The sequence below is a fragment of the Emys orbicularis genome, chromosome 3, assembly GCF_028017835.1.
Source record: "Emys orbicularis isolate rEmyOrb1 chromosome 3, rEmyOrb1.hap1, whole genome shotgun sequence".
NCBI classification, from domain to species: Eukaryota; Metazoa; Chordata; order Testudines; family Emydidae; genus Emys; species Emys orbicularis.
Genome location: NC_088685.1, coordinates 99518845 through 99663023, shown reverse-complemented (window position 1 = coordinate 99663023; position 144179 = coordinate 99518845). Strand labels below are relative to the sequence as shown.

Genomic DNA, 144179 nt, shown 5'->3' with positions numbered 1-144179 from the left:
ATGGATCAGTTGATAAGCCAACGAAAAAATTAAACCTCCTTACTGTCTCCTCTGACAAAACTCCAGAGGATATCCCTTAAAAGAACAGAATCAAGGAACCTTGTTTTGTGCCATGTGGTGCCCAAATTGGGGGGGGAGAAATACACATCTTCCCCAGCCCACTCTGCCACAGGTGTCCTTTTGCAATTCCTGCCTCTTCTGTCAGTCTCTGGAAACAACTCACCGGTGTGCTCAGATAATAATTTTAATCATATCCATCAATTTTTGGTATGGAGAAGAATGTAAGGCAAATTAGTTTCTATGGGAGGTCAAATTCTCCTTTGTTTCATGTTCTACTTCAGTTTCCTAAACAGAAGCCAGACAATGCAATAGAGACCTGCATGGTCTTTGGATTTCTTTCCCTCACAGGTGTGCACTTCAATTATGGCTTACAGAAAAACAGGAGGATTTGAGTATGTGGGCTTCAATCTTATGGAAAAATTCTAAATCAGAATGGACCTCATTACATTCAAAGAACTGAAGTCCTAGAGAATAAAAACCGCAGCTTTCAGCTGAGGATTTTAAGTGTTGTACCCAATTTCTGTACAATTCAGGTATCATATTGCTATCATAACTATATATGAAGTGTGCAGTTTGTTTTCCAATGACTTACATTAAGAAGACGAGACATGTTAATAGATGCTTTCTTATAATGTCTTAGTTTGTACATTTTTATTGCAAATATGGCCATGTCCTTTCCCTCCGACCAAAGTCTGGACTGAATTAACTGAAGTGGTTTCTTAATGAATTTTGAAAATTAAAAGCAAATGCAGTACTTATGAGCTCAAGTCAGCTCGAACTATTGTAAGCTTTTCTGACGCCATAGTCGGAAAAGGCTTATCCTGTCTTTTGACACTGAGGCCAGCAGTAGAGCCACATCTCCCACTAAGGCCATGTCTACACTACAAAATTATGTTAACCTAACTTACATTGGTATAAAGCCGCCAGAGTAATTACAGTACATTGCATAAAGAATGAGGAGTACTTGTGGCACTTTAGAGACTAACAAATTTATTTCGGCATAAGCTTTCGTGGGCTAAAACCCACTTCATCGGACGCATGCAGTGGAAAATACAATAGGAAGATATACACACATAGAGAACACGAAAAAATAGGTGTTGCCATACCAACTCTAACAAGACTAATCAATTAAGGTGGGCTATTATCAGCAGGAGAAAAGAAAAAAACTTCGTGTGGGTCTACACTTTGCTCCTTGTGTCAGCGGTGCATATCCTCACCAGGAGTGCTTGTATGGATTGCACTATCAGCGTGGGGCATTGTGGGACAGCTCCTGAAAGCCAGTAACAGTCAACATAAGCAACACAGTTTCTACACTGACACTGTGTCAACATAACTACATTGATCTTGACTCTCAGCTGCTTGTGGAGGAGGAGTTATTAAGTTGGCCTAAGGGTCAATTATGTCAGCGGAAGCGAAATTTAAGTGTAGATACGTCCATAGTTAGGTTGATGTAAGCTGCCTTGCGTTGACCTGACTCTGTAGTGTAGACCAGATCTACGAAAACCTCAGAAGCATGCCCCACCCTTTGAAAGCATAGAATTAGATTTCTAATGGTATATAAACAAGTGGAAATGTATTCCCTAATATTTGCATACCTTAGCTTTGCCACAACCAGGGTCAAACATTTAAACTAGCTGCTTGTCTAAGATGAAATACATCCAGATAAACATACTTGCTCCACTACTGGATGTAACAGGTATAGATCACCTGTGGTTTTCTCCTGCAATCCTTTACTTCACCACCACAACAGCAAAATGAACTGAGCAGCCTTGAAATCAGAATGCACGGCTTCTGACACCACAGTTAACATTCAGTCAGCCAGAAGGATGTGCTCATACCAGTCAGCACACTACATGATAACCTGGTCTGGGAAGTGAGAATTTCAAGATCCCTCAAAGCCAACCCAAAACTCCCTTTTTGGCAGCATAGCATGCCTGCTTCATGATACCTTTGTCTAAGTGCCCCTTGGTACAATTCAATCAAAATGCAAAGACACCACAGATTGTTAAAGTGTAGTTTTTATTAAATTATAAATTTTGTAACAAAAACAAGACAGATCAACAAAGACCTCAAAAACAAACTACAAGGACTAGACAGCAAAGCCAATGAAAACGCCATGAAGTGTGTACAGATAAGAATTTTCAACAAAAGTTAATAGCATTTTTACATTTCCATTGCATGAAGATAAAAATGATTTCTTTGTCTAATAAAACACATCTTAACTCCAAACTCACATATATTTTCTCACATTAAATTAAGCATCCTGCTCATACCCAACATCTTGTCTGTTCCCACATTGCTTTAGTGTTCTTTTCATATATCAATCCATGCAGAAAGTAGTAAGACACTTAATGCAACAGTCAGATAATGAAGACAATCTGAGTTGTACAGTGGATATACATTGGCCAAAAAGGGACTGAGTATCTCCACGGGGTAAAATGCTACAAAATAAACACAAAAGACATTTTCAAGAAAACTGGGTATTGCTAAGTAGCTTTCAAACCATTAACAAGACACCCCAGTTTCTTACAGTTAAAGAGTCTTCCAGCTGAGACATGTTGAGAATTTAAGTTAACAGGCCAAATCTGTTTCTCCCCTTTCCCCCCTCCCACTTCAAATACACTGCTAGGTTTGAGTGCAATGCCAGCATGGACAGAAAATTTACAGATACTGGACTGAGTTTTTAAAACACATGGCTCTAAATTTAAACTTCAGTTACCGTGCACTGTCCATCAGGCCTTCTAGATCTTACACTGGTGCTTACTGTCCCACCCCCTGCCACTGGTCTCTCTATTACTGATTGGTTTGCATTCGCATTCAAGTGTCTTTGCTGGGCAGAGGACGTGTGTTGCTGAAGTTGAGCATACACATCCTCACTATCGCTGCTATCATCCGATTCGGTTTCCTCAACGGAGGTATCAGGGGCTGGCACCCTACCAGAAGACGATGACTCATGGTCTTCCTCTCCCTCTCCCCTATGACTTCTTTCAGCCATGTTGTCTCCGTTTATTTGTAAGTGGGCAAAAGAGTTCTCTAAAGAAGTGCTTGCATCAGGTGATGGCGTTGCAGGACTCGTCAGCTGACCATCTAGTGAAGTTAGGGGTCTAGCAGAAACGGATGCTAGAGGCTGCGCAGCAGCAGCCCCCAGAGCCGATGTACTGTCTGCGCCATCAGCAGAGCTCTCTCTTCCTAGATTGACAGTGTTAGAATCACAGTCCAACCTAAGCCCGGCCACTCCCTTCTTTGGTATATCTATTATGTCCCGTTTTATTTTCCTGCGACGTCCATGCTCATTTCTCCTATACTGAACCATGTTTTCGAGATCTGCTACATACAAAAACCCAGCAATTAACATTTCAGTACTCTTTTTACCTTTGGAAAAGGCATCTTCCAGCTCCCTACTGGTACGTTCATCATATTGCCACCAACCATTTCTACCTTCATAGTACCAAGCATATTCCCCATTGCCTCTGCTTGCCACTTTGAGTTCCTCTGGCGATAGTAAGGTTGGCTTGTCAAGAAAGTCCTCAGGAATCTCCTGCCGACACAGTGCACATCGTTTTCCAAGCCAGGAAGCTCCCTTCACACACAGATAGCAGAAAACATGTTTACAAGGCAGACTCACTGGGTGGACACACGTTTGCAGACAGATAGCACATTCAGGGACTGTCAGGGAAGGTGTTGTATTGGAACATGACTCATTTGTCTTCCTATTAGTGGGAAGCATGTTGATCGAGTGATCAATTTCACCACAGCCAGCCATCCTACAAAGGATCAGAAATAGATTTAAGTCAGGTTATAAGTATTAAGCCAAATCAGTACCTTAACTCACCTAAGACAATACTAACCACAGAAGAAATAAAAGCTTTCCATGAAGTTAAACTTTTGGACAATCAGATATGAAACAAACTGAACATTTTAAAATATTTAATGTTTTATAGGTGCATACCTTTAGGAAAGATTATAGCATTCTGTTCCCTAGTTCAGGGACATTAACAAAAACAATGGCTTCCAAATACCAAGTTCAGCATCCCAACCTTGTTGTCTATTTCAGTTTTAGTATGCCAGTTCAGACTAATTGGTTTGCAGTTCCTTCTGTGCTCCCAGGCAGGGAGTTAGCTAATCAATAAGGAATTTTCTTTCATGCATACTCTGCTTGAGTGCATTCAGTCAGCCAGCTGTTTGTATGCCTCTTCAAGAAATGAACAGCAGCTGAGAGTTTGTAAATCTTGCTTTCATGACAGAAAATCCTCAAGAAGTGCTCTGCCTGTAGGCACCTACATGAAGCAACTTATAGGGCTTGTCTTAATGCTGGTGAGCATCAACTCAGGAGTCTAGAAGATGGAAATACCTATTCAGCAGCCTTCTCCCACCCCCACAGCACTCTATGGGATGTTCTCATGAGGGACTTTCCTTCCTTCCTTCCTCTCATCTAATAGCCCTCAAGAGTCAGCTAGGCACCCAGGCAAAAGAAGTAACTTTGTGATGAATGGTGAGTGTTGTAGAGCAGTGGCTTTCAACCTTTTCAGACTTCTGTACCCCAACCCTTTCAAGAGTCTGATTTGTCTTGCATAATCCCAAATTACACCTCACTTTAAAAACGACTTGCTTACAAAAGACATAAAAATACAAGTGTCACAGCACACCATTTCTTAAAAATTGCTTACTTTCTCATTTTTATCATATAATTATAAAATAAATCAATTGGAATATAAATATTGTACTTAAATTTCAATGTATAGTATATAGAGCAGTATAAACAAATCATTGTCTATATGAAATTTTAGGTAGTACTGACTTCGCTAGTGCTTTTTATGTAGCCTAGTGTAAAACTAGGTAAATATCTAGATGAGTTGATGTACCCCCTGGAAGACCTCTACATACCCCCCTGGGTATGCGTACCTCTGGTTGAGAACCAGTGTTGTAGAGTGCTCAGAGAGAACCTGCATCATAATTCCTACCAGACATGGCTGTAGCTAGCAGTGACATGTGTTGGCAACCATATTAACTCTAGATTTAGGCTTGGCAACAGATACCATTCCAGCTGCTTCTTGCCTGAGGTACCACCCTCCCTTCCCAAGTGGGTAACTATCAGTTTCTACTTTGCCTCTCCAGCCTACCATCTTTGGTAGGTGTTCTCAAAGTAAAACTGTCCTTTAAAATATCTTCCCTCCTCCGAACAAGGTATTAGCTGCCTCAGGGTTGATACTAGTCCTCTTTACAATATACAGACTGCTGCCTACCAGACCCTCTCTCTCTTGGAGCAATGTTTCTTTTTCAGAACCAAACACCCCAAAGGTTTGAAAATTTCAGAAAGTTAATGTTAAGGAATTTTCGCGGGGGGGGGGGGGGGGGGAAGAGAACCCAGTGTGAAAGCTGTGTGAGGTTAGAAGGGGAAAGAACTGTTTCACCTAGGCTGTTAGGCATTATTTATCCCCTAGAGAATTCAAAGGAAAAAGGGAACTCTAAGGACACAAAGCAGGCTACATGACAATACAAATCTGAAGATCAAACCTCTCTTTCTAGTTTTAGATAGGGTCCTTCATATAGCTTCCATGACTCCAAAAAAGCTACCTGAAGGGTTAAAATAATATTGGTGAGAAAACTAATAAAAGGATCTTTCCCGTTCATTCTGTTGTGGAATCCCAAGTGCTCTCTTTGGGAGAATCCTAATTCGACACGATCTTCCTCCTAATACAGCAAGATTGTTTATCTTGAGGAAATTTATCAAACTACCTGGGACTCGGCTCCTTCAGGAACCAAGAAACTCTCTTCTTCCCCAGAGGATGTGCAATCCCTGAGGAACTCAGACACAGATAAGGATTTTAAAAGGATTAGGTATGTAGCAGCATCTCAGGCCTTTTATTTTAGTGCATTCCCTATCTGCTAGGTAACATAGTTGGGTACTATCGTCATAATTTTCTTCTGAATGACAGACACTAATCTCTTCAAACCACTTCCTGGTCATCAATTTATGCTTGCTAAAAGCACTACAACTTGAGCACTTAGCAGATCATGTGGATAACTGTGCCCACCTATATGTCAGTTTCTTATCTGAGAATTTCCCCCTCCCTTAGGCAAGATCAATAACTAAGAGGAAAGATTAATGGAATCTTTGTAATAGTGTCTGAATTGACATGCCAGAATGCAGAAATAGAATTACCATCTGGCAATTGTCTTTCTGCACAGTAATATATGCCAAATTGAGTGATTCACCCTAGAATGATCTGAGAAGATACTATACCAGTTGTGTTACAGATTTTCCTCCAATTAGCTTGCTTTGTAGCTTTCTCAGACTTTTGAAGTTATGTTTTGGAATAGAATTTGTTTAGATTCAAGTTAGTGTTTGTGCTTGAGAGTTTATTACAGAGGGACACAAGCTACTGATTTCTCAGAATACCCACAGGATGTAATGGAGCTGGTATTTCCCAGGGAAGTAATTGAAAGAAAAACCCTTTACTGATTACCATATGCCAACAGTTGAAGAGGAGAGCAGGAACAGCAGCTTCCATAATGGTGTATTACTGTCCAGAAAGACAGTTAGGTAAAGATTCTTATTTCCCTACCAGTTTTACAAGAGACTCCCTTCTGAATGCTCTTTTTAAAATTGTCCTCTCTTTAGAGGAGTGGAGGAAGTTAAACACCCTTTGTTTACAAATAATTTTCTATACAAGTTTCATATCACACCTGATTAACACCTCAGAGAAAGCTGAGACTGCCAAACGCTAAGCACGAATGCAGCTGGTATTGGAAAATCAAAAATTCTGGTGCCACAAATTGCATAAGAACATAAGAAAGGCCGTACTGGGTCAGACCAAAGGTCCATCTAGCCCAGTATCTGTCTACCGACAGTGGCCAATGCCAGGTGCCCCAGAGGGAGTGAACCTAACAGGCAATGATCAAGTGATCTCTCTCCTGCCATCCATCTCCATCCTCTGACGAACAGAGGCTAGGGACACCATTCTTACCCATCCTGGCTAATAGCCATTTATGGACTTAGCCACCATGAATTTATCCAGTCCCCTTTTAAACATTATTATAGTCCTAGCCTTCACAACCTCCTCAGGTAAGGAGTTCCACAAGTTGACTGTGCGCTGCGTGAAGAAGAACTTCCTTTTATTTGTTTTAAACCTGCTGCCTATTAATTTCATTTGGTGACCCCTAGTTCTTGTATTATGGGAATAAGTAAATAACTTTTCCTTATCCACTTTCTCAACATCACTCATGATTTTATATACCTCTATCATGTCCCCCCTTAGTCTTCTCTTTTCCAAACTGAAGAGTCCTAGCCTCTTTAATCTTTCCTCATATGGGACCCTCTCTAAACCCTTAATCATTTTAGTTGCTCTTTTCTGAACCTTTTCTAGTGCTAGAATATCTTTTTTGAGGTGAGGAGACCACATCTGTACACAGTATTCGAGATGTGGGCGAACCATGGATTTATATAAGGGCAATAATATATTCTCAGTGTTATTCTCTATCCCCTTTTTAATGATTCCTAACATCCTGTTTGCTTTTTTGACCGCCTCTGCACACTGCGTGGACATCTTTAGAGAACTATCCACGATGACGCCAAGATCTTTTTCCTGACTCGTTGTAGCTAAATTAGCCCCCATCATGTTGTATGTATAGTTGGGGTTATTTTTTCCAACGTGCATTACTTTACATTTATCCACATTAAATTTCATTTGCCATTTTGTTGCCCAATCACTTAGTTTTGTGAGATCTTTTTGAAGTTCTTCACAATCTGCTTTGGTCTTAACTATCTTGAGTAGTTTAGTATCATCTGCAAACTTTGCCACCTCACTGTTTACCCCTTTCTCCAGATCATTTATGAATAAATTGAATAGGATAGGTCCTAGGACTGACCCTTGGGGAACACCACTAGTTACCCCTCTCCATTCTGAGAATTTACCATTAATTCCTACCCTTTGTTCCCTGTCCTTTAACCAGTTCTCAATCCATGAAAGGACCTTCCCTTTTATCCCATGACAGCTTAATTTACGTAAGAGCCTTTGGTGAGGGACCTTGTCAAAGGCTTTCTGGAAATCTAAGTACACTATGTCCACCGGATCCCCCTTGTCCACATGTTTGTTGACCCCTTCAAAGAACTCTAATAGATTAGTAAGACACGATTTCCCTTTACAGAAACCATGTTGACTATTGCTCAAGAGTTTATGTTTTTCTATGTGTCTGACAATTTTGTTCTTTACTATTGTTTCAACTAATTTGCCCGGTACCGACGTTAGACTTACCGGTCTGTAATTGCCGGGATCACCCCTAGAGCCCTTTTTAAATATTGGCGTTACATTAGCTAACTTCCAGTCATTGGGTACCGAAGCCGATTTAAAGGACAGGTTACAAACCTTAGTTAATAGTTCCGCAACTTCACATTTGAGTTCTTTCAGAACTCTTGGGTGAATGCCATCTGGTCCCGGTAACTTGTTAATGTTGAGTTTATCAATTAATTCCAAAACCTCCTCTAGTGATACTTCAATCTGTGACAGTTCCTCAGATTTGTCACCTACAAAAGCCAGCTCAGGTTTGGGAATCTCCCTAACATCCTCAGCCGTGAAGACTGAAGCAAAGAATCCATTTAGTTTCTCCGCAATGACTTTATCATCTTTAAGCGCTCCTTTTGTATTTTCATCGTCAAGGGGCCCCACTGGTTGTTTAGCAGGCTTCCTGCTTCTGATGTACTTAAAAAACATTTTGTTATTACCTTTGGAGTTTTTGGCTAGCCGTTCTTCAAACTCCTCTTTGGCTTTTCTTATTACACTCTTGCACTTAAGTTGGCAGTGTTTGTGCTCCTTTCTATTTGCCTCACTAGGATTTGACTTCCACTTTTTAAAGGAAGTCTTTTTATCTCTCACTGCTTCTTTTACATGGTTGTTAAGCCACGGTGGCTCTTTTTTAGTTCTTTTACTGTTTTTCTTAATTTGGGGTATACATTGAAGTTGAGCCTCTATTATGGTGTCTTTAAAAAGGGCCCACGCAACTTGCAGGGATTTCACTTTAGTCACTGTACCTTTTAACTTTTGTCTAACTAACCCCCTCATTTTTGTATAGTTCCCCCTTTTGAAATTAAAGGCCACAGTGTTGGGCAGTTGAGGTGTTCTTCCCACCACAGGGATGTTGAATGCTATTGTATTATGGTCACTATTTCCAAGCGGTCCGGCTATAGTTACACTTACTGGTAACCTCTAATGACAGGAGATTCAAAGTTCCCACTATTTAGTAATAACAATGCAAAGAGCATTAGCACTTAGAAACTCTGATCAATGGTTCAAATGAGTTAATTTATAGCTAACATTAAACCTATGTTACTTCCAATTTGCCACGTGAAAGCATGTGGGGTGGAGTGGGGGGAAGCTAGATTTGCCTTCAGTCTTGGAATGCTGGCTCTCAGGAGAGAAACTGAGACATTCCTAGTTTACACAGATGTGTGTAGTCTCTAGAAGAGATTGCCAAACTAATCAAATTCTGCTTCTTGACTTGCGAGTGTGGAACTGGCTTATCTAGGACTTTTTGCTTATTCACTTGGCTTGAGCTAAAAGAGGAAGACAATTATTTGGGGGGGGAATGATTTCAGGTAGCTAGGGCATGACAATCTTATCTCAAAATTCAAACAAGCACTGTTATTCCATAACTTAGAGGGATAAAAAACTGTTTTTTAAATTAACAAGGCTGAAGGTTTAATCCATTTCTCCAGAGGCCCAATCAGCTTCTTGGTTCCTATGACAGCTGAGGTCAACTGGAGTTGCATATGCACAAATTAGGCCCCAGAACATTTAAATTCAATAAAACCAACACCATCTAAACATGTCATTTTTAGACGATCCTATCATTAATGGTTTTTCTTTAATAATCATGTTCTACGGGTTTACTTGATTAATCAGATCCAGTAGGACAAACAAAAAACATTTGTTTTCAAAACTAGTAAATGGCACTTCAAAAGGAGGAAAAAATATTTAGAGACCACAGTAGCAATGGTCAAGTTATGGTTCAGAAGGCACTTTCATTCCAAGCTTACTTTTAGGTGCTCATATAAGTAAAGGATAGCTTACTCTTGGCTGAAATTTCCCATGTTTGTTCTTAGCCCAATGGTAATTTTTTTTATTTTGAAGTTTGATCAACAACTAATTGGGGTCAATTTGTAGGACTGCCTTTATGTTTAATTGCTTAAGCTCTATTTTCACTTTTAAAAATGGCTGATAAACATAATTCTTCCTGTTTCTTACCACTGTTGCAGAAAGCAGCCTAAAATATACATAGTTCATTTCAAAGACCGCTTTTAAAAATAAAACTATCTGAAACATTTGGACCAAAAATTCAGGTGTGAAAAGAATGCTCAAAGAACACTGGGCATTTGAACCACATTAAACAATGCACGTTGAAATGCAATAAACCACTTAAGATGGACCCAACCCACACTTCTGCCAGACATCTGTCCCTGTTATCCCGTATGTTTATAGGAATGTATTATCATTAAATCATACATACAGCCAAAGAATGTGTGAAATTGTATGTCTGGAAGTGTCCTCATTAGCACTCAAAATTTGGAACAGGTGATGCAGGAGATCTAGATAAAAAGCCTTCAGGCATTGTGGGTCCCTTCAAAGAGAGAAACTGGATTTACCCAAGTAGATAATTATTTTTGTTAATAGTAAAGGCCAGATTTTGAACCTCAACTCAGTATCTCTTTAAGTACCTGATAAATGCAAGTCAATTAACATAATAAAACAATGATGTTGAGCTTACTTCGTTTTTAGTATGGTTCCTGCTGAAGCATGCCACAAGACTAAAATTATCCTCTTCAAATGTATCCAATCAGAATATAGTGTACTCTTTCCCACTGTTGGCTCATTCTTCTGCACTGCACAAGGGAACACTACTAGCGTTTCAACTTCTCTGCAAGTTGAGGAAAAGAAAACATCATTATTAGAGCAACACTGAACAGAGTTCTCTTTCATTTAGCAGTCTAATAGCAAACAAAATACAGTGTTATGTTCTCATTCCAGCAAACAGAAGAATACCACCCTCTTTTACCATTTTAAGCAGGATATTTTCAACATCTAGAAATACAGTTTTCAAACAGGTGGTCGTCTTGTTTTAAAATCCCCAATTTCTGCCTGCATTTTGTCATCCACTTTTGTGATATCAAACTTCAACAAACCTACCTCACTTTCTAAGGTATTTATAAAGGCAATTGCATTGGTATATAAGAACTAGGTAACTGCGGGTGAACAGTGATTCTTAAGACTGCTGCTTCCTATGTACTGACAAGCAGTGGAGAAACAAGAGCAACTATGTTCATACCTAATACTACTCTCTCTACTTCCCAAGCCTTTCGACACATTGCATAATTCTAGGAAGTTGTGTGCTCAATCACAAGTCCCTTCTTAAACTCAGGGAGTTTGGGAAGGCAGAGGGGCTTTAACATTCATAAAATGTTTTGGGATTCATTCATAATAAATTGCATGTATGCATTTTGTGAGAGAGGATGAGAAGGTAGTTCAGTTTCCATAACCATTTAGTCAAATGCCTCCTTCAAAGTGCCAAGGGTACCAGTTAATGCCAGTCATGATACACTTTGGCTTGTGTGACATGAATTAGTGTCAGTCTAGTTTCTGCTGAACAAATCACACATTGCAAATAGCCATCAGATGGTAATAACTGTCTTACTAATGATAGAAGCTGGAACTGAAGCAGTGACCTGTAAGCAAATAACTCTAAAGCAGGGATCTGCAACCCCCCTGAGGTCACAAAATGATACCAAGGTGTCAAGATCACATTGTTCCCATACCCTAACTGGGATCAAGAGAGGTCTTACTATAAAAAAAGGGAGATGAAATATGGCAATAGTTGATAACTCTTAGGGTATGTCTACACTACCCATGTTACAGCGCGACCACGGCAGTGATGTAACGTGGGCAATGTAGACACCCTATCGCCAAGGGAGAGCTCTCCCGGCGATAAAAAAAACCCCAGAACGAGCGGTGGTAGCTTTATCACACTGTCTATACTGGCGCTTTTCAGCGCTAAAACTTTTGTTGCTCAGGGATGTGTTTTTTCACACCCCTGAACGACAAAAGTTTTAGCGCTGAAAGTGGCAGCGTAGACACAGCCTTACTCGTGCTCTAAAGCATTACCAGTCCTATGAGTAGGGCTCCGTGTCTGTCACAGAGCTCGTGGAAGTCATGGATTCCGTGACTTTTCGCAACCTCCGGGACTTCCGCAGGGGCCAGTGTGGCTGACCTCAGGGGTGCCAAAGCAGCTGGCCCCCGGGACAGCCACATCAGCCGCTGCTCCGGCGGTCACGGCAGCGGTCCCCGGGCAGCTGGCCGGAGCAGCCGCAGTTCTGGGCACTGGTCCCTGGCCAGCCGGCTGGAGCAGCAGTGGTTCCCGGCCGGCCAAAGCAGCCATGGCCTCGGGCAGCAGTCCTCAGCTGGCCAGCCGGAGCAGCTGCGGTCCTCTGGCCCCGGCAGCTGGTGCTGCTGGCCTTGGTTGCCCTCTCCCAAATTTAATCTCAGTATTTTTAGTATAAGTCATGGATAGGTTGCAGGCTGTGAATTTTTGTTTATTGCCCATGACCTCTCCATGGCTTTTACTAAAAATACCCTGACTAAACCATTGCCTTACCTATGCCTATGAGTTATACATTCCTCCTCTGCATCATGTATTACATTTGAGGTTCATTTTAAAGTGAACGTGAGGAAGTGTCATATGTTGCCATTCACTTAAGAAAAGAGCTATTTCAGTGAAATTTTAGTGCACACATCAGACTCATATGTATGCAGCAGAGTGAAGTTAAAAAGTGATAGGTCCCTGAGAGAGAGCTGAATACTTAGCATAATTGTAGAACATACATCATTGATAACAGCAGACTGTAAATGTTTAGATGACTTTTTAGTTAACGTGTTTGAGTAATAAATGGGCATACTAAAGTTATTATCTGGCTACAGCTGAGTATGGGACATTTTAGAAATTATTCCTAAGGAATATTGCCAAGATCAACAGGCCTCAACATATGTCCTCACACCCTTTTAAAGGCAAAGGTTGTTTTCAGTGGCTCTGGTCATCCCCCACCTCCTCCACCCATTAGCTTCCAAAAAGAAGAGCTGCAACAGTGTTAAAATGTCAGCTCCTCCTTAAGCAGCCCAACAGACAAGATATTGGGTTTACTGTGACCAAAGAGTCAGTTGTAACAAAGCTCAAGGCCCTGGGTGCGGTGTTTGATCTATCACCTTTCAGAAGCTGGCATTGAATTACGGCTGCTGCATCTCATTTAAAGAAGCTTTTTGTCTAACCCTTTTCCGAATCCACTGTCAGAGGTGATGATACACATCATAACCCAAATTAATTAACTGTGGAGTGGGGAGAAGGAAAATAAGTCAGGTCTTTCAATTCTGAATGAGTCCTTTTAAAAAGAGTATGCTCTGGGAGTGTAATTATCCCTAAAAAAAAAAAATCTCGTCAGGGATATAATTATAAGGTTAAGGTAAAGCAGCTTTTTAACTGCTCTGTACCTTTAAAGTGAATTACTTCAGAAACTGACTTCAGGAAACTTCTACATTTCATTAAATTGTTATTTCTACATTAAGCAAGACTTGAAAAATTTACCTAGCCAGGATGAAAGATACCTGTGCTGAAACCCGCACCCTTCCCCAAACTGCCCCTGCTCCGAATTTCTGTATGTTTTAAAGTAATTTCTCACCCTATGCACCTAACATTCTCTTCCCCACCTGTACCACCCCCAACTCTCCCATTACACACATAAAACCTAATTTCATTCACCAATCATCTCACACACAGGGGCTGAAACATTTATTCAACACCTAACAGTCAAATTACTAAACTAGAGGAGCAGCTCCAATGGCCAGGAGCAACATCCAGGTGACAGCCACATCCCACATCAGCTGCTGTGAAAATGAAAGGTGCTGGGATTCCTACCAAACTGATGTCCATGGTCTATACTCAGGGGTTCCATCTTTTGAAGTGTCTGGCTAGCAGGTGTCTCCTGCATCCTTCAAAGCCCCTCTGGTTGTTGCAAGAGTGATGGTGGGGTTCTCCCAACAAAACCATCATCCCCCCCTGCATCTGATTTTGGCGCCCTCCTCTACTGCTCAGAGCTTTTCCCAAATTGAAACAGAAGAAAATTGATTATTCTTGTCAGTTTAATTGCTGCCCACAGAGTACTCTCTAACAGCAGTAAAGACTGGGAATGCTCTGGTCAGTTTTTGCTTGGATGCTGCTTTGGAGTTCTGAACAGCAATAGAGGAACTAAAAATCTGCGGATTTAGGAAGACAGAGCTTTCAGTTTCTACTTTGTTCATATTTGGAAGGTGATCTTCACAGTCATAAGGGCTAGAAACTTATTTCCAGATAGAAGCTTATATTTTGCAAAAGCAGATAGCAGGAAAGCTTCCTGCTTGCCAAAGGCTAGTGGATGTTTAAAGCCTTGTATTAAACAGTACTGCCAACCTTGCGAGTACTGTACCACTACACAGAGTACTCTGAAATAATTAATGCAATTAAGACATTAATTCATGAAATTAAGATTTAAGATTGCCCCTGTATGCTTAAAAAGATATGAAATCCTCATTCAATAACTTGTCAATAAACGTAATTTAAGATACATATAAACTTTTCTTCTGTAAATACAGCTGGCTCTACCAAAAGAGAATTTTAGAATTTTTCATTAGGCTCTCTGACTCAAAAGAAGTCAAACAAAACCCTGTCTGAATAGTGCCTCTGCTTAATATTCATGAAGCAGTTATAAAAATTGCAGAATTTTTTTAAGATACTCCAACTTAAAAAATGAAAATTATACTTCCGTCTGAAAATTTGTTACCTGCCATTGCTACAATTAACACATGATATTACTATAACTGAAATTAGTTTGTCTTCTTTGTGCATTTGACAGCAAACTGTGACAGACAGTTTCACTGTCTCCCCCATATAACCAGTAACTTTCCCATGTTTGCGTGAATGCAAAGCAGTGGGAAAGATTATATATATATATATGAGTAGAAAGATTATATATAGATATATAAATGATGTGATTAGATTTCAAGTTGATAGAGTCCTTTTATGCATTCCATGATTAGTTAATAAAAAGGGCTGATGTTTAGTTAGCAGATGTATCCATTCACTACTGTATCACTGGGGAAAAAATTAGTATAAAATGGTCAAACATTTTTATCAAAACTGGTGAAGAGACGTTAAAAATAAAAGTTTTCCTCCTCTTATTCTGCTACAACTGGAACCTGAATTCTAAGCTCCAGTTAGGACAGATGCGTTACAGAAGTTTCAATTTCACAGGATCATAGGAACGTAGAGCTGGAAGGGTCCTCAAGAAGTGATCAAGTCTAGCCCCCTGTACTCAGGCAGGACCAAAGTAAACCTAGACCACCCTGACAGGCGACTGTCCAACCTGTTCATGAAAACCTCCAATGACGAGGTTTCCATAACCTTCCTTGGAAGCCTATTCCAGATCTTAACTGCCTTTATAGGTAGAAAGTTTTCCCTAATATTAATCTAACTCTGCCTTGTTGCAGATTAAGCCCATTACTTCTTATCCTACCTTCAGTGAACATGGAGAACAATTGATCACAGTCCTCTTTAGAACGGCCCTTAACATAGTTGAAGATTATTTCTAATAAAGGATAAACAACTGCCAAATTTAATAGTCCTACTATGGACTTATTTCTAATATATCTAAACTTTGATTCACCATTCATAACTAAAACAATGTAATATTCATTAACTCCAACAGGAATTTTGCCAGTGATGTCCGTGGAAGCAGGTTCGGGCCCCAAATTACCATTGCTGTGTAGAGACAGGTGCTGGATACAGCAACACCTTTATAACTTTGACTAAAATGCACAGCAGAGAAAGAGTATGATTCTGTTAAGTTGGCTTTCTACCACCAATTCTAGAAGTCAATTGTTCCTGTACGCTTTGAAAATTCTGCAGTTCCATCTTGGTAACTGACAGTTCAATTACAGCTAAATTGATGCTGCATAATTTGAAGATGCAAGTTAAACCATATTTCATCAATTGATTTACACATTAGTAAAAAAATGGGCACAATTTCCTTCCTTCATTCAGCACAGATTCTGCACCATATCAATAGAGTCAGAGTAGCATTTTTTATTTCTTACGACTACTGTAATTGTTAGCAATTTAGTTCTGTCCAACAGATTGTAGAGTAAATTGCTGCAAAATTATCAGTAAATAAAAGTCAGATTTACTCTCATTTTGACCAAATCAAGATTCAGATTTTACTGTTAATTCAATACTATCTGACAAAAGCTTCATTCTGATAATCCATTTTAGAGAGCAGTTCCAAAGACCAGTTTTAAACAAACTGTCAACACTTGACTGCTGCCTCTGTGGTTTTGTTTTCAAACTTGTATTTGATTGCAATATTTCCTTTAAGATATCAAATTTGAGAAACACAAAAATAAATTCTGTACCTTATTCCTAACGATTACTAAATATTCTGGAATTTGTTTTAGCAGACAAGCAAATAAACTACAACATTTACAGTCCGCAAAATAGGAAGATTACCATGAGATTCAGTCAAAGAGTAAACATTTTATCCTTTTTATTGTGAACTAAAAACTCTTTCAATTTGTTAGATCATGCCAATATAGGTTACTATCTGTTGCTCTTAGATAAAAATTATATTTACCAGATATTCCTAGTAGTCTATTAGTTTCAGTGGAGAAGCTGTGTCATCTGTTCTTTGTACCAAAAACTGGGCCACAGATCTATTTTCACCTTCCATTTAAACACGCTAAAAACAATGCAAGGAAATCCCAGGGCCCAAACTATTAGTTACCAAAAAAAGCATTTTCACTAAAAGTTTTTGGGTGCCCCCTTTTTAGACCTCCTAAAGTACCTTAAGCATTTTGATATAATTTCCTAGCTCAGTTTTTTATTACAATAATGAAAGTTACAAGCTACAGAGATGACATTTTGAAAACAGGATATACAAAATACTGCACAGCATTATTTAAAAGATATTAAAAATTAATACTTCACACTTACGCAGTTCCTTTGCTCTGAGGAGCAGCCATGCCCTCTCCCTTCTCCCCCCCCAACATTCCTCCGTGCCTCCCTATGGGGGCACGCCCCACAGTTTGAGGACCTCTGGTCTAGAGTGTTGAAACTTAGATATATTTTAATATTTGCAAGTCAATTCTGCCTCCACTAACTGTTCAAAATACCCAACCACAGAAGGAACTGTGGAAAACACTACAAATACCTAAAACAAAGCAAAATAATCCTGTGTGAAGTCATCAAAAGACATATGAATGCAAGATTCGGATGAAAGATGATCAGCTATTTCTCAAATGTCTGGATATTACTTATATCTAAGCTTGGAAGTAAGATTTTTATCAGTAAATGTTGGTAAACATAAATTTCACCATACACATAAACCCATGAAAAATAGTCCCATCAATGATAACTGAAATTTACAGAGACAAAATAAGAAAAATGCTGCTTGAGACCTTCTTAGAGCTTGATTTGAGAACATTTAGGTTTTATGTTTTGACATGTGATGTTGACAATTTGTGTTTTAAGTTATAAAAACATAACTTCTTGAATCTCAGTGTCTACTGTCATTAAACAATTGTCTGAACCCGTCGGACTACCTATAATTTCCCACAACCATGAAAATTTAAATCAATAAAAATATGCAGAAAAATAGACATGGGTATTATCCGTGCAAATCATAAAACAACAACAACAACAAATTTCTCCCAAGCCTAGTTACATCACACCCCACCCTGGGCTTCCCACCTGTCAGGAGACACAGGTCCCCTCCCCAGGGGGCTTTCTAAGCTCCTGGATAAATTATAAATTTACTGCGAGTTTGATGGTTTAAGATTTTTTTTTTTTTTAAATAAAATGTTGAGCGGGGTCAAGTTTCCCCGATGCGCTGCCCCCACCCCCACCCGTGGGCTGAGCTCGGGAGGGGGATAAATTAGCACAGTTGGGGGGAGGGGGGAGGACACCGGCGTCACGTGACCGACGGGTTACGCAGTTGCCAAACGACGCAGCCCGATTGCCCCGGGTGGGTGGTTGCCAGGGGCTCTGCCCGCCCCGCGCCTACCCGGCAAAGCGGTGCGGGCCCCGCTCCGAGTGAGGGGCAGGCGGGCTCCTGCTTCTCCGTAGGCAGTTACCACCCACCCCACCCCGGGGGCTCTGTGGCCTTTTGTCCAGGGCCCCGCACGGCGGCCCCGGCATCCGCCCCAGCCCCCGGGGCGGAGAGGCCCCAGCGGGATCCGCTGTGAGGAGCCCGCGGGGTGGGTGAGCGGAACCCGCTGACTCTCCCCCCGCGGGCGCGCGCAGGCCCCCAGCGCCCGAGCGGCGGGATCTAGAACGCGGCGGCGTCACAGACTCACCCGCGGGCCCGGCTCGCGCTGCTCCGTCCTTTTACCGCTGAGCGACGAGCAAACAGCCGCCCGAGCCACCGTCACCTGCCGCCGCCGCTTCCAGCCGCCGAGAGAACGAGACGCGATGACGTCAGCGCGCAGAGGGGAGGGGGAACGCACCGTGGCGGGGGGGGGCTAAAAGGGGGTGGGGACAAACCAGACCCCCCCCCATTGGCGCGCGGCCAAGTAGCCCCTCCCCCCGCGGTGTCTCTCTGGGGAGACCCTCAGCCTACAATACTCACAGCCATCTTCCTACTGCTGCGCGTGTCCGCCGCGCGCTCCCTCTTGCTGCTTAGGCCCCGGAGTGTGGCGCGCGGCTCCTGGGGTACGCACCGCGCGGAGCGCTGCGGAATGTGTCTGAGCTGGTGCCCAGCAGTCCGGAGCCGGCCGGCCGGCCGCCCCTGCGCCTGGCGCTGCGCAGACCCGGCTCCCCCTTGCGGCCTGCGGCGGCGGGGACCTCACAGCCCCTAGCCCAGCCCTCATGCTCCAGCGCTGCCGGCCAGCGGGGACCAGCTGCTCTCGGAGTCTGACCTCGTGCGCGGCGGCGCAGGCTGCGCCCGCCCAGCCCTGCAGGGAGCCCCAGCAGCAGGGTTTGGCCAACGCGAATCTTCCAGCTGGGCAGCCAGCCAGCCAGAGGTGGAGAAGCTCGCAGTTCGCTTCAATGGTGACTCCCCTGCACTGTTATTTTATACCTAATGTTGCATGTGTCCGGCTTGAGCTCCCAGCCCCTGGTTCTTGTCCTGCTTCCTGCCGCTGGATTAGCGAGCCCCTGTGGACCCGGTATTTTCTCGTTGTGCGCTGTGGTCTTTTGGATCGGCTAAGCTCTTCAGGTCTCTCGTTATAAGGCATTTTCTCCAGCTCTTGCATCGTTTTGGTGGCTCTTCTCTGCACCTCTCCATTTTTTCATCATCCTTTTAAAAACGTGGGCACCAGATTTGTATACTGTGTTCCAGTATCGGCCTCACCAGTGCTGTATATCGGGGTAAAATCACCTCCTCATGCCTACTCACTACTCTCCTCTTTACACACACCAGAATTTGCTGTAGGTGCCAATGCAATATAAATGTTATATAATAATCTCTAACAATTATGCTGCATAATGAAAATCAGCCGTGCTATAAATTACATGGGCTGAGTCCTGAAGTGCATCCTAGTGCTCACAATTTTATTCTGAGTTTCACAGTATTTGGTGGCTTTCATAAAGCTGCAGCTCCTGGACTGAAGTGATTGTGATAACCTCAGTTTTTATTAAAAAGAGGTAAATTTCTAGCTTCAAAACACAACCTGAGAGCACAATAACAGCCCCACAACCAAATAAAAAGTACCCATATGTACTATGTTTTAAAATCTCATTCTTTTTAAACCACTGTCAAGATTGGTGGAGCACATGATTTTTGAACACTTGAGGTTGTACCAATCATAACACTACCGAACTGGCAAGCACATGTGTGTGTTTGTACAGTACTACTTGGCAGGATGGGATCAGGAGCCCCCTGCCATACCATACTGTCCTGCAATGCTGACTACAAAAGGGAACTTGCCTTTAGCTTAAGTACTATTTTTGCAGCAGAAGGAAATGAGTTCTGTTCCCATTGCCTCCCTGAAGTTCTCAGCAGCTTTGGCATGCAGCATACATTAGGCAGCCAGCCCCAACTCCCATGGGAGATTTCCTAAGTAGCAACTGATTTGTTACAATATTTTATGCTGAAGTTGTGAGTCCGGACCAGACCACGGATCCAAACATCTAAAATTTTGAGAAATTCTGTTCTGAATCTGAGCTTCTCAGCCACCATACTTAGTCTTTAGGCTGATTTGTCACCACATCTGAACAACCCTGTGCTTGGGAGAGGTTCAGATCCAGACTTTGAATTTTTAGCCCACTTCTGTTTGTGGCTCTAAAGCCTTGCCTGCACTGGAGAAATTTATCAAAATAATTCCCATCAGATCTGACACTAGTTCAGCTGAGCAAGTGAACATGGTGGGAGCCAATGTATGCAAGACTCCAGCATCTTGAACTTTTTTTTTTAAACCAATTAGACTGTTTGTTTTTTCAGCAGATTTAACTAAATTTGTGGCAAAACCTTCCAGCCACCAGTACCCTTTGTAGACTGTGTAGACCAGCTTTAACATCACATCACCTGAATCAAAAGTTAGAACTAGTGAGAATTTGGGGATTAGTTTTTCCAGTGTAGACATGGGACCATTCAACCCAAATGACTGCACCTTACAAACTCTATGCATACAGTACCATTGAAGTACTACCATCTTTGGAGTGGAAGGTGATAGCCATATAGTGAGGGTGGAGAAATTCATGCAAAGGTCAGCCACATTTTTTCTAAATGGGTGTAAAATTCAGTTGATCCTATTCACACCAATGAGACAATAAAAATGTAGGATACTGTGTTTAGTTCCTGTTGTCAAATAGGACCGAGAAGTCTATTCTACAAACATCCTCTCTGCAACAAAAGACTGGTAAATGTTGAACCAGTAAGAGGAAGTGCAACTTCACATAACATATAGCCTGCAGTAGGTCATGAATCATTTGCCCTTCACTTAACAAATCTTGGCAAAACTAAAAGTTTAACAAATATAACTAAGAATATTTTGAATACACTTCAGAATATGCAGTCAGACCTTGATAGACCACAAAGCTTTTAGGCCACACTTTTTGGAAGATAACACCCAGTTTACACCAGAAAATGGGGACACTGGGGGAAAATCAGTATCTGTCTCTTATCTCTCATCAAGAAAGATAACCGAAGGATACTAAAGAGTTTGAAACAAAAATTCAAAGATTTTTTTAAATCACCAACTCTTGTAAGATTTGAGAAAGTCCTATATATCATTAGCACTATTCAACAAAATTTGACATAATTATATCCAAGGAGATGTTAATGTGGCAGCCTGTATTGCTATATAAAGTGCTTCCTGTCAGCCTGAGCCAAATAATAGTTGGAAATTAAACAAATAAATACTTTTACTGGTAATGGTTTTTTTTCAGCAACAATAGACTTAATCCTTTGCTCAACCAGAACCTGATCCTGTAGTTGTTAAATGAGGCCAAATTCCCATTGAACTTGATGGGACTTTGACCTAAAAAAGTATAGCAGGTCAGGACCCTTAAGGGACCTAATTAATGAAAGCAAAATTACTATTAATGCATACAGCTTCATAGGAAAAAAGCTGAAAATCTGAAATTGAAAATTAAGGTAAAGATCCTCAGGTGGTGTAAATTGCCATAATTCCATTTACTTCAATGGAGCTATGACAATTGACACCAGCTGTGGATCTACCCTTAAGCTTCACTGTGAGATGCAAAATATATCTCAACCCTCACTACAGAACAAACATTCTTGTCGTTATATTCCATGTTGTTATATGTGGTTATATAGTTATATCCAAACTATACCAAAACTAGATACCTAAAATACTACACTGGACCATTGGCCTGGAAATAGACTAAAGTGATGAGGCCCATATATAGTTAGATAGGAAAAAGAGAATGAAAAGGTGATTTGTTCTAGTGTATCAACAAACTTTCCTAATAGCAAATTTTGTTTATTACGTATAAGATGTAAAATAGGTCTTATACAACACCACAAAAGCAGTTTCATACACCCTTGAGGCTATTCTTTTTTGTGTTTTGTCACCTATGGTTGGTTCATATGTTGTGGTCATGCCTTTTTTTTTTTTTTGCCTGTTGGAGCACTATTTATTACTATTATCTCTAGTGCATCTCTAGGGGTCAAAGTGGCTGCTCTAAGCGCTATTCTAAATTATGCTGGCTGCAGCCAGATGCTGTGCCTGCCGAAGACTGGGTGAGTACTGTGCACTCTGCCCCATTCCTTCTTGGCCATACCTCGCCACCTTCAACATACTCCCTACGTGGAAGTGAGGGGAAGCAAGAGATGTATAGCTGGCTACGCACCACTCAAGGTTTCCCCTGCATCGGGGGGAATCCTTGGTTGGTTTTTGCTAGCCCCAAAGCTATATTTTTATTGTATATCTGACACATTTGTTTTATGAACCCCTGTTGCTTAACACTCACCACATCCTTTTCCCTGTGAGAACTTTTACAAATATCTGTGTGGATTGGATTCATTTACACTGATAACAGACCATAAACCATTTGTAACCCTCAGCAATGGAAAAGACCTGGATCAAGCACTAATGAGATGCCAACTTCTATTGATAAGGATAATGCAACTTCACTTACTTTTTATTTGAATAATAGCTGAGATTGTAATTCAATCACATGTCTCCAGGAGCTGGGACTCTGAAAACAATCACCAAATATCACAAGACTCATGATAAAATCACAAGAGTTGGCAACTCTTTAGTCCCCAGACAGAGGACATGTCAGATATTAAAATTAAAACAGAGGTTACACTTTATTTTAGTAAGAATTGGCACTAAATTGTCAAAATTAGTTTGTTCTTATTTTCATGTGTCACAAACACTACAAGTTGCAGTTCCTTGCTGGATCACTAGATGGTATATGAGGTAGCTGTAGGGAAGCTGAGCTGTCAAGGAAGCTCTAGTTAGAATTTAGGCAATGCTGCAGTATCTGTCTTTATTGCCTTGGTTCAGACACACCTGACTTGTGTTTAACTGCAGAGAAAATCCATGCAAAATTGTTCCTGACAATTACCACTGGAAGTGACTTAGGTTGAAACCCTAACCCCACTGTAGTTAATGGCAAAACTCCCATTTAACTTCTGTCGAGCAAGGTTTTGCTCCTAGAACTCTCAGGGTGTATCTACATCATCATTTGAGCATTTTCCAGGAAAATACACATCAGCATTTTAGACTTCCAGCTCATTTAAGACTGGAACAAGGTATTCAAACTTTTGTAAGGATCCAACTACACAGTTAACTGCTGAAGTGTTTGCAAGGAGCTCACACTGTTTCTATCAGACCACACTCACCAGAGCTGTGTGTTGGTGACCCTTCTGCAGGGTTCCAGATCTTAATGAGACAATAGTGGAAATATAGCCCTAGTGTTCTGACCAGTACTGTGTGAAAGCCATATTACTCCTCATGCACATTGTTATATTTACACTAGAGGATACGATATTTCTGAGTGCTGCAATTGCACTATCACTGCAGTAGTAGCTCTGTGCAATGACTTTATGAAGGAAATTGAGAAGATGAAAAGCAGAAAGCATGAGAGGAACATGCAAAAAGAAAGAAGAAATGAACCAAATACACTTTAAAAAAAATCGATGTTTCCATCCTGAAATTAAAACGAGATTAGCAACTGAGAAAAAAGGAAAACAATCTTGTTTCTAAAGAACAGTAATTCTTAAAAGGCTACCTGGGAGTGCTAGAAAATCTTGTTCTCCTGAGCTCTTGTTAACAACACACATTGCTCTGGTGAAATTAAAACCTTCTGACATAAAAGTGCTTTGGTAAAGAACAAACCAGCTGAGAAGCCTCTGAGCTTCTTGTTTTATGAGTCAAATGTTTTTGTTGTTATTTTATAAAGCATTTATGGACATTTTCACACTGCTCCATTTGCTGAACATTCAAATGTCTCTTTTTTTAAAAAAAATGTGATAGTGCTGCATGTAACCATGATAATGAGGTTGTTTCAGTTTAAAAGTTTTAATTAAAACTTAAAACATCTGTGGATGGTTCATATGTTCTCATAGATGATTCATTCCTGCAGCCTTACTCAGGTGAGCAGCTCCATTGGCTTCACTAGGACTACTCACATGAATAAGGATTGAAGATGCAAGTCCATACTCTGTACCCTGTGAGTGCTGTTTAGTATACCAATCATAATTAGCTCACTATTACCTTGTGTTCCCCCATCTGTTTGCTGTATCCATTTGTCTCTTGTCTTGTACTTAGTCCTTGTCTCAACGAGTTTAGAATCTATCTTTTTGTTATGTATGTGTACAGTCTTAGGGATGATGCCTTCAGCACAAGGGTGGTGCTCCAGTGGTATAATGCTGTTGTAGAGACTAATATGCCACTTTGGCCCAATCCCCTACTAACACAATAGGGAAAAATAGGGTGAGGCCAGAGGACAGGAGATGTTGCTGGGATGCCTCTATTTGCACATCATCCAAGGCTACATTTTTGGCCCCCTGTGGCTATTCTATTTGTGTAAGTTAGAGTAGCCCTCCGCCTTCAGCCTGCTTTAACTCTGTGCAGGCAGATCAGACCCCTGCAGAACTGCACCAAAATTGGGCAATTGTAGCAATGAGCTATAAGTACATCCACCCCTGATGTTACATGCTGTGCAGTTTATTTACACCTCTGAATTTAGCCCAGTATCTCTTGTCATAAAATAATACTTCGCACTAAATTAGTACCTTTCTTCTGATGATCTCAACACTCCTTAGAAAGGCAGCACCCCCATTTTACGGGGAAGGGCGGGACTAAGGAACAGAGAGACTGAGTGATTTGCTTAATGTCACGTGGTCACTGGCAGAGTGAGGAATAAATCCCAGGTCTCCTAACTCGCTCTTCCTTGCCTGAACTGATTATTTCCCTCACTAGAAATATGGGAATCAAGTCTACTCTCACATTGGTTTTGTAAAACTGGAGTTCTATTTACTTCTTTGGAGTTTCTTCACATTTACACTGGATTCTGAAAATAGAATCAGAATTTTAATACTCATGTAACTGAGAGCACACTTGGACACATGCTGTATTAGAATGTCCTCATATGACAAGGAAAAGATAAATTGAAAATCAATCCTCCCCTCCGTCCACAAGCATCAGTTTGGGGGAGGTTCAGAGTAATCCCTTCAGTCCCTAGACCTTTCTGCATCTCCTTCGCTGCTTGCTCTGCACAGATTATTGCAACTCAAAGGTGGGCCCTGAGACAGAGGGGCCTGACCCATGGAAGTCCGCTGCAGGGGTCAGGGATCTGGGTTCCCTGAGTCTAGACTGCACAGTGGGTGAAGAGTTACTTTGTATCACCTCTACGTTGGCACTCCCCTGCCTGGGAGTAAGAGGCCTGTACTCAGGATTTAACCATTGGACAGCTCAGTGAAGAGCAATATAAATAAATACATGTCAGTGTTTTTTAAAAATTCTTTCAGTTTTAAAATTAGTAACACGTGGAGGAAGTTTGTTTCTTAAAAATATATATAGCTTGTAACCTGACGAAGTCCCTTGAAAGAAGAAAAACAACATGGGTTTTAGAAGAGAGCTGGGCCAGAGAAAAATGCTCCAGCTTGGAGTCTAGTCCCTCGTTCTTTGTGCACTCAAATTCCCCACTGGTACATCCATGACAGCTGAAACCATCCACTCAATGTGCAGCGACAGTCAAAAAAACTAACAAAATGTTAGGAACCATTAGGAAAGGGATAGATAATATGACAGGAAATATCATAATGCCTCTATATACATCCATTGTACACCCACACCTTGAAAACTGCGTGCAGAAGTGGTCACCCCATCTCAAAAAAAAATACATTAGAATTGGAAAAGGTACAGAAAATGGCAACAAAAATGATTAGGGGTGTGGAACAGCTTCTGTATCAGAAGAGATTAAAAATACTGGAACTTGTCCAGTTTGGAAAAGAGACGACTAAGGAGGGATATCATAGAGGTCCATAAAATCATGACTGGTGTGGAGAAAGTGAATAAGGAAGCGTTATTTACCCCTTCACATAACACAAGAACCAGGGGTCACCCAAGGAAATTAACAGGCAGCAGGTTTAAGACAAACAAAAGGAAGTACTTCACACAATGCACAGTCAACCTGTGGAACTCGTTGCCAGGGGATGTTGTGAAGGCCAAAACTATAACAGGGTTCAAAAAAGAATTAGATGAGTTCATGAAGGCTAGATCCATCAATGGCTATTAGCCAAGATGATGAGGGATGCAACCCCATGCTCTGGGAGTTCCTAGCCTCTAATTGCCAGAAGCTGGGAGTGGACAGCGGGGGATGAATCACTCTATGGTTGCCAGTTCTGTTCATTCCCTCTGAAGCACCTGGCATTGGCCACTGTCGGAAGACAGGATACTGGGCTAGATGGACCATTGGTCAGACATTTTTATGTTCAGAAGACTTTGCAGTGTGTATGGAATGCTGCATCAGGCCATTGGTTTAGTGCATTTAACAACTATGCAATAATTAGCACTGCCATGCAGTAGTAGATTTTAACCTCATGTGTATCATAAAATACATAAACCAGTGTGGCAAAATAATTTAAGCCAGTGAGGAAAAAAATACATTTTAACTGCTTCTCTGGTCTTTTCCCCACAGGGTATGGAGGGAAGACAAGGTTGGTCTCACAAAACCTGAAAGAAACTTCCATAACTCAATTTTAAATATTATAATTGTAATTTTAATGAATGCATTCCTTAAGGACTATATAGTGCAAGATACTTAACAGAAGAACAATTTTGAAAATTAATAATATATACCATTATCTGCTTTGATGTCCATTTTCTAATCATAATGAGTCACTCCAGATGGTGCTGCTCTACAGTGCAGAATAATGAACTTCACAGTGGCACTAACTCTGAGATTATAGGATTTTGCTATGCACCCGAGGCATGCATTAATTAGCAGTGCTGCACCGTCTGTTATATCTTTAATTAACAAATTCAGTGAGGGGAAATAGCATCCATCAGCCGATATTGTGATGTGCAGCACAACTTGCAAAGTAACTATACACTTTTTTTAAAATTTGAAAGTTAATGATTATAGTTACATACCATGGCCCTGATCCTGCAAGTACTTAAGCTCATGGTTAATTTTACACAGGTGAGTAGTTCCATTGGTGCCAATGGGACAGCTCGCCTGCATAAAGTGAAGCATATGCTTCATACTCACAGGATTGGGGCCCAAGGGCTCAATCTATCCAGTTCTCATGAAGCCAAAGGCAAAACTTCCATTGGTTTCAAAGAGAGCAGAATCAGACACCAAGGTAAGGATAGGAAATACTAATTAGGTCATATAGAAAATACAGAAGGAAAGCTGAGTGAAGGAAATAAACTAAGTTTTAGTGGATGACAGAGCAAACATTCAAATATATATATATTACCTACCAAAGTTTCTGGACCTTATCACCCCTCATGGGAAAAACAAAACCTCATAGAAAAGGGCCAGGAAAACAGTCAGATTCCTCTTGTGCAGTTTTCCCCCAGATTGTTCAATGGGGGGGCATGGATGAGTTTTCCTGCTTCCTCCCCCAAAATGGGAACACATGAGGGGTCCAGAATTCATGGATCCATAGAGATCTGGATGAATCTTGGTGAGGGCTGCATTCCCACTGGTTCTATTGCAGCTGTACAGCTAGGGAATCTTCACTAAGCTACTGTCCCAGAAACCCTCTGACAGAGGTGCCTATAGCAAAGGGGCAGCTCTATAGAAAGAGTAACACGGCCTCTGGCCATATTAACTCTTCTGCAGATTCCCTGCATGGTTGCTGAAAAGCAGATGAATATGTTTCTTAGTACATCAGTTCCAGTCCATTCTGGATAGTTTCAGGAGGCTGGAGAGAGCTGTGCTTTCCCACCATGGGGAAAGAGAGAACAGTGCCATGAGGTGACTGATCCAGTTCCTTCTTCCCATGTGGATAGAGAGATCCACACTTGCAGGGTCCTCTTTTTGTGTGTCAGGGATCAGGCCCTCATGTACACCTTACATGTTGTTTTTTTTCCAAAACAAATTATTCATTGCTATCACTAGCCTCTCTGAGTAACTCTGCATCATACCAGTGAGTGCACACGATGGAAGCTGATGAAAGCAATAAAGAAAAGAAAATTCAGTTTCATATTTCCAAGGACTTACAGCAGTGAGTAAAAACAAACAAACAAACAAATAGAAAACTTGGCACTCGTTCAAACACTTCAGTGTAAAAACCACAGGGCATAGCTCAAGGAGTGCATTTTGAATTAATAATCAAATAAGCATTTTCTTCTTAACACAGTTGCCCCTTAAGGGCCACCACTGAGACCCACAAGGGGCCTCCATCCATAGGTTGGATACCTGTGCTCTGCGGGGAACTGGTCATGCATTAGTTTTCATGTCTAGTTTGCAGACTCACTATTTTAAAACTAGCAGCACTGTGCCAGTGACTCTGTAGAAAACTGGGTATGCCTCAGCAAGGCTATGAGAACTGGATATTCAGCAGTGAGTCTATGGAGGAGTCATGGATAAGTATAAGTGAGTGTGTATATAGAAGAACTGGATATGTGTAAGCAAGTGTGTGGGAGAACTGGGCATACATCAGTGAATCTGCAAAGGAGCAAATCTATGGAGGAACTGGATAGGCATCAAGAAATACATGTGAGGGAGAAATGAATACGCTTCCATCTAGCTAATGTCTTTCTGCATTGTGCCCATCAGCACTGTGTCTCAGTACCTGTGAAAGAGAAATGGAGGGTGTGTACGTCAATGTAGAAGAGAACGGATACTTTAAGCAGTAGCATGCATGTATGGGGAGAAAGGAATATACATCATCATATATGTATGCACATCAGTGAGTATACGTGGAGAACTGGATGCATAAGAGTGAGGGTGTATGGGAGACATTAAAATGCATTAGTGAGCATGTTTGGGAGAACTGGACATGGATCAGGTTGTGTGTGGAGGAGAGCTTGAACTTGTGACATCATATGTTGCACCACTGTATCCTCTACGGAATACACCTGCTTAATAGAGAACTCTTCTTTTCATATACTGTTCCCTTTCTTGACAGCTGCAGCACCAAATAACTCTCCCACTGCATGTGCCTAGTTAACAAGATAAGTCTAGGCTACATTTGCAGCAGCTTGGGGGAGGAAAGGGTGAGTGAAGCCTGACAAAGAGCAATGCTGGTGGGGTAAAGCAATTCTCCAAGCAATGGACTATTAGCCATTAAGAGGCAGCTTCTCTGCTGCATTTAGAATCAATTAGGGCAGTGTTTTAGCAGCTGGCCTGGCCTACAGTTCAGCATCCATTTTAATTTCTATAAAGGTTGCCCTCTTTGGGCCCAATTCTGACATGAGCTGAGTACCTCTTGAAAGGTTCTAAGCACCCTCGGTCATTGCCTATTAAAGTCAAAGGGAGTTGAGGTCATTCTTCACCTTGTGAGGACCCTTTATGTAAATTATAGTCCAAAGTTTTGATTAACCAGCTCACCATGAAACAAAAGCCACATTTGCTGGGATTGGCATTTTGGAGGCAGACATTTTTTGTTGTAGAGCTTGACCCAGCCTTCTCAGACCCACCACACATTGTTCCAGATCTTTGAAAACCAGCTCCCATGTTGGCACACACACGTACTCTAGCTGGAATTACAAGGGACATGGTAGGGCACATACCACTTCTCAATGGGCAAAAGTGAACTGGTAATCAGGAGTCTGGGTGATTTTCACCAAAGGTTTTGCAATGAGAGGCCAAGGGAAATCTGAGCCCTCTCCTGGTGAATTACTCTGGAGATCTGTAGTTGCTTGGGAGTTTTAGGAATTTATTTTTCCAGTTTAAAATGTTGTTTTTTTAATTTCTGAGTGGGTGCAATGGAGAAACAGGAAAGAATGTAAATAAGTGCTCAAGTAAAAGAAATAGGATGTCAGGGAAAGGAATTAGGCTGAAGAACGGTACACAAAAGGACAAAAGATACCTTGTGATTCTAGAGAGAGATGGGTTTCGGGGCCAGGAACTCTTGAGTTCTAATCTCTGCTCTGACCTTGATTTTGCCAAGTCACTGATTAATCTCTCTGCCTCAACTTTGCCATCTACAAGAGGGATAATAATACTTACTATCTCACAGTAGCCTTGTGATGATTAATTAGTTAAAGCTCTCCGAAGATGAAAAGTGCAAAGTAGCATTATTATGAATCATAGAATATCAGGGTTGGAAGGGACCTCAGGAGATCATCTAGTCTAACCCCCTGCTCAAAGCAGGACCAATTCCCAACTAAATCATCCCAGCCAGGGCTTTGTCAAGCCGGGCCTTAAAAACCTCCAAGGAAGGAGACTCCACCACCTCCCTAGGTAACGCATTCCAGTGCTTCACCACCCTCCTAGTGAAATAGTGTTTCCTAATATCCAACCTAGACCTCCCCCACTGCAACTTGAGACCATTGCTCCTTGTTCTGTCATCTGCCACCATTGAGAACAGCCGAGTTCCATCCTCTTTGGAACCCCCCTTCAGGTAGTTGAAGGCTGCTATCAAATCCCCCCTCATTCTTCTCTTCTGGAGACTAAACAATCCCAGTTCCCTCAGCCTCTCCTCATAAGTCATGCGCTCCAGACCCCTAATAATTTTTGTTGCCCTCCGCTGGACTCTTTCCAATTTTCCCACATCTTTCTTGTAGTGTGGGGCCCAAAACTGGACACAGTACTCCAGATGAGGCCTCACCAATGTTGAATAAAGGGGAATGATCACGTCTCTCGATCTGCTGGCAATGCCCCTACTTATACAGCCCCAAATGCCGTTAGCCTTCTTGGCAACAAGAGCACACTGTTGACTCATATCCAGCTTCTCGTCCACTGTGACCCCTAGGTCCTTTTCTGCAGAACTGCTACCTAGCCATTCGGTCCCTAGTCTGTAGCTGTGCATGGGATTCTTCCGTCCTAGGTGCAGGACTCTGCACTTGTCCTTGTTGAACCTCATCAGGTTTCTTTTGGCCCAATCCTCTAATTTGTCTAGGTCCCTCTGTATCCGATCCCTACCCTCTAGTGTATCTACCACGCCTCCTAGTTTAGTGTCATCGGCAAACTTGCTGAGAGTGCAGTCCACACCATCCTCCAGATCATTAATAAAGATATTAAACAAAACCGGCCCCAGGACCGACCCTTGGGGCACTCCGCTTGAAACTGGCTGCCAACTAGACATGGAGCCATTGATCACTACCCGTTGAGCCCGACGATCTAGCCAGCTTTCTATCCACCTTACAGTCCATTCATCCAGCCCATACTTCTTTAACTTGGCAGCAAGAATACTGTGGGAGATCGTATCAAAAGCTTTGCTAAAGTCAAGGAATAACACATCCACTGCTTTCCCCTCATCCACAGAGCCAGTTATCTCATCATAGAAGGCAATTATGGTGACATCCCAATCCTCTTGAGGTTTATAATGTCACCAGAGGACCCTATGAGGTATATATTTATTCCTCAGCCACAGTTGCTTATCATTTGTTATCTACCATATGCATATAAATCTATATGTATGTGACTTAACTTTTTTTCCCAAAACTGGTTGATTGAAGCTGAAACTGAAATTGATTTGCCCAGTTTGTGGGGCGTTACTCTGAGGAATCATTACACCTGATCCTCAGCCTGAGTCTGTGCATCAATTAATCATTATTGGTCCTTATGGAATTAAAGTGAGAGTGAACTCTGCTAAAGTGCTTGTTTTGTGGATTAGGTAACTTGAAGAGCCTTTGTTTTTTAAATCCCTTTCAATAATACGGCAAGACTCATGATTTGGCACTCTGTATATTTTTTTTAAAAAGAGCTAACTTAAACACAGTATGTATTTTATAATTTTTTTAAATAATCACATGAATTTTAATAGAAAAGATTTCAGATTAAATGGAATATGAAAACTAATGGAAAAAAGAAATTAAGTAATGTGTTTTTCATTTCTTGCCTGTTGTTGGTGCCTAGCTAGTGCACTGGTGGGAGAGTATTAGAAATAGATTAGGGGCCTCATTCTGCATGAATAATACAATACTTCAGGCTTTATTCCGGTACCTTTACTCATGCTGAGGAGCACATTACTCCATGAGTAGTCTTATTGATTTCAATTAATTCATTCTCATTTATCACAATTCCTTCTATCTCTATTCTTTTCTTTTCAGGACAATTGTGGTGAGATTTTTATTTTTTAAATTCAATTAATAGATTTGGACGCAGTTTCCATTGTGAAATGGGATTTGAAGATCTTACTCCGTATGTCTGTTCAATTTTATGTCAATGTTCAATATAGTTGAATAAAGTCTTGGATAAAGCCATAGGGATGCATTCACTGTTGGCATACCACATTGTATTTCCACTGAATTTAACAGAGCTGCATCCACTTGTACTAGCAATGAATAGTGTGAAGTCTGTAAATTACAGACCTTGTGAACAGCAAGCTAATTGGGCCAAAATCATCCTCGCTCTAAACTCATGGATATAGACTAGGACTCAATTTATGTTTCTGTTTACATACAAGCTCAATTCTGTCACCATCACTCATGTTGAGCAGTATCTTATTACATGGGTAGTTCTATTGAATACGGACTAGATTCAGTGCTAGTGTAAGTAGCTGTAGCTCCATTAAATTCAATGCAATTACACTGGGCTACACCAGGATTAAACATAAGAACATAAGAACGGCAATACTGCATCAGATCAAAGGTCCATCTTGCCCAGTATCCTGTCTTCTGACTGTGGCCAATGCCAGGTGCCCCAGAAGGAATGAACAGAACAGGTAACTATCAAGTGATCCATGCCCTGTTGCCCATTCCCAGCTTCTGGCAAACAGAAGCTAGGGACACCATACCTGCTCATCCTGGCTAGTAGCCATTGATGGACCTATCCTCCATGAATTTATCTAGTTCTTTTTTGAACCCTGTTATAGTCTTGGCCTTCACAACATCCTCTGGCAAAGAGTTCCACAGGTTGACTGTGGGTTGTGTGAAGAAATACTTCCTTTTGTTTGTTTTAAACCTGCTGCCTATTAATTTCATTTGGTGACCCCTAGTTCTTGTGTTATGAGAAGGAGTAAATAACACTTCCTTATTTGCTTTCTCCATATCAGTCATGATTTTATCAATCATATCCCCCCTTAATTGAATAGTTTATCCAAGCTGAGATTAAAGTCCACTATAGTGGATGGTGAAGTAGAATTGAAAGAGGATCCTGATGTATGTGAATTCATTAATTTATCATTTCAGATTCATACTACAAAATTTGCAGGACTAAAGATTTTGAGGATTAAATGTTAGATTTTATAGCAGACGTGGGCAAACTACGGCCCACGGGCCACATCCAGCCCGCGGGACCGTCCTGCCCGGCCCCTGAGTTCCCAGCCAGGGAGCCTAGTCCCCGGCCCCTCCCCCACTGTCCTCCCTCCCCCGCAGCCACGCCGGTGCACGGGCCACGCTCTGGCCCGCCACTCCTTCTGGGCAGCATGGGGAGCGCAGCTGGCTCTGGCTGGGTGTCGCGGCTGCGAGCGCCTGCTGCTGGTAAGGGGGCAGGAAGCGGGGGGGTTGGGTAAGGGAGCAGGGGGTCCTGGGGGGCAGTCAGGGAGGAGGGGGCGGTTGGAGGGGGCAGAGGTTCTGGGGAGGCGGTCAGGGAATGGGGAACAAGAAGGGTTGGGAGTGGGAGTCCCAGGGGGCCTGTCAGGGGGTGGGGATGTGGATAGGGGTCGGGAGGACAGTCAGGGGGTAGGGAGCAGGGGGGGTTGGATAAGGGGGTGGGATCCCGGGGGGGCAGTTAGGGGCTGGGGGTCCTGGGAGGGGGTGGTCAGGGGACGAGAAGCAGAGGGCGGTTGGATGGGGGTGGGAGTCCCGGGGGGGCTGTCAGGGGGCGGGGGTGTGGATAGGGGTCGGGGCAGTCAGGGGACAGGGAGCAGGGGGGTTGGATAGGGTGCAGGGGTCCCGGGAGGGGGTGGTCAGGGGACAAGGAGCAGGGGGGGTTGGATGGGTTGGGGGTTTTGAGGGGGGCAGTCAGGGGGCAGGAAGTGGGAGGGGTCGGATAGGGGGCGGAGGCCAGACTGTTTGGGGAGGCACAGACTTCCCTACCCAGCCCTCCATACAGTTGCGCAACCCTGATGTGGCCCTCGGGCCAAAAAGTTTGCCCACCCCTGTTTTATAGGAAGGATTGTTCTGTCAACATGGAGCAGTAGTGAGAGATGGGCTTAAGGCTTTGCCGATGCTTTCATGGTGTGGAAATCATCCATTTTGGTATTGAATTTAGCCATCCTAGGTGGGGATAAGATATATAGTTATTGAGGGCCTGCATACTCCGTGGCTGATTTGACCTACATTCTGTGGCAAAGTTTCTATGGCATGTAGGACCAGAGCCTCAAAAGGAGTTAGGATTTAAATAGGAGATAGACACCTAAATGCCTTTAAGGATCTAGGCCTCCAGGCCAGCAAAACAGAAATTCTACAGCAGTTCCAAGCAAATTTAAAAATGGAGGTTTCTATTCAATTAAGTGTGAAAATACTAATAGTGTCAATGCAGTAATTCTTTGTGTTATTAAATTCGATAGGGAATACAGTTTATTTTACATCACCACTATATCTTTAGTTTTCAGGATGGTGAAGAATTTTGTGTTGAAAGTTCCTGACTGAACTGCAGAAATTATGAAGGGAGAAGGTGGAAGCTTTGCCAACTGGGTTGGGGCCAGTTGGGGTCTTGGGAAGATGTGGGAAGCAGTTTGGGATTGTGTGGTAAGCACATAAGCTGGATATTTCTACTGAAAGGTTCAGCAGTGAAATAAGTAGTAATTTTGACATCTAAGCTGTCATCATTAAGCTTCAGGGTTAATGCTACATTGAGATGAACAGGAGCCACTGCCACTTCTTACAGCTACTGTTTCAGACTATCCACAGACTTAGCCAGACACCACTGAAGTGGTTTACATGATTCTTGTTTTTGTTTTGTTTTTTTAATTTAAAGCTTGCATTCTAGAGCACATTTTTGCAGCAAAATGTGGAATCTGCTGCACATTCTGTGGCTTCAAAATTGCAGAACACATGGGCTCAGGCCATAATATTTTCTTATTAGAATAAACAGGAAAGAAGAATAACTATGTTAAATATGGCACTATAAGAGTACTTGTGCAGACTTTGGGATAACATGCCGGAAAAGCGTATTTCTATAGATAGATCAGCCAAGAAAAGGTATTGACATTAAAATTCTAATTGAAGAACTGAACTGGTGCCAAGCAGTAAAAAATGACAAGACAATTTATAAACCTGGTTAAAGGGCTTCCATTGATTGCACTATCCAGAATGGATAAATTAAACTGGAGCACCATCTAATAGGATCAAGTGGCCACTACACTGGAGTTTATTGGAAAACGAAATCAATGTTTACAGCAGACCATTAAAGTCCAATATTTAAATAATATGCTTTATTTTTAAAGCACATTTGTTTCATTCTTAGCGCATTGAGGACACATATACTCATCCTCAGTGTTCTGCAGTCAGTTCCTGAAGATGAATCTACTCCTCAGTAAATGAGCAGCAAGCGGTCTGACAGCCTCAAGACAGCTGCCTGTATGCCCAGAGCCCTGCCTACCAGCATGGAGCTGCTGAGGGCTCCATGTTAGCTCCTGTCCTCCGTAATGCATTGTGCACAAGTCAGCATCACCAAAAGGAAGAAATGGAGGTGACAGTAGATTCAGTAGGCAAATTTATTTACCAGACATACTTGACTAACTGGGCAAACAACTGCCAAATTTTGTAAAGCATCCTCATTAACCAGGTTACACATAAGAACTTGACAAAGCTTCCATTATCCTTGTTAGAGTGACTTGGGGAGGAAGGATGGTTTTGTGAGTAAGGCACAAGATTAGGCATCATGAAATCTGGGTTCTGTTCCTAGCTGTGAACTTGAACAAGTCTTCTGTCCTCTTTGTGCCTGTTGCCTCATCTAATAAATAGGGATACCTACCTACTTCACCAGGATATTGTGGGGACTAATACATTAGTGTGTGTAAAACCCTTTGTGTGGGAGATTCTATAGAAGTGTACAATATTAATAGAGTTGGAAGTTGTTTTCACTGAGTGGAGGCAGAGTTCCACACTGTTACAAGTCTAGTTGCAGGGGAGGAATGAACATTCCTTCTCCTTCCCGCATGGCATCTGTCAGAACTTGTAATTGTCACATTGTGGCCTCTAAACAAATCATTTGAATCATTCTTAACAGATGCTACCTCTCTGTAATTCCACAACCTTGTTGGCATCCATGTACATGTGTGCTGTATGGATGGGGAGGAGAGAGCTCAGTGAGCTAAAATAATCTTCCACTCATACTTGATACAAGGGGGTTAAATCAGATCAACAGCTCATCCTGACGTCCCAAAGGCGTGAGGCTACCCACTTCAGTCCTGCTGCTGGAGGGAAGAGATTGGATGAAGAGTTACTGAGTCTACTGTTGGAGCCTGAAGTCCTGAATGGTCTTACTTTTGATTAAGGCCAGCCCTGGCAGCAGGAGCAGCAGAAAGAAAGAGGGTAATTGAGCTAAACTGGGGTGAATCCATGACCAGTCTGAAAAACAAGAAAGTAATATTGAATGGGACCCTGAAATAAATATGGAGCCAGTGGAGTAGGATGATGGAGGTGATCTGATAATATTTTAATGCAATTTCCTAGTGGGAATGATGCTTACACATCAGAAAACTGTTGGGGGGTAAGGGGTGAGAAGGGGCAATACTCTTTCGAAATATTTGTAAGCAACAGAGATGCTACTGATAATAGGGTCTGTTACTGCTATGCACTGTACAGGGCTACTAAGGCCCTTTGGTGCTGCTTATTAAGTTTGTACCTAGTGGAGGATCAGGTCCTGTGCATTTACACGTCTGAGATGTCCATTAGAGTCCATTAGAACTACACATGAAAATTCCTTGAAGATGAGGGAAATTAATAGATTCTCCAATGTACACAAGGGACACTAAAATTCCTATCTTGCCACTGTCCCTCTTAGTGCAATAAGGTGGAATAACACAGTAATAGAATAATTACCATAATATTCTCTAACAATGGAAGTCTTGTTGATGGCTGAATGTATTTAAATTAAGGAATTCAGTTTCTCAAAACACAATGAAAGGGCAGTATTGTGAACTGCCAGTGCCCATAACTTAATAGGTAATTGTAGCTATGCATGAGCCACGTTCACGCCTGATTAAACTGATTTATCCAGTAATAGAAGGCTTACTGTAATATCTATATGATGCTATTTCCAAACAATGGGAAGAGTAAGGGCTAAAGGCTAGCCAGTGAAACTACCTCCCTGTGTGCAAATAAATTATCTAGTCGCTATTATAAAACAAAAAGCATTGTGTCCTGGCAGACTTGCAACAAAGAAATCATTATCTGTCTGGCCTATGCACTGGAGAACAATCATCTATATTTCCAAAATTAAAAATCTAATTAAAACATTATTATGGGTTCACAAAACAAAGTGTCAGTCCTTCTACTGCCATGATTTAGCTCTGTGTCTCAGGGCCCAATCCTGTACCTGCTAAATCAATAGTCCACACTTTCCCCTGTGTTAAGGTTGCTTTGCACAGCTCCATTGGCCATGGGAATATCACCCAATGAAGTGAGTGGTATGAAGCCTCTGTAATAGTTCTCACATCACCCCCTTACCATGTAAGAGGCATGGTTGGGGGAGAGGAAACATGCTTGGGACTCCTCTCCATCACAATGGTCCTCAGTTGCCTTGTTGTTCCTATTGGCAGTTAGGGTATTTTAAAGCAGCCGTCAGCTGCTGACAGTGGTTCCAGGTTTTGGGGGCTCAATAAAAATGGTTTAAAGCCAAATTTGCACTCTCCTCCTGAGTTGCACTGTGCACCCCTTGGCCTCAGCTGAAAATCTGAACCATTGCATCTTCAGTGGGAGCAGGGTCTAGCCCTTATTTATTTAATGACAGAACAAGATGCTTAATGTTTTCAAGACATATTAGCTATCTTGCAGATAGACAAATTGTGACCTGAGGTGAGAAAAAAATGCTTTTGGGGTGGGCTGAGCTCTGTTTCATTGACTATTAGGGGGCCTGGCTTGTATGCACTGTTTTCACTTCCATTTGCTCTTTGCCTTTTATTTTGTCCCTTCAGGTTCAATCCTCTCTACCTGTTGAGAAAAGATGGGCCAAGTTGCCAATGATATTATTGAGCGTACAGGAAGTCAACGAAGCACAACAGGAATTTTGCTAGCCTATTGTGGTGGGTTGTACTCACCTCTTGAGCACCCCTGGCCCTTGACTCATGGTGCTGCCATTCTCTTCAGCTAGCAGCAATCCCTGAGGGCTGTCATCTGGCCTCTGTGGGTCTTCTGCGACTTGGCCCTCCAGCCGGGTCATACAGTCCAAACCCCTTCCAGGGGAAAACAAACAAAAAATAGAAACAGGTTCTTGCCCTTCAGGGCCAATTATAAACAAAATAGTTTCTTATCGTTTCTGGATTAACTTCCCTCTCTGGGACTGAATGAGCAGGGTTCTTTCTTAGTCCCCGCCAATGATTGGGGCCAATAATAGGCTTGGCCCCTCCTCACTCCTGTGGCTCCAGCTAGGAACTGACTTGCTGCAACCAGGCAGCTGCTTTTATTTCAGCATATTGGGCCTTGACTATTGCTGGTCCGCAGCCCTTCTGGCTGCTAGAAGACCAGATCTCGCTGGTTTCCAAAATGGCTTCTCTTTTCTTCACAGATAACTGTTTCCTGAAGCAGGGGGCAGCAGGGCATCCAATAGCGGGTCACAAAGATCTGGTACAACCCATTACACCTACAAAAATTGGCTTACACTAGAGAGAAAATGTGTTTGTTGACTGGACTTTTTCCCACATATGAATTTGCTATTATTGACATTCTGAGCTTCAGGGTTTCATCCTGTGAGGGGCTGAGTTCTTTTCTTGCTGATTGCAATGAGATTTGAGAATAGTCAGCACTTGGCAGGAAGTGATCACCTGGAAGGTTTGGGCCTTTAGTAAGGCTCAGGACAGAAGTACTCCAGGCTGGGACTGAGCTGTATGGGGAAACTTGCATAAAGCTTTCCCTAGTGATACTATTTTCTCACTTTCACAAGTATTAAAAGTCATCGCCCTAACAGAAAAAGTCAACAATACTGCTAAGTTCAAGTAATAAGCCGTAGGCTGTATTACCATTTCCACAGAACCCCTCCATGCTAGAAATCCCATTCCCCTTTAAGGGGGATTCCTGAGATAGTGGCAAGTAGGAAAGCCTGTCAATACTTTTCCACTGGAGCTGTGCTGATAGGGGAGTGGGAGAAAGTGAAGGAATACTAGGCCTACATAAGGATGGCCCTGATCTATGTCAGATCCCCCATATCCACAGTGATCTCAGAGGATTTCAGATTCTGGGGCTTGCCCATACCATTGGATGGGCAGGGCACCCCCACCCCATAATGGAATAGTTTGATGTGAACTCATGAGAGGAATTTCATGGAGTATTCATCCTCCTCCTCATCAGCTGCATTTTTTCCCCATGGGGGTAGTGATCTACCTTGAGTTTTTCCTCAGTCCTCACTAAGGCATTAATTCCATTAGGAGTCTGCCTGTTAAGGAGCTCAAGATTTGACCTGTGAATATAGTTGCGTATTGCTGATCGTAGTTGTGTGTATGCATATGCAGTAATTTTAGCTTTTCTGATAATTAAATATCCATCTCCAATTTGATATATTTGACATATTATATAAGGTTTTCTTATATTATTTGTATTGTCACGTGGTGTAATGGGGTGTATCTACCCTGCACTGGACCCACAGGGGTTAACTGTGCATTGCAAGCGGAGGAAGCCATGCCCATCCAACCTTGCTGGGCAGGCTCAGCCTGGAGACAAGGTATAAAGGGAAGCAGCCCAGCCCAGTTGGGCCAGACCGCTGAGGGGGGTGGATGCATATTGTTAGCTCCCTCCACAGAGCTGCGGGAGCCCCAGTTCAGAGAGGCCAGTCACGCTGAATCCCATATGGACACCAGCTGGCGGAGACCTGGGAAGGGACTGAGCCACGGTGGACTTCGCCACCAGATGACCCCAGAGACGCCATGGACTGCTGTACTGGGAGACGGGGTAGGAAGTAGCCCAGGGGAAGGGGAAATAGATACTAGTCTGGTTGTAGGACCAGGAGACTTGTCAGCATGTTTCAGTGGGATCCCTGCTGACCCAGTGGTGGGACCCCCCTGCCACTGTTAGGGCCCTGGGCTGGGACCCGGTGGAGCAGGTGGGCTTGGGTCCCTCTTCCCCTGCTGCCAACCCCACACCAGCATGGCAGCTTCTCCCTACCTTAGGCCTAGAGGCTTGCGGTTGTTTACCATTCACCCGAGTCAGAATGCTAGACTATTGAGACTGTGAGTTTGCCGCTCCGCCCTATCTGCAGGCCTGAGCAACCCAGACTGTTTGCTGCTTCTCTGCCATGCCTGAGGGCTGGGGCACCACAGACTGTTGATTTATTGCTCTACCCTGCTTGAGGGCCTGAGATTCTGCGTGGCAGCCCAATCGACCCTGAGTGCTAGGTCACACTGCCCTGGGAGCCCAAGGGACTCTGACAAAACCTGTTTTGTGGGTTAGATGTCAGAGAGACTGTAGCAGTTGGGGTGTAAGCTCCCTGCTGACTGTATGTGACAGAGTTATCTACCCTGCCACAAATGGATCGAAATTTGATTAATCCAATCCTTACAAATATCAAAAGTTTATAGCCTTCATTTTCTATATGACATGATTCTGTCATGAAACTGGAAAATAAGGCATTTTTAGGATGACTGGGTTCCACAAAAGATTTCAGAAGCTAAGCGGAAGTCCTGTGATGAGACTTTAACATCTTTTGAACTGCTTCAATGGATGACCCCAAGGAAAAAAATCTGAGAGATATGTAGCTGAGGAATTCAGTGTCACAAACTAACGTGTCTGACCACTAAAGAAAAAAGCCAAAACCAATAAAAGCCCACTAGTTTTGTAATATACAACTACATTGTGTCAGGAAAAAAATGTATAACAACCATAATTTATATTATAATTACTTGCTCAGATACCAGGCCTGGATTTAAAGCTAAGAGTGATTCTGCCAAAATCATAGCAGGGTGTTGTGGGTTAGAGTCAAGCATGATGACTAGGATTTTCTTTTTGTAATAGAATTTTTCAGAAAAAAAATACCATGAACCATGTTAAATGTTAATAAAATTTCACGTCAAAAAATTGTCTCATCTGTGTTGCTCACACCAAATTTTCTATCCCACCTGTGGCATGTACGTCTTCCTGGTCCTCCATTCCTCCTAATCAGGTTCTTATGCACTGACCCAGCTAGGCTAGGCTATGCTAACTGTGAGGAGAGGCAGAGGCAAATCAAGACAAAAAGAATCATTTTAAATTTTTTAAACTTTTTAAGGGAAAACCTCAATTGTACCAGGTGCATAAATAATATAATATGTTACCAAGTGCTTATTACTTATAATAATAAACTATAGGTTACCAATACATTAACCTTTACAAACTTGTACACGCTACTCTTCCTCACTCCGTGCAGTTAATACCAAATGCATTGTTATAAACAAGAACAAAAGAGATTACTCAACAATGTATTGTGTCACTTCAGAGAAGAATCAACATTTCCTTTCCTTGGCTGTAAGTCCTGCTCCACTCTTGGTGTCCTGTTCTTTGCTTCTCTTTGGCTTGAAGTGCTCCTTAGCTTCGATGTTCCTGTGGCTGTACGTCTTTGCACTGAGTTTATCCGCAAGTGGGGTTTCTTCACCTAGTGGGCCCTCACTTGTCTATTAGATACCTTTGAATTGTATTCCTTCAATAGATGTTCAAACAGTCATTCTCTCGGTCCATGTACTTTAGGTCCTTTGTGGGCAGATATCTCGTTACTGTTTTCAGGATCTGTTTTCATCTAACACAGCTTTTTGATCAATTGTCTTTTTCGCTGATTATATTTCCTTTTATTTTTTTCCCTTGACACTCTCTCTCCAGCACATCCGTAGATTTTATTTCTCACTACTACTTCTTTTCTCTAATAGTCAGGGCTGCCCAGAGCGGGGGGGCGCAAGTGGGACAATTTGCTCCAGGCCCTGGGCCCCACAGGGGCCCCCACGAGAATATAGTATTCTATGGTATTGCAACTTTTTTTTATGGAAGGGGCCCCCGAAATTGCTTTGCCCTAGGCCCCCTGAATCCTCTGGGTGGCCCTGCTAATAGTGCCTGCTCACATACCCAGGTCTGTTTTTTTTTTTCTGCTTCTCCTGACCTGAAACCTTTCCTATTTTCCTTCTTTCCTCCTCCTCACTTCCCAGTCCCCTATGTTCATTCTCCTGTTCTTCTTTTATTTTAACCCCTCGCCTCTTACCCTAGCTTTGGTTCATCCAGTAGCTCAACATCCAGCCTCTTCTCTTTCCCTCCTTCTTCTCTCACAGCTTTCTCCAACTGCCCCCTTTGGGCAGATTCCATGCCCCCCTCCCCAGCTCAAGCTACCCTTTTATTGACTGCATCTCTCCCCTGGGCAGCATTCTATGCCGCTGCACCACATGTTAGTGCCAGGACCAAGGTTACTGAACTTATTCATCCCTCCTTTCCAACTGAGGAGTGTGGAGACCAGAATAGTGGTGATTCTTCACCCCATTCCTTGCAGGACGCAGCCAGAGCTACTGACAGTTCTTCACTGTATTCTATCATCTCCCCATAAATACTGGTAGTGCAATGGCTGTGTAGACAAACATGGTTAGGCATTGTATGCACAACCACAGTTAAAACACATTCAGCCTTAGACATTAAATTCTGTTTAATCAAAGGGCTGAAATGTTGACTACTAGAGTACTACTATGTAGTTCTAGGGTAACTTTTTTAAATGTGTCAAAGTGACTTGGGAACAGTAGTCCCATTTTCAGAAGTGACTTAGGCACTTAGAAATTTAACTTCCATTGACTTTCAATGAGATTTTGGCTCCTAAGTGCTTTTGTCACTTTTGAAAATGGGATTTAGGCTCCAAAATAAGGTGCTCTTGAAAATTTTACCTATCATCTATTTTTCAAAACACTCATGGGATCTTTAACTTCCACTGGGGTAACCACTTGAGAAAAGATAAGGGACACTTGGTTTAACATCTCAACTGAATGAGAATCCTCTAACAGTGAAGTTCTCCTTTAAGTATTAGATGGGAAATGGAATAGAATCATAGAATCATAGAATATCAGATTGGAAGGGACCTCAGGCAGGGCCGGCTCCAGGCACCAGCCGAGCAAGCTGGTGCTTGGGGTGGCAGCTTGTAGGAGGCGGCATTCTGCCCAATCCTAGGGCAGCACGGCCGCTTTTTTTTTTTTTTTTTTTTGGTGGTGTTCCGCTCTGGCCGCCCTGTAGGGGGCGGCGGCACGGAGGATGGGAGCGCCCTGCAGCAAGCCCGGCAGGGCAGCCCGCGTCCTTCCCTCCCAGCCGACCGGAGCAGCGCAGAGCCCTCCCGGCAGGCGGCGGGGCCGCGTGGCAGCGCCCCGCTGAAGCCCTGGCCGCCCCCCTTCTCTCTCTCTCCACCCCGCTCCCTCCCCCTCCCCCCTCTAGCCGGGGCAAATCTGCAGCACAGGGAGTCCCCCTGCATCCTGGCTCCGGCCGCGCCGCAGGTTTTTTTTTTGCTTTGCCATTCTAGCCGCCCCGTTTTTTTTTTTTTTTTGCTTGGGGCGGCCAAAAAGCCAGAGCCGGCCCTGACCTCAGGAGGTCATCTAGTCCAACCCCCTGCTCAAAGCAGGACCAACCCCAACTAAATTATCCCAGCCAGGGCTTTGTCAAGAAAGTTTTGAGATTTCAAAAAAAAAATTCCTTTCCTGAATCAGAACAAGAAAGTCAAAAACTTTTCACAAACCAATAATCTGGAAAACCATTCAGATCGGTCAATTGAAACATTTCATGTTGATCATTTCAAAACATTTAATTTAAATTTCAGCCTTTTTAAAAAAAAATTGCCCTTTTTAGTATAAATTAACTAAAATTTTGAAATACAAGTAGGTTCAAATGAAAAAAATGACACTTTTCATTTAGAAAATGTCAAAATGGGACATATTGATTTTTTTAAAATCAGGATTGTTATTGAAACTGACCCTTTCCTGTGAACAATTTCAGTTTCAACAAATCAGCATTTTCTGACAAAAAAAATGACTTCACTGGAAAATTCCTGACCAACTCTATTTAATATCGTACTAAAGTATGCTTTCCAACCAGATATATATTAAATGACTAGGGTATGGTATGATCTCTTCTACAATTCATATTCTATGGTCATATTTCATGGGGCCCATGAAGGGGCGGCTCCAGGGTTTTTGCCGCCCCAAGCGGCGGGGGGGGGAAAAAAAGCCGCGATCGCCGGCAGCCCTACCGCGCTGCTTCACATTCTTCGGCGGCAGGTCCTTCCCTCCGAGAGGGACTGAGGGACCCGCCGCCGAAGAGCCGGACGTGCCGCCCCTTCCCATTGGCCGCCCCAAGCACCAGCTTGCTGCTCTGGTGCCTGGAGCCGGCCCTGGGCCCATGTTTTAGCAGAGGGTGTATCATCTTAGTGCTGATAGAGGCGTTTGGATATTTTAGATGGCTGAGGTGAAACCATACTATGACGGGTCAGCTATTGCTCAAAGGTATAAATCTATCAGTTCCCTCATCCTTGACTGAGTGACTCATTAAAGCATGGTAGCACACTGTACCCTGCTCAAATTAAGCTAGTGATTTGAAAACAATACAGCTTTGAAACCAAAGTTTTGACTGATTTTGTAAAAAAAAAAATCCGTTTTCTTAATTTTTCAATTATTATTATTTAAAGGGGCATTGTCAACAGATTTAGGCTCAAAATTTGACCTACCTTCCCAAAATGGAAAATACTCAGGCTTCTCAATATTTCTGTTGTTTAAAATCTCTCATTCCATCACTGAGAAATACGTAAATAAAATGAACTAACTTTTGGGAAAACTGCTCAAGCATGTTTTGTGCTCCCTCTGCTGGCTCAATAGAAGCTGTTGCCTGATAACCATTGATGCTGTGTCTGACTGAATATACTTCAACACACAGATATGTGTGGAACATGCTGGCCAACGCTTCCCGCAGCTCCCGTTGGCTGGGAATGGCGAACCGCAGCCACTGGAAGCTGCGGGGAGGGTCGTGCCTGCGGACATCAACATAAACAAAATGTCTCGTGGCCCACCAGCAGATTACCCTGATGGGCTGTGTGCTGAAGGTTGCCGACCCCTGAACTATGGTCTTGGCTTATGGTGTCCACCTGACTTTTTTTAACTCTTACTTTTAAAATGCAATTCTTAACTGCTTAATTGTCAATTCATAAGTCTCCATAGAACTTGGCTTACTTGGTAATTTCCCTCTTTAAACAAAACAAAACATTGATTTTTCTGTTGAATAGAATTTCTAATAGGAGGAATGTACCAGGTTCTCTCTTCTCTTTCCATCTAAGCAGCAAATGTAATATGTCTAGACTTTAGCAAAGCATTAGACACAGCAAATCTAAAATCCATATGAGAGAGAATGAGAACAAACCACACATGATAGATATTAGTCATGATGTTTAATGCACTCCTGGAAGGAGCTCAGATACAATGGTGATGAGCATGCTATAAGAACCCACATAAAGTAGAATATTAGCTTGCATGAAAATTATCTGAAGGGCTGTGAATGAAACATACTATAAAAGGGATGTGTCAAGACAGGGGAGGTGCTAGGTATGGAGTCACAGGGAATGGTAAGTGACTCAGCCTTAATTAACATTGTTGTTAGTATTTTGGAAGAAAGGCTAAACCACATGTTTATTCCAGTCACCATTATATTAGGAAGCGAGCCAAATACCAATGGAGACAGAGAATAATACAGAGGGGCCTATGGGCAAATCTCAGAACAATTATGTTGCCTAACTAGTCAGGCTGTTATGTGGGGATCTCCACAATGACTGGCTGTGGGGGAAGGAATCCTCCCTCCCAAGCCACAGAGCTAGCCTCTGTGTTTCGTGTGCTCCCCTGTCTAGGAGAGAATGGCTGGCAGAGACACATACATCCCACATGTGTTTTCCAAATCCTGACACCCATTCTGCACTGGTTACAGAGGAGGGGGCAAAATTTGGCGACCACAGTGGTTAGAAATGTCTAACAGACATAACAGGATTACCCTGGATCTGAAAAATGGAAGCTAGCACACTTGGGGAATAATAATATGAAATAGATATTTGATGAAATGGAGACACTGGGACAGTAGTAGTGCCAAGATAGCCCTTGGAATGTAAGTGAACAGCAGGTAACTAGGAGCTTGACATCAGATACAGAGGCAACAATACCCAATAGGTTAACTTGTGCCTCATTAGCCACTGCTCAAGGTAGGGGTTTATGGAGATGCACTGCTCCAGTGGGATCTCTTGAGGCATTATGCCTTACTCAGGCTGAATATCAGAGAACATTTCCTAGCAAAGAACTCTATAATCTGTGTAATAACCTCCCAAATTAATGGCGAAAGTGCCAGCAGCTGGGACACTTGAAGAACTGGACAAAGCATGGGAGAATATTATTATTAAATATTTGCATTGCATTAGCACCTACAGGCCCCAGTCAGGAATCACAGCCCCTTTGTGGTAGGGACTCTTCATGAATTAAAAGGGTGGTTCCTGCCCCAAAGGAAATGTAGGAAATAATCCTGCATTACCAAGGTCCTTATCCATATGCCACTGAAATCTTTCTATTAACTTCAATATGCTTTTGGATTGGACTCTCAGGGCGAAATCTGGTTCTGCTGAAATCAAGGAGAGTTTTGTCATTGATTTTGATAGGGTAAGGATTTCACTGATGTCCTATTAGGTATTTTCCATCTTTATATTATTCTATAAGGATAAAATCCATCTCTGAGCAGAGAGCCAGCACAAAGCCTACCCACCACTTAAGCATCACTATAGCCTTCAAACTAGGGTGTAAGCAGGACACAAGTGGTGCTTGGGCCTTTTCTGGCCTTCTGACAAGTGGTGAATTTCACTTTGGCTATGCCAGAGGGAATAAGTGGGGCATCTGTATCATGATTTTCAAGCAAACAAAAATGAACCAAACTTTATCCACTCTATCCACAAATATATTTATTGTAGTGGCTTCTCTTTCACTAGATATACATTGTTAAAGATGTAGTATCTCTTTCTCTCCATGACGTTCATAAAGCTGATTATAAAGTAGTAGATTCTTCCAGTAAAAAAGAAGAAGAAAACCCCCACGACTGTGAAAGACACATATTTCCGTGGTCTATTTTCTGTTCTTTATTAACTCAGCATTGTCTCCTACAAATACGATTTGTCATTCCCTGGAAGATTTGAAATGTAGATTTAAGTTACACATAGTTATAAAAAGCATAGAACAGCACGCACTGTACCACTGTTTAGACCAGAAAACATTGTGTTGTCCCATAGCTAAGAATGCTATACGAGCAAAGCGCCACCACTTCTCCTTTAGGAACTTCAGTCTCTGAAGTTGCAGTTGCTTCCACTTCTTTTCCTTCTTTAACTGTCAACACCCTGCAGGTATTCCCCCTGGTATTTCTCACATGAGTCTGGAACAAGTACCAGGGAACCCCAGGGTAATTCAGTTCAGATCCACCACAGGGTGCAAAACCTTAGATTCCTACTGTCTCTTGAAAAATGGTTTCCCTCCTGACCCTCTCTGAATATTTATGTACGATATACGGTGGGATACTTTGTCTCTGATTTAGACATCTCTCTTGTCTCCTACTTTGCTTAAACAATAGCTTGAAAAATATTTTACAGAGGAAGCAGGTTGTTCATCCAGATGTCATTCATTATATTGCTATATTTTATACCCTATTAATAAGTATATACACAATTTCTTAATTGCCTTTTACAGATGCATGGCAGCATATAATGTAACAGTTTTAAAGTATCCCTTTTTAAGATTTTTTTTTTTTAATTCTTGGCTCATGTCAGTCTCTTTAATAAACTATGATTGCCTGGAGAATATAGGAACTATTTGGAATGTTGTTTAAGGTTTAACAATAACTGATAGCATTGTCCATTTGTGGTTTGAATGGCTTGAGCATCTGTCACCGGGATCTGGTTGAGATAGCAGCATCATAAGTCTAAAACAATCAGGTAAGGCCATTAGTGTACAGTGCTGATGGGTAGTGGGTTCTGTTGTTTATCTTGGGCTTTTCTTTTCTTCGGCTGCATTTTGTTTTTGTTTTCCCGCTGTTCTCGGTTTTGTCTTCGGGATTCTCGGCCTTTGTTTTCCTGCCTTGTCTCCCTACTTTCTTCTTTGTTTGGCCTTTTCCCTTTCTCATCTCTATTTTTTTTCCCTGCAATAAAAATACATGGCACATTATAAGCAATACTCAGACCATCCCAGTCTTTGAATCCCGACAGTTTGCCAACAGCCTGAAAAATCACCCTTTGATTACAAGCTCATGATGCTGAGGGTTAAAACCAAACATTAACCCAGTTGTCTGGAGAGCAATCATAGGTATCCATCTGTGAATCAAGTCATCAGGTAAAGTCCTGACCTAGGGCCAGATTCTCTATCCCTGAGTTGAGCAAAGTGTCTGGAGTCTGGCCATAACCAGACAGCTGAGAATTCCTCTTGTGTGGTGGGGGAAGTTCTTAGCTGGTACAAAGTTGGCGTAGTTGGTTTCTATGCCAACTGCCCCCCAACAGAGGTCATTGTGAGCATGGCAGAATGGCCTGCACTCCCCCATTTCTCATTTGGTGTATGCTCCAGCTGACATAAGTTAAAGCACTCCCTAGGATGCTATAACTTATGCCTGAGCTGGGACCCTGAGCAAATGTGGCTAGTAAATCACGGAGCTGTAACTGGCTCCCTACTTATTCCCCATCTCTGTCCCAGAGCTCTGCTCAGCACAGGAGAAGATCTGGGATCCACAGTCTTAAAATTCTCCTTCTCCTGCAGAGGATTTCCTTCCCTGCAGGGAGAACTCCCTTGAATAATATTGACTCCAGCACTGGTATGTGACCATAATAAGACAAAATATTAACGTCTTAAGTGTTGAACCTTTTACCCATTGATACAAACCTGATGAATTCAATCACTTTGCTTTATTTCCTTAAATATCTCTGAGGGTAGAATGCTGAGGCTTTTGTTACCATCAAGGCTCTCATGAGTAAAGTTTCTGTTCCCTTAAAGAATAGTTAAAGATTGCTATTGCTGTGAATTAGATGTGCAATGCATTTATTCTTCTATTTCTTAGGTTTACATTAGAAACTGCTCCACATATGAAATACTGACAGTTAAACTTGGCTTTACACACTAACTTAAAGCTGAGTGGTTTTTTTGTATGTGAGAATTGGTCCATCTACTGAGCCCTATGAGGGAAATTTACCCATATGCAGAAGATTCCCACGTATGCTCTAAAACAGTACACCTCTACCCCGATATAACGCGACCTGATATAACGCGGTAAAGCAGCGCTCCGGGGGGGCGGGGCTGCGCACTCCGGCGGATCAAAGCAAGTTCGATATATAGGTTTCACCTATAATGCGGTAAAATTTTTTGGCTCCCGAGGACAGCATTATATAGGGGTAGAGGTGTATTTTAACTGAGGCGTAAGTAGTATACGGGCCTTGTGCTAGCTGCCTATGCAAGGGAGAATTTCACTGTTTGTGCAGTATTGAGAAACACCTAGTTAACTCTGTTTTATGGCATCATGGCAAATATTGTATGCTGAAAACAACAATCACTGCTTATTACAGCAAAAAATACTTTAGTCCAGGTCTCATAATTGTATATCATTAGAAATACCCTGGGTTTCCTGACATCTGGATTTGGAAAACAGAGTCAACCAAACCTGGTTACTAGGTAATAGATCTGTGTGTTGTCTGCAATGGAGAGGGTGACCAATATAGGGAACCAAGTCCAGCCCAGACATGAAAATAAAGGTGAGAGTCTCTGGTAACTTGTGGGGGATTGAAAGCCAGTTCAGGATGGCGGGAAGGAGTAGTTTCAGTCTAAGGAAAGATGAGAGAACAAGGTCAGCAGTGTCAGACTAAGGGAGGAGGAGACAGAACAGCATGAAAGGTTTCTTGGAGATTGGGGAGAGAGGCAAGGAGTAAGGCGAGAAAATGAAGGAGGAGGGGTATGTTGTAGGCCATGCTTGATACATAGCTGTAACATAGTTAAGGCTGCGATTTCGTCAGGGTTTTTTTAGTAAAAGTCATGGAGAGGTCACAGGCAATAAACAAAAATTCATGGCCTATGATCTGTCCAGGACCTTTGCTAGAAATACCATGACTAAATCTTATCTGTGTGGTCCTGGGGCGCCACTGCTCAGGGGGGCTTCCATGGGGGTGCTCCTCTAGAAGCCATCTGGGGTGCCGCTGCTCTGGGGAGGCCTGGGGCCAGCCCCCACCAGCCACTGCTGAGGTGGTCCCCGGGGACAGCCCCACTGGCCACTGCTCAGGCAGAACCCGGGCCAGCTGCCTGGGGCCACCCAAGTAGCGGCCGGTACGGCTGGCTGCGGGGCCACTACAGAAGTCACGGAGGTTGCGGAAAGTCACACAGCCTTATGCATAGTTTCCTGGCTTGTTTCCCAACCAGTCCATTTGTGACCAGTTCTAGCTGATAAAAGATTCAGATGAAAGTTTAAGATATTTACACTTCCTAAGTTCAATATGGATGAATAACTGAGTCTCTCTTCTATTACTTCAGAAACTTGAAATATTGCTTTGCTTTTAATCCAAAATTACTCCAATGATTTTAGATGGCCAGACAAAACAAATATACAACCCTATTAGTAGCACCGGTGCTCCCTGAATGGCAGATCAGCACACAGTGTGAAGGACAGCAGAAATGAAATGGTGACTTGTGGAATGTGCGCCCAGTTCTCAGAGAGAGAAGTCTGAAAGCGTTGGGTTACATACCATTTCCATGTTGAGTTCCTTTCTGAAGGTGAACATGCATCAAGCCCAGTTCTAATATTATATATCTATATGTCAGTGACCATTTTGAATTCAGTTCCAAACCTCTGTGAAGACTATTGACCCCAAATGAAATGTTATTTTGATGGAAATCATCCAGGCGTTCAATGTTTGACATTGTTCACTTGGTGATGGTCCAATATCATACAGCTGTGACCTCCTAACCACAATGCTTTGGACACATTGGAAAGGCACTCCCTCCCCTCCTCTTCAGTCGCTGATTGATTTGGAATTTTTTTAGCTGCTCATGGCAACTCACTGATTTAGCCCTGGGATTTTTTTTTTTAAAAAAAGCGAACTGATGTAATTATTACTTAAGACAGGCAGAGATATTTTTGGAAAGAGCTTGAAACTCAGTAATATTCCTGTTACCCAAAGAATGAGGATTTGGTCTGAGAAGTGCTCTAAAGTAACAGCATGAGTTTACTGTGCAACATATTGGTCCTGCACAACACAGAATTAAACAAAAATTGAGGGGGGGAAAGTGTCCCTTGTGGCTGGCCCTGTAGGATGCACAAGAGGAGTAAGGGGCACATGGAGCATCTTCCCTTTTGTGCTGCTGTGGAAGGGCTTGGCACAATCCCAGTGGAGAGTGCTTCACTACCCTATGGGCTGGTCTACACTAGAAAGTTAGGTTGATCCAGCTATGTTGCTCAGGAGTGTGAAAAAAATCACATGCCTGGGAGATGTAGTTAAGCTGACCTAAGCCCTAGTGTAGACAGTGCTAGGTTAATGGAAGAATTCTTCCCTTGACCTAGCTATCGCCTCCCAAGGGGATGGATTTACTACAGCAGCTGTAGCATTTCTAATGTAGACATAGCCTAAAGCTGGCTGGATGTGGAGGGGAATCTATTGAAAGGGTGGTAGAGCTGCTGCGTCAGCATGCACTCTGCAGGAGCACTAGGAGAAAAATCAGGCTGAGCCAGCCAGATACACCTGGAGGGTCCTTCTGCAGCCCAGCCACTCCACTCACCCCTTCTGAGAGGGGGAATTGCTTAAAAGCTACAATCCAACCCTTAATGTGTTACACCAAAGCCAGTGTTGGCAATGACTGAGAACAATCTGCATTGGTGCCCCTTAGCACACAGTGGGGCAGATTGCTGGGCCCAGCCAACCTGCACTTGGTGTAGGACCCAGGGTAAGGGAGAAGGTGGATCTAAGATAACTTCCTGTTCCCCAGTCATTGGCCTGACTAGGAGCTGCAGCAATTCCCAGCGTAATATAAGAGTTGATCTAAATTAAGCTGGCTAGAGCAGTCCTTTAGGGACTAAGCCATCATTCCTAGGCAGAGCTGGTCAGAGAAATTTCAATGGAAACATAATACATCAGAATTCACAGTTCCATCAAAATCATAACACTTTGTGAAACGGAGTCAATTTCACTGGAATTTCATTTCAGAAGAAAATTTGAAAAAAAGTTCCACCAATGTCGAACCAGTCTCTTTGGACATATTTGGAACAAAATGTTTTGATTTTTTGCTTTAAAATGACTTTCTTTTGAATGTTTTTATTTATTTTGCATTCTATTATATATTTTAAAATACAAAACCAAAAGTCAAAATCAAAATGAAATGATTTTGTCAAAACAAAAAAACATTGAAATCAACCCAAACCAAATTTTTTTTGGAATTTTCATTGGTGGCAATTTTGAAGTTTTCAGGTTTCACTCCGTAGCCATTCAGAACAGAGGCAAATTTGGAAATCCTTCACAAAATGAAATTTCCATCCTCCGCACAGCAAGAGATTCCTGGACTCTGTAGGACCCTTAAACTTGTTTTGCACTGCAAATGGCTTCCTCTGCATAGTGATGCTCTTAACACAGCCTACCACAAATGCCCACATATTGCCATCTTTTGTGAAGGAGCCTCTGCGCTAGAATGTTGCATTCTGCTGCTCTAGAAAAACAATTCAACCCAAAAGTGTCATCTTTGCAGTTTTTGTAAAGCAGGCACGAATCTTTCATCATGAAGTGCCGCCGGTTCATTAGCTCCTTTAACTACTATTTTTATAAACCTGTATATAATGGTGTTACTTTGTTTCCATCCTCTCTGGGGTATAGATTCTTGTGGCAATTAAAGGTTAGGGGGAGAAGGGGAAAGTTACTCCTCCCTTAGTTTTCCACTAGCAACTGGGAGGAGTTTGAGCTGAATTCTACTGTGAATGCCTCTTGCTGCTTGTTGCCCTTCTCTTTGCCTCCCTAACCCTTCCCCTCCCTCCCTAACCTCCCACCCCGCCCACCTAGTCACATGGGCAGCCGCTGGGATTGATATTTGGACACTTATTTAGTAAAACACAAGTTGATGTTTTTTGCTGCATTCTCACACTGACAAGGAACAAGAACAATAGCTTCTCTGTTCTGTGTGAACATCCTGTGACACTTTTGGTGAAAACAAGGCTTTTATGCCAAAGAAAAAAATCCCTCCCCAGATATTATGTAGTGTACTATGCACTGTCCTCCAGCCCAGAAGTGGTGGCATTGCATTAGAGCTTTTTATGTATAGCTGCAAAGTGCTTAAGGGATTCTATGAAACGAAAGGTGCTATATGAAATATATTGTCTTTATAGATGGCGTGCACAGCTTTTTGTATTATTGCTCTAAATATGGCACTTACTTGCATCTAAAGAAAAACAAAAGGCAGGGAAAAAAGAAAAGTTAATGTTGAATAATGATGTAAATTAGAATGAATAATAAAACCCATAAGAAAATGTTCAATTTCTGGTATGCCGATTATTTCATTGTACAGAAATTCCCATGATGCATTCAGAAAGAGTGGTCTAGAGGACAGGACATTACACCAGTAATCAGTAGAATTCAGTTATTTTTCTGGCTCTCCCCTAAACTTACTGTGGGGCCCTAGACGAATCATTTAACCTTTTTGTGCCTTTATTTTCCTGTTTATAAGATGGGGATAATAATGCCTACCACCTTCGTAAAGCACTTAAGATCCAGGGATAAGTAGTATTATACATATGCTAAATAATATGATCTCTTTAGGAAGTTACACTGGTTCCCACAAGGAGCTGGTGTATCATCTGACAGATTGATGACTCCAGTAAGCAGAAATTTCCCGATGAACGGCATGCCTGTATTTGCCTATTGGCTCATTTTGCATGAGTAACTTAAATAGAAACTCTCCCTTTAAAAAAGTTTTCACAGCTCTTTCAAAATTACATATACATGTTTGCATATATATACAAATTGTGGAAGGAAGATAGAGTGAAATAAAAGGAGCATCCACCGCAAACTGCTAGGGCTCAAATGTGTGTGTGTGTGTGAGAGAGAGAGAGACAGAGAGAATAATAATTTTCTGTTCAATAGAGAACTGCTTTGATTAATCAAGTAGTTGTATTACACTTTCTTTGGTGAACTACAAGTAAAATTCCACTTGGGGGCACTTTTGAGCTTTCCTAGGGCATTCTTCTGGCTGCTCAAAGGAAGAGTTTTTAAGTTGTAAAAAGAGGAATTTACATTGTGAAAAGGAGAATAATCCTGTTACTCCTAGAGGGAGGTCCCTCCAGACCAGGGTTGAAACAAGTAGGCATGGTAGTGTTGAGGAAGCTTCTTTGCCGCCCTAAGGTATACCTGCTCTTGGATTAAATTGAAGACTTTAGTTTCAAATGCTTCCAATCCAGAACCCTTCCCCAGCATTATATTCACTATTATATTTCCTTTTCTATTTAGTACTGTATGTATATTGGGACAGTTTTACAACTCCAGTAAGAGGATATGAGGCGGTGGTGTATTGTGCTGGGACATACTGATGTCACCACTTCCCAGCTAGTTGCAGCATTCTGCTGTAGCAAGGCCTTAACACAACATAGCTTGGTATGTCTTATTGGTTAATAAATCCATGTGATGAAAACAAGGAGAATAAATAATTGTAATTGAAAATTTTCTAAAGACATTTTTCCATTTGAAAATGCCAGTTCATCAAAACCTAAAAACGTTCTGCAGAGTAGCTATTATGGACTAAAAGGAGTTTTAGTCCAGAATAGTTTATTTCAGAATAGCTACTCTCATCCATTTCCCCATGTAGATTATTATTACTAATAATAAATGACTTTGTATAGTGAAGTAAGTAAGTCTACAAATAAGCTACCAATTTGAGAAGTACTTCAGATCGAATTCTGATGATGAAATTGAGCGTACACTATGTATCTGCTTACACAACAGATCTTACTGCTTGAAGGCACTGTGTTTTTGTAAATCTAATTTGTATCCATGTTTTAAGAAATCCCTAAACATATATTTATATAATCCACATTTGAAAACATCTTTAAATATGTAGCCACATCATAGATTGTTCCAGAGAAGCGTTTACATTATTACATCCACTCTTGTCCTTTCGGGTGGTAAATATTTTCATTTCCTGAGGGGGAAGTGAGTAGGACTGGTATTTTAAATACCATTTAAGAAAATTCCCCACACCAAAAACATCAAGGCTGACACAAGCAAACTAAGCAATGCAGGTTCCAAAGATGGAAACTTGACTATCCTATCTATTCCAGTCCTGTTGTACTCACCTGTAATTACTGCAGGCGACTCAGAGCACTTGTCTGTTTACGTATTCCTAAAGTATGGGCTGAAATACCTAAACACAACAGGAAGCATTAGGGATAGAGTTTCATCCTTTGAACTGCCTTGCTTTGGTGATTGCATCACAGATCTAGGTGTCCACTATCAGGGTTATTCCTCTGTAAGGTTATGGAAACTCCAGGGGCTGGACCCTCAGCTGGAGGACCCGGACCTATGAATTTCAACTGAGTTTCTAATGAAATTCTTCTGTGTTGAGGATAAAGTTCTATTCCTCAATGAAGAGGCTTGGATTGTCCATCCTCTATGCCTGTAGATCTCCTGCAACCTGTGCAAACCTGGGGGGATTCATCACAGGCAAAGACATCTGAGCACAGACATTTACTTCTGCACTGCTGCCCCATTCCCCCTTTCCCAGCTTCCTGTAGGTCCTGGTCTGTACAGTTCCTGCAAGAACTGCTGCTAGGAGCTCCCTGACTGTGGCTGCCCTTGAAGACCTCCTCAAGGGGTATTTCGTGTCACAGAGGGGGAATTCATGCAAGATACAGCAAAGCACTGTTCAATAGAGCACTGAAGCACATGGGTAACTTTAAGCAAGTGAATAAATAACCTCATTTACTTCAGTGGGACGGCTCATGGGCGTAAAGTTACACATACTTAAGTAATTGGCTAGATCAGAGGCAGAACTGTTTCAAGGTGCTGTTGCTTGATATCTCCAAAGTTACTGGATAGTATGAGTGCAGGATTTCTCAGTCATTTGAATGACACTTTAATTTGTGTAACATTTGCCAATTAATCATCCAATAGCACAAACCATTCTTTTATGCTTTTCCATGAGCACAGTTGTTAAACTTGTAACTCCGTTTTAACTTACGTTGAATCCTTCTACCTTCATAGAAGGAGTTAAAAAAATGAATCATGAAAAACATCATAAGGATAGGAGAAAGAATGTGTGCTGTGAATTCGATCAGGAATTCCCAGTGGAGAAAGTTGAGACTGGAAGAGCCAACCTCTCCAAAACCTTTGCTGCCAATTATTGCTTGTTCCTGGGTCAGTTTCAAGTCACCTACAATCCATTAAGGCAATATTATGTAAATTCCTAGGTCCCTTCTGATTTCCAAGAAGCATGACCCATTTTCTGTAACAGTGACGCCCACTGAACTTCACAAATGTCTGCCAAAAAAACAATATTAAGGACTCCTGTCCAAATGATCCTGTGCAATCCAAAAGAGATCATCCTTTCATTCAAAACCCATTAGCAAATGACTCATCTATTCAGCGCCTTCAAAGTTTAAACAGCTCAACTTTCTCTTCAGTGATCATTTTATTCCAAGTTATGGGTTATTCCTTGTCAAATAATGTTAATTCACCACATTCATAACTATTGATTATCATAGATTCTTCCCAGATTGGCTACACAGAAGTTTCTTGCTCATTGTTGGATTGATGTGATTTGTGACAGAACTGTATGCTCTCAATAAGGCCTTTACATAAAAACCAAATAAGTCTACTTATTATAATAATCCAACAAAAAAAAAAGGAATAAACAAAGCAATTGCTCTTGAGATTGGTAGCATAATATACTCACACAAGATTAATGAGAAAACAAAGATAGAAACAACAGTCAGTGGAGCACCTCTGAAGGCCATGAATCAGTTGACATCATTTCAGGACCCCAATGTACCCCAAATTTAGGGAACTAAATCAGATCTTTTTTATATATATGTATGTATTATATGTAATTATTCAGAAACATAACCATATATGCCCATGTTCCGTGACCATAATAAGGTTTGTACCTGCCCATTATCCATAAGTGACATTCCATGTATCCATAATCATGCTTCTGATCACTAACCTAAGCATTTGCATCCATCAATTTCTTAATACATCATATATGACAACATGGTCTAACTGCCTAGTTACAATGTTGCAAAAGCCTCTGCCCCCAACTGTCCCCCTATTTCAAGATAACCTTTTGCAAGCTTGTGGTGTACCTGTCCTTCTGCAGTCACTTGCTTGTTACACAGAATGAGAAGGCACACTTACTCATAGACTTTAAGGTCAGAAGGGACCATTATGATCATCTAGTCTGACCTCCCGCATGATGCAGGCCACAAAAGCTGACCCACCCACTCCTGGAATAATTCTCTCCCTTGACTCAGCTGTTGAAGTCCCCAAATCATGATTTAAAGACTTCAAGTCGCAGAGAATCCTCCAGCAAGCGACCCCTGCCCAGCAAGCGACCCCTGCCCCATGCTGCGGAGGAAGGCGAAAAACCTCCAGGGCCTCTGCCAATCTACCCTGGAGGAAAATTCCTTCCCGACCCCAAATATGGCGATCAGCTGAACCCCGAGCATGCGGGCAAGATTCTCCAGCCAGACCCTCCGGAAAAAATTCTCTGTAGTAATTTTTAATATCCCATTATTGACCATTGTTACTAATTACCAGCGATGGTACGTTATTGACCTATTGACTAAAATCACGTTATCCCATCAAACCATCCCCTCCATAAACTTATCAAGCTTAATCTTAAAGCCAGAGAGGTCTTTCGCCCCCACTGTTTCCCTCGGAAGGCTGTTCCAGAACTTCACCCCTCTGATGGTTAGAAACCTTCGTCTAATTTCAAGCCTAAACTTCCCGACGGCCAGTTTATATCCATTTGTTCTCGTGTCCACATTAGTATTGAGCTGAAATAATTCCTCTCCCTCTCTGGTATTTATCCCTCTGATATATTTAAAGAGAGCAATCATATCCCCCCTCAGCCTTCATATACTAGGTTTAAGCCCTTGGGCCTTGCTTCGTTCACTTAAAATAAATCCTTAGCATGAGCATATCACACTAGGCCTCAGACTAATAAAATAGGCCTTTGTCATAGCAAAGCCTAACAACCCAATTAGTTGTGTTTGCCTGCTTGCCCCCAGCTAGGGTGACCAGATAGCAAGTGTGAAAAAAATTTTCAGGAGGGGGAGGGGCATAGTTGCGTATATAAAACAAAGCCCCTAATATCGAGACTGTCCCGATAATATTGGGACGTCTGGTCACCCTACCCCCAGCATGTTTCAAGCAATTCAAACCTATCAATATTATGTCCTTATAGTGTTATTACCAAAGGTGTGACAGAGTCACAGGTCAACATAACCACTAGAAATGTTGATGGGCAGAGAATGTGTGAATGTCACAGTTTACGAATTACCCAGATATTAAATGGTTCAGCGTGTTGTGCGTTTCTCACAGTTATTTAAATCGCTCTTAAAGCTGCACTTATTGCTGAAGTGGCTCTTGGGCAAAAATTTAAAAGTGCCTATGTGACTTAGAAGCCTAAGTCACATTGACTTTCAATGAAACTTAGGCTCCTAAATTACTTAGGCATTTGTGAAAGTGGGACAGGCTCCTAAGTCTCTTATTTGCGTTTGAATATTTTGCCCCTTGTCTTCCTTGTCTAGCTTTTGGGCTAAATCATCCCTTCGACTGCATGGCCATGCAGGGATATTAGAGGGAATAAGGACATTGGGACTGAGCAGGCAGGAATCATCAGACACTGCACACCAACTACTCACTACCCCAAGCAGGTGGGCAGAAAGGGGCAGAGAGTGGGGGGAACCTTGGCTTAGCTGAGCCATTGCATGGGGTGTCAATTTGCTGCTGCTATAAGCAAGCAGCAAGTTTCTATAGTGCTCGAGTGACTGGAATGCAGGGAGGGAATCGTGTTTTTCTCAGGCATAATTCCTTCCCTGTGCTGCTTGTGGGCTGGTGCAGCTATACACCCTCTTCATGGACAGGGCTCGCCGCAAAGTCACAATCTAATCCTAAAATCATAAGCTCTTTGGAGTAGACTGTCTGGATATTTCTGTCTTGTGAAGTCACACCCACACACACTGTCAGAGTTTAAAAAATAATAAATAGTAACTTCTTGTCAAGTACTCAATAGTAGTGGCAGATTTCTATGTCTATTTGTGTTTTCCTCTATCGACATTTTATTGCCATATGTTGATCTGCACACTAGAGCATTTGGGGGCCTATTTTATTTTGCATGTGTATGCTGAGACAAGTGAATGTGTTAGCCCCCCTTTTTTGGCTCATGACTAATGGTATGACGACAATAGCAATTTTATATTTACGTAAAAGGTGGCATAAACTAGACATAAATTCATTTAGGGTGGATCCACTGCATAACCATTTTTAAGACTAATGGAATTATATGAAAACACAACCTTTTTTTAAATGGAGATATGTGTTATTGGCACAAAAACCCTCACCCTAATGTGGTTTCAAAGTATTAGCAGGAATCTGTAATAGCTTATTCTATTGTTTCAGGCAAGAATAATCCAAGCCTCCCATTAGCCTTGCTTGAGGTCATGGATATTGCCCTTTTCAGAGACTTAGTTCAGCTGGTGCAGGCATTTGAGCAAACCAGTAATGAAAATGTGATGCTGCATTATGTCAGAACTGCATGTTTAGTCTGCCTTTCTAGAAATAATCAGGAAAAGTTATACATGATAAGAGACAGATGCTACTGCCTCGGCAGATATTTGAACTCTTTCTAGTACAATACTAAAAAGGAGAAACAACCAAAGAAACTTTTGTTCATTTAGATTTATCAAATTTGTAATCAAATAATTTTTAAGTGAGGGATGAACAATGGCAGCTTTTTAAAAAAACTTTGACTTAAAATAATCGCAATAAACCAGTGTGTAAATTCTTGGAATATCCATACAGCCAAAAATTTCCAATGCATCTATAAAAATGGAGTGCTATACCACCAACTGTATGCTATTTCCCTAATTGACTATGGGTCTGGCACAGGTATGTGTCAAGTACCCTTAGTTGGTGGAGGACCTGATCTTGAAGGCAGGTCACTAATGCAGACCCTTAAGCTTGTTCCAGTCCCAGAGAAGTCATCAGATCCTGTTGCATGAGTGGGGGCTTAATTTAGGACGGATGGTATATATGCTTGTGATGATTAAACTTTGATAAAATTTGTATCTCAGATCCTCAGGTGTGCCAGAGTTGGTACAAAGGCGGGGGGAGGTGGTGTTCCACCAACTTTCTGCTCCTAGTGCAAATTTAGAGCAGATTAAAGTCTGTTCTACATTGTACCTGTTTGAAATGCCCCTTTGAGGCTGTTACACAGGGCAGCAGAAAGACTCTCCAGAATGAAAAACACTCCAGCCACACCCCTTTCTGCTCCCAACATGCCCCCTACACCAAGGGGGCTGGGAATGCGTAGTGCGGAGCCGGCTACACTGGCTTTATGACACTTGGAGACTTTGGGCTTGGCTACACTGAGAACTAGCCTCAGCATAACTACATTGCTCGGGGTGTGAAAAATCCACACCCCGAGCAACATAGTTAAGCCGACCTAACCCTGGTGTAGACAGCAATAAGTCAACAGAAGAATTCTTCTGTCAACTAGGTATCGCTTCCTGGGGAGGTGGACTACCTACACTGATGGGAGAACCCCTTTTGTTGGCAGAGGTAGTGTCTACACTGAAGTGCTACAACAGCACAGCTTCTGCTACAGTAGTGTTTCAAGTGTAGACAAGCCCTTTGTGCCATTTTCCTTATCCAAAGGGGAACCTCTGTTGCCCATGTTAGAGTGCCACAGAGCAGATTGATCAGGATAAGTCTCTGGCTGTCTCATTGTGGTTCAGTCATTTGGTCTTCTAAGCTAATTTGTTTGCTCTCTCACATCAAATATAGCACATGCTGATCGGTGGCTGGCTGACTTCCAGTATACCAATACAATCTGACTGATTTATCACTAGTCACCCAGTCTTCAGTGCCCATAGATTCTGGAAAAGCCGTCCTCTGATGGACATCTTCATCAAAATCATCAGTTCAGGACTCACCTGGGTTTTGTTAAATAGTAGACTATTTAAACCCACAAAGAGCCAAATGCTGCCCTCTGTTACACTTGTGCAAACCCAATTAAGTCACTGGTGTAAACACATGAGGAATTTTCCTGGCGGTTCTTTTCAGAAATGGGTTGAAGTGGGACAGTTTCTCTCTCTCCCTCCTCCACCAAAATGAGTAAAATATTAGACGTGGCTGGAACCAGGCATTTCTGTTCTGAGGGAGATTCCAAAATAAAACAAAAGCATTCCAAAATGGAACGAAAGTTGAATTTTCCCTTGGAACAGGAATTCTGAGATTTCATTTAGAAAATCAAAGCGGCATTTCTACATTTTCAAAATATTTATGAGGCTCTCTTAGCTGTTTGGAGCCCCAGCAGCCCACCAAGCAGTAAGCCGAGCAGCACAGGGAACCTGGGAGCCAGGCAGCATGGGGAGCCAGAGCTCCCAGACTGCTGAGCAGCCAGGAGCCTGGAAGTGCTGGATCCTTGACAGTCCACCTGGCAGGCTGGGACTTTGGGAGTCCTGGCTGATGAGAAGCTGTGACTGGGGTTCCCAGGCTCTTGGCTCCCAAGCCGCTCACCAGGCCGGTTGCTGAGGAACCAGGAGAGCTGGCAGGAAACCAGGCAGGCTTCTGATGGAAACTTACCTGGCAAGGAGGGTTAGAAATTTGCCTGGTTTCTGCTGGAATTTCATCAAAATCAACACGTTCCTGTGGAATGTTTCAATTTTGATTAATCGGCATTTTCCAGTGGAAAACTGCACCAGGGGGAAATTTCTAACCAGCTCTATAAAATAGAGAGACTAGCATTTTAACAGTAAGGGTCATACGCCATATTTTTTTTCTTGTCTTTGGGCAGATTTTTCTGCCTTCCCTGAAACCTGGATTAGGGTGACTAGATAGCAAGGGTGAAAAATCGGGACAGGGAGTGGGGGGGTAATAGGCACCTATATAAGACAAAGCCTCAAATATTGGGACTGTCCCTATAAAATCGGGACATCTGGTCACCCTAACCTGGACTGACTTTCCTTAAGCCAGGGGTTTTTGTCTATGCCCCTAAGAAGGTGATATTTCTTATGTAATAAGTAGCTTTTGTCTTTCTTTTCTCAAGTCTCTAGATCTCTAGTTTTCTCTTTTCTCTTCCTCTCCTTTTTAGCTCTGCCCTTGTCTTCTCACCCCATTCTACTCTACTTCCCCTTTCTGCTACTACCTCTCCTTTCATACTAGTCTCTTTTACATATTTACTCCTCTTTTCTTCTCCCAACTGTTACTTCCTGCATTCAACATTAGTAGACATTCTAGGGCCAAAATTCTTCATTGACTTATGGGGTAAATTTTTCAAAAACACCTAAAAGACTTACGAGCCTAAGTGTCAGAGTCATTTTACCCACCCCCTCTAATGGAACAGTATTCCATGCTATCCTGAGGGATATTATTCATGAAACTTTGGATCAGGATTTTTTGCACTAGGGTGGAAGTCTGCAACCTAAAATGAACCCAAGATACTAAGTGAATTTCCTAAATGTAGGTTTTATCCAGGATTTTTCAAGTTTATTCTATTTAAATTCCCAAAAGCACAAGCAGTGGGTCTAAAGCTGTTTGTAATAACAGCATTTGTACACTTAAATTAACAGCAAGCTTTTATGAATAGACCATAGTGGAATGTAAAGAATGAATACTTTAATTAATCCACATAATAACATAAAAATCCATTCCAGTTTATTTAATATTGTACTAGACATTTAACACCGTGTCCCTTAGACCTGTTCTGAGCAGGCTGAGCTGAAACATTTCTGGTGGCCTATCACCACTAGCACTGCCACCAGTGGATGGTAGAATGGTGGATGGTAGTGCAAAGGTAGGAGATTCCCTCCAAAGTCTAGTATAGGTCAGGCCTAAGGGTTTGTCCACTACCTAGCAGTAGGGCACCATGATCCTGATTGCGGCTTCAGGGTATTATTGCAATGCAAATGAATTATTGTTATTATTTTATGTCCTTATCCTTAGAAGCACAATGAAGGAGTACATGGGGCAAGAAATGTGAGAATGGTCACAGCAACATAAGAATGGCTATACTGGATCAGACCCTGGTATAGCTTACCCCATTAAATGGCTCATACCAGAGCTTCAGGGAGAGTGTACAGAACAGGGTAGTTGGAGTGATCCACCCATCTTCCACTTCTGACTTCTGGTAGTCAGAGGTATAGGGTTGCCCCGAGCATGAGGTTTCATCCCTGAGTATTAGCCAAGATGGATCTATCCTCCATGAACTTATCCAGTCCTTTTTTTGAACCCAGTTATATTTTTGGCCACCACAACATCCCATCGCAATCAGTTCCACAGATTAGTTGTGCGCTGTATGTGTTCCCGTTGTTTGTATTAAGCCTGCTGCCTATTAATTTCATTGGGTCACCCATGTTTTTGTACTGCTGAATTCTTCTTGCAGCCCATGTAGACCTGTCCAAAAACTGTTACTGGAACCAGTTTAAAACCAGCCAAGCTAACTCAATTTTAAGCAAAGTTTGCTCACTGTCCATCTATAAACAAAAGCATTTTCAAACCAGGTTTGAAACTGCTATGTGTAGCCCATAGGGCTAGCTTGGCTTTATTATATTCACTGTTTTGCATTATATTAAGCAGTAATGCAAGGAACCTACAGGCCTGTATCCTGTAAGACATTAGCTTCAGCAAGTTAACGTAAGGCTGAGGCCTATGAACTTGAAATAGATAAAATGGCCCAACGGGAAACCCCAAGTTTTGGGGAGCTGAAAACAGAGTGTTTAAGGGGAATTTCTGATCACAAGAACAACCAACCACAAGAGTGTCAAAGAGTCCAGCCATAAAAATGTCATAGCAACAAATTGACGTACAAAACAGCTACATCTGCAGATTTCTAACCATTAGAGGGCCATGGTAACGAATTGACATATATGATAATAAGTTGAAATCATTGATATACTAACCTATAGGAGAAGGACACTGCAACATTAGTAAGGTGAGGATATACAAATAGGGAAAAGGAAAAAAACTCCTACTGAATATGCATCAAACATAGTGGTGTCAACGTATCATGTTATAAAAGTTGCATTCCAGCCTACGGGCAGTAGGAGAAGGAGATGTAGTCTTTGGAAGGTGCCAGAATGATGGCCACTGGTGATGGGGGGAAGGTGACGGTGATGAGGAAGATGATGGCTAGCATATCAGGTTGTTCTGCAAGGAATGGTGTGGGTATATGGATGTGCAGATTTACATTCTGTAGTATCTCTATCTACCTAACTGAGTTGGGGTGTTTGTGACTGTGCTAAACTTATTAATAAACTATTTGTAAATACAGAGGAATTCCTATAGTGTGAGTTTTGCAACTGTGCACGTCGGCGTTCTCAACTATATAATAACTTGAATAATACTGGGCCTGATCTTTGGACAAGAACCTGTCAACTCTGGGAATTCTTAAGTAATCAACATAATATATATGTAATCTATAGACTGGGCTACATATGGGTAATTTGTTTCCCATCCCACTATTAAATGGGCCGTAGGCCTAGTAAAAAAGAGAAACCACTGACAATTCCCCCAAATGTGAGTGTATTAGCCTGTTACCTGGTATCTCTGTTACTACCCAGTGTACTACACTGCCTGGTCAGTTCGTGTGGCCTCAGAGTCACAAATACACACCCCGTTGTTACCCTTTCACCACCTGTGCATTTATTCTTTCCTTACAAAGCTTACTGCAAAAGGAGGTGTCCCCACAGCCTTCACTCCTCAGCCCAAGTTCGCCCTCTGAGCTTCTCCCCTGCTTCCCGTTCCTCCCACTTATATCCTCCCAATACTGAGCTAACTGCCCCAATAGTTCAGCAATCGTCACCCGAGGGTCATAAGCCCCAACAGCAATTGATTAATTGGCTTCAATAAAGCCTGCACTTTTCCCAGTGCTACAGCAACCTCAGCTACTGCTCAGGAACTCAGGGTGCTATTAATAATGCCTTGTCACACACCTCCTCCTCCCCTTATTTCACCTGTGGTCTTTTCTTGCCTCTGAAAGAGGTCTTCTTTGCTGCCAGAACCCTGCCCTCTTTAGGGAGTTTGGATTCTACTGGGGGTTCTTCTGCCTTTTGGGGCTGGCATTCTATTGACCATTGGTGAGGGGCTTCTGGATTCCACCTGAAAAAGGTACACCTAGAGGTGTACCACATCTCCATCTCGGCCCATTGGTCATCACACCAATCATATGCCACAGGTCTTTCCTCTGGCTTATCTCTACCCTCGTGAATTGTCCCTCTAGCACCACAATCTTGGGGGGAGGGATAGCTCAGTGGTTTGAGCATTGGCCTGCTAAACCCAGGGTTGTGAGCTCAATCCTTGAGGGGGCCACTTAGGGATCTGGGGCAAAAATCAGTACTTGGTCCTGCTAGTGAAGGCAGCGGGCTGGACTCAATGACCTTTCAAGGTCCCTTCCAGTTCTAGGAGATATGATATCTCCATTAATAAAAGTCTAGGGGTCCCTCTCTTTCCCTGACTTATCTTGCCCCTGGTTCAGGACTGTTGGGGTAGGTTTGCCCACTAAGGCCTGGTCCCCACTAACCCCCCACTTCGGACTAAGGTACGCAAATTCAGCTACGTTAATAACGTAGCTGAATTCGAAGTACCTTAGTCCGAACTTACCGCGGGTCCAGACGCGGCAGGGAGGCTCCCCCGTCGATGCCGCGTACTCCTCTCGCCGAGCTGGAGTACCGGCGTCGACGGCGAGCACTTCCGGGATCGATCCGGGATCGATTTATCGCGTCTAAACCAGACGCGATAAATCGATCCCAGAACATCGATTGCCTGCCGCCGGACCCTCCGGTAAGTGTAGACGTACCCCAAGGCTTCTTTGTCAAGACCCCTCTCTCTCTTTGGCTTGTTTTTGATCCTATGCCTTGTCCAGGGCTTGTTCATCCTGGGAGTCGACCAAGCCACTGCCTTCCTTTTCCTCTAGGTGTCCCTGATCTAGCATTCCCTGCCTCACCACCGCCTCCTCCTTGCATTTTTTTCCTCCCCGCAAGTCTTCCAATGTGGTGCATCTTTCTGAGCTTGTTACCATATATTTAGGGTTATCACACACTGGACCTGGAGGACTAGCTGGAGGGTCTACACTCATGAGCTTTTTATGCGGACCCATTGGTTGGGGTCCTTCCCCCATCAGCTCTCCTTTTCCCAGAAGGAGAATGGGGGTCCAGTCAGTTCCTAGAATTACTGAGGAAGGCAGCAACTTTACTATGCCTACTCTCTGCCATTTAAATGTTCCTTCTACTTCCAAGAGGACGACAGCCAGGGGGCATAAGTGCGCTTTTCCCCTGTATACAATAAATCGTTATCATTGCTCCCTCCTGTGGCCACTGAAGCTTAACCAGGATGCTCCGTACAAGGGAACACGCTTCCACTGAATCCACAATGCCCCTTGTCGTTCTTCAGGCGACTTTGACAGGAATTGTCCTAATCCCAGGTCGCCTCTTTTACATCTGTCCACCCACAGAACTCTGCAAACCCTCCGTCCATGCAGGGGCAGTATCTCTTTATGTGCCCTTTGTCCTCAAGCAAGCTACTGCGTGGGCAATTGGGGCACCCTTGTTCATCCTATGAATCCCCTTCCCAGGCTTCATTTCATGAGGTTCTTCAACCTTCTTTCCCCCCTGTCCTTGAGCATAGGGGTACGGAGCTCTTTCCATGGAAAATCTGCCTCCACATATTCCTCTGTTAATTTTATTGCTGCCTCTAATGGGTCTGATGGATGTCTCCAGACCCAGAGCCATGTAGTCTCAGGGCGGCTCTCTGTAAACTCTAGAATAATGGAGTCCACTAGGGCCTCAATGTCCTGGTTATCTGGCTGTAACCATAGAGTGGCCCAGTCTGACGATTTCTGTGCAAAGACCCAGGGATGTATCCTGCAGTTCCTTCTTGCCACCCTGAATTTTTGGTGGTATTTCTCTGCTGACAGGCCCACCCTATGTAAAATAGCAGCCTTCAATTTATCATAATCTTTGGCCTGATGCTCACTCAGGGCCACATAGGACCCCTGAGCCTCGCTGGCCAGATAAGGGGCTAGCCGAAGTTCCCATGCACTTTATCCCATCTGGTAATAGCCACCCACTCAAAAGTTAGTTAAAAGGCATCGGGGTCATCCTCTGGGGCCATCTTACATAGTCCTAGGCCCACCATTTGATTTCCAGTCCCTGGGCTGTTGCTGTACCTGGGCCTATTCTTTGGTGAACTCTTGTAATGTTTGCTGCTGTTCCCCCGTCAACCCAGAAGTGCTTGTCTCCTGCTAGGTTTTCTGCATCTCTTTTTGTTGTTCCACTAGCCAGCGCAACATCGTGTCCATCGTGCGCAGATTCTCGGCCTTCACGCAGGTCATCCCTCAAGTCTCCTTCTCTAAGCTGAGAGGGTTAATGCTCCCAGACAAGCTCCTGCATCTCACAGGGTGCCATAGGGACCAACTCTGTGGGTGCTCCAGGGCTGGAGCACCCACGGGGAAAAATTTGTGAGTGCTCTGCACTCACTGGCAGCCAAGCTCCCCCCTCCTCGCCTCCTTCTCCCCCCCTACCGAGCGTGCCATAGCTCCACTCCTCCCCCTCCCTCCCAGCGCTTCCTTGCAGAGACAGCTGTTTGGTGGTGCTTAGAACTTTCCGGGAGGGAGGGGGTGGAGCAGGGATGCGGTGCGCTCAGGGGAGGAGGTGGAGAAGAGGCAGGGCAGGGGCAGGGACTTGGGGGAAGGGAGTGGAATGGGGGTGGGAAGGGAGCAGGACTGGGGTGGGAAAAGGCGGGGACTTTGGGGAAGGGGTGGAATGGGGGTGGAGTGGGGGCAGGGGCAGGGGAGGGGGGCGGGGGGTCGAGCACCCACCGGACAGAGGTGAAGTCGGCGCCTATGCAGGGTGCTTCTGTCTGGTACCCAGTGTACTGCACCCAAGTGTCAGTATTTCCCCAACAGTAATTGATTAATTGGCTTCAATTATGCCTGCACTCTTCCCAGTGCTGCAGCAACCTTAGTGACCAGAGTGCCACCAATAATGTCCTGTCACACAGCTGCTTTTGCAAGGGGCAGGCACTACACTTACATTATTCCTTTATTCACCAGTCTAACTCTTTTAGTCACCTGTGGCTAATAATAATGAATGATAATATTTTTCACATGTATTTCACCCCAAAGTGCTTTGTAAGCTGTATGCATACAGCCTTTCTGATATGCAGCCACCCTTGGGTAGGAATTCACCAACCATCTAATGCACAGCACACTTCATGATAGTAAGAGGAATGGGACATTTTGGCCAAGAATTCCATACTCTTCAGCAAGTGCTATAGGAGTCTTTAATGTACAGGCAGAGCAGACAGAGGATAACATTTTCAAAAGCTCCTAAGTCAGTTAGAAACCACAATCAGTGGGAGTTAGGCACCTAAATACCTTGAAAAGTCTGGCCTGAAGTACCTAAGTAACTTTGGAAAATGGAACTTAGGCTCCTAAGACACTTATGCACTTTTGAAATTTTACTTAGGCCTTTCATTTCCTAGGTGTCTTTCTAAAGACCTTCCGCCCACACAGTAAACTGACTGTATCTATTTTGAAAGGATGAAGGGTTCAGTTAAACCTGATGGGATGAGAGTGATTTTCAGTGAGAAAATGTAGGCACCCTGGGGCCCTAATCCTGCAAAGTGCTTCATGCAGGTGGGCCCCTGTACTCATATGAAGGCCCATTTAAGTCAATGCAAAGCCATATAGGCACAGGGAGACTCCATTGACACAGTGCACCTTGCAGGGCTGGGGTCTACCATCTGAGCCAATGTCAGGTTTTGTTGAATCTTATGCTTGATGGTTTTAGTTTGGTTTAAGACCATTAGAAAGTAACAAAAATATATATTGCATTAGGGAGTATGGCCTTGGCCACGTGTGAACCATGTTAAAACACAGTATCCATGCCACCTCTCTGCCTTGGTTCCCCATCTCTAACACAGAGACAATGATACTTCCCTACCTTCGTAAAGTGCTTTGAGATCTACAGATGATGGGTGTGATTCAAAGCCCATTGAAGTCAATGAAAAGACTCTCACTGACTTCAATTAATGTTGTATCAGGCCCCACAAGAAGACAAGTATCATCATTAAGTGGAGTAGGGAACTCATGGTGCTCTTTTCCTGAGGGTCATTGCTTGCTCATGCTTGAAGGTAGCAGTGGCTGGATCACCCCATTGGCATATTCCCCATGCACCCACCCACCAAACTGTTGAAGAAATAAAGTCAGTTTCTCTGGGTTTAAACTAAATCCTTCTGGTTTAGCAATCTGCATTTCTACTTAGGCAATAAACATCTGCCATTCATTAATATTAATTATAAATGGTCACTAGCGCATGGGATCCAAGTCCAGCAGCTGAGATTTTTCCAAATCTGACCTCATTAGAGTTTGTATAAAAAGTGTTCAGAAGGATCCTTCTAAGCTTGAAGCCAACAATAAGTGCAGTTTGCAGTGCACAGCATTTAGATGATGCACTTAGAACAAGAGCAAACCGAAAGGGTGATGGGAAATGGGGGAAGGGAAAGGGAAAGAAAATGAAGCCTGGGAGGGTATTCCTTCAAATGTTTAAATATTTTAGACCTTTATGTAGGCTAATAACAAGGAGAGGCATTGTCCATAATGACACTACGCCATCCCTTGAACATAACTGTAAATGAAAGGTTGCATGAATTAAAGGTTGTGCATCTCATGTTTCAGGAATGTAGCTGTGTTTCATGTCTGAAGCCTGTTTTCCTTTTAAACAGAGTTCTTCAGATGACAAATGGGGGGTGAGAATTTCAGAAAGCAAATGGGTAAAAGTAAATACAAGCTTAAGAACAAAGTAGAGACATGAATGTAGCTGTAAATCTTCCTACTGGGGCTACTGTTTGCCATAGATATTGGCTGAAATGTCACTAATGGCTGATTTCACTCTTTACCCAAAAAAACAATGGGACAAAAAACCTTCTATAGTTAATAATTAAAATCTACAGAGAGAGGGAATTAAAATCATGTACTGTATGTTTCACTTGTAGACAACTGGCTCACTATTTTGCTGTCATTATTGCAAGGAACTAATGGTATGATTATTAACACTGATTTTTTTGGAATATGTTATGAATCATGATTTCTGCAGTCACTGAATTTTTAATCGTAATTAGTTCTTAGGGTTGTTTTTTCTTAAGTTCCCGCTAGTGCAAAAAGTTATGTTGACAAACTAAAAAAAAAATACTGAGAAATAAACATTAATATTATTTGTTGCAATTAATTTAAAAAGTAATTAAATTCTCCATGGCCTTAACATATATCATTATGCAAACGCAGTGGGTCAGACCCTCAGCTACTGTAAACTGACAATGGAGCTACACCAATTTATACCAGCTGGGAATCTGGTCCACCAACCTCATAGAAACTTTTTGTGAAATACTGGCACACAGCCAAGTCCTGCATGCATCCTACCATAGTGATCCTAGACTTCCGAAGAGCTGTATAAAACTGAGAAAGACATGATAACTTGCTTCCCTATTTGCATGGACAAAGTGGAATGAGGGGGTGGGACACAGGGAGCTGGCTGTAGGTCCCTGATTCAGGGCTGTCTGGCCCAAGAGCAAGTTTGGCTGCACCGGGAGAACAGGAGTTTTGATATTGACCTTAATGGGCAGAAGATCAGGCTCTACATTTATTTGTGGATCAAGCATGCCCTTACGGAGAAGTCCTATAGAATTTACTAGGGATGAAAACAGTAGAGTTCTATGGAAATTTAATAGAGCTCTGTAGAAATGATTATAATTGCTTATAGTATTTCATAGGAATGTGTGTGTATAATATATGCATATTATATATGCATATATATGCATATTATACACACGCATCTATTTATCTATTTATCTATACTGATATTGACATATATATTATATTTAATCAATCTATAGCATCTACTATGCCCCTACTGTTGTATATAATTCCATAGGTTGGCTTAACAAATATGTAGAAAGATTTTTCACTCTCTATTAAATTCTAAGGAACTGTATGGGTGTAATATAAAATTCCTGATTGTCAGATGAGCTGTACTAAACTTCTCTCTCTCTCTCTCTCTCACTCACTCACTCACACACACACACAAACTGCTACTCAGCTGTGACTTTCAGTAGGTTAAATACCAAGGTATGTAGTGGATTCTCCATTGTTTGGAATCTTTAAATCAAGAGTAGATGTCTTTCTAAAAGGTATGCTCAAACTCAACCACAAGTTGTTTGGCAAGCTTCAGGAATCACTGCATGACATTGATAGCCTGTGCTATGAAGCAAGACAGACTAAATTACGATAATGTTTCCTTCTGGCTGTAAGACCTATGAATCTATAGTAATATTTTTTGATGTTGACACCTAATGGGGAGCATTCTAAAGCTCCTTTTAGAGCTTTGTAATAAAAACTGTAGCTGAAGGTATTTTCTTTTTAAAAGCTGTGGGGAAGGTGCTTGGAAACGAGGGGTGGGGTGCTGGCCTGAGCAAAGCAGATGGAAGTTCTGGTGATGGAGCTGGAGAAGTTCATTGAGAAGATACAAGACCAGAGATGCAGAGAGTTGAGGGTGAAGGAGTAGGAGGAACTGCCTGGGTGGGGATGAATAGACAGTGATTCAGCAGGATGAGTAGGAACAGCAGCTGGAAAGTCTTTCTTTGTTTTCATTTTATAATAAAGGAATTTTGAAAATAACCCTGTAGAGCCTCATCCAAATCCCACTGACTTCTATGAGCTTTGGATCAGGCCCATCGCAAATATGGCAAATTATACAACAGTGAGTGAGTACTATAGCTTTCCCTGACTTACAATGCCATAACAGCATTGCTATACATGGAAGTATTCCATGGACCAGGATTTAACTCTGATTAAACAGTGCTGTATGCGTCACCATTAAACTTGAAAACATCCACTGCCTCTTTTACTCTGTGGCCAACATTTTCCAAATGTTTTGCATTCTTTGACCCTGTTTGTTAGATGTACTAATGAATTTATTTTCTCTCTCTCATGCTTCTTTCCAAGACCCAAAGATCAAAATGGGGAAGGGCCCAGGTCCGGAGAAAGGACGTGCTAGTTAACCTGCCTGCCAGCTTAGCCAGTTCCCTTCATCACCACTATGTGGCAGTACTACCCAGGCATGATTGACCTGTTTGCAGCGCTCTGCTAGTGAGTGGAGAGCGGGTAAATTGGCAAGTTGCCCTTTTCTATTTTTGTGGCAGGGAGGAGGAGTTCAGAAGTGTTGGTGATTATGGGCTTGCAGACAAAGTGAAGGGAGCTTCTGGGGGGCAGAGGGGTAGGGGCTTGTGGTACAGCAGGTTGTTGTATTTTTCACCCTCTGTTTTCTCTTGCAGAGATGAAGCATCTAGGATAAAGTCCTCCGGAACATAAGGGGGCACAATAAAGGCTCATTAATGGTAAGAAAAACAGTTTGAGTTCATTTATTTGGCTTAGCGATGTGGGGAGGGTGGCTAGAGTGCAGTCAGCATTTCAACATGCAAACACTAGCAGCTTTCTCTGAATTGTTCCCTTCACAGGAGCAGCTGACCACACACTTCATGTTTTTAAGTTTCAAAATGGTTTATGTCCTCGTTAACCAAGTATCAAGGTTGTTTACTCGCAGTGAGTCCAGCACAATTTAGAGCATGTTCCAGAAGAGCTAAGGGCAGCCGAGTGACCCCGGCAACTGCTCTCTGTCCTGCCAGAACAGGGAAGAAAGGAAGAAGGCAAAGGAGAGGAGTTGGAAGAGGTGAGTGTCTCCAAAAGAGGCACAGAGGCAGCGGCCAGCCAGGCAGCCTGCTAGTCTAAGGCTTTGTCTTCACTACCCGCCGATCCGGCGGGTAGCAATCGGTCTATCGGGGATCGACTTACCGCGTCTAGTGAAGACGCGGTAAAATCGATCCCTGATCGCTCTGCCGTCGACTCCAGAAATCCACCTCGGCAAGAGGCGGCAGCGGAGTCGGCGGCAGCGCGGCAGCGGTCGACTTTCCCGCGTCCTCACCGCCAGGTAAGCCGACCTAAAATACGCAACTTCAGCTACGGTATTCACGTAGCTGAAGTTGCGTATCTTAGGTCGGACCCCCGCTGTAGTGTAGACCTAGCCTAAGGCCCTTTTGAAAATCCCAGTGTTGTATAGTCACCCTTTGGCCACAGACATTTTCAGCTTGCCTAGGTGCATAGCATGTGTTACCTTGTGCATACAAAATAGCTCAGCTGCACGTGCAAAGGGTCTTTGATAGTGTGGGCCTTTGTGTGTAATATAGTTGCCCAACCCTGGCCTGTGTCTCCTTTCCTCTTGGAGTTATTAGACATAATAATGCGGAATTAATGCTCACATAAGAAAATAAGGGATAGCATAAAGGTCTAGTTGTTATAAGAAATAGTTTTAATCTTTATTGGGCTCTTAGGGTTAGATTTTTAGGTGCATAAAGATGCAGATAGCACCTAGTTGCAATTTTGAAAATCCTACTAGGCATCTATCTGCATCTTTGGGTGCCTAAATGCCTTTAAAAACCTGGGGCTGAATGATGAAAAGGAGCTAGGTGTTGTGACATAGCGCCTAACTTTTAGGCACCTGGAAAATCACAGGAACTACACTGCAATCCATAAAGCTTGAGTTTACTACCTAGGATCCATATACTCAGGGCCACCCAGAGGATTCAGGGAGTCTGGGGCAAAGCGGGGGAGCTGCGGTGCTTGTACTCACCCGGCGGCGGTCCGGGTCTTCGGTGGCATTTCGGCAGCGGGGGGCCCTTCAGTCGCTCCGCGTCTTCAGCAGCACTGAAGGGCCCCCCGCCGCTGAAATGCTGCCGAAGAACCGGGCCGCTGCTGGGCCGGGGCCCCCGCGGGGCCGCCGAAGACCCGGGCCGCCGCCGGGCCAGGGCTCGCGGGGCCCCTGTGGGGCCCGGGGAAAATAGCCCCACTTGCCCCCCCCTCTGGGCGGCCCTGCATATACTATGAGACTGTGATTCTCAGACACCAGCATGTTAGGCGAGAAGCTGCCTAAGCTAGCCAATGGGAGATACCAACAAGCAGGCTGTATACTAAGGCCCTCCCCTCTCTTGGAGATGGGCAACTAACTTCAGTCTACAGGCTGGTGCCTATCTGTTCATAGCAATTCACAGGTTCATGGTGGTAGGAACCTTATAACTTTTAGAGCAGTTGCATAGGATGTTGGGCACTGAGGTTCAGTTACCACTCAGACAGAGGGGGAGAAAGGATTTGAACAGGAGTCTCTTACCTTGCAGGTGTGGGCTCTAACTACTGAGCTATGGGATATTCTGCTACAGGGCTTCCTTAATCTCTCTTGCTAAAGCTGTTCTACTGTGGCTAAATAATAAAACAAAACAACAATTAGAGCAGAAGGCCCACCAGGCTACCAAGTCATTCTCTCTTTTGCTTGCTCTCTTTCTCTGGCCCAATGATTATTTAAGTATATTTAAGCCATAGTGGAACAGCTTCAACGGGACAGACGTCAGAAAATCCCATAGGTCAGTGGCGGGAGACCTGGGTTCAAATCCTTTCTCCCTCTTTGCCTAAGCAGAGGAATTGAACTTGGATTTCCTACTTCCCAGGCAACTCCTGTAACCAGTGGGCTAAAACTTATAAGGCATGCTGTTGCTCCTCCTCCTCCAGCTGAATTCTGAATGGAACCTGATCCTATAGGCAGCTGCTGGGTTGGGCCATGTATGTGTCTTAAATGTCTCAATGCCAGTCTTCCTGAATTGCTCTGGGCCTGAGGTGGGACATAGGTGTCCAGATGCTTTGGGTATGTCTACACTGCAATAAAAGACCCCTGGATGGCCCGTGTCAGTTGATTTCGGCTTGCGGGGACCAAGCTACAGGGCTATAAAATTGCAATATAGACGTTCGGGCTAGGGTGACCACCCATCCCGAAATGAGTGGGACAGTCCCAAAATGCAGAATTCAAGTCCTGGTCTAGGCTGAATGACTCTGGAACAACATTTGTCCCTGATTCTCTGCAGCACCACTCTGCACCTGTCTGAGGCTCAACGGTGGCGCCAGCCTCTTCCCGGTGGAAGGGGCTGGTTGAGGTGGGCCTTAGCCCTCCCCGTTGCCATGAGGCCCAGCGCCCTAACCCTTCTCTTCCCCTGAGGCCCAGTCCCTGCCTCTGCTCTTCTCCCAAGTCCCCAGCCCCCTGCTTCTCCTCCTTCCCCGAGGCCCCACCCCTGGGTCTTCCTCTTCCCCCTGAGGCCCTGCCCCCTGGCCAGGCCACAAGCTGCAGCCAGGCAGTAATAAGAGCTACCCAGGGAGCCTGGACTGCTGTGGGGAGCCCTGGCCACGCCACTTGCCCTGGGTGGTGCACCACAAGGGGCAGGACATGGGTCGGGGGCTGCTCTTGAGCACCCTGGCCACTGTCCAGGGCAGGTGAAGGTTCCTCACAGCAGCCCAGGCTCCCTGGTCAGCTCTTACCATGGCCCGGCTCTGGCTTCTGGCCTGGCCAGGGGGTGGGTCCTCAGGGGGAAGAGGTGGAGCAGCGGGTGGGGCCTCAGGGGAGGAGGAGGGCAGGCAGCAGGACCACAGAGCAGGTGGGGCTCCTGCATGTGTCCTGTTTTTGCCTTTTGAAAAGGTGGTCACCTTCCGATTTTGGCTGGAGCCTGGGCTCTGGGACCTCATGAGTGGGGAAGGGCTTGGGCCAGCCATGGGTGTTTTATTTCAGTGCAGACACCCTTAGAGTGAAGCAGCAGTGTGCATACCCAGCAGCAGAAATTTAGGCATGGAGGGAACTTTTACCCTGAAAATTTTGACCGTTTGGGCACCTACCAGGGTTAGGCAAGAGTTCTGTGCATCTAAGTGGAGCCAAAATGGGGACTAAACCCCCTAAATTAGGATTTAGGCACTTAACTCCTTCTGAGCATTCAACCCCTGGCTTTAAGGGTCAGATTCCATACTACACCTTTCAGGTTTGGCAGGTCACAGGTGATTTTGTGCTAACTTTGCACCTCTGAGATTCTGGTCCAGGGGCTAGTGCAGCTCCAGTTGTAAGCTACAGCAGCGTGAGCCACTGCTCTATGTTACACCAGCTCCACTCAGCCATCTGTAGGCTGCTCTGCAGTCTAGAATAGCCAGAACACAAAGTACTCAGGCCAGTTCCTTCCCCGCCTAACTTTGTATGCGCCTGGGGCTGTGAGTGGGGGTGACATAATGCAGTCTACACTAGCTCTCTGCTTGAGAAAACCGCAGGAGGCCATTTAAACTGGTTTTGTAATCCCTGAGCTGCTGTAAAAGGGACACAGAACTGGACCCTTAGTCTCAGCAATGCTACTAATGAAGGATAGAAATGTGTTAAAGTTAAAGAGTCAAAACCCCAGCCAGGAAAGGAAACAAAGGGCTCTCTTGGCAGAAACAAACAGAAAATAAACAATCAAACTCTTCACAAGACAGATTCCTCAATTATAGTAGCTTGGACTCGCAAGAGGCCAAAGCTATGACCCAGTGGCATATACACAATGTAAACACAAGGATGCAGTAATTAGCTTCACGTTAATTTTGAAGCTTCAGAAGCCTGGTGACTAATCATGCAGCAAGGTCATTAACCATAGCCACCCTGGTTTCTTTCACACAGAATGCGCTCCTTTACTGTCGCACCAGAGAAATGTATTACCGTGATGTCTCAGCTTTGAGCATTTTGGTCCTTGTTTTAAATGTCACTAGCCTATATATGTTTGGGGGACAGTGGAAGGGGTTTAACCAGGGCCGGCTCTAGGTTTTTGGCCGCCCCAAGCAAAAAAATTTTTGGCTGCCCCCCACCCCAGCCCTGGGTTCTCTCTTCCCCCCTCCCACGCACACCCCCTGCCACTCCAGCCCTGGGCTCTCTCTTCCCTCCCCACCCACACCCCCTGCTGCCCCAGCCCTGGGCTCTCTCTTCCCCCCCCCCACCCGCACCCCCTGCCGCCCCAGCCCTGGGCTCCCCCCCCCCCCACCAGTGATGACTCTGCCCGCTCCCCCCTCACCTCCAGCCGGTCCGGCGCTGGCAGGGTCGGGGTAAGCAGCGGGGCTCCCGGGCCGCGCCTCAGCCCAGGGTCCCTCCATCCAGGGCTCCCGCCTCCAGGACCGGCCGGGACCCGGGAGGGCAGAGCCGGGGGACTGCCCCGGCAGAGGGCTGAGGAGCCGGGGCAGGGTAGCCCCAGAGGCAGCGGAGCCCCGGAGAGCGGGATGCAGGCCCCGCACGACAGCGCCCCGCCCTCTATGGCCCCGCTGCTGCTTCTGGCCGCCCTGCCGCAGTCCCTGGGCGGCTTGGGCCGCTTCGCCCAGCCCCGGCTGCAGCGCTGGGGGCAGCCGCCCTGCGGCACCTGCAGGCGGCTCCGTGTGCCCCGTGGGGTGTCCCCCAGCCTGAGTGTCCCCCGCTCGAAGCCTGCCCAGCCCAGCCACAAGGTGTGGGCGCTGCTCCCCCGCGGCGCGAACCGCAGCGCCTACAGGGCGCCCCCCATGCACGACGCGCTGCTACTGCCAGGGCCAGCTCTAGGCGTTTGCTGCCGGAAGCACAAAAAAAAATGGCCAGAATGCTGCCCTTGAAAATGTGCTGCCCCAAGCACGTGCTTGGTTTGCTGGTGCCTAGAGCCGGCCCTGGGTTTAACATTATCTTCGATTGGACTATCACATCTTCCCATGTACCTTTAGATAAAACTTTGTAAGTAAAAAAGTAACCTTGCTGAGCAGTCAGTACCAAACATGGTCAGAGTTCCTGGACTGTTCTTTTTTAAGATGAGGAGCAGTTATTTGAGAATTATGGGCCTGACCCAGAACTCACTAACATCAATGAAAAGCCTCCCATTGACTTTAATAGACTTTGGATCAGGCCTTTCATTTTTAACGTGTGGAATGGACAGGGACAGCCAACCTATTTAATTTCCCATTCCTCATGGGTAAGGCTACGTTTTAGTCAGGGGTATTTTTAGTAAAACTCATGGACAGGTCATGGGCAATAAACAAAAATTCATGGCCCATGACCTGTCCATGACTTATACTAAAAATGCCTGTGATTAAATCGTGGGGGGCGGTCGCCAGAGGGACATGGGGGGGGGGCTGCTGCTGAAGGGGGGCGCCCAGGGCCAGCAGCACCAGCTGCCCAGGCCGCGGACTGCGGCTGCTCCAGCCGGCTGCCTGGGGACCACTGCCAGGGCCGCTGGAGCAGTGGCTAGTGTGTCTATCCCCAGGGCCACTCCAGCAGCGGCTGGTGTGGCTGTTCCGGGGGCCACCTGAGCAGCTGGCCCTAGAGCCAGCTACTTGGGTGGCCCTGGAGTCAGCCACACTGGTCCCTGCAGAAGTCACGGCGGTCACGGAAAGTCACAGAATCTGTGTGACTTCCACAACCTCCGTGACAGACATGGAGCCCTACTCATGGGTTGCTTCCACTTGCGACTAAGCAGGTGTTCCTCCACTGTAGGATGTCCATTACAATAACAAATACAATAGCACTAATACATAATACTGTTTTGTCAAGACTTAAGGAGAACAGAATCTACTATTTCATTCCCTCTCCTGTCAATTTTCGTTGGGCTGCCTGTGACTCTCCTGAAAGAAGCTACAGTATTGCCAGGAAGGCCAGCCTCACAGTTTAGGCAACACTGGCCTAGATACTAGCAGTAGGGTTCATTACTAGCCAGGTGCTCTTGCTAAGCCTACAGAAAGACTCAGCCAGAAATTCCCAATATTCCCATTTTATAGATCTAACTTCTCAAACAGCAAACCTCCCCTTAAAACGTATTGCATGTTTCTTTATTTTGCATTAATAAGAAAGAAGATTATGTGTAATCAGTGCAACTTGGGATATTCTGTTGACATTAAGGGCCAAAATTTCAACATCCTGTTCTGCAAGTGAGGCCCTCACAATGCACACTCAATCATTATGCAGGCCCAACACTGCATTTGTACGTGCAAACCGACACTGATAGGATCAAATGACTGGGGGGACTCCTGTTGACCTTAATGGATTTTGCATCAGGCCCCTCATCAGTGCTCCCTTTGGTTACTAAACAATAAGGATGAATTCCTGGCCCCAATGATGTCAGAGAGTTTGCATTAATTCCAAGAGAGCTATATTTTCAATACACAATATAATTCTTTTTTATTTCCTGTTTTGTTTATCTTTTGTTACAAACTTCATGTGATTTTTCTGTCAGTTCTGCTTGGAACAGTTTAATTGAATGCTAATGAAAGCCAGGCTTATAAACAAAAGAAAGTGATCAGAGATCAGCTACACAACTTTTTCTTCGAGAGAAATACTAAATGAGCAGCTTACTTTACTTAGCAGCCCTTTGTGTTCCATTGATGTGTGTGACTCTGTGGCGTGTGAGTGAGTGTAAGGAAGGGGAATTTATCACTTAATATTTTAAGCCTGTTGGTATTATGTTACATTGTCTTCAGCTAAAGTAACAGCTACTCTAACCTTGATGAATGGCTTTGGGAATTTTAGCTGAGTAGTGTTTTTGGAAATCTAATGAAAGCCTGATAGGACTCCAACTATATCTATGAGAGCCAACTGCATATTTATCAGATCCGGTCTGGAAATATGTTGGACACACACACATACTAATTAGGGATGGATGAACTAGTTTAATAAAACAACAGAACTGTCCTGAATCTTGGCCTTCCTGGCTATTCAAACCAAACTTGAACCTTTAGATTCAGATATACGAAATGGAGAATAGGAACATTTTCCATCTATCTAGCTCCATCAACTTATTTCAATATAATCCCGTCTTCATTAAAACTGCTCCTGTCCAAATCCTTCTCTTTCCCCCCTTATTCCTTTATCTCTTCCATTCTTCACCTAGAGATCACTCCCTGCCCAAAGAGATTGCTCCCTCTCCACTTCTAGGGTGCATTGAAGAATCACAAAGCACCCACTTGGTTTTCCGTAGCAAAGTGTTACCTATCAACCCCCCTGGGCTAACCTGCTTCCAGGGAGCGCTCCCTCTTCTGCCTGTTCAAAAGCAATTCTCAGCACAGTCGTACCATGCTTCCAGGCTGCCCTGAGTTGACGGTCACTAAACTCCAGTTAGAAATAATTGAACCCATCTGTCTGTGTGTGTCTGCTGTTGTCTATTAGTTTATACTTAGATTGTAAGCATGTTGGAGCAAGGCCTGTCCTTTTTTTCCCTGTGTTTTTACAGAACCGAGCACAACAGTTCCTGGTCCATGACTGGGGCTCCTAGCCACTACAGTAATACAAATAAATAATAATAATTAATACATTAATTAATGTTCCACAACAAATACATGTATTTGATACATTTAGCCTGCATATTTTCTTGCATAATAAACAACTGTTTCCCATGATATATTCCTTATTCGTAATTATTAGACCATTTTTGGTGACTATTTTAATCTTGGCAGATTGATGATGAAATGGTCTTTGATAGCATTCAATACTAGCAAGGCCAAGTGTATTGTTTAGTTGTGATTGGTAAGATAAATCACATGGTATAGCTTTTCCCACATTTGGATGAGCCGTTCTGGCAGAAATACTCATGTATGAAAACTTAAAATTCATTTTCCACAAATATTTGTGCATGCAACTTTGACGTTTGGTTTCCTGCCAGTAAAAGCCAATCTCATGTACCTTTGCAGAAAGCAACCACTAAAAGGTCACGAGTATGGCCAAAAGCACATTTATGAAAAAACTGTAAGCAAATCTTTCTGGATAATATGCAGTATTTGCTCAGTTCTACCAATGGTGCTTTTTCCATTGTGTCCCATAATGCATTTTGCACCTCTGGAAATCACAGCAGTACTTGGTATCATCATCTGTCTCATGACAGTGATCACAGCAAACTAGTGCACCAGTTGACTCTCATGTAGTGGGATTTTCATTCAAAGGTCAAAATCAAAGAAGGATCTCAACATGGGCAGGGAAAAGAAGCATCTCATTAAACTGGAGGGTGCTTGTGTCTTGGAGAATGGATTACAAGACAGAAAACACAGATGAGGGAGAGAAAGGAAAGGGATCAGTTGGGAAGCAGGATCAGTTGCTGGGCAAAGGATCAAGTATATTGCAGATTGGATGAACTTGGGCATCATGGCTTGGAACGGGTAGAAAATAGCAAAATAAACCCTCAGAAGGTTTGGGTGAGGATGGAAGTGTTAGAGTATCCTACTTGGGACACACATAGGAATTGCCATGTTGGATTAGACAGTGGTCCATCTAGGCTAATGTGGGCAGCTATAGCCTGCTAAATCAAGACTGGAAGAACTATTTACGGTTTGAGTCACCTAATTATCCCAGTTTGCTTGCATTCTGCCTCAGAACCTAGCACCTTCTCCCATGAAGACATCTCATTCTACTTCAATGAGGAGAAAGCAGAAGCAGAATTACAACCCATCTTGACAGACCAAAGGACACAATAGCCAAATGAAACAAAAGAATCTTTCCATGTGCTTTATCTGAATCTGCCTACTCACCACAGGCAAATGTCTATGAGAGATACCAACAATTTAGCTGACTAACACCCTGTCTCTAATCTCACCTTCCTGAGCCAAGTCACAGAGACAATTGTGGCAAACAAACTCATCATCACTTGTCCTTTGCCAATGCTCTAAATCCCTAACAGTCAGAATACAGACTTAGATTCAGCATGGAAACAGCACTTGCTGAACTAGCTAATGATCTGCTTATGACCATGGAGGAATGACCAACATCAGTGCTGATACTACTAGGTTACCATATTTCAACACTGAAAAAAGAGGACACTCCACGGGGGCCCTGGCCCTGCCCCAACCCCGCCCCTTCCCCGCCCCCATTCCAACCCCTTCCACAAAGTCCCTGCCCCAACTGTGCCCCCTCCTCTGAGCACCCCGCATTCCCCCTCCTCCCTCCCGCTCTGATCTTGGTTGGGGGTTGCTAAGTGCTTCCCTGCTCCCCACTCGCCCTGCAGCCTCTGCACCCCCCCTTACCCTGCAGCGTCTGTGACCCCTGCTCCCCACTCGCCCTGCAGCCCCTGCACCCCCCCGCCCCTGCAGCCTCTGTGACCCCTGCTCCCCACTCGCCCTGCAGCCCCTGCACCCCCCCGCCCCTGCAGCCTCTGTGAGCCCTGCTCCCCACTCGCCCTGCAGCCCCTGCACCCCCCCCACCCCTGCAGCCTCTGCGCCCCCTGCCTGCCCTGCCCCTGCGCCCCCCTGCCCCTGCAGCCTCTATGACCCCACATGCCCTGCTCCTCCTCGCCCTGCAGCCTCTGCACCCCCCCGCCTGCCCTGCTCCCCCGCTCTCTCGGCAGCCTCTGCCTGGCGGGGGCTTCAGACGCTCAGCAGCGACCGGGGCGGCGCGGATCCCTGCAGCCCCGGCACACGCCGCACTCCCCGCCCTACGCCGCAGCCTCCTTCCTGCCGCCGCCGAGCACGTTCCCCGGCCTATCTGTCCCCGCTGGAAACAGCTCCCGCGGCGCCGGGTTCTGAGCCGCGTGGGGCGCCGGGGCCACAGAAAGGTCCCCCAGTGGCCGGGGGTCCCCGCCCGCGAGGGAAGCCCGAGCCGCTGGCTGGACCCGGCCTCCCCGTGGTCCTGTGGGCTCGGCTGGGGCGCGTGGTCCCCCTGGCCTGCGGGGGCAACAGCGGCCCCTCCGCCGCCTTCTGCGGCTGCGCCCCCTCTCCCCCCGCCCGAGCTCGCTACAATGTAGCCGGGGCGGCTGGGCTGCGCTGCGGACCCGGCGGGCCGTGCTGGGGCCGGGCGGACCCTGGCTTATGCCTCCCTATTTTCCCGGACATGTCTGGCTTTTTGGAAATTCCCCCCGGATGGGGATTTGAGGACCAAAAAGCCGGACATGTCCGGGGAAATCCAGACATATGGTAACCCTAGATACTACTAGATCTATCAGTGGCCTTTAATATAATAGATGTAACAACATATGCATTGCAAAATAGCTTTCTGTGTTACTTAAGTGTGGTTTTCATTTTTTCTTAACAGTGAACCCAGTTTTGCTTGTTTTCTCTTTGCTTTTCTAGAACTTTCTTTCCCCCCTGCTTCCTACTGTGTAGCTCGCTGAATGAATTTAGCCTGTGGAGCTCTTGTATATTTGAGGTGTCACTCAAGAAGGAACAAAACTTTCTTTTTGTGGAAGAAGGGGAGGTCAGAGTGAGGAGGCAGAAGTGGCCTGGAGATTAAGGTGAAAACCTCATTTCCCTTTTTCCAGTAGAAAAGTAAGTATAGACTTTTAGCCTTAAGTCTCAGTTTCCTGGCTTGTGTCACCATAATCCAGTCCTTAATGTTATTTTAACCTAGTTGGCTTTTTGTGTGAATTTCCTTGGTTTTATTAAAGATTTTCTTTAAAAAATAATCCATCTCCTTTATGGAGGTGTATAAAAGCAGAGATGACAGAGAATCATGGCTACTGTTACAGGGGTTAGGTGTAGCTGTGGATTTAAAAACTTTTAAAAGAGCAAAGGGCTCCATTTTGCCTTCAGACATACACACACACACAAATCCCACTGGGAAAGATGCTGTTGTAATTTATACTTCATCCAACCACACTAGTTTCAAAGGGGTTGAGCACTGAGTGTAAAACAGGGCAGACTATGGTCCATTACTTGCTCAAAAGAAACAACCTTATGCACTTTGCAAAAATAGATTTATTACCTCAAAGGACTTTTTGTGGCATACAATATTTTGCAAATATGGTTTGGCACAAGTCCCATCAAGCACAAAGTAAGAATTGACAGTAAAATACGTGAGGAGTTTCTTTTAAAGTACTTACTACACATGAACAGCAGACATTTTTCAAAGTGAAATGTCTTGACCAATATGAAGATGCTGCCAAAATACCATATGCATGCACAACATCATCATCACCCAGAGAAAAATGTTATTTACAGTTCCAGCATTAATGTTCAGTCCTGTGTTGTTTGCTCAAGCTTTGGCAGCAAAAAACAAAACAAAACAATTCCCCTGCCCCTCCTCGCAAAAAAACCCCCCAAACCAAAAAACTGGTTATGACCCTTTGTTACTGAGGGTTAGCTAGATTGTCTCTCGAGCTGTGCAACTGCGTAGCAGCATCCAGAGAAAGTAAGAACCTATTTATGTCTCTGGATGCAAGTCAACTGCATGCTGCGGAACAGCTGTGGAGTGGAGGCGGGTCCAAGGGCTGAGCACCTCTCTTGGAGCTAGCGTCAGCACTGCTGCGAGAGGAGCAGGATCGTCCCGCCCGAGCCAGCAGGGCTGCATGTAGAATTCACACCGGGCTTTCAGACGCACCCGCCGGTTAGCAGGGGCTGCTTTGCTCTGGCTTCTCCTGTGCTTTCCTCTGCTGCTGATTTTCACGGTTCCAGGCGGTCCGCGAGTCATGGCCGGGGCCGCTGGCCCCGCTAATCAACTTCACACTGCGGAACAGCTGTGGGGGGCGGGTCCTGGTGCTGAGCGTGGAGTTGATCAGCAGGGCCGGTGGCCCCGGACCGCCTGGAGCTATGAAAATCAGCAGCAGAGGGAAAGCACAGGAGGAGCCATCCAGCGTGTCTGAAAACACAATGTGAATTCTGCATGCAGCCCTGCTGGCTCGGGTGGGACGATCCTGCTCCTCTTGCAGCAGTGCAGACGCTAGCTCCAAGAGAGGCACTCAGCCCCAGGACCCGCCCCCACTCCACAGGTGTTCCGTGGTGTGCAGTTGATTCGCGGATCCCCTGGAGTGCCCTCGTGGACCCCCGGGGGTGCGCGGACCCCAGTTTGCGAATTGCTGGTATATAGGAATAAATGAATGCTGTGCTCTTGCTGTTTGCTATCCCCGGAGAATATGGGTAGGGTGTGGATGGGGAATGGATGGAGCCTTCGCTCCACCGCCTTCAGTACACTGCCCAGCAAAGCTAAGCTAGTATGGGGTGGGGGAAAGTACAATCTGCTGCTCCCATAGGCCAGCCCTGACCACTACCTCCCACAGTAAGGAGGATGTAGGAAGGGAATTGTAGAGCCCTGCGTCATCATTCCTTCCCTGTCATGCTCCTGCGTGGGGCAGGAACACCCATCCTTTATTGTTGCCTGTGGCCTTATGAAACAATCCAGCCCTAAAAATATTAATAGTAGCAAAAAACTTGTCCATTTCTATGAGTAACTTGCAACAAACCATTGGTAACTGATAACAACCTACACAGGATTCTGGGAATGTCACTCTGTGTGTCACTCTGAAGCCTAGAATGTCTGTAGAGTTAATGTGAAGTGATGAAAGCAGCTACAAGCATGGCTGAGAGCTCTCTTTGTTCAGAGTATCACCAGGTTGATTCGTCACTGGATTTCACAGTCTATTACCATCCAATTTTTAAGCTCTCAGCCATTTTGATTTTACGAATTACATCCATGAGGTGTACAGCTCCAGTAAGCATGTGTCTATGTCATACCAAGAGTCCTAGAGCATTGTGATAGCAGAGGTAATTCAGCCTATCACTACCCTTACTCTACATCTAATTTGCATGCAACAAGTTCATTGGTTATATGAGGGAAACTGCCCAGTTGGTGGAGTATCCATATGACCAACTGGCACCTGCACAACTCACTGCAAATCTCACAGCACACACAATAACTGGCTCCCCAGACACAAATCAACCACACAACTAGCGTACACAATCACCGCAAACATCACTCTGAAGCTTACAATGTCTGTTGAGTTAGTGTGAAGCGATGGAAACGGCTACAAGCCTGGTGAGGGCTCTTCTTGTTCAGAAAATCACCAGGTTCAATCTTCCATGGGCAGTCTGTTAATGTCCAATTTTTCATTTTGCAGCCATTTTGGGCTTTTTTACACACATGACTACAAATTATACCTGCGGGACAGCACAGGTTTTCAGCTATTAGTTAAATACTAATTCACTTATTTGGACCCAAAGCATGGTCCATCTTGTGTGTCCAGGCAGGGAGTGAGGGGTGTAAGGCCCTCTCTGAGTCGCAGTGCTCTACCCATACCATGAGTAACAGTGCTGAAGGGGGAGCAGTCTCCATGGGGCTGTGACCCTTTCTTCATGTTGTTGAGGAGTGGGCAGGAAGGAGCAGGAACTGGGAGGAGCGTGGGTTCCCATCCCCTCCCGTGTGACAGCCAGAATAGCTGTGGCAATGCATTGGGGGAAGAATGCTGTGCCAGGTATGGGGTTGGTGCAGTGCACTTCCCCACCAAATTCACAGCTTAGAGTACGGGGCTAACATTTTTGGCCTCAGCTTATTTAGCTGTATGAGTTTCCTTTAACTACGCACCCAGGTCTTGCACTAATGCCAATGGCAGTTCTGCCTGCAGAACCCACTGAGAGGAGATACTTCTAGAGTTTGATCAGACAGAAGGCAGATTTTGTAAGGAGTCGGCGCAGTTTTTACTCTGTGCGAGGACACAATTCCACATCTCCTCACTCAGGCCAAACAAACACTAATGGCAGTGGGAGTTTTGGTGGCTTAAGAAATGCAGGCCCAGGAGTTCAGAAGTGAATTATTAAACAAACCCAATGTCAAGCTCATATGATGGTGATAACATGGTACCTTTTCCTTCCTTCTGACATCTCTTTCTTTGTACAATACATTTTCTGTTTTCACTTGTAGCTGGGCACGGATTGCCCTGTGCTGAAGGATGCTGTACAATTTCTCTGACCCTTGTTTCATTTCCTCTCTTGAAGCCACATGTTTTTCCTTTCTTTGTGCAGGAGCTCCATGGACTCCACTCACTAGCTTCACAATGCACTGTAACAAACATACGACATGCTGAACCGGACCGGAAGCTTTAGGAGCACACAATGCATACAGGATATTCATTTTATTATGCATCAACCAAAATGTAAGAAAAATGAATTCATCTTCAAACTGAAAAGTAGGCTGGCCTTGAGCAAATAAATCTTCTTTCTAAGGCCAGTCTCAGATGAGAAACTGGGCCAAATAGTGCTGTCAATTTCCCCTGTCAAAATTGGGAGTAACTCTGTTTACCTAAATGGAGTTACTCTGGATCTACAAAGGTATAACTGAGAGGAGAATTTGGCCTGTCCAGGATGCACTCAACTGTAAAATAATGCTAATCAATTATGTACAAGTAGGATTATTTCACACTAGCTGCACTGCTTTTGCCAATTCCATTCAAGAATTATAGCAACAACAACAAAAAAATGGTTTTGGCAAAATGAGACATTGGGCCCGATTCTGATCTCACACTGCTTTTTACAGAAGCATAATTCCACAGACTTCAGTGGAATCAAACTTAGGGTTACCATCCGTCCGTATTTCCCTGGACATATCCGGCTTTTGCGTCTCTAAATAGCCGTCCGGGAGGAATTGGTAACAAGGTTAAAATGTCCGGGGTTTTTTTCTCCCTCGCCTCCCTCCCATGCAGAGTGCGGCTGCTGATTGGGCGGCTGGGCCGATTGACCCACTCCCATTGGCTTCCAGCAGCCACAGCCCTCCCTTGCTCCCCCCTCCCTCTGTCTGCAGCCCTGTGTAAGACACAAACCGACCCACCAGGCAGCGTGTTTTGCAAACACGTGGAGCCAGAATGGTAAGGGGAGTCAGGGAGCGGGGGAGTGTTGGATGGGTCCCTGGCCTCCACCTGCCACCCCCCTCCTCGCGTCCCCCCCCCCGTGGACCCCCCCTGCCTGCCTCTCCCTTGTCTGCTTGTACTGCCAGAGCCAGCAGCAACTGCTGTCTGCTGCCCCCCGGTCCTAGTGTCCCCCATCTACTAATGGGAAGACAGGCTGCCCTTACCCTGCCCTTCCACCCTAGCCCTGAGCCTCTCCAACGCCCCAAACCCCTCAGCCCCAGCCCTCATCCCCCCACACCCTAATCCTCTGCTCCATCCCTGAGCCCCCTCCTGCATCATGAACCCCTCATCCTCAGACCCACAGCCCTCACCCCTGCATCCCCTCCTATCCCCAAACTCCCTCCCAAACCCCCTCCCCTTCCCACACAACCCCTCCTGCCCTCAAACTCCCTCCCAAAGCCTGCACCCCCTCCCTTTGCACCGCCTCCCACCCCCAAACTCCATCCCAGAGCCTGCACCCCTCACCCCCTCCTGCACACCCACCCCCTGCCCCAGCCCGGAGCCTGCACTCAGCACCCAAACTCTATCCCAGAACCTGCACCCTGCACCCCTCCTGCACCCTAATCCCCAGCCCAGGACCTGCACCCCAGACCTCCTCCCCCCACCTAACCCCCCTCCCAGAGCCTTAGGCAGGTGGGGGGGGGCGTTTTTCTGGGCACCACCAAAATTTCTACAACCCTGCCACCCATGAGAGTGGATAAGGGTCGGGGCAGTCAGGGGACAGGTAGGGTCCTGGGGGGGCAGTTAGGGTGGGGGGTTCTCAGCAGGGGGCAGTCAGGGGACAAGAAGCAGGGGGGGTTGGGGTTCTGAGGGGGGCAGTCAGGGGGTGGGAAGTGGGAGGGAGTGGATGGGGGTGGGGCGGGGCAGGGGTGGGGCTAGGGCGGGGCTTCCCCTCCCCCTTCCCCCCAGTGTCCTCTTTTTTGATTGTGGAAATATGGTAACCCTAATCAAACTTGATTCATACCCGGGTGAGAGGAGAATCAGGCCCATGCTGTTCACTCTCTTGGTATTGACAATGTAGTCAAGAGCCATGAAAAGGATGCTATTTGTAACACATACCAGGTAAAGGTGGGGAAAACTGGGAGAGACGTTGGGTTTGGAGGACTTCATTGGTAGGGTTTTGCTTTTACAAAGCCCAGACCAGGGACATTTGGATCCAGCTCCCTTATTGTTGTAAATTCTTTAGCAAAGAGTGCCTTCCTAGACTTGTACATCACCTAGTGCATTTTGTGTGCTTCTGTAATGCTTATGTAGATAATTCTCAATGTTTAGGAGTGTGCTTTTGAATAATTGTCCTAGTTTGGCCCGTCTCCTAATTTTTCTTCTGCAGATTAAATGTAGTATATGTTTACTACCATATACATCCTCTATCTAGAGCAGGGATGGCCAACCTGTGGCTCCGGAGCCACATGCGGCTCTTCAGAAGTTAATATGTGGCTCCTGGTATAGGCACCGACTCTGGGGCTGGAGCTACAGGCGCCAACTTTCCAATGTGCCAGGAGGTGCTCACTGCTCAACCCTTGGCTCTTCTACAGGCCCTGTACCCACTCTACCTCTTCCTGTCCCCTCCCCTGAGCCTGCCATGTCCTCACTCCTCCCCCTCCCCACCCCCCGAGCCTCCTGCATGCCACGAAACAGCTGATCGGGAGGTGCGGAGAGGAAGGGAGAGGCACTGATTGGCAGGGCTGCCGGTGGGTTGGAGGCGCTGGGAGCGAGGTGGGGAGCTGATGGGAGGCTGCTGACATATTACTGTGGCTCTTTGGCAATGTACATTGGTAAATTCTGGCTCCTTCTCAAGCTCAGGTTGGCCACCCCTGATCTAGAGGAATACACCCTGCAACAATATGAGGATGATGGATTTAATGGCCTAATAGATTTTTCCATCTCTGCAACTTATTTCCAAATTTTACAAACCCTAGAAGACAACTGATCTCAAGCAATCTCCACTTAATTGTTATGTGGCTCATTTTGCTTTTCATATTACATGTGAGGATCTCCTGTTAAAATAATAGGTCTTTACATGCACAGCAAAGGTCTGTTTTTTCTCTGCAGCTTTTAATGACTTTTCCTAGTCAAGACTGACTCATTGTTAAAGCAGCTAGGTCCTAGGCAGCTTGAAACACACACCAAAGAAGCAGAAATGATTCTTCAGGTTTCTTTGCTGTGATGAAAGTCCTTGCTTGGAAATCAAACTATGAAAACCATCACCACCACCTGAGGTAAATATATATTTGGGAAGAGAGCTGCAAAACTATTGTACATTATTTGTATTCCTTTCAAACCTGCTCAAGCTTTGCTTCCCTCTCAAAATATGCACACAATTTCCACTGGTACCATGAGATTTACATCCACATTCATGGGGGTGAGCAGACTTCCACCAGTGCCAGGCGGTAGCACAGAGCTCTGTGGCTGCACAACATGGGGCAGCACAAGAAGCATAAGGACTGTTCCCCTCTGTGCACTTTCTGAGTGATAGGATCAGTATTGCCTATTCCCATGAATTTATCTTGATTTGCAACAATATTTGAAGTTTTAATTAAAGCCCCAGCTCCTAGAGTCAAGTGATTACATCAGAATCTCAGCTTCCATTAGTTTTTAAGTGAGTTTCTACTCCTCACGGCAAAAGCTTAAAAAATGTGACCTGAAGACACCTTAAAGGCTCATAAACCAGAAGACAAATAAAAAACCCAACATCTGTATAAAAATCTCATGATTGAGGGGGAGGTGAAGGGGGGCTGACTCATGATTTTTTAACATTTGAGGTTGTCAATACTGCAAGACACCTCAATGGGTGGGGGAAGGAGCAATGGCTCTGCCCTCTACCCCCAAGCGCCAGTTAGCGGAGCTGGCCCAGTGTGGAAGAGGAAGCATGTTGCATTTCCTGAAGGGGTGTAGTACAACCAATATTCACCAGCATGCTGGAGATTTTGGGGAGGAATCCCTGAGGTAGAATTCCTGAGGTGTTCCATATCATCCCAAACATTGGCCTATGCTTAACTGGCACAAGAGAGTCCCTAATAATTGGAAGTTGCTCATCAGAGGGCAATGGATTGTTCTGAAGGGGCCAGATGGTAGATTCAGGAAACACCTTGAGGTTATGGCACTGGAGAACACTTCTTGTGACTGAACCTTTCTTAAAAATAATTCAGATGCAGTGTTGGGTTTCCTGTTCCTAACTCTAAACCTATTCCTGCAAGTCCTCCCCTGCGCGGACTCCATGTGGTCAATATGAGTTCTACACTTGCAGGGCTTGCTGTATTGGGGCTTAGGCTGGAGACTCTACTTACCAATACTGGTGCATTCCATCGTGTGATTGTTGGGTTCCAGCCCCTCAGGGCAGTTTTCAAGGCACTTTCCATTGTGTAAGTAAAACCCACTTTTACACTTTGTGCAGAAATTTTTGGTGAAGCAGGTATCACAGTCAGCTTTACATTCTGTAATACAAAACAGGAAGAATTATATCCTGTGTCACTTTCACTCACCCCAGTTAGACACTAAGTCCCTGATTTGCATGTATGCCGAGGTTTAGGTTTACGCTTTATGCCACTCTGGCAATGTATAAGGGCCTTCCAGTGAGAGTACATTTTATTCATATCCATGTGAAGTCCCCTTTACACTGCGGGAAATGAGAATGAGAATTTGGCCAGCAAGGCTGCATTCAAAACTGCCTTGCACTTTGGGTAGTCATTGAGCACTGTGCAAAGTGGGTGCACAATGCCACCAGATCAGCAGTGTAACGTATGACATCCACATTCCATTCCCATTGCACGGGGTAAACGACTAGCTAAAATGCAAGGCAGTGGAGAATCAGGTCCATCAAGTATATCGCCATTCATTCCAGAAGAATTAAAAACATATTTCAGAATTTAGAATTATTATTTTTTCTTTTCATATTGATTGATTGATTGATTTCTGCTCCATTACTTTTTGTTGCAGTCCCACAGCATTTTCCATCATTACTATGTTTATATCATTCATACAGGACAGAAGCCAGCTACCAGACATGGATTTTTAACAATATGATAAAACTTGTATATATACTATTGTGCAAGTGATATACAAAGGACATGGTTACATTTACTATAGATACTGTTAGAGAAAAGTGCACAATCATTTGAAGTTGTTTAGTGGCTTGGAGGTTATATGAATTTAGGATTATGCTCCAGCATCTACTCATCAAGAAGTAAGGAGAATTATATCTAGCTATAATTCCTATGTTTTATTTAGTCATGTAGGTGACTAGTAAATAAAGTTGGTCAAAAAGGGTTTTTCTCCAGGTTTTCGTTTCAAATTTCAAAATGTCAAAATTTGTCAAAATTCAAAAAGTATTGATGGGTAGGAGGAAGGAAGAGATGCAAGTAAGGCATCTAACCCCACTGAAAGTCAATGACAGTTCGGCATTTCCCCACAGATGGACAGTTGACCAGAATATAGTAACACGCCCAAATTGCAAAAGCACCATTGTGGTTATGCGGTGCATAGTGTATAGTTACAGAGAGGTCATGCAAAGTAGCTCTGGAAACCTCACTGTGGAGCAGTACTCCTCAGTATCAATCTCTATCTCACGGGGAAACAGAGGTAAGGCTGGGGGATTGACAAGAGCATTGCCAGTGAGTTTATAAACAGCATGGATCTTCTGGTCACAGGTTCCACTCTGTGCAGTTGCAGTGGCCCATGTCTGCTGCTACAGTCATTGAGCTGTAGCTGTGGCACTGGTGGACTATACTGGTATCCTTTACCTTTGAATAAGGATGTAGGAGAGGAGTCCATCCCTAGTGCCTGGATAGGTCATCCATACAAAGATTTTTTTACTTAAGCTTTGCCCAGGTAATGTGAATGTCACTCTAAACTTCCACTCAGGTGAATATTAATTGTACCAGCATAAAAAGGCTGAACAAACTAAAGAATCTATCTAGCTAATATTTAACTTCCTTGATTCATAGGGATACACAATATGAGGTTTAGTCTCATATCAGAAATAGAAAATATATAGGTACAGCATTGCTTTCCCCAGCACTTACTTGTACACTTATTTATTTCTGGATACCGCGTTCCAAAGTATCCACTTGGACATGAAGAAAGACATACTCCGATCTGTTTCATGCCAATCCTCTCCAGAACAAAAAAGAGTCTGGGTTTGCATGACAAGCATCCATTGTAGTCGGAACATGTGGCACACCCTCCTTGGCAACCCTGGCTCACATTGGGATGCACTGAAAAGACAAGTTATTTTAAAAAGGAGAAAAGAAGAGATTAGACAAGCCAGTGGTATGATGATGCTTTTGTACTCTGAGTGCTGTGTTAAAATCTTATGTGACAGCCTTCAAGGGCTGGTTCATTTTTGCTTCCGTCTCTTATGACCTGACGTTTTGTTTCAATGATATTCTTAGTTGCCTTCATACACATTAAAACGGGAAGCTCAGATGATATGTTCATATCTTGCAAGAATAACTAACAGTAAATTACATCTGAAATTGATTTTGTGGTACAGCAGCAACTTGGGGAATAATCAGGATTTCCCCTCAGTAGCAATGGCTTTACTGACCATGCTTGTGTAGGCCTTGTATGTGTTTGGACAGCGGAGCAAAAATAAATAGTTTTTGTGTGTTAACTTACTTGTGCTTTTTATTTCATTGTTAGATGATAAAAAACAACAACACTCTAGTCTGTAATTTCCTTTATTGTTTAAGTATCTTTTTTAATTGAATTCTGCTGTGTGGGAATGTGGCGGTGTTAGATCTGATGCAAAATTGACTTGATAAGCAGACACAAAGAACCATCCTGCTCACTTTCATTTTTACACTGGAATGTTCACTCTGGCATGTTTAATTTCTAGCAATTACAACCTGATGTTCGGACTTAACTGTGACATTTAGACTACCCGCATCCCAGCATGGAACAGAGGTAGGAGTTCTACTCCACTTTCAATTGTATCATTCTATTTCTTCAGGAAAAAGAGAGAAAAACTGTATTGCCTCTCACTATAGAGACATACACGTGTTTACTCTGCTTAAAAATATTTGGTTCTTGTGGTACTTACATGCACCAGTTGTTTTTAAAGTAGACAATAGAAAGATATTGTAACATACCTTTTCAGTAGTAGAGAGATGTCGGTGAAATATTTCTCAGTGTGATACGGGGTAACAGTGGGGGGGTGGGGGGGATGGGAACACGGCACTGTGCATCCTTCAACAGTTTAGAACAAGGGTCGGCAACCTTCGGCACGCGGCCCATCAGGTAATCCGCTGGCGGGCTGCGAGACATTTTGTTTATATTGACTGTCCGCAGGCATGGCCCCCTGCAGCTCCCAGTGGCCACAGTTTGCCGCAGGGATGTGCTGGCCGCTGCTTCTCGCAGCTTCCATTGGCCAGGAACGGCAAACCATGGCCACTGGGAGCTGCGGGGGGCCGTGCCTGCGGATGGTCAACATAAACAAAATGTCACGCGGGCCGCCAGAGGATTACCCTGATGGGCCACGTGCTGAAGGTTGCCGACCCCTGCTTTAGAAGTACTTACATGTTTTCAATTTTTTTCTGAGGCACATACTTAAAATGGGATTCTACTCTGAAAAGTGACTATGCATAAAGAGGCCATTTTCAAAGGCAGGAACGGTCAAGCGATTAAGAAACTGAAATTGTTTAAAAACTATCCATGATTTTCCTTCACTGAACCCAACAAAGAGAAGAAAATGAAGCTGAGATATGAAATATTTGTCATCAAAGCTAATGTCTAAAATACATGAGCACTTCTGACAGGAAATATATGTGAGCACTAGTGACAGGTAGATCTTTATGAATAAGTTCTCTTGACAGAGAAAGCCTTATGTGCAGCTCCACTTAGGGAAACCTATATGTGTGAACCCTTGTGACAGGGAAAAAGTTTTATTATGCAGAGATAATAATTTCTCCATAGTTAAGACAAGACCCATTAAAAGGCAATTTTTCAGCTCCCCACTAACTCCAAATATGAAAAATATGCATCGCCACTTCCTCATTTTTTCCCTCTTTCTCATATGTACCAGATACCTGTCACACAAGCAGCATGATAAAAGCATGCACAAGTAATCATATTGTTGTTAGCATGAAGAGACCCCAAGGGCTGGTCTACACTGAAAAGTTACATTGGCATGGCTAAAACTCTCAGGGCTGTGAAAACTCCACACCCCTCAGTGACATAGTTAAGCCAACCTAATCCCCGGGGTAGACAGCGCTATGTCAAGAAAAGAATTCCGTCAACCTAACTACTGCCTCTCAGGGAGGTGGATTACATATAGCGATGGGAGACCCCTTCCTGTCGCTATAGTAAGGGTCTACAGCAGCTGCAGCTGGGCCTCTGTGACATTTAAGTGTAGACATAGCCTAAGGCTGTAACCCAGGCTGCTTTATAATGTTGATTTTGAACCCTGATATAACTATACACAACAGAAAAACAAAGAAACCTTTCCTGCTTTAAAATATACAGTGTTAAATACCATTGAAAAGAAGATGCTTGGATATTTTTGAATAAACTAAGTCTTTTTTTTAGTTTAAACACCTTAAAATGGATCCTTTTTGAATTTTATTGTCTTCCCTATAGCTACCTAATGACATTGCAAATTCAAAATTAGAACCATAGGTAGATTGTTATAATGGCTTATGTAAGAGGCAGTATTTAAGAGCAGGTTCAGTAAAATGTTTCAGAAATTAATATTACTTGAAAACTCAACACTATGCTCCGTCACGGAACCAGATGGAGAAAAGAAATGAAGGAGGGAGGCTATTTTTGTCATTGATCTCCAAACCAGTCTGGAATACTTTTCAAAACTAAATTGACACTATCAAAGCAACTCTTCATTGTGGGTAAGAGCTGAGATTACACAATTCGGACAGCTGTTCCTGGATCCTAACTTGAAATCACACCAAGAGATACGTAATACCGTAAATAATATAAAGATTGTGTATTTAAAATACTTACAAGTCAAAAATAACTGGATACAAACTGACCCAGGAACAAACTGGAACAAAAGGTTTAATTTCTCGATATATACAATTTTGATTGAAAAAGATGTTGATAAGAACACAACCCAGATGAGAAGCTGGGAGAGGGATTTGAACAAAGAAATTGATCTGCATGAGTGGATGTCTATATGGGAAAGGAGATATACATCTTCAATTTGTGTTGCTCATATAGATAATTTGTATAAATTACTGTATAGATGACATCTGACTCCAGTTAAGACCCGTCATATTTTACAAGGGTTGTGAGGAAAGGGGAACATACTTGCACATGTAGTGGTTGTCTCCAGGAATTAGACAGTTTTGGGAGGAAATTATTAGAGATTCATTTTATGAAAAAAAATGAGATCCCCTGTCCTACTGACTTAGTGCTCCAGTAAAGGATCTACCTTTTAAACAGAATGACAAATTCATTTATTTGTTATTGTTAGGAGCTAGACTTTGTATTGCACGTTATTGGAAAAATGTGACTTCTCTTCCTGTGGAGCGGTGGTAGGGTAAAATATGAACTGTCCTTGTGATGGAAAAGCTTTCACGCCAAGTACGTACACAAGAGAAGTGCCAAAAAGAGGCTCGGTATTTAGAAATTTGGTCACCCTGTTTAGCGTACTCAGAGGAGGAGAGCTCCCCAGCCAGCAAGCCAGAATCTTTATCCGGGTTCTTTGAATATTAACTAGGGTTACCATATTGCAGTCCTGGAAAAAAAGGACACTCCAAGGAGCCCCAGCCCCGCCCCAACTCCGCCCCTTCCCTGCCCCAGCCCCGCCCCAACTACACCCCTTCCCCAAAGTTCCCTCCCCAACTCCGCCCCCTCCCCTGAACGCTCCGCCCCCCTGCTCCTCCCCCTCCCCTGCTTCCCACGAATCAAATGTTCGCAGGAAGCCTGAAACAGGCAGGCAGGCAGGCAGCAGGTAAACTGGGGCGGCGGGGGGGGGAGGGGGGGGGAGAGGGGCGCAAGGAGGCGCGGCCCAGTCCGGCCCCCCTGGCCGAGCGACTCCCTCCGGCGGCCGGCCAAGAGGCTCTGGCCCCGGCTGCTCCGGCCCAGCTCGGGCCCTGGGGCACCGGCCCCGGTTCCGGCCGAGTGGCTCCGGCCCGGCCCCAGCCCCGGCCCTAGCGACTCCAGCTCAGCTTGGCTTGGGCCCCGGGGCACTGGCCCCGGCCCCAGCCGAGCCGCTCCGGCCCGGCCCCGGCCCCGGGCCGAGCGGCGCCGGCCGGCAGCCGAGCACCCCCAGCCCCGGTCGCTCCGTCCCGTCCCGGCTCGGGCCCCGGTTCCGGCCGAGTGGCTCCGGCCCGGCCCCAGCCCCGGCCCTAGCGACTCCAGCTCAGCTTGGCTTGGGCCCCGGGGCACTGGCCCCGGCCCCAGCCGAGCCGCTCCGGCCCGGCCCCGGCCCCGGGCCGAGCGGCGCCGGCCGGCAGCCGAGCACCCCCAGCCCCGGTCGCTCCGTCCCGGCCCGGCCCGGCCCCGGCCCCGGGCCGAGCGGCGCCGGCCGGCAGCCGAGCACCCCCAGCCCCGGTCGCTCCGTCCCGTCCCGGCTCGGGCCCCGGTTCCGGCCGAGCGGCTCCGGCCCGGCCGCTGGAGCACCCCCGGCCCCACCAGCCCTGGCCGAGCGGCGCCGGTCGGCGGCCGAGCACCCCCAGCCCTGGTCCCAGCAGCTCCGTCCCGGCTCGGCTCGGGCCCCGGTTCCAGCCGAGCGGCTCCGGCCCGGCCGCCGGCCGAGCACCCCCAACCCCGGTCCCAGCGGCTCCGGCCTGGCTCGGCTCGGGCCCCGGTTCTGGCTGAGCAGCGCCAGCCGGTGGCGGCATCTGAGCTCGCAGCTGCCTCCTCCCGGGCTCCGGCTGCTGCTGCGCTGGGGAGAGCGGCGGGAGCCGGGAAAGTTGGAGCCCGGGGAGGAGGCGGTCCCCTTACCATGCCTCCCTATTTTCCTGGACATGTCCCGCTTTTTGTAAATTCCTCCCGGATGGGGATTTGAGGACCAAAAAGCTGGACATGTCTGAGAAAATCCGGACGTATGGTAACCCTATATTAACTGATCCTGAATGAGTAACAAGTTATGTTGGATGTTAACATTTTATTGTAGCTTTGCCTTAATAAAAAGTTTGTTTTAAAACTAAACTAAAAGGACACTCCGAGTCCAGAATGTGGTAAAACTTGGTCTCCTCCTCTCCATTCACCTTACTCCCCTGCATGTGCTACCCTGGTCAGTGGCCTATGTGCGAAGGAGCAGCACACTGGGGTGGGGGGTGAGCAGACAGGAAGTTGGCAAAGCTTAGGCTCTGATACACCCCTTTTCCTCCAAAGCACTGACCAGTATAGCTGAGCTGGCATGGGAGCGGGGAAATAATCTACACTAGGTATAAAACTGGCAGAGATTACTTTTCCCCTGGAGCAACAGGATAACTAGGGACTAGACCCTTTAGTCACAATCTAGTTCCTGGTCTGCTCCTGGGACTGTGAAACTAAGCGCTGCCCCTTACTCTGCCTCTGTGGTAAAGCCGCAGTTGAATGCTTAGTGAGACCTCACACCATTACTTTTACAGGGACTGGTAGCTTTACTCCTCTTGTCCAGACAGGGTAACTGCAGCACAGCAGAGTGACTTGCCACAGGAAAGCTGGGAACAGAATCCTAATGTGGGACAACCTGATCACAAAGCCATTGACACAAACATTGCTTCAAATCTCTGTCTGTAGTTAGGTCAGCTGTAAAAATGGGCAAATAATGCATAAGAGCCTTGGGAAGAGCTTCGAGATCTACAGGTGAAAAAGTGCTAGGTGAGTGCAAAGCATTCTTAGGAGCCACAATGTTCAGCTGTGGTGTCTTGGCTGAGAGGTGCTGTGGCCTAGTTGGTTAGGCACTGGCTGCAGAGCTAAGATTTGGATTTTAGCTTTGTAGACCAGTCCAAGAAATGTTCTCTTGTGAAACCACATGGCATCTGGTGCAATCTAATTCATTCCAAAGGCAAAACAGACAACAATAAAAAGAAAGAAAGAAAGAAAGAAAACCCACACTCCTCAGAGTTATCTTTACGAGCCAGAATAAAAGTAATCCAGGGCAGAGACAGGGGTGTATCCACTAGAGGCAGGAGCATGCTCTCATCTCCCCTTCAGTCTGAACACGGGTTAGTTTGACCCTTTACTAAAATCCTGCACCCTCAAGGAAGGAACACAGGATGAAATATCCACCATGGAGATTCAAATTCTGCCTCAAGCCCACCAGCTTGTGTATTGAGGCAGAATCTGGCCCTCCGTTTTTAATTTTCTGAAACTTCAACCACAACAAACCAGAGAAGAAACTGAACTGCTTGTGAACTATTCAGCTTCTCTTCTTAGTTTAGAGCCTTTTTGCCTTGGAGGGCCTTTTTAGTGCAAGATGTTTGTTCAGATGATAATTTTGAGTATCATTAGCAAATAAAATCACTAGGATTTCCCTTTTTCATAGTATTTTCCAAAGCTGTACTCTGGAAACAGTGAGTTGAAATCTGCCTATTAAAAATAGAGAGTTAAGAACAAGAAATTATTTAATCCTAATTTTAAATGATATGTGGAGATTTCAACAATGTGCAGCAACTAAAACTTGAAAAACAAAAAAGATTTTTAAACTAGACAGACAACATTTGCAAATAAAATTTTACATCTTGCCCATAATTTGATTTGCCATTTGATTTTATAGATATATGGAATCTAGCAAAAAAACATGATTAGATAGATAGATAGATAGATAGATAGATAGATAGATAGATAGATAGATAGATAGATAGATAGATAGATAGATAGATAGATAGAATTTGGGTGGGAGTGCGGCCTAGTGATTAGAACAAAAGGCCAGAAGTTAGAATTTCTGTATTCTTTTCCTGTTCTCTGAGTTGATTTGGAATGTAGCCTGGGACAAATCAGTTAGTCTCTCTGCCCTTTAGTTTACTGAGCCTATCACCTTCAACTCCAAGATGTAAACGTAGAGGCCAGCTCCTAAAATGGACATGCTATAGAAGTGAGTCCCAATCCCCACTAGGGAGACATGGTTACTCATGGCTTCCTGGACCAATAATCTCTCATGTGAGGCAAATGTTAAATTTGATCAGCCACAAGTGATCCAAAATGGACTAGATCCCCCATCAAGTCATAAAGCTAGAGGATTCTGTAATCTGGAATGCTCCATGTAGCTCTTCTCTGGAGAAGCTATGAGCTCCATATAAACCAAACCTCATACTTGACCACATCTGGGGAAACCCTAGTAACTCTTACTTGGAAAGGAAATGTAGTCACAAAAATAGAATAGTTATGTCTGGAGGTCCCCTTGTTCAAGATAAACTCTCTCCTTCCTCTCCACAATCCACAAGCAATTGAAGATTTCCTCCTAAAGAGGATGGTATAGGAGGTGTCTGTTCCTCAGAGTCAAAGGACTTGCTTGACTTTAGTCTTACTTCAGAACATTGCTGCCTACCATTGTGCAAAGCATAAGGTGAACAGTCTCAAGACTACTAAAATAGTTTCACAAAGAGATCCCAAAAGGATGGAAAAAAATCTCCTCAGATACCTGTCTGGCTTGACAGAGCATTTCCTCTCCTGAGAGGTACTCTGCATCTGAAGGCAAAGAAACCAACCGCTTTTGCACATCAAGTGTCAGCCGGTCCAAAGAGCAACAGAAATGTAAGTATGGGATTGGACCGCAGCCTCAAAAAGTATCCATGACCATTTTATAGCAGTATCAACCAACAAGCAGGCCTTTATCACACATGGCCAAGAATTCACTGGGGAATGCCTCGGCATTATTAAACACGTCTGGCACAGTGAGCCTGATCATTAGATACTCTGGCTGCCAGAAACATTCCCCCTCAATTTGGTTAGAAACAGGATCAACAGACTGTAAAACCTCACCAGGGGGTGCAGAGAGTTTAATTCTATTGACTAGCATTTTCAGCACAGCAGAAATAACCCCCGAATCAGCCACAGGAACCACAAACGGCTCACTCTCATTCCAGGGAGTTTTGTAAATAAACTGAAAAATTCTTTGCATGGAGACGGAATGAAAGTTGTTATTTTCCCATACACTCTGCATATCTCCATCAAAATTCAGGGATATGGGAAATTCAGGCAGTGCAGGGGCTGAAGTAGATCAACAAGGTAAAGCTACATTACTAGATTAAGTAAAAGGTTGTTCTGACAACAGAAAACCCAGGTCAAAAACCATCTTCCCTACATAAAGCAGTAATATTAGAAAAGTCCTTCAAAGCACCCACAGATCTCACTGTCATAGGTAGCTGTATTTGTTTCCAAATCCCTATCTGACCCCTATCCCTCAAGAGAAGAGGCCCATAAATCTTTCCTGAACATAACAGACTGCAGCTGGTCTATTACCTCCCCTTATTTCTAGACAAGATGGTCTATAATATAAAAGGTGGTGTGGAATTTATAAGCTATTATAATAAGGAAGACCCAGCAATTGCATGACAAATGTCACCACCAGCCAAAATTCAGCCAGTTCATGTCTCTCAGCTACTAGTAAGGAAAGTGTTCATGCTAAGCGAGGTAAAAAAGAGGAAGGGGAAAATGTATGCAATGTATTTGTAGCCGTGTTGCTCCTAGGATACTAGAGAAACATGGTGGATGAGATAATATCTTTTATTGGACCAACTTTTGTTGGTGAGAGAGACAAGCTTCCAAGCTTACACAGAGCCCTTCATCAGAGCGGGGAAAAATTTAAGTCTTGGAAGGCAGTCATTTTGGTGCCTGTCTATTCTGAGGGTGTCCCTTTAATGGCCTAATCCTGCAAGATGAAGATCCCCAATCACCCTTACACAGTTCAAAGGTGCTAGGGTGACCAGATATCCCAATTTTATAAGGACAGTCCCGATTTCGGGGTCTTTTTCTTATATAGGCTCCTATTACCCTCCACCCCCTGTCCCGATTTTTCACACTTGCTGTCTGGTCACCCTAAAAGGTGCACATATAAAACGCAAAATGGACCACAGAACGCCATTTGGAGATGTGTCCCCCATCAACCCTCCTTCTTTCCCAGACAAAAGAGAAGGTTTATTTACCTCCTCTATGCCTAAACATACTGTATATACAGGGCCAGCTCCAGGCACCAGCGCAGCAAGCAGGTGCCTGGGGCGGCCAACGGAAAGAGGCAGCACGTCCAGCTCTGCGGCGGCAATTTGGTGGCGGGTCCCTCAGTCCCTCTCGGAGGGAAGGACCAGCCGCCGAATTGCTGCTGAAGAATGAATCAGCAGCGGTAGAGCTGCCGCCGAAGTGCCGCCAACCGCAGCTTTTTTTTTTTTTTTTTCCGCTTGGGGCGGAAAAAACGCTGGAGCCGTCCCTGTGTATATATACTCGAGACTGAATGTTTTTCTAAAAGATATGTGCTATTTCAAACAGGAATTCATACAGGGAAATCCTATGGCCTGTGTTATACAGGAGTTGATCACAATGGTTCCTTCTGGCCTTAAAACCTCTGAATCATAAATACACTGTTGGATTCTCTATGTGCTACTAACATTATGCCCGGTATTAAAGACTGCAATTCTGAGAAAGTACCTTTAAGTCAGTGGGGTTGCACAGGTAGAAATGAAAGCAGAGCCTGGTCCCAGAGCTCTGTTCTCTTGTCTGTGACTTTACCCCACTAGAGACTTTTATTGTTGAGTATTGAAGAGATGCTCATTTACTTGCAAGCTGTACAAGGATCACTCGGCTCAGACTGTCAACATTACACAATTACAGTAGCATTTGAAAGTTTCCCACATGGTCTTTTGAGACCAGAGCTTTTCTCTCTCCGTTTGTTTCAGAAACCACAGAAAGAACAGCAGGAAATAACAGATTTTTCTTGACATGCTGGGGAATAGTGAGAAGGGCATAAACAGCAAGAACCCATAGCCCTATATAAAAATTATGATTTTCTACCACCTTGCTTGCAATGTTAAAAAAATTAATGGGTCATGTAGCCAGCCAGCCCACTGTTTTGGCTTTACTCAACAAGTGTGTTTTCTATCAATAACCTCTTCCCAATCCTGTGTGTAAATTCTGATAGGTGGCATGGATCAAATGTTTAAAGTGAATGGAATAGTGTTTTCTTGTGCAATAATATCTTTACAGGAGTAACATCCTTATAGGATATAGGTAAAAACATCTGTATATTTTCCATACATTATCTAATTGTATACTATATTGTATAATAACTATCAGGAGTATGGCTCAGTTAGTGGCACTCTCATCTTTGAAGTAGAAGATTATGGTTATGGGTTAAATCCATATCTCACTCACACCAATGTAAATCAAAATCTATTGTTTCTTCAATGGAGTTATCCTGGATTTACCACAGTATATATTAAATCAGAATCTACCCCATGAGTACATCAGCCTTTGAACTTCTATGCCAGGAGTGCGGGGTGGCCAAACTTACTGGCCATCTGAGCTGCATACCACAATCTTCAGAAGTTCAGGAGCTGGGACACTTCTACTGGGGGCAGAGGCTCGGGGCTTCAGCACTGTAGGAGGCGCCTGATGGGGCTTGAAGCTTCAGCCATGCTCCTGCTGAAGCTGCAAGCCCTGAGCCCCACCTCCCCACAGGGCTGAAGCCCCGATCCCCCCCTCCCTGCTGTGCAGAAGCCCCTACCCCACCACCCTGCTGCAAAGCATAGGTCCCAAGCTCCCACACCCTCCTTTGGTAGATGAAGAAAGGGTGGGAGCACGGAGGTAATGGTAAAAGAGCCACATGTGGCTCGCGAGCCATAGTTTGGCCACCCCTGTTCTATGCAATGCTGGTAGTGTAATTCTAAGGGATACTGTATTATTAGAGGTACTGTTAAACTGAGTTCCTTTCTGTCTCAGGGGCAATTAAGAGCTCATCAAACTTTTCTAAAAGACATGGGGAACACTCTAATTGCTGAGTCAACATTCCATCTTCCAGTGAATAAGTTCTAGTGACCAAGATTCAATTTGAGATGTTCAATTTTATGAACTTTATGATAATATGAATGTCTCAATCCCCAATTAATTCATAAAAGAGGGGTTCTACTGTATTGTTGGACATAAGCAATGTAATGGCTGCTTCACTTTTTACACAATCACATCTCTACCAGTCACTACACATACAGTATCTCATATTGCCTCCTCACATTCCACATCTAGATTAAGCTCCAGGCCCTCACTTTCAAGGGTCTGAGCAAATCTATCCTAGCATACAACTCTGATTTCATCTCTTCATATTCTGCCATTTGCTCTGCGTACTCGTCTCAAATACCTACTCTCTTTGTATCAAAGACTGGATGTTCTTCCAAAAGAAATATTCTCTAGTTCAGACAGGAATTCATTTAGGGAAATCCTATGCCCAGTATTATACAGGAGGTCAGACTAGATTATCGCAGTGGTTCCCTTCTGGCCTTAGAACCTGTGAATCTCATATTCTCTTCTCTGTGACTTCTATGTTGCCCCTTACAGTACTGTACAAGCAAAATTTTCTTGCTTCCTGGTCTGGCAGGAACCCACCCTTTCCTCGTTCAGATCACTCCTCAACATACATTTTTCCATGAAGCCAATCATAGGGTTTGTCCCGCATCCAGAGGTGTGGGGTTCATTATTTTTAAAACCACACACACATCCCACTGAAGCTCTACGTAATGTACCTACCTTCTGGTCTTGTGCTTGATTGTTGTTCATTCTGAGCTTGATCCAGTGCTCATGGCAGCTAACTGTAAGACTCCCATTGACTTCAATGGGGCCAGAATTTCACCCTTTTTTAAAAATCAGCCATTTTAAAGTAGGCAGTGGTTTCCAATACAAGTGTTTGACTTTAAATACAAACTCCATTAGCTAATCAATTTTGCTAGGTTTTAGTTATATGATGAATACGATTTAAATAATTTTCATACTCATCTTAAATGTACTCAGTTCTGTTTTTCCAAATGTCTTGATCTTTTCGTGAAGCAAATATGTTTGGCATTCACTTTGGGACTAGTTCCATCACTCTTTGTGCACTATCTCTTGCCTTTGAGGTACGTGCCCTTCCCTCTCTCTCTCCCGCTCAGACATATACCTCTCTACATGAGAAGTATCAGGGGGTAGCCATGTTAGTCTGTATCCACAAAAACAACAAGGAGTCCGGTGGCACCTTAAAGACTAACAGATTTATTTGGGCATAAGCTATCATAGGTAAAAAACCTCACTTCTTCAGATGCATGGAGTGAAAATTACAGATGCAGGAATTATATAATGACACATGAAGAGAAGGGAGTACCTCACAAGTGGAGAACCAGTGTTGACAGGGCCAATTCAATCAGGGTGGATGTAGTGCACTCCGAATAATAGATGAGGAGGTGTCAATTCCAGGAGAGGCAAAGCTGCTTTTGTAATGAGCCAGCCACTCCCAGGCCCTATTCAAGCCCAAATTAATGGTGTTAAATTTGCAAATGAATTTTAGTTCTGCTGTTTCTCTTTGAAGTCTGTTTCTTAAGTTTGTTTGTTCAAGTATAGCTACTTTTAAATCTGTTATAGAATGTCCAGGGAGATTGAAATGTTTTCCTACTGGCTTTTGTATGTTACCATTCCTGATGTCTGATTTGTGTCCATTTATTCTTTTACGTAGAGACTGTCCGGTTTGGCCAATGTACATGGCAGAGGGGCATTGCTGGCACATGATGGCATATATAACATTAGTAGATGTGCAGGTGAATGATCCCTTGATGGTGTGGCTGATGTGGTTAGGTCCTCTGATGGTGTCGCTAGAGTAGATATGGAGACAGAGTAGGCAACGAGGTTTGCTACGGGTTAGTGTTTCTACGGGTTAGTGTTTCTGTGGTGTGGTGTGTAGTTGCTGGTGAGTATTTGCTTCAGGTTGGGGGGCTGTCTGTAAGTGAGGACTGGCCTGCCTCCCAAGGTCTGTGAGAGTGAGGGATCATTTTCCAGGATAGGTTGTAGATCATTGATGATGTGTTGGAGAGGTTTTAGCTGGGGGCTGTACGCGATGTCCAGTGGTGTTCTGTTATTTTCCTTGTTGGGCCTGTCCTGTAGTAGGTGATTTCTGGGTACCCGTCTCGCTCTGTCAATCTGTTTCCTCACTTCCCCAGGTGGGTATTGTAGTTTTAAGAATGCTTGATAAAGATCTTGTAGGTGTTTGTCTCTGTCTGAGGGATTGGAGCAAATGCGGTTGTATCTTAGGGCTTGGCTGTAGACAATGGATCGTGTGATGTGTCCTGGATGGAAGCTGGAGGCATGTAGGTAAGTATAGCAGGCAGTAGGTTTCCAGTATAGGGTGGTGTTTATGTGACCATCACTTATTTGCACTGTAGTGTCCAGGAAGTGGATCTCTTGTGTGGACTGGTCCAGGCTGAGGTTGACGGTGGGGTGGAAATTGTTGAAATCCAGGTGGAATTCTTCAAGGGCCTCCTTTCCATGGGTCCATATGATGAAGATGTCATCAATGTAGCGCAAGTAGAGGAGGGGCGCTAGGGGACGAGAGCTGAGGAAGCGTTGTTCTAAGTCAGCCATAAAAATGTTGGCATACTGAGGGGCCATGCGGATACCCATAGCAGTGCCACTGACTTGAAGGTATAAGTTGTCCCCAAATCTGAAATGGTTGTGAGTGAGGACAAAGTCACAAAGCTCAGCCACCAGGTGTGCTGTGGTCTCATCAGGGATACTGTTCTTGACAGCTTGTAGTCCATCCTCATGTGGAATATTGGTGTAAAGAGCTTCTGAAGAAGTGAGGTTCTCTACATGAGAGAAATTTAATCCGGAAGTACTATTTATTTCCCCTAAAATGATTGTAACACATCTATCACTGCACAAAACCATGTCAGGTGGTTTACAATCATGCTAAAACACACCACTTGGAATACATTCATTTTCAACAGAGCTGAATTCTGGAGGCGCTAGTTGCAATTCCATAGTTAAAGCTGAGTTCCATTTTGCATTGAAAGGAAGGAGTCAAATCTTTTGCTTTGTATGAAAAATACAGCATGCTCTCCCCAAACTTATGGCATTTACTCTTTGAGCCCAGAATCATCGCTTTGAAAATTTATAAGCAATTCTGTTTATTTAGTTTATTAATGAAAATTATTTAAAATGGGTCTTAAGAAATTCAACAGCTGTGTCCTTCTTTCTTTGTTCTGAATGATCTTAATGACAGACTGATGATGACATCAAATTTTCCATGTGATTAACATTAATTGAAATATTATTCACAGGCTATATTTGGAGAAATTAAGTTGCAATTAAACTAAATTATTAATGACTATTGTATCTAATTATTATGATTATTGAGACAACAGAGTCAAGTAAACAGCTCAGGCAACTCTTAAGTGGGGTCATTATAACATCAGAGGTTACTAATTAAACCACCACTCTTGCTTTAAAGCTAATTTGCATGCAACAATTCTGTTGGTTGTAGTGAGTCAGTGATGTGAGGGGGACTGGGCCCAAGTATCAAAAGTTCTCATTAGTAGACTACTGAGCCCAACTGTCACTATTCTTCAAAGGTTTTGTGGCAGCATGCCAGCTTGGGCATTGGTACTTGAAAGACTCCTTGACTTTTGGTGGCTCAGTGGTAGCACTGCCAGGGGAACTGAAGGATGAGCGCTGGGAAAAATCTTAAAGCACACACTCAGACAGGGCTCCTTTCCCCCCCTTTCAGCACAGCTCTCTGAACCAACATCAACTACAAACTAAGGACCAGATTCTCCAGTATACTTCAGCTTTTTTGTGCTACTCTGGCAATATGATGCAACTGCAAATACAATTTAATTGGTTAGTGTCCTTTGGCAGCTTTGCACTATTCTGGTATATTGGTAAGTCTGCCCTTAAGAGGGAACAGTAGAGCTGTGGAGAGGATGGACATTTCAGTTCACAAAGGATTTCGAGATTTTGAAATCTGGCTTTACTCTGAATTATAACAAACCAAAACTTTACAAATTCTCTATGAAGGAATTTTTGTTTAAAATGTTTGTTTGAGGTTGATTGAAGTATTCTGGTTTTGATTATGTACCTTTTTTAAAATTTGTATAATAATATGTAATGCAAAAGAAAAATGAAACAAAAAGTCTTTTCAAAATGAAAAAACAAAACATTTCATTTTGATATTGTCAGAATTCTTTTGGGTTTTTTTCCAAAATGAAATTCTGGAAAAATTGACCCAATTCCAACGTATATTCTGACGAAATATGGTTCCATCAAAATTTCTCTAATCAGCTCTAATTAAAATTTTTTACATGATTTTAATTGATAATACATATCTTCAAATCATTAGAAGTATCACAAGCTAGAATTCTCCTGGGGTTCCTCATTTAGAGTTCATGTAGACATTTTCAGCGATTCTTTTAAAAAAACAAGGAAAGTCAAAGAAAAAAAATAATTAAAATGGAGTTAAGATTGAGAGTATTCATTGGTAACTCAGAGGTTACAAAAAAATTACAAGGATATTGTAATCATACTACAACCAAGCATTACAAACCCAGGAAATTCAGAGTTAAGATTACACTTGAAGACATCAAAATATTTTAAGGTAAGAAATGCACAGTTAAGGCACCCAAATAACCTTAACTTTGCTTTATAGTAACACCATGAGGAGGAAAAATAGGGGGGGAAAGCTACTGTGTCTTTAAAAATCAGTTTAAGTTAATCAGACCATAAACACTTAATTACCATGATCATTGTTCTATGCATTAGGCTCATGGTTTCCTAGAGGTGGTTGGATTTTATTTGTCAGATACTCTATTTAATGAATATTGCTGTTATACACTGAATAATATATGTGACAAATAATTTTCTTGCCAATTCAACTAGCTGGCTAAAAACTATTCATTTAATACATTATTTGACCAATAATAACAATATTTGTCAAATAATTTATCAGAATTATACCAGTGTCACTAAGAACAGAGAGTTATAATCTAACAGTGCTCATTTAGGTAAGTGCACATTTCAAAAACATCTCTCCCTGCCCAAAACACGTCAGATGGAATGGTCCATTGGATATTTCATAGCGTGAGATAACAACTTTTCAGTTGACATAATACTCAGCCAACTTACAAAATATTCTTGGCACTTCAAAAGTATCCTAACTGGGCTCTGTGGAGGAGCATTTTTCTAGTAGCAATGGTGTTGGAAAAATTGGCACATTTGTCGTGCTGCAAAATAATTAATTTCAGAGAATGCAGAATGAATGATAGAAGTATACCACACAGAGTATTAGAATCATGTCCAATATAATTTAATTAACAATTAAATAGGGCTTTGGTGAAGACCAACCACCCCCCAGATATTAGAAAAACATTAAATCACCGCAGCTATTTTTAAAATGTCCAACATGATGAATGTTTGGCAGCTTGACTGGTGGCCAGCGGCTTGCGGCAGTACATTGGGCTGCCATGAGCCAGAGCTTGTATTTGAAATGACCGCAACATCGCCACTCCTAACACTGAGCTGCCGCAGTCAAGTTGTGTTTAGATGACACAGTCAGCTCCAAGAACAAGAAAGAGGAAAGAAACAGAGGAAAAGTTGAATTGTGCCTGGCTATGTGGGCATTCCCTCTTGGTTGCTCCTGGAGCCTCCTTGGTGAAAGTGTCTGATGGGGTCATGCGTCTTGCCCTCCTGGGCAGGTGAGAGTTCCATATGGGTTTTATAACCAAATTCCAATGGATAAAACATTCACTGTAAGGAAGATTCTTGCACTTGGCAGGGAAGGAATTAGTGCCAAAATTTTCAAACTAAAATTAGGCAACTAATCCCTTATTTAAACTCTTAAACAAGTAACTTGATTTTCAGAAGGGCTGAATCCTGTGGGAGTTGCAGTTGCTCGGGATCTCTGAAATTCAGTCCATTTAAGGAGTCTAATTATGAGATTAGGTGCCTAACGTTAGGCACCCAAGTTTGAAAATTTTGGCCTTATCTTCTCGGTGCTTCAGTTTTTTCATCTTCAAAATAGGAATAACACCTGTCTCATACGAATGTTATGATGCTTAATACACTAATGTTTACAATATGGATTTGGGTGCTTAATTTTAGGCTGCCTCATTTGAAAATTTTGACCCAAATTTTCAAAAAGTGGCCTCTTAATTTGGCACCCACTATTTTTCACATGCAACTTGTTTCATGTGATCAATCTTACTGATACAAAGATTTTCACATGTAAATTGGGTACTTCATGCACCCATCTCCCCTGCAGGAGCATGCAGACGTGGTAATGGTATACAGCAGTTGTGCATAAAAATTTTTCATGCACAGAACTGAAGACTGGGTTGAGGCCAGTTGAAAATTTAGCTCTTATTCATTTCTAACTTCTGCTTGTGACTGGAAAGATTAGAACAGTGATTCTCAGCTAGGGATGCGTGTACCCTGGAGGTATGCACAGGTCTTCCAAGGGGTACGTCAACTCGTCTAGATCAGTATTTCTGAACCTGGGGGTTGTGACCCCTGGGGGGGGGGGGTCACGGGATGGATTTAGGAGGGTTGCAAGTGCAGGGCTGGCATGACGGGGTGGTAAGCGGGGCAATTGCCTGGGACCCCATGCCATAGGGGACCCCACAAAGCTGAGTTACATGCTTCAGTCCCAGGTGACGTGACTCGGGCTTCAGGCTCCTGAAAGGGGTACAGTAGTCTGGAAAGATTGAGAACCACTGGATTACACTATTGGAAAACAGGCTGTTATGACTGGGCATACAGACAAAGGAATCTGTTCTGCCCTTTGCAAGGGGTGCTGCATTTCCTGTAAATTAAGCAAAAAAGGATGGATGAATTACTCCAACAAGGAATGTACCCTTTGGGAATTGTCCCCAGCAAACTAGAACTGTGGTTGGTGAGCCAAGAGCAGCAGGGAAGAAGAAAAATAACAAAAAGAGTCAGAAATTTCAGGGATAGAGGAGGAATTTATAATCAAAAGGTCCCTCTCATTCCCTATGTTGAGCACCAACATTAGCCAGCCCAGTATTTATTTATGCTGTAGTTACTGGGTTAATATTAAAAACTTCCTTATGTCTGCTATCCCTTTTATATTTACCAGTACTCACTCTGGCCCCAATTCATACATGCTTAAATCCATCCCTATTCAGAAAAGTACTTCAGTATATGGTTAACTTCATGCATGTGTTCTAGTCCCTTGACTTCCATGAGACTTAAATATTTGCTTAAAATTAACCACATGCCTAAGTGCTTTCCTGAATAAGGGCCCCTGTCCTTAAATTTTCTTAAATTGTAAAACAAACAAACAAACAAAATCCTTACATTGAATTTGCCTGCCTATAAACGTAAAAACAATCTCCAAGCCCTGTAACTAGTTCAAAGACCAATTACAATGTATTTTTTAAAAGGGCTTTGTGCAGAATGACCATCTTTTCAAAATGCTAAAAAGGGGACACATGCAGGAGCCCTGCCCCCTCCGGGGCCCTGCCCCTGCTCCTCTTCTTCCCCCTGAGGCCCTGCCCCCTGTTCAGGCCAAAAGCTGGAACCCAGCAGTGGTAAGAGCCACCCATGTGATTCCCATGTGGAAATCTCAGCTTTCTTTCTTTTTTATACAAATAGGTTTCTAGTCTTAATGGTTGCAGAGGGACAGGGCTTGACTCTTAATTTTTTTAATGCTTCGGTTTGGCAATACTGATGCCTAGGCCTCTTTGCTGAACAGACAGCACAGGTGATTATTTATATTATAAAAACACACCAAAATTCTTTCCTACTTGAAACACTAATTAATTTCACTAAAGGATTACTGAACAACCTTCAGAGGGGTAAAGAATTTGATTACTCACAATTTCAGCTAGAATCAAACTGGTGACCTAGAACCATCCCTGAACCATCTCTTCTACCTTACAACTGGTGTTTACAGTTTATGAATATTTTTAGAGGCAATCATCTTGCTTTTTCCCCATGCTAACAACAAGGTGGCTGAAAATTAACAACATAGATTAAATGAAAATCAAACAGATTTGAGGCTGAATAATCAGGAACATTTATGTGAAGATATTTTTAATTCTCAGTTGAAGAAAAAGAGTCTAGTAATCATAATCCATATTGTGACCTAAAGTGTGCTTAAAAACTTACAGTACAATATAACCCAATAATAGTAATAATACTCCAGATAAAATGTGCAAATCTATAGGACCTTTTAGCTGAGGTTTTCAAAGCACTTTACAATGATCAATTAAGTTTAGAGTTGGGATGCATAATTCATCATTGCAAAATGCTTCCTCTCCCAAATTTGTGTACTGTTAAAGACCTATTGCATTCACCCAAGAGGTAGGTGAAGTATCTCTTACTTCTTGGGTGAATGCATGAGCTCTTTAACAGTACACTAGGTTGTGAGAGGAAGTAAACTTTGAATGCAGCTGAAACTGCAGGTGGAATTTTAGGGAGAACGAGTGCAACCAGATTGAATTGAACTTTGCACAGACCACTGTGGCCAATACTCCTACTCTTATTTAAAAAAACATGGGATTGTTAACATCCACAAGTGATCAGGCTTTGATCACTCAGTGATCACTCACTTTTACAGCTCAGCTGAAAGACAGACCTCCAGCAGGACAATGCCCCATGCAGAGACATTACATCAGTACTAAGGCCAGCTGTACATTAAAAAGTTAAGTCGACCCACTTACGTTGCTCGGGGGGGCTGTGAAAAATGTCGTGCCCTGAGAGCTGTAGTCAGGTCGACCCACCCCCCTGTGTAGATGCAGCTAAATTGATAGAAGAATTCTTCAATTGACGTAGCCACAGCCTCTCAGGAAGGGGGATTAACTATAGCTATGGGAGAACCCCTCTCATTGCTTTAGTGAATAGTGACAGTGAAGTCACTTTCTAATTAAAGACCGATCTCAGAAGGGTAATTGCCACCTACTGAATCACCAGCATCACTGTTTTCAGCACATTGGCATTCATTGAAGATCTTCCATCTGAGTACTGACACAGTATGGTCCTGCTTAACATGTGAGAACCTAACAGCAGGTGGCATAGCCATTAGGATGATAGAAGTGTCCTGGAAAGTTAGGATAGGCTGCTTTTTTCTACATTTCCAAAGCAGGGAGCAAGTCTTAGCCATGCACATTCCATTTATATCAGACGTAACTGTTTGGCTGATAGCCCTCACAATACTTTGAAAATGTTGGGATTAGTTTCTTCTATGTGTAAACAACATAGGCCTGATTATTTTATAAGTTATACCAGTATCAGAAACAACTCCATTAACGTCAACGGTCTTCATACCCCATGTGTACAAAAAAGTAGAGCACATTAAAATGTGGACCCAGTTTAATATTCTGTGTTTTCTCCAAAATCAATTCCAGTATGAAATGAATCCTTGCACACATCCTTTCCTTCGCCATTAAACCTATTATACTCTAGGCAGTGTAAAACTCAAGGTCTATAAGTACCTACACAAGGAGAAAACATAGATTACTAGAAGGCTATTCAGTCGAGCAAAAAAACACATAACAAAATCTAATGTTCAGAAGTTGGAGTCAGCAAAGTTCAAAATGTATATAAGATACAAATTTTGAATAGTGAAGGTTATTAATCATTGAAACAGATTACCAAGGGAAGCAGTAACTTCTCAACCACCTGGAGTCTCTAACTCAAGACTGGATGTCTTTCTAAAAGTATGCTCTAGTTCAGGGGTCGGCAACCTTTCAGAAGTGGTGAGCTGAGTCTTCATTTATTCACTCTAATTTAAGATTTTGCGTGCCAGTAATACATTTTAACGTTTTTAGAAGGTCTCTTTCTATAAGTCTATAATATATAACTAAACTATTATTGTATGTAAAGTAAATAAGGTTTTTAAAATATTCAAGAAGCTTCATTTAAAATTAAATTAAAATGCAGAGCCCCCCGGACTGGTGGCCAGGACCCGGGCAGTGTGAGTGCCACTGAAAATCAGCTCGCATGCCGCCTTCGGCACGCATGCCATAGGTTGCCTACGCCTGCTCTAGTTCAACCATAAATTATTGAGCTAGATGCAAGAATCGTTGGGTGAGGTCCTATGGCCTGTGTTATGCAGGAGTTCAGACTAGATGATCACAGTGATCTCTTTGGGCCTTAAAATGTATGAAATATATAGAACAACTATGAGCTCTTTGACACTATGCAGAATAACTTAGAGACATTGAAAGCAATGGGGTTATTTCTGTTTTCAGTAACATAATCCTTATGGTCCCTTCAGACATAGTCAGATGTTGTTCCCCAACATAATTCATTTGGCTGGAGCTAGTATACACTGATGAGTCAGTGGATGGCATTAGCACTTTTCATGGGATAGCATCAGCAGTATTATGGTCTCGTCGCTAACAGTGAGCTTTACGATGCTCATCAGTCTGACTCTGAGGACCAATAGAAAAGAGAGAAAGAAATAATTGTGGATAAAAGTAAATACAAAAAAATTAATGCTTTTACTATGGCATGATGATTCACTATTTTCTCTGCAATTTGAGAACTGCTTGCTTCACAGGAATTTTCTGTCATAAATAAACTCCAGTTTCTTTAAAACCAACTCCACATTGTTACCTTATGAACAAAATTGGATCTTCATGTCTCAAAGGGTTTTAATGTAGCATACCCACTGATTGAAACTCAGTATAGGCAAACTGATGGTAAGGTGCTTGTTGATTTTATCACACTACATTTGTGTAGAACAAGGGGGGAATCTCAAAAATCAGAGTAGAAACCATCCTTTTTATTTCACATAATTTTTCTCTTGTTGTGTCTAACCGACTGCTCTGAAGCAATTGAACAGATTTTCCTTCCTGTTGCATGAAATTATTGGCACAACAAAAGAAAAATGAAAACTACATATTTTTTCCAGATACCGAACATCTGTCCATACAGTTGTTCAGTATCACACATCTGTGCTGCCGTTTGCTCCTTTTTCACACCATGTAAGTTTGCTGCATTAATTAATGAGTGTCTTATTTGAGGGAATGTAAAGCTGCTTTGTATAGGTGGAATGGAAACAATGAAAGTCCTCCTGTCCTTTCAAAAGGCAGAAGGAACAGCTTTTTCTAGTTAAGAGCCTAAAAGCCATAGCATCCATCTTTCACATATATCCCTTCTTCTCTGAGTCACGTGTATGTTGTTCCTTTTCACCTTGGCACTAGAAATCTTTTTCTTCTAAGTAGTGTCTGCGTAGGGAAAAGGTTTAGTGAGTTTGATGCACAGCTGACTTGTCCAAACAAGAAATCAGCATGTCCCTTCAGTAGGTCTAACTTCAATTTTCTGGACTTTCTTTTCATAGAGTTTTTGCATTTCTTTCAGGCTATTGCTAGTGTAATGGAAATGCAGGGCTGGATTCTTTGCTACCCTATACCCTGTGTAGTCATTTACACCTGTGCAAAGGGCTACCATTCTGAACTGGTGTAAATAAAAGCACAAGATAAAAGGCAGAGGTAGAGAAAATCACTGAAAAAAATCCCTTTAGTTTTCACTGCAGAATCATGACTGGGAGGGGTACTGGTCCATCAGATAATCTCTACTAAGATGTGGTCCACATAATCAGAAGGTTTAAGATCCAAAGGAATGAGTGCAGGAATGGGTATTACAGACCTCCCAACAGTCCCGCATTTCATGGGACTATCCTGCTCTGACCCCCAAAACCCCCTGTTTCTGTTGCAGCAGAACATTTCTCACATTAAGGGCTGCCCGGGGGGTGGGAGGGAAAGGCAGTTTGCCCCAGGCCCCCTCATTTGAGAGGGTCCCCAAATCAATTGTGGGTGCAATGCCACTCAAGTGTGGCTCATCTGTTCCTCTGTTTCCATTTACAGAGAGGCAGATGGGCCAAACTTGAGTGGCAAGCATCCGGGAATTAGGTGCTCCAGAATTCAAAACCCCTCTCTGTCTCTTCCTTACTTTGGGACCTTAAGCAAGTTGCTTAGGCCCATATTTTCAACTTTAGGGCCCTAGAGCCATATTTAGGGCCAAATCAGTCAATGGTGTAAACTGGAACAATTCCATTGAAGTCAATGGAGTCACACCAAATTACAGCAATAGTGAATTTGTTCCTAAGGGCACATCTTCACTGGCAATGTTAAAGCGCTGCCGGGGCAGCGCTTTAATGTGGCTTGTGTAGTCACCTCCACAAGGGGAATAGCGTGGCTACCAGCGCTGGTGCACTGTGTACACTGGCACTTTACAGCGCTGAAACTTGAAGCATTCAGGGGGGTGTTTTTTCACACCCCTGAGCGAGAAAGTTGCAGCGCTGTAAAGTGCCAGTGTAGACAAGCCCTTAGTCACATCAGTAAATCATTGATTCTCAGAAGCACTGAGCACTACAGCTCTTCTTCACTTCAGCAAGGGTTGTAAGTACTCAGCGTCTCTGAAAATTAGGCCACTCTCATTTGTAAATGTTGGTCTTAGACGTTAACCTCCCTGCCTCAGTTTCCCCATCCGTCAAACGGCAATAATATCTTTTTACCAATCTGCCATGAGTATAATTAGAGAAATAATTAATTTATATTTGGATAGGATATTTTGAAAAGATAAAATGCTACATATGTACCAATTATTATTATAAATTATAAAACTACCAGTAACGCTGAGGATGTTTGTGTTACCAAATTCAACCTTAAATAATACATTAATTTGACTATGCTACAAAAAAAAAATAAAAAAAAAAATACATCTCTCTAGAATGACGTAGTCTTTGCCTAACTTGCTGCTGGAAGATCACCTTAGTTTGATAGATTCCAAGGCCAGAAGGGACCATTCTGATCATCCAATCTGACCTCCTGGATTACACAGACCATAGAACTTCCCCAAATCATTCCTAGAGCAGATCTTTTAGAAAAACATCCAATCTTGATTTTAAAATAGTCACTGAGGGAGAATCCACCATGACCCCTCATAAATTGTTCCAACGGATAATTACTCTTACTGTTAAAAACGTACACCTTATTTCCATTGGATCACCAGTTCAGACAGGAAACTATTTCCACTGACAGCAATCCAAAATTTTGGCCAAAAATTGCACCAACATTTTAAATGTTGACATTTTTTGACTAGCTATATGTGACCCTAATTCCCCTTAGCACTTTTCAACCCAATCCCCACCAATGTATCTATTCCCCAGATTGAGAACCCAACCTCTTCCCATGTAACTTCTTCACATTCAGAACCACTCCCTGGGCTCTGTACCCTTGCTGCCTGACACTCACAGACCCCAAATACGCCACCCACCCACATACAGGCCACCCAGTTTAGAAAACCTATCTCCAAGCTCAAAACTGTTCCCCTCCTACCTGATACCCACCACCGCCACAAGGCTCAGAAATCTCCCTTACTTGTTGCTGGGTATGATAATACAAGAGCAGAGGCAGCAGGAAGCATATAAGACAACCCTATGCTCTTCCTATGTGGAGCTGGCCCTACAGAAACCCTCACTACCGTAGACCTCTTCCCTCTGCCACCTAAAGTCTGGGAACAGCTGGGCCAGAAGTCCCACCAGAAGTAGCTCCAATCCCACCAGGCATTCCCTCAATGGCAGCAGGTGGTATTGCACCCTGCAATACCTCAGCCACACTTCATAGTTGTGACATCAGTGCTGATTCAGCAAGTTACTTACAGCACATGCCTATCTTTAAACATGTGAATGGTTCCAATGAAGTCAGATTACTCACATGCTTAAAGTCAAGCACATGCTTAAGCAACTTGCTGCAGGTCCTTCACTGGTGGTTTTTTTTGCCCCATTAGCCCCTTTTACTAGGCACCCAGCATAGACAAAACTGAAGTAACCGTTGTATTCCTCTTCACCCCCACTGCCTGACACCCTCTTGACATCCTTCTTCTGTCAGAGAGGAGGGCAAGGGACTTCTTTTGGAAGCCCACCTTTGAGTTTTGACCTGCTGAGGATGTTTAAGAACATTTCCTTAAGAGAGGGAGGAGTCCTATGAAAAGAGAGAGCAGCCTGCCTCTCTGACACCTACATACTATGATGATAGGAGCACTAGAAATACCTTACATAGATGATTCCTGCATACCTGACCTGGAAAAGCAGATAGCCTAGATCAGCTGCAGGCCTTCCAGCCTTGGGGACCTGAGACACTGTACATAGCACTGCCATCTACTGCAAGCTTTACTACACACGTCTCCTCTGACTGGAGCACTACCAAGAAAATTATGACCCAATGGTGAATGGCAGTGTCACACAGTGCAAGGAACTGAGAAAGGGGAGGTTCCCAATGAAAACTAAAACCACCTAGTGAGGAGTGCAATACTGTAAACCTGGGGCCCATCCTACCATCTTTCTTTATTCAGTGTTTTACTTAGTCTTTACTTAGGCAAACTCTCATTGTTTTCAAACTGAGGTAAGAAACTGAGTAAAGACCACGGAATCAGGATCAAAACCTTTCACTGTTTGGGGTAACTAAATTCTGCAATGATATAGAAATATAATATGCATGATGTTCATCCTCTTCACAGAGTCCTGTGTATATTTTCACCTATGAAATTCCCCAGTATAATGGGCCTATGGATCTTCACAAATGCCAAATCACTCACTGTAAATAAGTCTCTCCCCTCACCTACGAATTGGCTCCAGTGTGGTGAAGACCCTGTAAATGTTACTACTACAGTGCCTCACTTGCATCCTGAGGCCACTTATGCCATTAACCACTTCACCATCTATAATATCAGAGCACACCGTAAACACTTCAAACCCTGTTCAAACAGGAAAGCATGGAATATGATACAAGTAGTGAGTTCCACCAGATTAGTGCTCCTAAGGCACAGACCTTGCTGATAGAGTAATTATTTTATGGTTTAATGTGTGACATTAAGATATGGTATTTTTGTTCATGCAAAGACTTTTTTTTGCCCTTTATTTTTCACAGATGCTGACCATATAAAGAAAAAATCCAACCCGGGACTGTGAGACCTTTGTACAGGAGTATATTTTCAGCTTGATATATATCATTTTAAAATGTACTGGTTGGTGTACTTCCTTAGCATGATCTGCCAGTTACTATCTAGGAAGATCTCCAAACATTGTGTGCGCACATTACAGAATGCTGTCTCTGCACTGATTATTTATAACGATAACACAGTGAAGCTCAAATTACACTTCGTTCTGGCTCCTGCCTTCTATCTTGTCTTTTTCTGTGTGGAGTGTTGAGGTACACCACATATAAGTTTGTACAGTGCCTACGGCTACAAACATTAATAAGAGCTATCACTTAGGAACAGTTACTTACACTTTGTTTAATCTCTAATGGAAAGGATTCTTCTAAATATTTACAGCAGAACAGTTGTCAGAATGAGTGCTGGAAATTACTGGCATTTTCCCAGAGGGAAAAAAAAAGAAGGGGAAAAATACGGCTTTGTTGCTACACTCTTATGTTGATCTTAATATTTCAGGGTCTGCCTTCTGTAACACGATGGGATTGCATAACAAAAAGGTACTTCTAGAATAAGAGTCATTCACGTACAGTGGTTGAGAACCACTTTTGTATCTTACCCTTGTAAGAACTTCGCTCTCACTGCTAATCTTAAGGGAAGTGATTGTTTGTTTTGCAGACCCTGGAGTAAATAAACTGCATGTAAGGAAGGCAGCTGCTGCAAGAGATGGGAGAACTCCAGACAATCGTGGGTGTTTACTTAGGGCCCAGGCCTGCAAGGTGCTGAGTGCCCTGAATTTACCATCGACTTCACTGAACTCTCCCGAGGTGCTCACTACTTTGCAGGATTGGGCCCTTGGGTCTTCGGCCTCGATCCTGCACACAGTTATGCACATGCTTCACTTTATTCCCAGGAACAGTCTCAGAGAGTCATTGGGACTACTCACCTGAGTAAAGATACACACAAAGCCCACTGAAGTCAAAACAAAGACTTCAGTGGATTTTGGATCCGTCCCTTGCAAAAGCGTTTGCAGGGTCAGGGCCTTGCTTGGGTAAAATTTTCATTAATTTCAAACTGGGAGCTTTGCTTGAATAAGGATCTGGGGATTTGTCCTGTTAACTCAAAGCAGAGGAGAGCCCTGCTCTAATATCCATTATTTGTAGGATTTGCCCTTGTTATAAGAAGTGTATGCAAATGTGTGTGTGTGTATGTATGCATGCGTGTGCATGTGTGAGAGAGAGAGAAATCTCACTGCCTGAAACTGTGCTGCCAAGATAAACGTTGGAGCATTTTATAAATTAACTCTGTTCTGCATGTTTATTTTTCTTTTGGAGGTTCTAAAAGGAGACTGTTCAACTCATCTTATTAGTAGCAGGACATTTTTTAGAGGAAAAAAAACGTTAGTGCTCTGTACTGGAAAGTATTTGCTATTTTCAGCTGAAAGTATTCTTCCTTTCTGACCTGGCATATTAGATAAGATTTATATTTCTGACCTGACATTAGGTAGTTAAGATTTATTCTTCTATATTAACTTTACTGTGCTTGCAGGCGATTCATTTACATCATGGGGAATATATTTTATGGAAGAAGCAAAGAAAGTGCACAAAAGGTAGTAAAATATGTACAGGAGATTCCCATGAGCTGGTGAAGATGGTGGTTCACCTGGCAGCTGGCTCCCTTCTTTTCCCCGCTCCCCTTCTTTTTCTTTGTTATTTCAACTTTAGAATTTGAAATGTTGAAGTCTGTTTCAATGGTTAATAACTTAAAAGCATCCAGACAACTCCAGTATATCCATATGTATGCTGGATGGCATGAATGCTCTCAGGGTTCTGCAGCAATGACCCAGGCATAAGTAATATTGGACCTGGTTCTGCTCTCACTCTGGCCAATGTAAATCAGGAGTAACTCCACTGAAGCCATAAAGACTGGTGTAAGCGAGAGCAGAATCAGAATTGCAGTTTTTTATATCCAAAGGTATGGGCCCAGACAATTTGTTAATGTCTAACTTACTTTAAAAGGAGAACCACAGACACTCATGGAAACCTGGATGTACATGGACAGAAAGTTGGAAAGCTAAAGGCCTTCCCCAGCTCCCACTGTAGCCAGCGACAAAATGCCAATAGGAACAAAAATACTCCCTATAATTGTTGGAAGCCAAAGGACCAGATGACTCAGTGAACAGGTAATAGGAGCTGATGACTTTTACCAATAAATCACCAATTGAAATCCAGCCCTGTTTGGTTTTGACTTCAGATTTCTGTCATCTGATATTTGTTTGGATGTGTCCACACTATAAAAACTGCTCTGAGAACTGGCAACCTTGCTGGCTACCTCAGCAAGAGGACAAGGACTGAATGGGTTGGAGTCTCAACTACCCCCTCATCAGTCCAGGCTACCTAGAAGAAAGTGGAGAAACACTGGCCAGAATATACTGAATACAGTACTTACTTCCTGCTGAGAATTAGTGAGCCAGTATTTCAGTGACTTCAAACTAACACATTTCTCCAGTAAATTCACATGCACTGAATATGTTATATTTTAATGCTCCATAGCAGGCCAAGAAGTGGAGGTAGCTTTTTCCTTTAATGGACGCTATTCAGTTGCAGTCATGGTAGAGAATAGAGATGTGCACAAAGTGTGGAAAAAAGATGGCTAGCTACATTGAGGTCAGCAGTTCTGGGCACTGAGATGTTTTGTGGCACTGGCGGGGGAAGGTGCGGGAATTTGGAGCAGTTATGGAGTGGGCACGCCTAGAGACAATTTTCACAGCTCTGAGTTACAGTGCATGTGCTCCATAATTAATCAACGGACTTTCTATCCTGCTCCTGGACAGCAACAGAGACAATGGTCTCTGTCTCAGTGGTCCCTTCTGGGCTCAGTGCTATGGCGCTCCATGATGGGACAATACCTCAGAGGGAAGGGCACTCATGGATATTAGTTAATAGAAACTAATCAGCAGCGAACTCAGGATCACTTGTTCTGGGAGGAGGGCGGTAATGGGTATCTAAGAAAGCATGGTGGTTTGATAGGGAATTTTTTTAATCATTTAAAATGTTTAATGGAACAGAAACTCTCAAGCTGAGCACATTATTATTTAGCCTAAGTATCAGTGTGATCACCCTCCCACCCTCCCCACTTCTCCTATTTGGTATATTCACTCGTTGCACCTTGTCCTTTACTCAGCCTCATCCATCAAACATGCACATGAGCAACTTTACACACTTGGCTGCTTGGAGATCCCAGGGCAGGAGGTCAAAAGATTTTCCTTGCTCTGGGAACATCAGCACTCTCTGAAACAGTCACCAAATTCAACACATGTAAATTACTGGGGGCAGGGGAAAGGCTGGATGCTAATTAGGACTGGGAAGGTGGCACAGTGAGAAAGTGTGAGAGATCAGAGAGCGTGTTGTAGTCATCAACACTGTGCTGTGTGGGCAAGGTGAGAAATTATAGCAGGAGGAAAGCAACACAAGTGTTGCTCCCACCCTATTTAATGACAATTTGCAGATGTCTTATTTACAAATGACTGTTGTGGCTGGATACCCTTCCTCCCTTTACTGGCACCTTTCTCAAAGGAAATACAGATTGAATACATTGCTGGTCTTCCCACCACTTAGTGTGAACAAAAATCCCCCAGCAACGACCATGCTTTTTAATTTATGAGGGTGTATGTCATTGGTAATGTATGAACACTTGGGCAGGACACTGATCTCACACAGGTTTTTTTTACTGGTATAGCTCCATGGATTTCAGTGGAGCTACTTGCTTCTGGACTCAAGTGTATCTAAGAGCAGCATCAGGCTCTTCAGCGTTGTGAAGTAATTCACCCTGATCCAGTCCCTTTGAAAGTCATTGGAGAGACTCTCATTGACTGGAAGCTGGATCAATGGTTCCACAGTGAACTCTAATGGAAGACCACATTTTAATCAGGCACACGTCCAGAATGATCTTGCTATGTTAATGAAGATTATTTAGTGAAAAATGGGGCTCTCTTTCTGATTTGCAATTGGAATGTTGGAATATGCATGTTAAGAGTCCTGTTCTCCCTCAGGAATACACCATAATTACTATTAACGTCAGTGAAAATGCTGCATGGGTATCATTGGGGAAAATGCAGCCTCTACTGCCACAGCATCACTGATAACCACATTTCCCCACTCCTTGGACCATCCAAAGCATGTCAGGTAATGTTACCTTCCTCCCTGTCAATCTGACCACATCTTCAGCACTGTGGCAAACATTTTATGATGGGCTCAATGTTTTCAAAAGTGAACACCAGTGCATGCTGAATGAGGCAGGGCTCCATACAATGTGCACTTTTGGGGGCAGACTCAACTTGGTGCAGTCAAAAGGGTAAGTAGAGGACTCACAAGGACTCACCAGAGTTGGTAGGGCAGAGGTCCAATATAAAGGTTGTTTTATTTTTATATATGATCCTGTCCAAAAAAAGGTCTTTCTGACAGACCATTGGCCGTGCGGAGGAGTTGTTCCAACCACAGAACTACCCCTATGAGGCTGTGTGGTCCTAGGGGTTGAAAGAGACAGATAGCCCAGAGAATTAGGAGTTATTGGGTATGGGCTGAGAGAGTTCATTCGGCATAAGCTCTCCTCCCTGGGGGCAGTTCTGCAATTTCTATGACCAACCTCTTCTGGAGAGGACTGCTCCCTGGAAAAGGCAGACCTCAATGTCTCCTGGATAAACAGTATAATATTTACTGGCAAATGGTGCTAAAACTGGCAGCAGTAAATTGTTCATCTTAGAAAGCACCTGTTTGGCAGGAATGGCATGCAGCAGCAACTACAGACAACTGTAGGATTAGCTTGGAAGGCTCGTCAAGGAAGGCTTGCAGCCTCCCTTTCAATAACTTACTGATGGCTTGTGAAATGACTCTGGACATTCATGATTTGCTGTGGTCTTTGGTGGTGGTTCTCTCTTTGGTTAGTTGCCTCTTTTATGTAACAAATGAACCACAGAAATGAAGAAAACAAAAAGGAATCTCAGATTAATCTACTTAATTTGGGCTCTGTTGTGGCTTACGTTGAGGCTGGCATGAGTGGCCCTGCTCCAGTGGGAGCCAGGGTAAGAACTGTGCTTCAGGAAGAGATGTGTGGTCTCTGCACCACATCTTGACAGAGTGCAGTATACACCTCCCTCTGTGGCCGGCCAACACTGCTGACACAAATGGGAACAGGACTATCTTTTCCCTGCCACGCCGTGCCCACTTGTGCAGGCCTTCAACTCTAGTTACTTTTGTGCTCATCTGTGTAACCAGTCCTTGCCTAGGGAGGAGATACAGGAAGGGAGAATCGCTGAGAGCTCCTTCCTACCTTTTGCATCCGTGAAGGGATCAGACACAATCTGGCCCTTGAAGAGATCACACAACTGTGATATACTCAAGTATAATTTGGGTCTCTGTTGCATTATTGGCTGAGATCCCAGCTCATCCATTCTGTTATGTTACAATGTATGTTGTTCTGAGATATTCAATACTTAAGAAAAAAAATTTAAAGGGACACTTCTCTATGATAAACTGAAATGAAGGGGTCAAATACTCTCAAATCCCATTAATTTCACTGGGAAATGAGGTCACTCAGCACTTAGCAGTGTTGGACCCTTAGTCTTTTCCCTAAAAGTATAGTGTAATTGAAAGAAGCATGTGATTCCTACAGCGAGAGCAGCATTATATAGTGCGTTGAATGTATGATTACAGTTGGGTCAATGATTCAGAATGGACAATTTATCCTGTGACATTTTCTGTTGAGGAATAGTTAGCAATTTGCTTATATTTATTCTTTAGCCAAAATTGTTTGTCACTTTCTTTAGCAAATCATTTGTGGCATGCAAATCCTTCATGAATGGTTTGCTGCAAATATTTAAAAAGTGCATCATATTGGTTAATTACTTACACCATGTGGTATTGTTTTAGTTCCCTATATGGATGACTTAAGTAACATATCTAACCAGGGCCCTAGGTCTCACACACTCTTGGCAGTAACACAGCATGAATTACAAATTTTACAACATAGAATTCTATATTCACTCCTGATTGTATTGGAGCATCTGAGCTTAAAATTCACTTTTCACAAGTATTAACACTAGCAAAGCTAGGTTGCTAGAACATTCATGGAACACACACACAAAGCCGGCATGACTAAAGACAAAGCCAATTCATTTCAAATTGCAAACAAATGTTTGCAGAAGCAGTCTTTGTTTCCCTTCCCATCCTTTGTCAGTCTTGTTTATTTAGATCTTAAGTTTTTCAGGATGGGGACAGTCTCTTAATATGTGCGTGTACAGCACTTAGCACAAAGAGGGATGATCTCAGTTGTGGCCTCTAGGTGCTACTCTAATATTAATATTTATTGCAATAGTCACGCCGATCTAGTAATGCTGCTGTTTAGCAAATGCATATACAAATATTTCCCTCCAACTCTCATGTGAAATTAATATTCTGTGGTCTCATTTAGTTCTATATTAAGTATGTAGATTAATATTCTATTCAGCAATGTAAGATGAAAAAAAAAAAGTAAACCTCCTTTCTTCAATAGCCTAGAAAAAGCTAAGGAACTACATGCCAGTACTGATCTTTGTAACCGCAGTGAACAAGCAACGCAGTAATGCAGTCAAGTGTGTGTGGGAGGCACACTGTGCAGACACTGGCTGATTTTCCTCCCTCTGTTTGGCTGAACTGGTATGAATCAAAAATGTTGTTATTAAAGTCAGCTATCATCAATCTGGTTGGGATTACTGGGTGTGCCGATAACACACATAAACTTTATAAACGTATTAATGTGTCATGTTTTACCAGTTTGTTTTGTGTTGATATTTTATGTGAGCGTCAAGGCATGTACTACAGGTATTGCTATACCAGCTGGTTACTCCTACATCTCTGGTTTGCGTTTTCATCCAGTTACAGCTATACACTTAAAATGGGGCCTGATCTTGCAGGGTTGGCTTAGATGACACTGTTGTAAAAATGTTTCAGTCCTACCTATATTGCAGCTTCCCATCATTGCTACCACCAGTAGAGCTGCACCACTGGTGAATTATGATCATGAAGCTTGCAGGGCCTTGTGTGGGTGACAGAGGGGCAAATGAAAGGAAGCATTTTAGGGAATGTCTGCACTGCAACTGTGGGTGGCCTGTGCCAGCCGACTTGGGCTCTGCTGGCCTATTTAATTGCAGTGTACATCAGGGGTCAGCAACCTTTCAGAAGTGGTGTGCCGAGTCTTCATTTATTCACTCTGATTTAAGGTTTCGCGTGCCGGTAATACATTTTAACGTTTTTAGAAGGTCTCTTTCTATAAGTCTGTAATATAAAACTAAATTATTGTATGTGAAGTAAATAAGGTTTTTAAAATGTTTAAGAAGCTTCATTTAAAATTAAATTAAAATGCAGAGCCCCCCCGGACGGGTGGCCAGGACCCGGGCAGTGTGAGGGCCACTGAAAATCAGCTCATGTGCCGCCTTTGGCACACATGCCATAGGTTGCCTACCCCGGTGTAGATGTTCCAGCTCAGGCTGCAGCCCAAGCTCTGGGATACTCTCACCTCGCAGGATCCTAGAGGCCAGACTCTAGTACGAGCCCAAACAGCTACACTGGAATTAAACAGCCCCTTAGCCTGAGCCACGCAAGCTAGAGTCAGCTGTCATGGGCCAGCCGCAGGTTTTTAATTGCAATGTAGACATACCCTATGTCTTGACAAAGGATTTGTGCTATTCTCAAAGTTCCTACCTTGTGTTTGTCACATCCTCATCCAGCATTTTCCTGTCCTCAGCAACTGCCTCAGTGGAAGATTACTACAGCTTTCCTTAGTCATTAGTCCCCACTCCCTAGAGAGATCTATTCTATAGGTGTTTCTAACCTGGCATATGCTGGAAAGCCACGGAAATCATGAATCTGTATTCATGAGATATCCAGCCCAATTTGTAGACCAAAGGGATTCACCCATCACTAGTCTAGACCAAACCTATAAGCTATTTTATTTTACAGTGCCCAAGAATCTTCTATGCACGCATAGAATATGTCAAGAGTCATGGTCCCTGTCTAAGAGATCTTTCAAGTCTAAATATAAATCATGACAAGGGGTGACGGTGGGTGGTGGGAGGGCGAAGTTTATAGCTATATGTTAACACTATTTAGTTTAGACACATCTTTCAGGGTTTTATTTTCATTTTTTAAATATAAATATATACTTTTTTCTGTTGTCACCAATCATTATTTTGTTCAGTGAGTCTGTAACATACCAACGTAAGATAATACTACTGTGGAGACCAGGATGGGTTCAGTCAACCAAAGTCAAAAGCAAAATTCTGATTAACTTCATTGGTGCTGCAGTCTCAGTCTCCTTAGTAGTGATATTGTTCTTCATGACTGGAGGGGCTTAAATGAGGAGGCTCCTTAGTTTGATGTGTGTTATTTTTCATCACAAAAATTAGTAATGAAATGCACCGGCTAAAAATATATATATTAACCAGTTTGTTATAGAATACAATTAAGTTTCTCTCTCTCTTTATTTTTATTTTTATTTTTTTGAACAACAGTACTATATATGACTCTGATTACTATTTGCTACAAAAATGTTGTTGTTAAGGCAATCTTAAATAAATCCTGTTGGAATTTTCTACTTTGACAAAGTGTCTAATAATTAATTAATTATTTTCAATGCCCAGTATGAAAAGTTTTCCCATTGCCAAAAGTCCAATTTTTTAAATTATCTACAAAGCATTACTTTAGCATTTCTTGAAAAACTGGACTGTTTTTGCATGGTGGAATTTCTTCAGAATAATTTTTTTCTGAGGCATTCCTTGTGGTAACAGCAGGCAGACAGACTTTAATATAACTGTGTATGGTTTCAGCTACCTCCTGTTATCTGATAAGAGCATTTTGTTATGAATAATTTGGGTACAAAGATTGCAAAGTGATGCTGTTTCGCTCTCATTCCAAAATTGCAAATGAGAGAAACTTTTCTTTTATCGGCTATTTGATATCTTTAACCAGCCTATTACATTTTTATAATTTATTTCAAGGCCAAGATAAGGCAATTTACTCAAATATTGGGCAGGGAAAAAGGTTCTTATGCGATCCCTGGATATTAGCAGATGAGATTTCCCAGTGGCCGTTGGTCCTAACATGATAAAAATTAAAATTTGGACACCCCAATAATCTCAGTGAATGGTTGGGTGATAGTTATGGCGAAATTAGAAGAGTGTTTGTATTATTCACAGATAAAAGGATCCAAACAGGCTAAGCAATGGATAATGAATACGCCAGATCTTGAAGTTCTTACTTTTATTTTATTAGGCAAAACTTCCATTGCCTTCAGTGAGAATTTTGCCAGAGTAAGAAGTGTCAGTAAAAACTGACTGAGGACTTCAGGATTGGTCACACTAATATCAATTCTTAAAGGGACAAATTCATCACTGAGCTAAATCAATTGACATCAGTGGAAATTTCAGTGGATGAGTTGGTACAATGGGCTAAAGTGGTAAAATCGTTATTCTTTTTTACATGTGTGAGAAAGTTCAGCTTACCAGATGTACTACAAGCATAGATACAAAACGGACAGAGCCTCGTGTCCTCCTACCTGGGTAACTGCCACATAAGGGTTGGGAAACTCTGCAAGTACCCAAATACAGGATTTCTCCTAAACCCAAAATCCTTTCTTGAGGTCTTGAAGACTAAGGTCTCAGTCCTACTCCACTGAAAATTCAAGTTTTTCCATTGCCTTCAATGGAAGCAGGTTCAAACTCTAAAACCATTGTAAAAAGAGTATTTAATACATTTCAGATGCAAGATGGAGGCTTTTTAAAAATCTTGTTACACGATCTTGTTTCAGGGGGATCAAGAACTTGTAAGTATATAAATATTTTTTCAGTTCAATTGTAATTTTAACTATAGCAAGTAACTTAAATTTCAAACTACACACTATTATGTTGACACTATGATTGCTTCATTCTGATTCTCTATTCTTGGGATAGATTTTGGGATTTAAAAAGCAGCAGTATTATAATGCATATAATTTCATGACGTGTAACTATATTAAAAACTTATTTATATATGTATATATATATATAAAACAGGAAACTAATCAAGCCAAAGAAATCATGCTTAGAATGTTGGGGAAGAAATACTTCTATTGACTTCAGCAATATATTCTATTGTTTTAAATGTGGCTGTTGCTGAAGATGGCTGTGATTCATGAAAGTATGATGAAACATTGCTATGGGTCTTTCACAGAGGGTTGGCTTTTGCTTCTAATGAACACAATGGGAATTCTGTTGTCTGCCTCAAGAGGAACAGGATCTGACCCCCCCAAAAAATGTGGAATATACTTTCACACACACACCCCCAAAAAAAGATGGACTTGTCATCAGCAAATCATTTACTCTGCCAATATAATGGTACAATCCTCAGGGAGAAAACATCATCAGGTGAGCACACAAAGTATACTTTGAAAGAAAAAGCACAATGGATAATTTAATCCCACTCAAGGACAGATTCAGCTTGCCTGGTGGCTGTTTGCTTGTCAAATCGCTGTTTAAAAATGTTGGTGTAACAACCTTTATTTTCTTTCTTTAATAAGCATAAAGCTTCTACAATGACAGAACCTATGGCATAGTGAACCTGTGGCATATTACAGCTGTGAAGGCCATGTCAAATTTCCATGTTAACCTCAATACATTCTAGCTTTTTAAAAAAAATATGTATTTCAATATTTGGTGGGTGGAAATATCTATTCAAATAAATTAATCTTCCAATGTGCAATTGCACATTTTTTTAAATCACACCGTGCTTTGTAGAAGCTTTTATTGTCAAAAACATAAAATGTACATTTTACTTCCACATGAATGATGTCCTCTAGTGAGGGAGTTAAAAATGCAGATACACAACAAAATGCTGGAGTGTTTTAAATGGCAATTCCTTTATGTGTCACAATTTTGTTATTGGTGTAGAAATGCAGCCATGCTCTGCTCCTGCCAATCCTGCTTTGCACCATTAATTTCAGTGGGACTACTCATGTACTTAATGTTTGCATACGTGTTTGCAGGACTGAGGCCTCAATTAACAATGGTTACTATGGTCCGCTGAAGGGAGATCTACAATTCTACATAATCACTAGCTGTTGTGAACATACAATCACACCAGTGAAGAAAAAAAAGAAGGAGGGATGTCCCACTAATCCACACCTGCATGTCAGTTGTGCATCACAACAATATCATTAGCTGCCTCTTATACACAGAACAAATATCCCTGGTCCCATATGTAGGGTCCGTGGAACAATCATTGAATTTATAACTCACTTTGCCTAATCCTATTCTTTTTTGTGCAAATTCTGTATCTACTGCCATGTTTATAATGTTATTTTATCTGTCAGTCTACACTCTGATCAAGTTAATCTCTCTTGCAGAGCCTGAATAAACAACTTAATTTGCTAACCGTTAGTGTTCTTATCAGAATAAAAACAACTGATCCCTTTGCTAACTGTGTCTTCGTGTTTGAACTGTTATCCATTGTGTCACATGTCTGAATTAGGACCCGGCCCCTTGTCCACACTCTGTTGTTGACTTCAATGGGAGTTCTGTCTTTCTAAGGCCTGCAGGATGGGGCATTTAACTAGATCATGAAATAGACTGAACACTCTCAATTTCCATTAACTTCAGTGGGAGTTTTACTTGTGCAAGGAATGCAGGATCAAGCTTTTGTGTTGGTAAAAACACTTTACAGAGCTTTGTATTACTAAATAAAATAAGTTAGAGTTTCAGGGCCAGATCTTGCTGTTTATAAAGCAGCATAGCTCGGTTGCCACCAGTGGCACTACACCAATTTACACCAACTGAGGAGCTGGCCCAACATATTTTGAATTATCTGGTTTTTAAAAAGCGCAAATCTAAAATGTAATTAATAAAGTGGTCTGGATATTTAATAAAAGGAGAAAATACAGGTATACTGACTGATTGATTGATTTACAGTTTGTAAGTATTCTGTCCTTTGTTTAAAAAAATAATAAAGTGAATTTTGAAAGTGCTTTCCTAATAACAGGTTTAAAGATCAGGCTTCCCTGAAGTGTAAAGCAGATGGCAAGTCTAGAGCAAATCTTATGTGGACTAAACAGATTGGTTTTTCAGTTGTTTTCCTTATCCACACTGAATCATTTTCAAGTTCAAAGATTCACTAGTGTCAAACCGTAGGTCTTAAGGCTAGTGACTATTCTGATCATCCTGTCTGACCTCCTACATAATACATACATTATACATTCACCCAGTAGCTCCTCCATTATACCCAATAACTGGTTGTGGAACTAGACCAGATTTTTCAGAGATGCTCAATCTTGATTTAGAGACTTCAAGGGAATGAGAATCCCTTAGGTAAGCTCTTTCAATGGATAATTATCTTCACTATCAAAAATGTATGCCTTTTTTCTGGTATGAATTTTTCTAGCTTCAACTTCCACCAATTTGATCTTTTTATGCTATGTTAAAGAGCTCTCTAGCATGTCTCTAGTTTAACTATGGCATTTTAGACCTATGAAAAATTACAAAAATGAATCCATTCTTTAAAAAAAATCATTTGTGTTGTACAGTCAAACATCTGAAGCAAGATTTTCAAACCTGGCTACCTAGTTAGGCAGCTGAATCTATCATGGACTCCTAATAAAAATGGCCCAATTTTCTACAGTGTTGAGCACTCACAAATCCCTTTGGAGCTACAGGTGCTTTATAAAGAAGCCCACTCCTATTTTGGTGCCTAAGCAGAGATTTAGTAGCCTATTTTAGGCACTCGAATTGGAAAATTATGGCTTTGGCTCTTGGGGAATATGGGCCCTTACTGAAACACGAAGACCCAGTGGGCTGGTCCGCCTTTGATGTAAATCCTTTGCCCAATTTGCTTTCCCTGATTAGTTTGTCCAAAGGACAAGAAATGAATCTCCATCATGTGGTGTAAACAGCTGTTCTGCCTCACCTGATCGCTTTACTCGCCTTTATTCTTTCCAGCGACAAGCGCCTAGGGACCCATCCTGCCCCCATTGCAATCAGCAGCAACACTTCAATGGGAGCAGAATCGGGCCCTTGAACTGATCAGACTGGGGCCGCTCTGTGGACACTACCGCCTCCCTGTTCGGTCGCTCTTGAGCCAGCAGCCTGCGGGGCGATAGCCGAGATCTGGCCCCACGCCCCGTGCTCACAACTGCACCTGCAGAGGGTCTGTGTCTGCAGAGGACACAAGGGGTCGCACCTCCCCCGGCATTGGAGCTCAGCACAAGCGCCTGAAAACGCAGGCAAGGTGCAGAGAGAGGGAGAAAGGCAAAGACACTTGGGATTGGCCCAGTGGCTACTGCCCCCACCTTCAACCTTCTCCCCCCCACACCCCAAAAGGAGAAAGAAACTATGAGCCCGGAACCTCAGTTCTGTGGGACAGCCCCCTAAGCACCCCCACTCCTCACAAAGGGGGACACGGTGTAGCGAGTGCATGCAAAGAGAACAGACAGTGGTCCCCAGTGCTCATCAGCCGACCCCACCCCTGCCAGGCCAGGCCTCCCCCCGGGAGAGTTTAAAGACTCAGATACAGCCTAAGCCTCAGGGAGGCTCCCACCCGCACACAGCCTCCCACCCACTCGACAGAGCGAGTGACCCACGGGAGGCTCAAATGCACGGAGCCCAGGAGACAGTGCTAAGGACCAAGTGTTGGGTGTTTATAGGCCAAATCCCGAGGGCTTCCCTGAGCTAGTCCTTATTTCCATGGGAGCTTGCCAGGGTGAGATCCCAGGGTTTGAGCCCGTCGGGGCAGTTTGAGCTGGGTGGGTGTTCTTCCCCTCCCTTCCACCCCAGCCTAAACCGATCTCTCCTTCCACCTTCTCGTCTGGCGGGGCAGAGGGAGGCTGCTTCGGGCTTGAAGCTGGTTGATTTGTGGAGGGCAGCCTCTCCTTTTGGGACTGTGCCCGCTAGGAGCTCCAGGCGTGGGTGGGGAGTTATCAGAACACGAGCCGTTCCCTCGCCAAGGATAATAAATCGGGCGCCCTGATGTGTTTTACTTTGCCCGCCCTGCTCCCTCGCTGAGCGGCCTTGGGGACTGGGCAGACTTCAGCCCTAGGGGCTGTCACTCTGGAGCTACGTTTCAAGGGCACTTTAGGTGAATCAAAGCTCGCATTCAAGAGGCCAGTGATACAATGGAAGCTTTCAAGGAACAGTTATGCCAAGGTGGAGAGGGGAAAGCGGAGCAAAAGCTAGGAAATAACCCCGTGTACTGTTTGATGAAATACAGGCGGCCGTTGTGTTCGGACACTTCCCCCCTCATATCAGGAGCTGTCGGGGCAGACAGAAATAAGCAGCCCGTTTCAAGCAGCGTGGCTAGAAAGTGTCAAAGGAAGCCGGGTTCGCTCTAGATCAGGGGACCTGGGCACAAATGAGCGAGAAGAATGGTCCTTACTACGCTAATTGACTCTCTTCTGCGAGCATTGGCCTTTCCAGACCTGTCAGTCACACCCTCCTTCCCCATCTCGTGGGAGTTTATTCTGAGGGGAATCAGACACTTGATCCAAAGCCCACAGAAATCAATCGAAAGGCTCCCCTTGATTCTGGATCAGATCCTAACGCCCCTACGGTGTAGACTGGGAGAAGTCTGGCCCAGAAGACTATCCAAGAAAACTATAAAACTCCCCACCACTGTCCAAGATTTGGGCAGGCCCCTCTTTGCAAGCTGCTTTCTAAGGGGTTTTCTGGTTGATTGGTTGGTTGGTTTTTTCTGCCTTGAGTCTGGATTCTGACCCCGAAGAGCTCTGCTCCTTACTGGCCAAACCAAATGAAGAGAACAGTTTAACCTGGACGGGAAAACAATGCGGCGCTCAAAATCCGCCTTACGCCCAGCATTGCAAACCCATCCTCTCTCGGCGCACTACGCACCTACTCTCGTCAGCTGCGCTTCTTCCATGACTTTCCCTGTAGATCTCCCCCACCCCACCCCAAGGCCATGTGGCTCCTGTTTGATTTGTTACGGGTCGGGATAAGAAGGCAGAAATTAACTTTCTTCATTCCAGGGGTTTTCACACTATAGCGAGCTTAACGCTAGAAACAGGGGTCTCCTCAGTACTCTAGGAAAAAATCGTGGTGCAAAAACTCTAGGGTCTTTCTCGGCAGGACTCTCAAGAACTCAGGTGAAAAATCTTGATGACTAAGGACAAGTATCAGGTCAAAATCGCCGGTGAGCAAACTGCATCCCAGCACCAGAGACTCACCGCTGGACGGGTGATGTTAAAGATGCCTGAGAAGGCAACAGGGTAAGTCCATATCGGGAGTGAAAAAATGTCCTTTTCCTCATCCCTGAGTGATGACAGGGGGGTGGGGTAATGCGATCGCTCCAGAAAGGTAACTGCAATTTAATTCTGAGCTAATCGGATCCACTTGTAATAAGGGAGGATATTCGGGGGTTTTTTTCCCCTTTAGAAAGAAAAACATTCCCACGCGTTACATCACCTCCCAGACCAGCCTTAATTAATAATAATTAATAATAATAATAATAATGATAATGAACTACAGGAAAGGACTACAGTCTCAGTAAATCTAACGGTTGAAATACCGGAGGGTTAGTTTAGTTCCTGTGCCTGGCTATATCTTTTGCCAGAGCAGCAGGATCTGGGGAGACAGGAGGTTACCGAACAGGTGAATAGCAGAGGAAGGGACTAGACGTTAGCAGGTATAAATCTCTGCGCACTTACTTCTTCCCTGTCGCCGTACCCTGGAGGCGTGCTGGGTTCCAATGTATTCCATCAAGTTCAAAGTGATAAAAAACCAAGAAATCAGTCGCAATTGCATAGTAACCCCGGGATAGTTCGCCTTCTCTTCTTTTTTGGGGGGTGGGGAATAACACCGCAGTAGAGATACCTGCACTGATGTCTCCCACTGAGATCCAGGTCCTTCCTCCTCTATTGCACTTTCAAATTGTCCGAACAATTGTCTTCTGCAAATTTCAGAGGGATGTCACCGAGGAGAAGGAGCCCTGAAGCAGCGGCGAGGGTCCATGCTGTTGCAAAGGCAGGCAGCATGTTGCAGGGTTCTAGGGGGTGCGGCGTTGAAGGGGGAAAAGGGGGGGCTCAAACTCCGCTACAGCGAAGGATTGCTTAGCTCACATTCAGTTCCTCGGCTACAGCCTCCATGGGTAGGTGGGGTGGGGACCCCCCGTTTCTCCTGGCTGCCACTGACCCCCCCCCCCCACGCCTCATGCAGGAGCTGCTGGTTGAGTCTGCTGAAGTTCTCCCGGGGAGAGTCGCACAGGCTGCGGGGGTTCCGTACAGGAGAACTGACCCAGAGCACCCAACAACTGTCGGGGGGCGGGAGTGAATAAGCCACGCAGCTCGCAGGATGGAGTCAAAGATTCCCCTATGGCTCTCACAGAGGAGTCTGCACCAAAAGCATCTTCCAGGGGCAGGCGAGGGCGAGCGCAATAGGGAATTGAAGCAGCCGCAGGCTGGGGTGCGAGGATGAGGAGCGCTCCGGGACTGCCCAGAGCACAGTGGGGTTGAAGGATCTAGACAACCAGGGTCGTTTCCGCGGTTCTGGGTTCAAAAGGCAGCAGCTGCAGCTCGCCTCAGCAATTCCTCCCTCTGCTGCACCGTGAGGGGACCTCGCCCTGCTTGCAGCCTCCTTCCTGGCAGCACTGCTGGGCTGGCTGACTGCAATCTCTCTGCCTCCCTCTCTCGCCCCCCCTTCCGCGGTGGGATTTTTCAAGCCCACATGGAGTGTGCAAAGCGGACTCCAATAGGCCGTGGGGCAGTCCTAAACAGAGCCTCCAATCGCCGCCTGACTGGTCTGCCTGAGATTAGAGAGGGAGGGAGAGATGCGCGCGGGTGTGGGTGTGCGCCCAGCACCCTCTCGTTGGAAATGCCATTGTGTCTTGCCTCCTTCCCCAGAGCGACCAGCCCTCACCACAGCCTGCCTCAGAAGATGCCCCAAAAGGAAGATAATTGGGGGGCACTAGAGATGCTGCTTTTCCCTCTCTGGAAATACTGAGCGTCTTGCTTTGTCAGTTCCAGAAGGATACTGGCAGAGTGACAAAGCAGAGCACCCCATTGGCAGGATTTCAGTAGCAGAGAAATGTCCTTCAAGATTTAAGTGTTATGTTCTGCCTCTTCCCATCCGACTTAGTTTACATTGGATTAGACTTTCCCCCCCTCCCCCCTCATAGGGCCCTTTAAAGAAGGGACTTGATTCACACACACAGTTTTCTCCGCCTCGAAAACAGAGGTCTTTTACGATTAGGAAAGGTAACTGGTTTTTTTTGTTTATTTGTTTGTTTGTTTGGGGTTTTTTTAGGAATAGTTTTTTGAGCTCTCGACCCTTTAAGAGCGTTTCTTATTAATGATGTTGAGGTTTAGTTCAATAAACAATCATCATTAGGAGACACAGAGGAGTCTCTTTCCACAAACCTTCAAAGTTAAAAACCTCATGTGCCCATTTAACTGATTGGTATAACATGGCACTCAAAGTCTGAACCCCAGTGGGAACGCGCTGGGACTGACTGCTAGCTTGGGGAAAAACAGAACACCTGGAATATGTATGGTTTGATGCAAGCTTTCTCAGCGGGAACATGTTACTCTCTGTTTATTTTTGCATACATATGACCATTTCCCACTAAACATGCATGTTTGTATCCCATTTGCCTTTCAGTCAGATATGTTGGGACCTTTACTAGATGGCTAAAAGTCCAAACATAACCAAGATTATACATATCTTTTTAAAACCTCATTTTATTATTTAGCAGAATAATATCTACTGTCTACTGCAGGGAATTTTTTTTTCCTGTGAGGTCAGGGCTGTGAAAGGCTGCAACATACCACTCCCTTGCTCGCTTTGCATATTATCTATCTGTAGGTCTCTGAAAAGGAGAACCAGTTACAACAACTTGATTAAATCAGGGATCTTTATAAAAGTCCCATTTTAACTGTTTTTCTCCGTCTGCCTTTGCCCCGCTCACAGAGTTGTTAAATATCTGTACCATAAAATGTGGGGGATTTCAAGGTCTGTGGGAGGCTCCCTTTGAAAAGGACTCCAGGGAAAGTCTTTCTAATCCAGGATACTTGAGCCGGATAGGATGAGATTGCCAGAGAGACATAAAATTTAAAAAAAGCAATTCAATGGACAGCCTCAGGGATACATACGCTCACATGAAGAAAGGGGCCTTCGCTTTTTGTTCGGCTTTGGTTTGTGATACAAGCTTTCGTATGCGTGTAAATCTCAGGACGAGCCAGACGGGTGGGATGTAAGTAAACACGCCTGGGAAGAATTGAGGGGATACGCATTCGAGCCAACCTGCAGCAAGAGCGACAGCTCAGCTCCAGAAGCGTTAGCGCCACCGGGCAGAGAAAGCATGTCAAAAAATAAACGATCCTCGAGGAAACATAAGGAAAACATTAAATAAACAGGGAGTACATTCCCGCTCTCCTCTGACAATCAGAGTAACTCTTTTCACCAGAGCTCGTCTGCCTCAAGCCGATTCCCTCATCTGCCCCTGTTATACGATGGAAGAAGCATTACACAGATTCCCCAGAATATTTACCCTTCCCCTTTATTTCCCAGATACTGTACGTGTCAAGCCAAAGCATCCCACAAGCGTACCCAGCAGACCACACTCTGTAGGTGCAAATGGACGCAGAGCAAGACACAATATCCTCATGTGTAGTCGTAGGGCCAAAGAGAAGGGAGGTTCATTGGTTAGTTTTGGGGAGAACGAGTGATCAGAGGTAACATAGGAGTCGCGGGGAGCAAGATCTGATGATTTGCCGTGGAAAAAGAGGCTCAGAGTCACAGACCAGCGAGAAAAAGCTGGGTCTTAACTTGAAAAGAAATGGGATTTGCAAAGACCGCCCAGAGTCCATGAGACAGGGAAGCTGAGCTAGTGGGCAATGTGTAGAGAGCCAGGTTACCGCTCCAAACCAACTCCTCTGACAGACTGTTTTTACCAATTGCTGCAGTTATGTGCTAAAATGATAAGATTTATATTGCTAGTGTCAGGCTGTCGCGTATGGAAGGAGTTTGTGCCAGAGGGAAAGTCTGGCATGAGATTTTACCTTAATGTCATTCATCATGATGAGCTATCAATGGCAAAGTTCATGCTGACATCAATTATAACACAAATCCAACATGCACGCCTGGGTGCTGAACTAGGCAGCCGTACAGGGTGCCTACAGAGTCAGAGCCGGTGCGGCTGCAAGCAATGAGGCGAATCATTTTTAAAAGGCTGCTATGGCCAAGGTCCTATGAAATGAAGAGTCAGAAGAATACACAGCAAAGAGAGTTGAATGTAATATTTCTTTGCAACTGAAACCAACACATGCAGTTCCTAGTGTGTGTGTGTGCGTGCGTGTGTGTACTTTTGACTTTATTAAAGAAAAAAAATGACTGAGGACCCATATTGCTTCAGGAAAGTGAAAGATTTCTCAGCTTGCTGTGTTATTGATCTATCATTAAAACCAGCAGCAGTGGATTCCAACATCAGCTGTGCATTGTAGTTTTTTTAAATGAAAATAAATCTTGTAATCAAAAGAGGAATAGCATCCTGATTTCCAAATTGCAAATATTACTGTACATTTATTTAAGAATGTTCTATTGATATAAAACAAATATAAATTTTAGACTTAAAAACAGTTAACGGCTCCATTTTATGCAATATTGACATGCTTAGATTTTCAAATTATCTTGGAATAAAAAGGAGCCGGTATCAAGATTTTCAGATTACATCCAAAATAAGAATTTAAAATCATGATATTCTTTTAAAAATCCATTACTAGGTGATATTTTGGATTTTAAAAATATTTTGGTCAAAAACTACCCACTTGAACAAGGGTTGCTGAATTTGGACCCTCTGTCATTCCTTGCCACACTGGAAATAGACAGTTTGCCTAAAAGTGAACAAAAGGACCATCAACTTGTCTTTTCTTTTAGAAGAAGAGAGCACAAGAAATGAAGGAGTTAGAGTAATTTTGATGCTTAGTCCCAAGGGGAATAAAACCTACTGTATGAACCATAATTTTCTTTCCTTTTCAGGTGTGCTCACTGCGCTAAGACTGTGCAACTCACACTCACATTGGTGAGAATTTACTCCATTTACTTTAGTGAGTAATGCTCACCAAAGAGAGTAAGGGCTGCAGGACACCTTGGGTAAGTCCCCAGTCACAATCCAGCACATATGCTATTACTATTTGTTAAGCACTGACAATATGCTTGGTGCAGGGCCGGCTTTAGGCCAATTCAACCAATTCCCCTGAATCGGGCCCCGCGCCCAAGCCCTGGTACAGCGTACTGGCAAGAGCTGGTGCGCCGTACTGGGGTGGCCCAGCTTCCCCAGGGGGCAATTCCCAGGCCCTTTAAATTGCGACCAGAGCCCCACTGCTGGAGCCCTGGGGTAGGGCTGCAGGGATCTGGGGGCTATTTAAAAAGTCTGGGGCTACCGCTGCCTCTACCGCCCCAGCCCTTTAAATAGCCGCTGGAGCCCTGCCACTTCCCCAGGGCTCCCGCGGCTATTTAAAGGGCCGGGGCGGTAGAAGCAGGGGAGCCCCGGGCCCTTTAAATAGCCCCTGAGAGCCCTGGGATAGCGGGGGAGCTTGGGGGCTATTTAAAGGCTGGAGCTCCAGCTGCCTCTGCTGCACCCCCTGCCCGCACCAGCCCCGCATCCCCTGCCCTGCCCGCAGCCAGCCCCTGTCTCCAGCCAGCCCTGCACCCCCTGCCCGCAGCCAGCCCCACACCCCCTGCCCTGCCTGCACCAGCCCTGCACCCCCTGCCCTGCCTGCAGCCAGCCCCGCACCCCCTGCCCTGTCTCCAGCCAACCCCTGCCGCACCCCCCTGCCTGAAGCCAGCCAGTCCTGCACTCCTCTGTCTCCAGCCCTGCCAACCCCTGCTGCACTCCCCTGCGGCCCTGCCTGAAGCCCGCCCCACACACCCCTGTCTCCAGCCAGCCCTGGACCCCTTGCCCTGCCTGCAGCCAGACCCTACCTCCAGTCAGCCCCTGCCCTGCCTCCAGCCAGCCCCATGTCCACTGGTGCCCTGCAGTTCCCAGGGCAGTAACCCTGCACACCTGCTTCAATGAGTGGGGCAGGGAGCAGCTGGGACCCACACATGTGCACACCCCCCAGGGAGTGGTGGGGACCCACACATGTGAAACGGAGCTCATTAATAACCGATCAACAGCATATATGACACAATGTACATAATATATAATTTTATTATTTATATAGTTATGGAAAGTAAATAATACATGGAAGAAATGAAAGGTTTTTTTTTACATGGTTGGGTTTTTTTTGTTAGTCATCCCTGCCAGGGCCCCGCCGAAAATGTTCGAATTGGGACCCGCACTTCCTAAAGCCGGCCCTGGCTTGGTGACACAAGACCCAAAATAACAACAGTCCTTGTCCCAGAGTTTTTACAAACTAAACAAGACAGAAACAGAGCAACCTGGACATGCTGCTGGGAAGCACACAGAAGGGAATAACTAGGGTTGTGTGTGTGTGTGTGTGTGTGCTTCCTAAAATAACCCATTTGTTCCTGAGTCATGTTCAATTTAGGAGTTTAATCTACTGTAACATTGCAAGCATTCTCAATAGCTGTTAATATCACAAATAGGGAATTATGATCTCATAGTTTAAATAAACTGGAAGAAATGAGTGATGAGAAATGATTTACCTGAAGTAAGTTCGAGCTACGATGGTTTGTTTGCTGCACTTCTTTTTTTAAATAAACTGGTTCCTAAAACTCCAGTCCTGCAGTCTTTGAAAAGCAACTTATACTTTAGACATTTTAACAGATGTAATGACAGGGTATTAGTAAAAATGTACAATAGGGAACAATCCTACATTGGCAGGAGACAGACTAGATGACCTAATTGGTTTTTCCCATCTCTAATGTCTGCACTTCTGTCATTGTAATAAAAGCCCATTGAAGCCAAAGGCAGTTTTGCCTGTGTAAAATCTGGAGCCTTGGGCCCTAAATTAGCAAGTTAGCTCAGAGTGTTCCTCACTTTTGGGCCCGATCCAAAGCCCATTAAAGTTAGTGCAAGTCTTTCCATCAGTGTCAGTGGGTTTGGGGTCAGGCCATCTAGATGCTATTGGAAATGAGCTGACTTTCTGATTTATGGTATGTAAGAATAAAAGAGTATTTTGGGGAAACGTGGGCAGATTCTGTAGTACGAATGCTTAGTAAGCAGCCCAGTTAAGAAAGTGCAAGCAGGTGAGCCCTCATTATCAGTACCTAAATAAAACGGAGGGCTTGTCTACATGGGAAAGTTTTACTAGTTACATCTGTATAATTATCCTGATTAAACCATTGCTAAATCATTGTTTCCTTGTATTCCCCCATCTGTCTGTATCTCATATGTCTCCTCTTATGCTTAGATGCAAACTCTTTTGGGGCAGGGACTTTTTTTTTGTTCTGTGTTTGTACAATGCCTAGCACAACGGGGTCCTGGTCCATGACTGGGGCCCCCCGTTGCTACAATAACACAAATAATAAATAATAAACAGATGTAATGATACTACTATAATTCCCTGCGTGGACACTTATTCCAGAACAAGAGTCAGGTTTTTTGTGAGTTTGCGGCTGTAGTGAGCCGGTGTGGCACCCCTCCGTCTCCGACAGGGCCGACCTTCCTCCAATCCCAGCGTGGGCGGAGCCACCGGGTCCGGGGCCCGCCCCTCCGAGGTCACGGCCCCGACCCGAAAGTATAAAAGCCCGCCAGCAGAACTCAGTGAGGCCCAGACCGCCAGAGAGAGCAGATGTCCCGGGCCGAGCTCCCGCTTGGGAGATCACCGCAGGCTGAGAGCCGCCTGCTACACCCCCACGCCAGTCAAGCCTACCTCTCGCCAGGTACCCCGAGGAGGACTGGCCCAGCCTGCCCCGGAGCCGTTACCCCGAGGAGGACTGGCCCAGCCTGCCGCGTGCCAGCTACCCTGAGGAGGACTGGCCAAGCTTGCCCCGGACCAGCTGCCCTGAGGAGGAGTCAAGCCTGCCCCGGGCCAGCTACCCTGGGGGAGAGCTGCCGGACCGGCCCCCAAGCCCCGCACCCGAGGAACCGATGCTCCTGGACTGGCCCGAACCCGGCATCGCCAAGGAGGTAGGCCCCGAGGGGGAACAAGGAAGTAGCCCGGGGATAGCCGACCCCGGTCAGGCTGCAGAGGCCTGTGAGCCGATGTCAGTGTGTTTCGGTCAGGATACCCCACTGACCGGCAGCGGCAGTAGCCGCTGCTAGGGCCCCGGGCTGGGACGCAGTGGAGTGGGTGGGCCTGCGTCCCCCCCTGCCACCCCCACTCACGGGTGGCAGGCTTCCCCCTCACCCAACGCTCAGGTAGGAACCTGGGCCTGATTAACTGCTTGTTTGCTCAACCCCTGCCACAAAGGGCTTGAGCTGTGACTGTTTGTGCCCCGCCCTGACCCAGGGCCTGGGCTCCTTAACTGTTTGTTTGCTCAACCCCTGCCCCAAAGGGGCTTGAGCTGTGACTGTTTGTGCCCCGCCCTGACCCAGGGCCTGGGCTCCTTAACTGTTTGTTTGCTCAACCCCTGTCCCAAAAGGGCTTGAGCTGTGACTGTTTCTGCCCTGCCCTGATCCAGGGCCTGGGCCTGCTTAGACGGTTAGTTAGCGGTCAGCCCCTACCTAAGGGCCTGAGCTCCGGAACTGTGAGCCGCTCAGCCCCTGCGTAACGGGACCTGAGGCTAGACTGTCTGCAATTTAGTGAGCCGGCGTGGCACCCCTCCATCTCGGAGGGTAGAGCCCTGGCCCAACCGTACTACAGCAGCTTTTCTTAAATCCCTTCCAAAGCTATATAAGCTAGACCAAAAAAAGGCATTCTTATACCAGAATAAGTGGGACCATGTGGGGAGACACACCAGTATACTTTGACTGCATTAAATTCACACCTTGGTATATACTGGTATAACTTTCCCATGTTGGCAACCCCCCGAGGTAGTGGGAGTTTTGAAGGAGTAAGACTGCAGGATATGGTTATCATAGAGCAAAGGTTTTCATGGGGACCCCAGGCTCTGACTCTGTTTGCTTATTTATTTGCTTTTCTATAGCACTCGTAGTATTTGAGTGCCTGTAGACAAAATGCTTTAGCATTTAGCAGAAAGTTGGCATCTCTGTTTTTTGGCTCATCTAAATGTATGGGTCACACTTGGAATTAAGAGTCCCTAAATGCACTCAACTGCACACAGACGGCAAGACTGTGGCTTTTCAGCAATGTCCCATGCTAGAGCAGCTGTGCTGCAGTGGGAGCCCTCAGCAAGAATTCTGGCTGAGTCAGCCAGAATTCCTGCTGGGTTTCTTGAAAGCACATACTGCAAAGGCAACTCCACCACTCTTTAAACAAGTGTAGCATGACGCATTCCCACCCTCTGCTCGGCAAGCTGTGCTCGCTGATGCATGGGTGTTGATGCCATAATCCCACCATCACCCCATTCTTTTCTACCCTTTTCACCCACTGCCAACAGTAGAATGTAAGAGTGGCTCCTTTCTGTAGACACACTGGCTGGTCCCTACTTAAAGGGACACTGGAAGGTCTCTGCCACAATCTGGCTCTTAATTAGGATTTTGTAAAATAGTGTTGATTGCTAAATGAAGATGACTATTAAAATGTCACGAGGGATGATGCTTTGTTAAATTTAGATAGAATCATAGAATATTAGGTTGGCAGAGACCTCAGGAGGTCATCTAGTCCAACCCCCTGCTCAAAGCAGGACCAACACCAACTAAATCATCCCAGCCAGGGCTTTGTCTTTAAGCTGGGCCTTAAAAACCTCTAAGGATGGAGATTCCACCATCTCCCTAGGTAACCCATTCCAGTGCTTCACCACCCTCCTAGTGAAATAGTGTTTCCTAATATCCAACCTAGACCTCCCCCACTGCAACTTGAGACCATTGCTTCTTGTTCTGTCATCTTCCACCACTAAGAACAGCCTAGCTCCATCCTCTTTGGAACCCCCCTTCAGGTAGTTGAAGGCTGCTATCAAATCCCCCCTCACTCTTCTCTTCTGCAGACTAAATAACCCCAGTTCCCTCAGCCTCTCGTCATAAGTCATGTGCCCCAGCCCCCTAATCATTTTCGTTGCCCTCCGCTGGACTCTCTCCAATTTGTCCACATCCCTTTTGTAGTGGGGGGACCAAAACTGGACACAGTACTCCAGGTGTGGCCTCACCAGTGCCGAATAGAGGGGAATAATCACTTCCCTCAATCTGCTGGCAATGTTCCTACTAATACAGCCTAATATGCCGTTGGCCTTCTTGGCAACAAGGGCACACTGCTGACTCATATCCAGCTTCTCATCCACTATAATCCACAGGTCCTTTTCTGCAGAACTGCTGCTTAGCCAGTCGGTCCCCAGCCTGTAGCGGTGCACGGGATTCTTCCTTCCTAAGTGCAGG

At 44.0% G+C, this 144179-nt stretch overlaps 2 protein-coding genes across 2 annotated transcripts; both read right to left on the bottom strand.

Annotated features, from left to right (window-relative positions):
* Positions 1–2062: 2062 nt before the first annotated feature.
* RNF146 (ring finger protein 146) lies at positions 2063–18577 on the bottom strand. The gene is made up of 3 exons (XM_065400799.1): positions 18480–18577; positions 10822–10971; positions 2063–3824 (listed from the first exon to the last, which is right to left on the bottom strand). The coding sequence occupies exon 3, from the start codon at positions 3821–3823 to the stop codon at positions 2765–2767; it is 1059 nt and encodes a 352-aa protein (XP_065256871.1). The 5' UTR covers position 3824; positions 10822–10971; positions 18480–18577; the 3' UTR covers positions 2063–2764.
* A 29672-nt stretch (positions 18578–48249) lies between these two features.
* On the bottom strand, positions 48250–134590 carry RSPO3 (R-spondin 3). Its single transcript, XM_065401868.1, has 5 exons — positions 134494–134590; positions 93018–93209; positions 91284–91430; positions 86955–87152; positions 48250–48443 (listed from the first exon to the last, which is right to left on the bottom strand). Exons 1-5 carry the CDS (start codon positions 134588–134590, stop codon positions 48250–48252), a joined length of 828 nt encoding a protein of 275 aa, XP_065257940.1.
* Positions 134591–144179: the final 9589 nt, after the last annotated feature.

What these genes read in the sequence shown, in the direction of transcription:
- RSPO3 (XM_065401868.1), bottom strand. Translation starts at nt 134,590, where the DNA reads ATGCAATTGCGACTGATTTCTTGGTTTTTTATCACTTTGAACTTGATG. An exon ending in GGTACGGCGACAGGGAAGAA is followed by an intron (nt 93,210 to 134,493) that starts GTAAGTGCGCAG and finishes TTGTCTTTTCAG; the next exon opens with TGCATCCCAATGTGAGCCAG. An exon ending in GATGGAATGCACCAGTATTG is followed by an intron (nt 87,153 to 91,283) that starts GTAAGTAGAGTC and finishes TGTTTGTTACAG; the next exon opens with TGCATTGTGAAGCTAGTGAG.
- RNF146 (XM_065400799.1), bottom strand. Translation starts at nt 3,823, where the DNA reads ATGGCTGGCTGTGGTGAAATTGATCACTCGATCAACATGCTTCCCACT.